At 44.4% G+C, this 121,896-nt stretch overlaps 1 protein-coding gene across 2 annotated transcripts; it reads right to left on the reverse strand.

Moving 5' to 3' along the window:
- Window positions 1-8,395: 8,395 nt before the first annotated feature.
- Window positions 8,396-119,663, reverse strand: BCAT1 (branched chain amino acid transaminase 1). Of its 2 annotated transcripts, none has more exons than XM_033953467.1 (11): window positions 119,459-119,663; window positions 94,270-94,347; window positions 81,838-82,038; window positions 78,093-78,203; window positions 65,621-65,740; window positions 56,785-56,948; window positions 36,519-36,661; window positions 23,026-23,111; window positions 16,085-16,225; window positions 10,317-10,391; window positions 8,396-8,475 (listed from the first exon to the last, which is right to left on the reverse strand). In XM_033953467.1, exons 1-11 carry the CDS (start codon window positions 119,462-119,464, stop codon window positions 8,431-8,433), a joined length of 1,170 nt encoding a protein of 389 aa, XP_033809358.1. In that variant the 5' UTR covers window positions 119,465-119,663; the 3' UTR covers window positions 8,396-8,430. The 2 variants fall into 2 exon arrangements, with proteins under 2 accessions (XP_033809358.1, XP_033809357.1); XM_033953466.1 differs by lacking the exon at window positions 119,459-119,663 and adding an exon at window positions 97,776-97,995.
- Window positions 119,664-121,896: the final 2,233 nt, after the last annotated feature.

Here is a 121,896-nt window from a genome sequence, read left to right on the forward strand (position 1 = left end):
CCTCTGACGCGGGGGGGGGGGGCGGAGCGAACTCTTGCCGCTTCCCCGAGCCTGGTTCCTGCCTCCTTTCTTCGGTGCTCGGCACCGACGCTGTCTTCCTCCCCACTGAGCAGTGAAACGCTGCCTTTCTCCTCACTGCTCCCCTTCTCCTCTCTTCGGCACCGCGTGTGCCGCGCTGGCTCCTCCCCCTTTAAGGGTTAGTCCGGCGCTGCCTCTGACGCGGGGGGGGGGGCGGAGCGAACTCTCGCCGCTTCCCCGAGCCTGGTTCCTGCCTCCTTTCTTCGGTGCTCGGCACCGACGCTGTCTTCCTCCCCACTGAGCAGTGAAACGCTGCCTTTCTCCTCACTGCTCCCCTTCTCCTCTCTTCGGCACCGCGTGTTTCGAAGGAAACAGTGGAAGAAGAAAAGGTTCCCTGGAACTGAGTTGAAGTAGAAGGGAGAACCAATGTTGCCTGGGCCACCTCGGAGCAATCAGAATCATGGTGGCTCGCTCCCTCTTGAGCTTGAACAAGGTTCTCAACATGAGAGGCAGAGGAGGGAAAGTGTACAGGAACAGATTGGACCAGTCGAGGAGAAATGCATCCGCTGCCAGACGGTGAGGAGAGTAAAGTCTGGAGCAAAAAAGGGGCAGCTGGTGATTGTGAGGAGCTGCAAAAAGGTCTATCTGAGGAGTGCCCCATTGAACGAAGATGGACTGTAGAGTGGAAGGATCGAGTGTCCACTCGTGAGGCTGGAGAATTCTGCTGAGCTTGTCCGCTAAGGAATTCTGTTCTCCCTGAATGTAGAATGTAGCTTTCAGGAATAGATGGTGATCTATGGCCCAAGTCCAGATCTTCTGGGCTTCCTGGCACAAGAGGCGAGAGCCTGTCCCACCCTGTTTGTTGATGTAGTACATTGCAACTTGATTGTCTGTGCACAGCAGGAGGACTTGAGGAAAGAGAAGATGTTGGAAGGCCTTGAGGGCATAAAACATCGCTCTGAGTTCCAGGAAATTGATGTGATGCTTCATTTCCTGAGCTGTCCAAAGTCCTTGAGTTTGGAACTCGTTCAAATGAGCTCCCCAGGCGTAAGGGGAGGCATCGGTGGTGATGTTAAGTTGATGAGGAGGTAGATGGAAGAGAAGACCTCTGGAGAGATTTGAGGATATCAACCACCATTGTAGAGACTGACGAAGAGATGATGTCACAGATATGTGATGTGAGCAAGGATCCATCGCTTGGGACCACTGGGTAGCTAGGGTCCATTGAGGAGTGCGCAGGTGAAGACGTGCGAAGGGTGTGACATGAACTGTGGAGGCTATGTGACCCAAGAGTATCATCATTTGCTTGGCAGAGATGGAATGTTGTGGAAGCACCTGCTGACATAGAGATTGAAGCGTTTGAAGACGGTTGGATGGCAGAAACGCTCTCATGAGGACTGTGTCCAAGACAGCTCCGATGAATTGAAGTCTCTGAGTGGGGATGAGATGAGATTTCGGTAGATTGATCTCGAACCCCAGAAGTTGAAGAAACAGGATGGTTTGGTTGGTGGCCAGGAGAACAGTCTGAGATGAATTGACCTTGATTAACCAGTCGTCCAGGTAAGGAAAGACCTGATGGTGGTGAGAGCGTAGAAAGGCAGCCACCACAATCGGATATTTGGTGAACACTCTTGGAGAGGAGGCAAGACCGAAGGGCAGCACCTTGTATTGGTAATGACAACGATTGATCATGAAGCGTAGGTACTGTCTGGGGGCCAGATTGACCGGTATATGAGTGTATGCTTCTTTGAGATCGAGGGAACATAGCCAGTCGCCTTGATTGAGAAGAGGGTAAAGAGTGGCCAGAGAAAGCATTCTGAATTTCTCTTTAACCAAGCACTTGTTGAGATCGCGAAGATCTAGGATGGGTCTGAGATCTCCTGTCTTTTTGGGAACTAGAAAATAACGGGAGTAGAATCCTTGCCCCTTTTGATCTAGAGGAACTTCCTCTATGGCGTTCAGAAGGAGGAGGGATTGAACCTCTTGAAGAAGAAGGGAAGACTGAGGAGTGTTCAAAGCAGACTCTTTTGGTAGACCTTGGGCAGGAAGAGTCTGAAAGTTGAGAGAGTAGCCTTGGTGGATGATGTTGAGGACCCACTGGTCCGAGGTGATGGTTTCCCAACGGCTTATGAAATGAGTAAGGCGTCCTCCTATAGGCAGCGGAAGATGGGCAGATGGAGGGATACTGGCTATTTCCTGGAGAACCAAGTCAAAAGGGTTGTGAAGGTTTTTGTGGAGGAGGAGGCTTCACCTGTTGTTGCTGCTGTGCAGGTCTAGTGTTTTGCCTTTGTTGTTGCCTCTGACGCCTGGGTTGTTGAGCTGCCGGTGGCAAAGGACGAGCCACAAATCGACACTGGTAGGCCGATTGCTGACGAAAAGGCCTGGTAGGTGGGGTCTTCTTTTTTGTTTTGAGGAGAGTATCCCACCTAGTCTCATGAGCCGAAAGCTTTTGAGTAGTGGAGTCCATGGATTCTCCAAACAGCTCATCCCCCAGGCAAGGTGCATTAGCCAGTCGATCCTGATGATCGACATCAAGTTCTGACACTCTGAGCCATGCCAGTCGGCGCATGGCCACCGACATAGCTGTGGCCCGAGAGGTCAGCTCAAAGGTGTCATAGATCGACCTGACCATGAACTTTCGAAGTTGTAAGAGCGATGAAGTAGTTTGGCGAAAGGCAGATTTTTTACGGTCAGGGAGGTACTTCTCAAAAGCAGTCAGATTTTGTATGAGATGCTTGAGATAGAATGAGAAGTGGAAAGCGTAATTCCCTGACCTGTTGGCTAACATCGCATTCTGGTACAACCTCTTGCCAAATTTGTCCATGGCTTTACCTTCTCTGCCAGGAGGGACTGAGGCGTATACACTAGCTCCCGTGGATTTCTTTAGAGTGGATTCCACTAATAGAGACTCATGTGGGAGCTGTGGTTTGTCAAACCCAGGAATTGGGATGACTTTATATAAGGAGTCTAACTTGCGGGGGGCTCCAGGTATGGTCAAAGGTGTCTCTAAATTCTTGTAAAACGTCTCTCTCAAGATGTCATGGAGAGGTAATTTGAGATATTCCCTTGGAGGTTGGTCAAAATCCAGTGCATCAAGAAAAGCTTTGGATTTCTTTGACTCAGCCAACAAGGGAATAGAGAGAGAGTCACACATCTCTTTTAAAAAAGATGAGAAAGAGGTTACATCTGGTCTAGAGGATGGGTCTAAAGCAGAAGGATCCTCATCACCAGATGAACATTCCCCTTCAGAGAGAAGAGGGTCCTCTGAGTCACCCCACAGATCAGGATCTCGAACTTGAAAACTGCGGTCTCGAGATTCCGGTGTGGAGGGTTCCAGGTGTCGGGATTTGCGTGCCGACTTACCTGACCTCATAGACACGGTACCGGGAGACATTAAAGGCTGCATCGGTGCCGAAGTCTGAACAGCCTGGTGTTGAGCTCTCGGTTCCGGTGCAAGGACTGGCATGGAGACCGAGGAAGCAGAATGTACCGGTACCAACAAAGTGGATGCCGAAAGAAGGGGCTGTTCCACGATCGGTACTGGTGGCTCAGACTGGACCGGGACCGGAAGGCTCGGTGCCAAAAGTGCAGGAAGGAGTTGTTGCAACTGTTCCTTAAGCTGCACCTGCAGGACAGCGGTGATCCGCTCGTCCAGCGAAGGCACCAGTACCGCCTTTTTCTTCTGCGGTACCTGCGGTGCTGCTCTACGCCCCGAGGAAGAGGAACCCGAGGTTGAGGGGCTCACCTCTATTGGGGCGGAGCGCTTCCGTGAACGCCTCGAGGTCGGCAGGACTGGGCTCGCTGCTACTGAGACTGGAGGACGCTCCAACGGGGAAGGCTTCTTAGCCGGCTTAGCTGAGGGATGCGACGCCGACGCGGTATCGCGCGGTGTCGACGAGGTGGGTGCCGACTGAGACGGGGCCGATGTCGGTGCCGGTGCCGCAGAGTCAGACATCTCGGCACCAAACAATAATTGCTGCTGGATCTGCCGATTTTTCAGAGTTCTCTTTTTTAAAGTCACACAGCGGGTGCAGGTAGACGCTCGATGGTCAGGACCAAGACACTGTAGACACCAGTTGTGTGGGTCAGTGAGTGAAATTGGTTGTGCACACCGCTGGCACTTCTTAAACCCGGGTTGAGGGGGCATGAAGGTAAAAACAGCTTCTGCCAAATCGAAGGCCGAGGCCTCGATGGTGGCAACAGGCCCCGCCGGGGCAAATTTGAAAGAAGTGAAAAAAAAAAACCAAAGTTTTTTTTGTTTTTTTTTTTAAAAGAAAAGAAAATAAAAGAAAATGAAGGAAACAATATTTCCTTAAGGGTTTACGCGAGCGGGAAGGCGATAGGAAAAAAGTCTTCAACAGCCGTTGAAAGAAACGCGTCTTCTTAGCTCCGCGGAAACTAAGAAACTGGGGACCGCGCGCCTCTGTCGGGCGGGAAGGCACTCGCGCGTGCGCGGTGCGGCCTACTAGAACTTTCCAAGTTCTTAGAGTGCAATCACTCTAAAATTGTCCGTACCGGGGCTCCGTCGGTGCCGTCACCCATCATTCAAGAATATGCTGCCTGCTTGTCCTGTTATAATACATTTTATTTATGTGCATATTGTTAAAATATAATATTTTCTGGCAGTTTACAGTATTTTAATAATTACAGTTAGGAACATTCAACTGTTCTATCACAGCATAATCTATTTGATACAGGAAGTAATGTTAAACAGCCAAATTAATTCACTTTATTCTAAATGACATCAGTGAAGCAAGTGCAGAGAAAGCTCTGGAGAATTTCAGAGATATTCCTTACAGATATACTTGGAAAAGTATAGTTTAAAGCAGAAAAGAGTTTCCAATGAAGGTTACACATGTCTTAATACCCTATTTTTGTCACTAGAAAATAGTAAAATCATAAATTCCATGCAAGTTTATAATTTTGTAAATCGCTCTGGATCAGTAAGGGTGGGTGGTATATCAAATTTTAAAATAAGCATAAACATCTGCTATTTGAGATGCACAAATTTTCAAGATTAAACTGAATACACATGTGCATACTTGGGAAAATTCATGTATAAGTAAGACCCTTCAAAAATTCCACTCAGGAATTTCTCCTCAAACAGCAACTTAATTTACAGGTATAAAGGCTGTACACATGGAAGCTTACCTGCATAGTGGGAAAGAAAATACTATAACAGGCAATTTCCTACAGCTAAAACAATGATTTACCTGTACAAATGGACTTAAGTTACCTTTCTTTAGTCTGAGTCTGGATAGAGTGATTGAAGCATAATGGAAGTACACTTCCCCCTCCGTATTTGCGAATTCCGTATCTACGGATTTACTTATTTGCGGTTTTAAATAAAAAAAATCACTTTCATTTTTCGGGCTATTTTAAGCCCTGTAAGCCCCCCCCCTTAAGCCTTACCTGGTGGTCTAGTGGGTTTTCAGGGCAGGAGCGATCTTCCCACACTCCTGCCCCGTGCAGATCGCTCACAGGAAATGGCTCGAGAGACTATGGGAGCTCAAGGCAGCCATTTCCTGTGAGTGATCTGCACGGGGCAGGAGCGTGGGAAGATCGCTCCTGCCTGAAAACCCGCTAGAGTCTAGACCACCAAGTAAGGCTTAAGGGGGGCTTTCAGGGCTTAAAATAGCGGGGAGAAGCAGGGGTTCGGGGCAGAACCGGCCCGAATATTATTCGCGTTTTTTTCATATTTGCGGGCCAGCTCTGCCCCAAACCCCCGCGAATACGGAGGGGGAAGTGTAAGCATTTCTGAGAAGTGGGATAGAATACATGCAATAGTTTTACTAAGAAGCAACAATCGAAACAGAATCAAGATAGCACAGGATAAGCACTAAGAAGCCTTTGTGAGATTGAGGGTAGGTTTAGAAAATTGCCAAATTAGATGGGTTTTATAGTTTTGGAGCTTTAATAAAAAATGACCTATCCCATTTCTTTTGGGGACAATGCCTCTGATGACAATAATAGTATTAAGCAAGACATAAGCGGGGCCCATAACCCAATAGGTGTGAAATGCCGCTGAAGGATAGAGAAATGCTTTGGAGGTACAGTTAAAGAATATTGCTTGGTTAGCATTAATGGCAAGTGTAAAGTTTTTAAATAGATGTTTGCTCCAGTAATAGAAAAGAGGAAGTGCCTAAGTTTTAGAGCAGAGTTTCTCAACACACGGTACGTGTTCCCTTAGGTGTACGTGAGCCACTTGTTGGGGGTACGCGGCACTGTGTGGGTCTTATGCCTCCCTTCCTTCTTAATGTATGCCATCACCACCGTGGAGTCCATGCCCTCTTTCCTGCCCGACATGGAAGGCTTCCCTTTGATGTCAGAACTGAAGTTGGAGGGAAGCCTTCTGGGTCAGCGGAGGATCCCAGTTACCTCCTTCCTGCCTTCAGCTGCACTTGTTGCAGGGACATGGACAGCGGCTCTTACATGCTGCACGTGGCTGATCTGGAAGCCTTCTCTCCGACATCAGAGCTGATGTCAGAGGGAAGGCTTGGGACATAGGAGGGAGGGAGGGAATAGAAAGGGAGAATTGAGTGTGTGAATGAGAGGGAAAGATATGGTGCACATGGGGAGAGGAAGAAGAGGAAAATTGTTTGGCAGAGAGAGAGAGGAGTGAGGCAGAGATGCATGGGGAATAGAAGGATGAGAGAAAAATGTTGGATATGGTGGTGGAGAGGGAACAGGGGGACAAATTGAAGGGGATGCAAAGGGGAGGAATGTTGATGTTGGGAGAGATGTGGCATGGTGCTGGAGAGGGGTGATAGAAGGAGAAATGGGCATGGGGTTGGTGGGCAGTGGTGAAAAATGCTGCACATGATCCAGGGAATGCGAGAGAGAGAAATATTGGATGTGGCAGTAGAGGGGGGGGGAGAGATGCACCCTGGATCTCTCTCTCTCTCTCTTTCCCCACTCCCTTTGCAGCAAGGGAGGGAATAAGAGAAAGACAGATAGACCATGAGAGAGAGAGAGGGAGACATGTTGCCAAAAGGGGTGGAGGATAGAGGAAGAAAAGTTAGATTCATGGAGGGACAGAGAGAGATGGTTAGGGAAGGGAATGAGGTCTGGAGGAGAGGAAGTGTGCAGGAGGCAGAAAGAAATAAATATTAGATGCACAGTCAGAAGGAAGTGCAACCAGAGACTCATGAAATCACCAGACAAAGTAGGAAAAATGATTTTATTTTCAATTTAGTGATCAAAATGTGTCAGTTTTGAGAATTTATATCTGCTGTCTATATTGTGCACTATATTTATCTATTTTTCTATAGTTGTTACTGAGATGACATTGCAAATTTTACAGTCATCTGCCTTGACCTCTTTGGAAAAAAATGAATATAAATAATTAACATTTTCTCTGTGTACAGTGTGCTTTGTGTTTTTTTAATTTTGTGGTTACCATTATGTTTTGTGTGTATATGAAAAATGAATGGAAGACATTGCATTATAATTAATACTATTATTATAGGGGTGGGGGTCTGGTGGTAGAGCTTGGGCGGGTAGAGAATGACACTGTGGCTGTTACCTGCAGCTAGCTGCAGATAACCCGCTGAAGCGGTGGGGGAAAAAAAGTGCTCACCGCAGGTACGGGAACAAGGACAACCACCGCCCCGTGGAGTGGTGAATGGCCTTGTCTCCGCAGTTAAGGGAGGGAATGCGCGCAGTCACCAATCGGGCACGGCCCCCTCCCTCCTTCCTACCTACCTATCACCGCCGCATCTATCTCCCTCCCTTCCCCTTACCTTCGTGACACATTTTAATTTAATTTGATCAAGCAGCCAGAGCCTTCATTTTTCTGTATCTGTGTTTCTAAAAGATATCAACAAGAATTTGTTTTCTTGACTCATTTCTGTTTATAGAAAAAATAGTTTTTGAAAACAGCTCCTTCACCTGATGTCATAGTCTGCCCAGCCTTTAGATCACTGCTCTTTTACTATGTGCTGGTTCTGTTCACCCTTTAGATAATTCTATTTAACGCATCAAACTACCAGGTGTATAACAGTATATAAATAAAATGTTATGTTACAGAATTGCAATAAATGATTTCCATTTGAAGATATCTAAAGCACTAGAAACTTGTATTGTAAATAAAGTAACCCCTACATGGTTACTATAAAGTAGTTGAAAGCCTGGGTGTGGAATAAATGATATTCATCAAGCAACAATGGAAAACAACTGGAAAAACATTATATTGTATTTTTGACATAAGAACTCCACTACTGCAAGTCAGTTTCTAACAATAACACAGCAGCAGAAAGCTGCAGACCATACTTGCTTTCTTTGGTATACAGTTTTCACTGAGAATAACTTAAAACTGTTGGAGGTTCTACTCACTAACACAAACTTAATAGAATTTGTATAATTGTTTTTCTTCTTCTGTAGCATTCAGTGTTTCACCACAGATTCAATGGCTTATGTTGTCACAAAGTAAGCCCAGTCACTCTTCTCTCTTCCATACTAAAACAAAAGCAAAGAAGAGTTCAAGAATTAACACTAAAAGGGCAAGAGCTGTATAAAATAACAAGAGCCGAATATAAAAGTTCTCTGTGAATTCCTGAACAGAAAAATTGAAGTCTTGTACTTTTCCTGCCAGTCAGACCTTCAATTCTGGGGGACAGTGGACCACTGAAGTTCTACTGGTACCCAAGTCTGGAAGATGTGCTTCTGAGGTAGTGTACAAAGATGGCAGGCTTTCTCAGAGTTGAGGGCAAAGTATTCTCATTTTCTCCGGTGAAGTGCAAGAATTCTTGTATATAAGGAAGTGAGAGATCCATGGTGGAGCTCAGACCTCTGTGAGAGTAGGAAGCTCTGTTATACTGGATCTGACTGATACCCCCTGGCTCCTTTTATTGAACTAGCATTAGTTTTTGGCACATAGCGCAGGGTTAGTGCATGCAGCAATGTAGTGCGCGATAAAAACGCTAGCGCACTTTAGTAAAAGGAGCCCATAGTCTCATTGCATAAAATAGGACCTAATTATAATAACTGGGGGTTAACAATAAAATAACCTCTTAAACTTTATATTGACATGAAACTGGACTCAACCATTAATTTATGGTTTCTCTTGTCTACATACCAACCTGGTATTTTGTAATGTTAGCTCCTGCTGTGGGTCAGGGTGGATTTTATATTCATTTATTTCATTGTATATACTGTATGTGAAGCAGAAGGAACTATTTATATAGACCAGTTTCTTGAAGTATCATCTATTTATCATGAACATAAGAACATAAGAATTGCCGCTGCTGGATCAGACCAGTGGTCCAACATGCCCAGCAGTCTGATCACTCGGCGGCCCTTAGGTCAAACTGAGACTAGCCCTCCCTGCGTACGTTCTTGTTCAGCAGGAACTTGTCTAACTTTGTCTTGAATCCCTGGAGGGTGTTTTCCCCTATAACAGCCTCTGAAAGAGCGTTCCAGTTTTCCATCACTCTCTGAGTGAAGAAGAACTTCCTTACGTTTGTACGGAATCTATCCCCTTTTAACTCTAGAGAGTGCCCTCTCGTTCTCTCTACCTTGGAGAAGGTGAACAACCTGTCTGTATCTACTAAGTCTATTCCCTTCATTATCTTGAATGTTTCGATCATGTCCCCTCTCAGTCTCCTCTTTTCAAGGGGGAAGAGGCCCAGTTTCTCTAATCTCTCATTGTATGGCAACTCCTCCAACTACCTTAACCATTTTATTTACTCTTCTCTGGACCCTTTCGAGTAGTACTATGTCCTTCATGTATGATGACCAGTGCTGGACGCAGTATTCCAGGTGAGGACATACCATGGCCCGGTAGAGCGGCATAATAACCTTCTCCAATCTGTTCATGATCCCCCTTCTTAATCATTCCTAGCATTCTATTATATTAACACTATATCTTTCTCTTGCTGTTCAACACAGTATATGAAAATCAATATTACTACGTTTAACTATAAATCCACACCTTATCTGAACTGGGAAGTTTGGCTAATCAGTTAAACTGAAACAGGCTCATATCAAATCAAATCAGTGCAAGTTCTTCATAGTACAAACTCATTCTCTAAACACAACATATTTTCTTCACAGAGGATGGTATTTGCTTTTTAGTGACTTAACCATGTATGCTGACAGATTTGGCAAAAAACCTACATAAATAAAATGTGAATTAGATTTAGGTTTGCATCTTTGCTAATCAATATAACTCAGTATGAAGCACTTATCAGCATTATTAATGCTTACCAACTAGATTAATAAACCTGTAGACAGCAGTTGGTGAAAAATAAGGGATTTATCAGTCATCATGCACCAAGAGGTTAGAAACAGAGCCTTACCTGGATATCGCTCAGCTGCTTCAAAATCCGACTCGTTAATTTAGGTCCATTTTCCATCGTTGGAATATGCAAATTCTTTAACACATTATAAAGACAAAAGTTGTAAGCACAATATTAAGGGAAGTCTGAATGCAAATGCCTTAGAAAAACTAAATGCCCAATATTCAGCACTATTTAACTGATCAAGAACAGCTTCTGGACAGTTAAAAAAAACTATGCAATCTTGTGGAAATTGAGGACCATTAAGAAGTATTTTGACATAGACTCCTTTCGGTTATTGGTCCAGTCTACTGTACTGTCTACTTTGGATTATTGTAATATTGTTTATTTGGGGCTATCAAAAAAGATTTTATTAAGACTTCGACTACTTCAGAATGCAGCAGTCCATTTGATCTTTGGTCTTAAGCAATATGATCATGTCAGTCCTTTTTATACCAGACTGCATTGGTTGCCCTTTAAAGTTTGGGTGTATTTGTTATAAGGCTCTTTTCGGTTTATTACCCTCTTATTTGGTATCTTACCTGAAATTGTCTAATTCAATAAAGTGTACCAGAAATTCAGGTATGTTCCTCTTCCCTACCCTAAGGGCCTGTCATTACAAGACTTTTTTGGACAGGACATTGGAATATCAGGCGGGAAAGATGAATCCCTGGATGAATCCATTGATTGCCCAAGCCTATTCTTATCTTACACTAGCTGATGCCCCGGCGTTGCACGGGTATTTAATTATAGCAATAACACTGTAAATGGATTCAAATAAAGATACTTTACAGTGGAGAATGAAATTAATTTTTTACAGCTTTATAAAAAGTACAATATTCAAATTATAATGTGAAATATTTGACAAAATGAATACAATACAACTAACACAAAACTTGATTATAAACAACATTTTTAGTTTCAACTCCAGGAGCAAGAACATATAAATTCTTGGGTGAACCCACCCTTGAGCAAGCAACATAGAGTTGACCATGGGAAAAACAGGGGGATCTTAAATCCACTCCACAGTATGTAATAGTCTGTCCCTGTGATTTGTTGATTGTGATAGAGAATGCAAGTCTCAATGGAATTTGCAAGCTCTTAAACTGAAAAGGAAGATGTGTTGCAAGTTTCGTTCAAATCGGGCAAGCCGTTTTTGCGTTGGCAGCTTTTTACAATTTTTCCATTGACATGAATGGGTGAAATCAGATTTTCTGTTTGTAGCTCCGCCCACGTGTGCAGGTGGGGCGCGAGACCCCCAGAACATATCACCCCAGGTAGTGAGGGATCTGCATACCAAGTTTCGTTCAAATCGGGCAAGCTGTTTTTGCGTTGGCAGATTTTTACATTTTTGCCATTGACATGAATGGGTGAAATCTGATTTTCTGTTTGTAGCTCCGCCCACGTGTGCAGGAGGGCCGCGAGACCCCCAGAACATATCACCCCAGGTAGTGAGGGATCTGCATACCAAGTTTCGTTCAAATCAGGCAAGCCGTTGTTTCGTTGGCAGCTTTTTACATTTTTGCCATTGACATGAATGGGTGAAATCTGATTTTCAGGTTGTAGCTCCGCCCACGTGTGCAGGTGGGCCGCGAGACCCCCAGAACATATCACCCCAGGTAGTGAGGGAGTTTCGTTCAAATCGGGCAAGACGTTTTTGCGTTGGCAGCTTTTTACATTTTTGCCATTGACATGAATGGGTGAAATATGATTTTCAGTTTGTAGTTCCGCCCACGTGTGCAGGTGGGCCGCGAGACCCCCAGAACATATCACCCCAGGTAGTGAGGGATCTGCATACCAAGTTTCGTTCAAATCGGGCAAGCTGTTTTTGCGTTGGCAGCTTTTTACATTTTTTCCATTGACATGAATGGGTGAAATCTGATTTTCTGCTTGTAGCTCCGCTCACGTGTGCAGGTGGGCCGCGAGACCCCCAGAACATATCACCCCAGGTAGTGAGGGATCTGCATATCAAGTTTCGTTCAAATCGGGCAAGCCGTTTTTGCGTTGGCAGCTTTTTACATTTTTTCCATTGACATGAATGGGTGAAATCTGATTTTCTATTTGTAGCTCCGCCCACGTGTGCAGGTGGGCCGCGAAACCCCCAGAACATATCATCCCAGGTAGTGAGGGATCTGCATGCCAAGTTTCGTTCAAATCGGTCAAGCCGTTTTTGCGTGATCGCGGCACATACACACACACATACATACATACACACATACATACCTCCGATTTTATATAGAAGAGCTGATCAGATTGATTCTGGCGCTCAACTTGAGGCTGACCTCCCTTGCCCCTATGATCAGAGCAGTAGTGATCTGGAGCAGAGGCAGGCAGACTGGCAACAGCAGCCTCCAGGCTTTAGGGCAGTTAGAGAAGCCACAAGGAATATAGCTGCATTAGATAAACCCAGGCAGAGAAAAGCTGCTTTAGAGCCAAAGCCCATCCCCCGCTACAGGCTGAAGGGGATTGGCTCTGAGCTGTTTAAAAGCAGGCTGAGACAAGCAGCAGGGAGAGGAGGAGGAGCGAGTGACCAGGGTGAGTCACTCTCACAGCCCAAGGCAGGTGAGGAGCTGTGGAGCAGAGCAGGAGAGACAGCTGTGTCAGATTGGCCCATGCAGGATTTGGAAGAAATCCTCCCCACTTCAAACTTTCAGATTCCAGATGGTGTGGAAAGCATGGAGGTACAAGTAGCTGGCCCTATGCTAGAGAGCCAGACAGAATGTATGGACACTGAATGAAGGGAGTGAGTAACTGGGAAAAATTTGTGTTTTTTTCCCCCTTTTTGCCTATGTTTTTCCTGCTGTGCAAACCAAGCCTGAAGAATGTGTTATATGTTTGGGCTTTATGAGTATTTTTGAGTTTAAGAATAATACTTACCTGAATCCTAAACTATTGGATTGGTTTAGAGTCAAGTTTGGAAACAAGAAGCTCAAGATAGAACCTATAAGTTGGTGTTTTGAACTTTGGAAAATCCTGCCGGAGCTGAGGGAAAAGCTGAACTGTTGCAAGAGTGTGCTGTAGCTATATTGCCTAAAGAGTTTGGTTTAATTTGGATTTACAGCAAAGGTTTATTTCAAACTTTATTTGGCTGCTGAAATCTGCTGTTACATGCCTTTGATATTAATGCTGAGAGAAAGTTTGAATTATGAGTGAGCACCAGTGTAAAGCAATCCTGAGTCAGAGCACATGATTCCAGGAATAACCAACTACAGGAGTTTGCTGTTTTGTGATATCTTTATTTTACAATTGACTTTATTTTTGAATGAAATGCAAAAGTGATTTTTGTTTTATGCTGCATCTTTTTGACCTCTGGGTCAGAATAAACATCTTATTCTTTCTTAAAGAACTTGGTTTGGACTGGTGATATTTTGAAGCCCTTTGCTTGCCTTGTCTCTCCCAAGCCTGGGCAGTTGCCTAGTGCTACCTTGAAAAGTCATGAAGGTACCCCTGGTTAGAGGGGACACGCCAGAATCCTTGTGTTTGTCACACGACAGCCCGCCGCTGCAGAGGGTTTGTGACAATAGATAGAAGATAGATTTAGGAAACTACTGAAAACTTACCTATTTAATAAACAAGAATATTGCATTTTCAAGATGGTGTTTTTTATTAGGCTATGTATTTTTTAATGAACTTTTTATTTGATGTTGTATTCATTGTAGTTGTGTTTTTTTTTAAATTGTATTTTTTAACGGAAATGTTTCAGTTCCTCTGTTGTGAACTGCCTAGAACTGTTGGTGGGGCGGTATATAAGGAAATAAATTATTATTATTATTATTAAATAGCACTAAGGCTCAGATTCTATGAAAAGTGCTGGTATCGGCAGCCACCTAAGAAATGGCTACTAATCAAGTGTTAATCACAGCTGTTTAACACAGGCACTTTAAATGTAGGCCAGCATTTTAAAAGCCTACATTTAAGGTGCCATTCTCACACCTAAGGAGGTGCATAGGGATGCCTACAGACACCTAAGGCCACTTCCAGCATAAACTATACCCCCCGCCAGCCTTAGGCATCAGTAGGCATCCCTATGTGCCTCTGTAGGTGCGTCTAATTTTCTTTAGAAATGTACCCCCCACCAGTTCAGTGCTACTGCTCCGAAGAGCTTCTATATTGCAGCAAGAACGATAGACTGAGGGCTCCTTTTACAAAGGTGCGTTAGGGCCTTAACACGCAGAATAGCGCACGCTAAAATGCTGCGCGCGCTAGCCGCTGCCTCTTGAGCAGGCGGTAGTTTTTCAGGTAGTGCGCGCTATAGCGCACGCTAATCCAGTGCATGCGCTAAAAACACTAGCGCACCTTTGTAAAAGGAGTACTGAATGTGTCTCATTTGATGCCATCACGTTGCAAGGATAAGTACCTGCTTCTTTGACTTTATGAACTGTTTACTCATTAACTTTGGATACTAGAGGAAGAATTTTGGAAGTTGAACCTCAAATTGATTCTTGGATTTTTGTAGCAATAATATATTGCACAGTAGTATATCAGAGAGATGAATGGTGATTCAATTTTGGTTGTGTGATTTTGCACTTTATTCACTATTAAATTGGGTCCAGGGTTGTTTCATGCTTGAATAACCAATTTGGGTTAATACAACTCTCAACTCTATCTTAAAGGCTGGGCCTGACAATTGAGTTAAGTAAACTGAGGACCCATCACAAAATTTAAAAATTTATATTAACATTTAATTTATTACTTGTTTATTGATAATTATCTCCAGTGATCTCCTAATATACTATACAACGTAGGAAGAATTTTTTCATTCTGGCATTTTTTCTATTCTTTCCTATTTGGGTTTTTGAGATTTACTATATCACTATACAACATGGCTTGCCAAGGTAAGCTCAGGGTGGGGGGGGATCTTCTCAGGGGGTGATGAGCATCTGGGTTGGTCAGGGGCGGTTTCAACTGGGGATCGAGGAAATGTTTTCAGTGGTTGAGGTGTCTGTTGAAGAGGGTTGGGGGTATCTTCATGGGATGGAATCTTTGCTGAGGGTATGAGGAAAGGGGGTAAGGGGATCTATGCTTCTATTTCTACTGCAACAGCCCCTTTAAAATAGCACCTGATCTTCCCAGGTAGGAAAAATGACACCAACTCAAGAAGCTGAGTTATTTGATTGGCTTAATAATGAAGTACTTTGCATGTACTGTATTTCCAAACTTTGCATCTCATTATTATGTAAACATGCACTGATTAAACTAACATGCATTACAGTAATACAAAACTCCATTTTGCTGCTTAATATACATTGATGTAGGATGTGGGGTCAGCACTTTTTTTTTGGGGGGGGGGAAGCTTCTGTTATTTGATCAATTTTCTATAAACTGAAAACACTGAGGCAACTGAAAGCTTTTCTACTTTGGATTTGTTTCATGTGGTATAACTTTTGAGAATACCCAAGTCCAGCCCAAAACATGCCCCCAAAACACACCCTTGAAATTTGAACAAACTGGAGAAATACATCCCAAATCAGAGTTCCCCCCCCCAAAAAAAAAAAAAAAAATGCAACTTAAATGTTTTGGCAAGAGAAATGTCTTTCTGCTGCTTTATGATGTTTTCAAAAATTTTTCTTTTTTGGAAATAAGCACCTTTGCTATTTGTGGCATACAAATATTTAAAAAATTAAATTAAATGGGTAAATCTGACCTCCTGTTGGCCATCGTTTGTAATTGAACTATAGAAAATGCCACAAATAAAACTATTTAAAAATCAAAGGGACACATAAGATACAAAAATATGTAAATGTAGTCAACTGCTATTTTATTATGTTACTATAAATGTATTCACTTACCTCATCCATATAGAGTATTTTAGAAACCGGACAAACAATACAAGCAGTTCCAGAACCAAACATCTCCTTCACACGCTTTTCTTTCAAGCCAGCAAGCAGATCATTCATGGTGAGATAACGTTCTGAGACTTTAAATTCTCCCTGGCCAAACACAAACATACAAATTAAATCATAATAATACATTTTCATAAAGTTGGACATTATTCAAATGCTGAAACAAAATGAGTGATGGTATACACATCAGTCTGTATCACAACTCTTATATGAAGGCAGCTAGATACTGAAGAACACATATTAATGCAGCAGTGTACCTATAGCATTAAAGCCTATATATTTACTAATTAATGCCTAGGGCACAATAATACCATTACATAGGGTTACCATATGACCCCAGTAAAAGGAGGACAGATTGAGACATCCATGTTTTACTTCCATTACTTTCAATGGAAATATAACCCAGATGTCCTCCTTACTTCCACTGCTTTCAGTGGAAGTAAAACCCAGATGTCTCAATCCGTCCTCTTTTTTTCTGGAGCCATATGGTAACCCTACCATTACATAAAGGGTATTATTTATTAACAGTGTGCAATAGTAAATGATCCCCAAAATGGATTTTGCAGCAAATACTGTAATTGCAAGCTAGGTGTTAGCAAATAGGGGCCTATGCAATTCAGAGGTTGATTCATCCCCGTACTCGCCATTCTGGGCTTCCAAGTGGCAAACAGTTGCCATCTATCAGGTTTTTTGAAGAACTTAGGTGGGAATACTTGAAAGTGGATTGCCTTAAGCTACTACTTTAAAGGCATAAGCAAATATTCACACACTAGTCAGTGTTTTGGAAGACACTAAAAGTTTTATTTGGATAGACTCAAAAGAAAATCTTCAGGTAGCAGAAAATGGGAAGCAAGCCTACTGTCTCCATTTTGCCTCCAGGCCTATTAGGGCTATCCTAACTTGAAGGGCTGAAGTTAGAACCCAAAGTGGTGAACTGGGTCAGAAACTGGCTGTCGGACGGACGCCAGAGGGTGGTGGTTAATGGAAGTCACTCGAAGGAAGGAAAGGTGACTAGTGGAGTCCCTCAGGGTTCGGTGCTGGGGCCAATCCTGTTCAATATGTTTGTGAGTGACATTGCTGAAGGGTTAGAAGGAAAAGTGTGCCTTTTAGAAGATGATACCAAGATTTGTAACAGAGTAGACACCGAAGAGGGAGTGGAAAATATGAAAAAGGATCTGCAAAAGTTAGAGGAATGGTCTAATGCCTGACAACTAAAATTCAATGCAGAGTAATGCATTTGGGGATTAATAATAGGAAGGAACCGTATATGCTGGGATGAGAGAAGATGATATGCACGGACGGGGAGAGGGACCTTGGGGTTATAGTGTCCGAAGATCTAATGGCGAAAAAACAGTGTGACAAGGCAGTGGCTGCTGCCAGAAGGATGCTGGGCTGTATAAAGAGAGGCGTAGTCAGTAGAAGGAAGAAGGTGTTGATGCCCCTGTACAGGTCATTGGTGAGGCCCCACTTGGAGTATTGTGTTCAGTTTTGGAGACTGTATCTGGCGAAAGACGTAAGAAGACTTGAGGCGGTCCAGAGGAGGGCGACGAAAATGATAGGAGGCTTGTGCCAGAAGATGTATGAGGAGAGACTGGAAGCCCTGAGTATGTATACCCTAGAGGAAAGGAGAGACAGGGGAGATATGATTCAGACGTTCAAATACTTGAAGGGTATTAACGTAGAACAAAATCTTTTCCAGAGAAAGGAAAATGGTAAAACCAGAGGACATAATTTGAGGTTGAGGGGTGGTAGATTCAGGGGCAATGTTAGGAAATTCTACTTTACGGAGAGGGTAGTGGATGCTTGGAATGCGCTCCCGAGAGAGGTGGTGGAGAGTAAAACTGTGACTGAGTTCAAAGAAGCGTGGGATGAATACAGAAGATTTAGAATCGGAAAATAATATTAAATATTGAACTAGGCCAGTTACTGGGCAGACTTGCAGGTCTGTGTCTGTGTATGGCCGTTTGGTGGAGGATGGGCAGGGGAGGGCTTCAATGGCTGGGAGGGTGTAGATGGGCTGGAGTAAGTCTTAACAGAGATTTCGGCAGTTGGAACCCAAGCACAGTACCGGGTAAAGCTTTGGATTCTTGCCCAGAAATAGCTAAGAAGAAAAAAAAAAAAAAAATTTTAAATTGAATCAGGTTGGGCAGACTGGATGGATCATTCGGGTCTTTATCTGCCGTCATCTACTATGTTACTATGTTACTATCCACTAAAGGTTATTCTGCCACCTAGAGAACCAGCTTATATTCACTCCTCCAAGTTCTAACCCAAGTTGATTTATCCTACTCGGAGCACAATTAAGTCCAGGAGCCCATGAAACTCCCACTATTTCAAATGGCAGAAAAATGTAATCATTATTTTCTGTTCCAGGGATATTCACAGAAGCAAATTATAATAAGATTTCAGCAGCATTACTGCTTGATTTTATGTTCATATGTTTTTATTATTTGAATATGTCCTTATACTGTATAATTTGCCAAGGATATTGCCTGACAATAAATTGTTATAAAATAACACACTTAACTCAATCTGATTCGTCTAAGCTAGTAAATTATATTCCCTTACCAGAAGATGGAAGTAGAGAAAAAAATTCAGAATATTCTAATGGCATTGTCAGTATAGCATATAATGTAACCAAGATTCTGTCAGTAATTCTCTACATCCAGCAGATGGTGCACGCAGGGCCGGTTTTAGACATGCTGGTGCCCCTGATCCACTCTTCTCTCTGCATTCCCCCCCACACCGAATATCCCCACCTCCCATTACTACCACACATAAAACAATTTTACTAAAGGATCACAAATAGAAATAGAAATTGAACTGGGAACCCCAAGAAATTAAACTCAGCAAGTATTACCAGACTGGAGAAATAAATAAAGATATGCACTTCTTTCTGTACTGAACACACAGGGATCCCAGGCCCAGCTCCACCAAAAATTAGCCATTTCCCTTGCTGTGGCTGATGGGGATCCTAAAACCACCTACTCCATTCTGGCAGCCAGTAATCTCAAAGCTCTGCAGCTAGCGGCATTGTCTGAGCCTTCACCAGCTGCAGAACTTGAAGAGTTCTGGCCACTGAACTAGAGGAAGAGATCTTCAGTCGTCAGGGCTTTGGGAAGCCCACCAGCTTACGTATTTATATTTTGCATTTGGTTAGGAGGCATGGCGGGAAGAAAATTTAACACCCGCCATATTACTGGGCTAATATATTTCTCAAAACTTCTTTCTTCAGGTCAGTAAAGTATACTGCTGTTACAGTATCCCTGTCCTGACCTGAGAAAGAGGGTTTTGGTCTATGAATTAGGCAATAATGTATTAAAATTAGTCCAATAATAAGGATAACCTTATTTCCATTTTCTATTTATAAACGTTTATCAACACAGCTACAATACTACTTTATCCAAAGGCAAAAAAATAAAATAAAATAAATATAATTTTTTTTCTATCTTTGTCTGGTTTCTGCTTTCCTCATCTTCTCATCATTCTCTTCCTTCCATCCACTGTCTGCCCTCTCTCTGCCTCTTCCATAAAGCATCTACTCTCTTTTATGCAGCCAATTAGCTAGCGTCTCTAAATGGGCAGAAGCAAAGGAAGATCGCTCCTGCTGTGATTTACCGCTGGATCACCAAGGATACTAAAGGGCAAGGGCAGAGCCACTAGCGGCAGCCAATTAGCTTGCGGCTCTGCACGGGCAGAAGCAAAGGAAGGTTGCTCCTACTGCGAATCATTGCTGGACCACCAGGGAAACTAAAGGTACGTGGGGGAAGCGGGAAAGAGATAGCAATAATTAAAACGGCTGGGACAGGATCCCTCCTGTCCTGGCCACCGCTGGACCACCAGTTCTCATGGTAGGCCCAGCAGAGGCCTTCAAATAGGTTCAGGAGGGGGGAGGATCTGTGCTGACACAAATATAAACTGAGACCCGCAATTTTGAATCATTGTTTTGGCCCAAAAATCTAAGTTTATATTCGAGTATATACGGTAAGCAATATCATCAACAGAGCAGATCCCTGCAATACCTCAGTTAAGACTGTATGCAAAGATGGAAAACTGTTTCCAACCCTCACCAATTGCCATCTATTATGTAAATAGGACATAAACTACACCAGGGGTGCTCACACTTTTTTGGCTTGCGAGCTACTTTTAAAATGATTTTGATAGTAGAATTAATTGGGTAATCTAACCCATTTAATTTCAAACAGGAATTCGTTAACTTGTAATTTTAAAAAACAAAGCACACTGTATGCAGAGAAAATGTTAATTATCATTTGTATTTGGGGGGTTTTCAGAGGTCAAGGCAGATGACTTTAAAATATGCAATGTCACCTCAGTAACAACTATACAAAAATAGACAAATATACCCCCTCCCTTTTTACTAAACCTCAGCGGTTTTAAGCGCAGGGAGCTGCGCTGAATGCCCCTCATACCTCCGACGCTCATAGGCTCCCTGCGCTAAAAACCACTATCATGGTTTAGTAAAAGGAGGCCATAGTGCAAAATATAAACAGCAGATATAAATTCTCAAAATGGGCACATTTTGATCACTAAATTGAAAATAAAATCATTTTTCCTATCTTTTTCTCTGGTGATTTCATGAGTCTCTGGTTGAACTTTCTTCTTCTGACTGTTAATCCAATATTTCTTTCTTTCTGCATCCCCCCCCTCCCCTTTTCTTTCTGTCTCTCTTTCATTCTCTTTCCCCCTGCCCCTCTTTATTTCTCTTTCTTTCTCTCTCCCCCCCCCGCCTGCCTGTCTTTCGTTCTCTCTCCCCTGCCCCCTCTTTATTTTTGTCTTTCTTTCTCCCCCTGCCTTTCTTTCTCTCTCCCTCCCCTTGCCTTTCTTTCTCTCTTCCTCCCCTTGCCTGCCTGTCTTTCTTTCCCCCTGCCCCTCTTTATTTCTCTTTCCCCCCACCTGCCTGTCTTTCGTTCTCTCTCCCCTGCCCCCCAAGCCATCGCGCCAATTTCTCTACTTCCATGATTCTTTCTCCCTGCCCCCCCCCCCCAAGCCACCATGCCGATTTCTCCATTTCCTCAAGCCAGGCCTGGCATGTACAAGTGCCGGGCCCACAAGCCTCCCACTCTACCCCCCCCCCCCGACATCAATTCTGACGTCTGAGAGGAAGTTCCAAGCCAATGAAGCAGCGATTGGCTGACCCAGAACTTCCTCTCCGACGCCAGAATTGACATCGGAGGTGAAGGCTTGTGGGTCTGACCCTTGTACGTGCTTGGCCTGGCTCGGGGAGGCAGGAAGAACAAGATCACAAAGGCAATGTGATCGACTCGTATTGCCTTTGTGATCTACTGGTCGATCACAATTGACCATTTGGGCACTCCTGAATTACTGTACCCCTAATTCTACACTCTACCAATCTTGTCAGCAATATCTGATGATCCAATACATTGAAAATTGCAGTTATAACTAGAAACACTATCAAGTAACTCTCAGGTTGATCCAACCCCCTTATTTAATTCATCCAAAATGGCAGCTAAAAGTCCCTCTGTATTACAGCTTTTCCAAAATCCATACTGAAATCGGTCCAAGAAATATCTGTGGAGGGGCATAATCGAAAGGGACGTCTAAGTCCGTTTACGTCCATCTCGCAAGTCATCCAAAGTAAAAAATAGCTTAAGACACATTTTCGAAAGATACGTCCAATTTTTTTTTTGTTTCGAAAATCGTCTAATTATATGTCCTGCCGATCTGATCGTCCAAGCCACTAAATCATCTATCTTTATACCACATTTTCATCCAACTTTCCGTCCAAGTCCAAAACGCATAGAACAAGCCCTGTTGGACGTGGGAGGGGTCTGCAAAGTGATGGATTGCACACCCAGATATGCCACCTAAATAGTGGGGGTACCTTACAGGGCACTGCTGTGAACTTTACAAAAAGGGTGCCATGTCTTCTCCTCACTACAGCTCCCTTATAGGTCATGGTGAGCCCCCCAAACCACCTCCAGAATCCTCTAGGCCCACTTATCTACCACCCCAATAGCCCTTATGGCTGCAGGAGCCACTTATATGCCAGTACAAAAGGGTTTTGGGGGTGTATAGGGGAATGCACTTAAGTATCAATGCAGTGATTACAGGGGCTTATGGGCATGGGTCCTCCTCTCCATGAGTCCTTAACCCACCCTCAAGTTGACTTAAACTGCTTCTGGGTTGGACGACTAGGCTTTCCTATGCCAGGTGACAATGGTCTGGAGGCTGAATTTTAAAGTTATGATTAAAATTTTTATGGGGTGGGGGGGCTTGGTGATCACTGGGGTAGTATGTGGGGGTCTTTTTATGTGTTTGTAGTGCTTATCTGGTGACTTTTAGGTGGGTTTTTGTGACTTAGACCATGTTTTACATGGTCTAAGTCACAATGTCCAAGTTCCGTCAATCGTGGGCTGTATAACTTTCGGTTATACATGCTGTACGACTAAGTCTAAGCCGGCCCACGTCCTACCCAACTCCCGCCCTCGACACGCCTCCCAAAACGCCCCGTTTAGCTTTGGTTGTTCAGCGGCACTATGAAGGCCTAGGTTGTTTAGAAATACGTCCAAAACCTGTTTTTATTATCGGCACTTGGACATTTTTGAGAAATGTTCATCCAAGTGCCGACTTAGGCCGGTTTTTGGACATTTTTCTCTTTCGATTACGAGCCCCTTAGTTTATGTCAAATATCTGGCTGCTATCTCTTTAAGTGACAGCTGGTATTTGGAAAAGCTTGAATGTTTCTCACTATTCAGACTCTAAAGGCCAAAAGGATATCAGATAAATTGAGGCCACTCTGTTTGTTGGCAAAGAAAGAATCAGTGTACAGGAAAGGTCAACTCCAGGGCATTATAAATGCACAAAGTTGAGCTTTATCTTTCTCTTGTTTCATACGAAATGCTTACCCACTGACGAGCCAGATCTAAGATACTCTGCCTTGTTATTCCAGGAAGGATTATACCATCCAGTGGAGGAGTGGTCAGTTCTTCTTCTGCAAAACATAAAGAAAGTTACAGCAAAATTGAAGCAGAAACTTGTGATTTTCACACAGATATAGAAACCCCACGCTACTGTGACAACATCATACCCCAAAGAAGCACTAAAATAAGGTTAAATGCTAAGGGCCTGATATTCAGCTGGTGGCCTTCAGCATTTTGCGGACCCTCACCGGCGTTATACCTGGAAATTCAATGCCAGGCCATGTCAGGCCAGGCTTTGGCACTGAATTTCCAGGTTTACAGAGTCAGCAAAACCATATTCAGCACTTAACCAGCTACAGGGCACCACATAAAGATAGGACTGACTGTTATGTGGTTCTATTTATAAATTTAGTTTGGCTGGTTAAGTGCATACTTTTACAGTAGGTTTATTTGAGGCAGAGTCTGGATAGAGCATGAGTAGAGTCAAGATTTATGGACATACACACATTTATTTTATTTATTTAAAAATATTTATAACCTTCCTATCCACAGATCTAGGCGAGGTACAAAAGCAACATACACAATATCAACAGATAATACATACAGAAAATATACAACAAATCTAAAAAATATTAAAACATATCACAAACCCACAATGCTAACCAACCCCTAAAACAACAAAAGCCCCCCCCCCCCGCGCAACATACCTACTGTCAAACTGGCATAATTCCCATGCCTTCAATCTAAGGGGAAAGGGGATTCGCGATTTCAGCATTCACAGTTTTGATTATTCATGGGTTTTAGCTTGCTGGCTCCTTCCCCCAAATTACATCAGCTTGCATAGAGAAATCGCTGATTCCAAGCGTTTACAGAGAAAATTGCCGATTCCCAGCACTTTATTCACCGTGTTTTGCCTCTCCTTCAGGAACAGGCCAGGCCTCCCACCATGTTATTCGCGGTTTCACCATATTCACTATGGTTTTTAATAGAAAACAGCGAGTAACATATGAAAAAGTTATTTGTGGCTTTTCTGTATTTGCAGTTCTGTTAATCCCCTAACAGCGACTATGGAAGGAGTGTACTGCCTTTCTGTGGTTACAATCAAAGCAATTACATATTATATACAGGTATTTATTTTGTACCTGGGGCAATGGAGGGTTAAGAGCTCTTTTTACAAAGCCGTGGTAGCGGCTGCTGCTGCAGTAATCGCACTGATGCCCAAAGGGATTTAATGGGCATCGAAGCGTTTGCTGCTCAGCAGCCGTTACCTCAGCTCCTTTAGGGGGTCCTTTTACTGTAAGCTGCAGTAAGCACTAACATGTGCTCAGGCATTCCACAGTATTTTTGGGATTGGCACATGCTACCTATGCACTAAAAAGTAACATTCTTTAGCACTGGGGGCAGAGAGTGGGGGTGTTCTGCAACATGTTAGTGCAGCTACATTGCCATGCGCTGATTAAGTGTGTGGTTTGTGTAAGAGCCCTTACTGTCTACATAATAGGTGGTGGTAGGAGCTTATGGACTAATGGCAAAATTAGTGCATTGCCATTAATGCTGTAAATAGAAAAATCGGTCATTTTAACCATGCAGTAAAAGTGGCTTCAGCGCACAGGAATGACCTGCATAAGGATATGCGAAGGCCACCTTTTAACAGTTTGGCAAAGGGGCCCCCTAGAGAATACTCCATAAAGAAAAGTAGGTGACTAGTGTTTTGTTTTTATTTTTAATAGAATACAAGTGTAACAATTCAAATACATACATACGATTTAGGAATGGGAACTTACATGTCATAAAGCTGTTATAGAAGATGTGTAACTCAGTGTCTCACACACTTCCTGGCCGGAGGCACACTAAATCCAGTGCCCCAGCTGGAAGGCACCCAGAAGGGTGCGGACGTTGACGTGATGATGTCACGTGCATGCATGATGTTATCGTATCAATATCCACACATGTGTGGAGACCCATCTGGCCGCGACCCGCCAGTGGAGGGATCTGGGTACGTGCGGGGAGATGAGGAGAGACGCTGGCAAGGAGGAGAGTCATCCGCGCAGGCTGACTTCCTACAGGACGTGCCTCTCGCTGCGACAGGCACATCCTGTAGGCAGGAAGCCGGCATGGACAACTCTCCCCTCGCCAATGTGTCATGGCACACAGTTTGCAATACAGTGGTGCAACTAACTGATAGTAGTCTATAATTTACACATGTAATTGTGCTTTTGACTTTTCTCTCACCTTGGGTTCTGCATCCACAACCCCATATATCATGTCTGTCTGTCCAAGTTAGATTGTAAGTTCTTCCGAGCAGGGATCGTCTATACATGTCAAAATGTATAGCGCTGCATACACCTTTCAGCGCTTTATAAGTGATATATAGTAGTTGCATCCCTCCCCCCATGCTCTGCCAAAATTATACCCATGTGAACACATACAGTTATTGAAGATCTGTGCACATGTCAGAATATCTCACAGCTGGACTATTGTAATTTACCTGCATATGTGTTCATATATGAGGACTGACAGTTAAGTTCGTGAACTCATCCTAGAAAAGGTGTTACATATCTCGTTGCTGAATATCACTATAGTCACCTTCAAAATACAGTACTCCCCTTGAGAAGCTATGCACTGATGCCAGCACCTAGTCCATCCATCAAAGCAATTTTGGAACTCTATTTCTGGAATGCCCATGACAGCTATCTTCGTACTAACCTTGATGTCCTGAATGTCATCAAAATGTCTTTCTTTCAATACATTTATCTTCGGGGGGGCTAGATTGGGTGAATAGGGAGGGTGTTCCAATACAGTTATTTCACACAGCCTTTTCAGCACTTCCAAATAGTAAACTTGGTTGTTTGTCCAGTTGGTACAAATTCATAACGAACAATCCCTCTGATATCAAGAAAGGTTAGCAACATTGTTTTGACTCTTGAATTGGACGGTCAGAACTTTTTTGGTTATGGAGAATTGGCTGACTTCCATTGTGTACTTTGATGCATTGTTTTAGGGTCTTATTGGTAAACCCATGTTTCATCATCAGTGATAACATGGCCCAAAACATTGTCTTGCCTCTCCAAAAAAGGATCCAAGATGGCGAGAGGATCCAAGATGGCGACGGTATAGGAACGCTGTGCGAAAGCTCCCGATAGTTTATTCAAACTGGACATTATTTCAGTAATATAATAAGATTTCCTATCTCTGAGATGCCCAAACGGAGAGGGAGAAGCGCCGCAAACTTCAACTCTTCTTTGCTTTTGTTCATTAGTGAGTTCCTAATGGACCATTTTTGCACACACCTTTCTCATGCCAAGGTTTTCATTTAAGATGTTCTTGTTTCTCTATGAATATTTACTTGTCTGTTATGCTTCTCACAGTCAGCTGATGATTTTGACACACAATTTGACAAAGTTTTGCAATGTTTTCATCAGTTCTGCTCATTACTGGCTGCCCTAACCTTTCTTCATCAGTGACACTTCCTCTCCCCTTAGAAAAATGTTTAATCCATTTATACACTGCTGTTTTCTTCATGGCATTATCCCCATAAACTTGGACTATTGCCACCCCATCGCAAAGATTTTAACTTGAATTTTTCTACCCAGCCCCATCTATACCCAACCATAGCCCCGCCTACTTTAGCCTCCCCAAGCAACTAAGTTATCAATTGCCTATAAAGGAAATACTACAAGTAAAAAGTACCCACAGCCTTTGCAGCAAGGCCTTAACCTACACATCTTCCCTCACCCTTATGTTTCTTTCCTCTACCCTCTCATTTTTATTTTAAGCAATGTAACTCCACCCATTTCCCTTTTGTATCAGGTCTGGTTTATTATAATATTAATGATGTATGTCTCTACCCCTTTTTTAAATAATATTTTGAAACTGTTATGTTGTAAACTGCTTTGGAAGGGAAAGTGGTATATAATGATAATAAACTTGAAACTTGAATGAAGGTGGTTAGAGGCATGAAGGTGGAGGTTTGTATATCCTGGAGTTCAGCTATGCTAATGGACGGGGAGTTGGGGAGGGGGAGGGAGAAGGGATTTAACATAAATGAACCGAGGTTAAACTGAGTTTTTTTTGTTATGTACTCCTGGTGGAATTCTGAGTGAAATATTTCCACAAAACAAAAGTTTCAAGTTTATTAAAAGATTTTTTAGACCGCCTATTCAAATTAAAAAATTACAAGAAAACACGTAAAATGGGGGATACTAAATAACATCCAAACATAACAAACAGCTTTGATCAGAATATTCGTAACTTAAAACAAGGATAGTGGGGAAGAACTACAATAATTATAGAAAAGATGAAACATAAAAGGGTAAAACAATAGGTTAGGATTAAAACGGCAGTTAGTTTAAATTTTAGATTTTGCTCTCAGAAGGACAATTGTTAACCAAAGGCGTCTTGAAACAAAAATGTCTTTAGTTTAGCTTTAAATTGTTTTATATCAGATTCATAGCGCATATGATTAGGCAACGAGTTCCATAGAGTGGGGGCAGTAACCGCAAAGTTATTAGAGCGCAATGTATTAATCGATTTTAAACAGGGTATAACTAAGAGATTCTCAGTAAAAAACAAACACCAAAAACAAGAAAGAAACTGCAGATGGGAATGTACAAGGACAGGAATCTTTATTAAAAAACATATAAATTTGTAATCTTTTAAAAATGGCTCTCATATACATGAAATATTTCACGCGTAATCCGGAGAAACACTCCTTCCTCAGGGGTCCGAGATGTCCAATGTATCACATGTAGAGAGTGATGCGGAAAACAACGTAGTAATATGGTCAACAAAATTTTCTAATCTGATGTAATACATTAGACATCTCGGACCCCTGAGGAAGGAGTGTTTCTCTGATTACGCGTGAAATATATCAAAATTCTGTGCAAAAGTTTTCAAACTTCTGCGCATAAAATTAGCAAATTCTGCAAATTTAATTTTCAAAATTTCAACAATATTATTGCTAATTATTATCTAAAATTTCTGTACAATTCAGGACTTTCATTAAATTATACCACTCAATTCTTAATCCCATGCTCTCTCCACACCCTTTTCCGCCAGCACACTCACTCCCTCTTCATGCTCAACTTGTAAGGGATAACTGCGTGAGTGGGAATAAATTGGCAAAGACACAAGGCAGCCTTTTCTTCCCAACCTTCACCATTCATGCAGTCAGCTCTCTCCCAACTAATCTGCAGTCCTCAAATCAATCAGAAAGATAGCCCTGCCTCCCCTTCCTCAATCAAAATAGCCTTTCTAATTTTTCCATGAAACAATTCAATCTGCCTTCATTTAAATAGCTAGCCGAGCTCCCCTCCCACACCCAAGAGGCAGGTAGCCCCTGTGCTCCTCTGCCCTCTTCTCCCCTCTCCCCAAAAAGAAGAATCAAACAATTCCCAGCCAGAGTATAAAGCCCCAGGGCTGTTCACCATTTTATCTGCTTTCCTCTCTCTGCAACCTGTCCTCTTTAGTGCATTGAATGGCTCAGATTCAAGCTTTGCAGTGGTATCACTGTCGTATCCAAGTGGTGCCTGCAGTTTCTCCAGCTAAGCTCTCTTTTCACTTTCACGAGAACAGCAGGAGACTTCAAGCACTGCGAGGCTCAAACTGAGAGCCGTTCCCTATACGAAAAAGACACCGCAGAGGGAGGAAATGAGGAAAACAAAAATCTGAACTGGTAAGGAGTCATGTTGATTTTATATTCTTTGATTCCAGCAGCTGGCCAGATTCTGCATGCCACTCAAAAATTCTGTGGGGAGGTGGGAATTCTACCCAAATTCTGCATTGTGCAGAATTCCTCCAGGAGCAGCTATGTTATAAGTGGGCTGTATTTCTTGGATCTGTGTGACCATAAGAAATATATTCATGATGTTCTTCCCATCGAAAAATAATGTTAAATTTTTATCTCAAATACTTTTGGATAAAACCCCACTTCAAATAGTAACAACTACGAAAATACTGGGAGTAACACTAGATCAGAAACTTTCATATCATGATCAGATAAGTTCAGTGGTAAAAAACTTTTTCTATAGGCTACATCTTATCAGATCTTTAGCAAAAGTCTTAAAACCAGAGGCTCTCAACATACTTATCCATTCTTTAATTATTTCTAGGATTGATTACTGCAACACGTTATACCACGGTATAATACACAGAAAGCAATGAGAAGATTGCAAATTATACAAAACATAGCAATAAAAATCATTACTAATTCAAAAAAATATGACCACGTAACACCGCTTCTGCAAAAGGCACACTGGTTACCAGTCCCACACAGAATTACTTACAAAATTGCGCTGTTAACCTTTAAAATCAGACAGTCTAATACACCAATATTCCTGGACCACCTTTTGACATCATACATCCTACTTAAGACACCTCGATCAACAGAACAGCATCTTTTGACTATCCCCTCCTTAAAAGTAATAGGTACTAGAAGATCTACTATTTTTTCAGTTATAGCTCCTCAGCTCTGGAATAATCTTCCAAATTATCTGCATACTGAACCCTCTTTAGAAAAGTTCAAAAGTCTTTTAAAAAGTTTTTTGTATAAAGATGCATTTGAGACATAGATAAGATAACTTGCTTGCACTTATATTCAATCTCAATCAGTTCTTATTCAAAGGACTCAAATCCTCCTCCCTTCTTTCATCCTCCTTTTCTTCCTTATCTTCATTTGTCACCCCCTCCTGATGTGTTACCCATAAATGTTTCTCCTCTTTCTTTAACGATTGTAGTTCATCCCCCTTTCCTTTTGTATCGGTAAAAAATTTGTATGTATATATTTTATTTTGTAATTGTTTTATTGTTTGTCCCCTTTTTAATTTGTAATACGCATTGAAATATTTGATATTGCGTGTACATCAAATTTTAATAAAACTTGAAACTTGATTGCTTGCTTGTTTGCCGATTCCTAGTATTGTAATATTCGCACATCACTTGTTTCAATACTCCAAAGCAAACATTATGCTATCACAGGAATCTGTCACTCTCTAAATATGCCATCTGCTGAAAAGCAGTGATTTATAAATGGAAACAAACACTCAGCATTATACTCACAGCCATGATCCAGATTTAGCTACATTACAAGCTACAGTCAGTAGTAAAGGGAAAAATAGCTACCAGTAGCAATCAGGTATCACAGAATGGAGAGAGATTGATAGCTGGCCTGCCTAGATGTACTGAACATGACTATGAGTGCACACACACCCTAACCCTGAGTCCCTATACAAGGGGTTACAGGAAGGAAGAGGTAGTCTGTGTGCTAGGGGGAAGCTTGGGGGTAGGGGAGCTAGTGGTAGAATGAAGGTCAGGTTTAAATACAAACCACTGCCTGGCCAGCCTTGTCTTAGAATGCAGAAAGATAAGGGGCAGGGTCCATGGAACAGAGAATGCTCAGCCATTAGGAGACTATGGGGCTCATTTTCAAAAAAAGACAGACGTCCAAAAGACTGCATAAACCGACACTTGGATATTTTACTAGTCAAAACGTAGAAGTGGGCGTGCATTTTCAAAACTGATTTTCTAGACATCTTTCTGGTCGTTTTGTCTCCATTGCATCTAGATCTTAAGGGGGCATGTTAGAGGCATGTTTTGGGTGGACTTAGCACTTGGACATTTTACAGCAATAATCAAACATTTTACAAAATGTCCAGGGCACAATTTGGACTAGACCTATTTTTAAAATGAATAAGGGCCAAAAAGGTACTCAAACTGACCACATGATCACTGGAGGGATGAAAATTCCCCCCCCCCAACACTCCCCTAGTGGTGACTGACCCTCCTCCCACCCCCCAAATATCTTCATGATACAGCTGCATATATTATGGCCAGTCCTAGTTCAAGCAGGTCTCTGGAGTAGCCTGGTGGACAGTGCAGTGGACTGAAGAGAAGGGGACCCAAGTCATTCTGTCATCCTAAGTAGTACACTTGTGGTGGAAAGTGTGAGCCCACCAAAACTCACCAAAAATACACTGTAGTGTCATAGAGGTGACACATGCAGGCATAAGGGATATTGGGATGGTAGACAGGTGGGTACAGTAGGCTTTGGGAGAGTTTTGGAGGTCTCACAGGGCTGCCGCATCAGGTCTTGGCATCCATCTTGACAATCTTCTGAAGCAGCCATGGTGGCTACAGCAGGGACAGGAGTTGGGTTCTTTCCTGCCCCCAAAGAGGCCAATAGACCACTATGTGGATCTATTGAGGTAGGGCACAGGGAGGGTTCATGGTGTGGGAGAGGGAGGGGGTGAGGGAGGAAGGGATCATGGCCTGGGGGAGGGAGAGAGGGCAGAGCATGGAGGGAGGGAGAGGATGGGATGCCAGCCAGCCAGAGAATAAAGGGAGGGAGGGAAGAACCTAGTTTCCTTTGATGTATCCGAAGCATTTGATACTGTGAATTTATCAGTGCTGTTGTCCAAACTACAGTGTATAGGGCTTGATGAGGTGGTGTTGGAATAGTTTGAGTCTTATCTTATGGGGAGATCATTTTGTGTAAAGGTGATCAGAGGCTGTCAAAGAGGATGCAGGTACAAAAGGGCGTACCACAGGGGTCAGCCCTTTCGGCTCTACTGTTTATCATCTATATGGCGAATCTTGGAAAGATATTTGTACAATTGAGGGTATATGCTGACAATATTCTGTTCTTCCCAAATGGACAAAATAAACAAGTTGTTGAGCAAAGATTGAACTATTGCATGGAGCAGGTAGGTTTGTGGATGTCATCACATGGATTGCAATTAAATGTTAGCAAAACTGAAGTTATGCTTGTGGGACATTTAAAGGATTTGCAAATAGATTTCTTGGATGTGCTGGGTACACAAGTGAAATTAAAATAGGAATTGACAATCTTCGGTGTTTGACTAGACTAGGCACTTTCATTGAGTAAACAGATTTTGAAAACTATCCAGAGAGGATACGTACAACTGTGTACTTTGTATAGATTAAAAATTATGCCAATTCCCTATAACTTTAGGATGGTGGTACAGGGATTAATCTTACCGAAGTTGGATTACTGCAATTCACTTTATCTTGGATTGACCTAGGCAAAGAATAAGGCCTCGTAGGTAGTAATGAACTTGGCTGCAAGGCTGATTACAAACTCACCTGGAATGGCACATATTTCACCCACCTTGAAACAGCTTCACTGGCTTCCAATAAGACAGCACAAAGTCTTTACAATAGTCAACCAGATTTTGTATAGGTTTACTCCGGTCTGTTTTAGTGCATTGTGGGAGCTATATAAACCGGAAAGGACATTAAGATCGGAAGGAGGGATGAAATTAACAGCAGCAAAGGAAAAGGGAGTGTGGCACTAGGCGACTTTCTGGATCAATGCCTACATCCCTGGTGCTTAGCAGCACCTAGTGACATCTAAAGCAGAAGGAGGTGTGTTTAGGGGTGGCACCAGACTTAGGAGTCACTAGGCACCACTATGCACAATTCTCAGACACACTGAGGTCTTTAAAACCCTGGCCTACATTACCAGTGCCTACATTTTTTGTTAGGAACCAGTAGCCACAATTCTCAAAGTAGTGATTGATGTGCAACAGGTGCCATTTTCTAGGTGCCTGCCATTTTAGACTCCAATTTGAGAACCTGCCCCAAGGGTTTCTTTTACATAGCTGCAGTAATGATGCTGCCGCAGTAAACACTTGAATTTGTAACATTGTTGGTAGCCTTTTACTGTGTATGTAAACTTGTAACCCATTCTGGGCTCCTTTGAGAGGATGGGCTAGAAAATTGACTAAATAAATAAAACATACCAAAGCCCATTGCATTCCTAGGGGCTTTGGCGTATTTACCGCTGTACCATCGCTATCACGGCTTTGTAAAAGAAATCCTAAGTTGTTTGTGTGTGATATTCTGAGGGCTGTATTTGATTGAATTTTTCTTTTCTTTAATTGCTGGCTTTGTTTTGTTTCTTGGAAATGGGCATTATTTATATATGGTGCTTGGTTTGGCTTCACACGGAGAAAAACACTAAGCCATCTCCCTTGGGAGAGTATTCAGGCATCAAACACCCTCTCCATGAAGAAAAATTTCCTGACGTTACTCTGTCTACAACCCCAAAAATGCACAGTAACAACTTTTTTTAGGTACATCAGTAGCAGAAATCCTGTGAGGAAATCCATGGGGTTGTTGAGTCATCAAGGATCAAAAGAGTTACTCAGGGAGGACAAGGCCCTAGCGGAGAGACTGAATGAATTTTTCAGAGTTGACGTTGGTAGTAAAATGAGGAAGATACCACCTGAGAGATGTGGTTGGAAAGTGATAGGTTGGAGTCAAGGAGCATTCCTAGGCTGCGTGTTTGGTCTTTTGCAATTATGGTAGTTGAATCCCAGCCTAGAGAGGGACGGGTGTCGTTGCAGTGTTCTTTGTGGATCCAAAAGAGTTCCATTTTGGAGGCATTTAGTTGAAATTTGTTGACGGACATCCAGTTTTTGATTTCTGAGAGGTAGTTTAGGAGTTTTATGACTTGGGCATCAGGGGTTTCTCTTAGCAGTCATCCGCGAAGGAGTGAATCTGTATTTGGTATTTGTGGACTATATCTAGGACAGATCTAACTTAGAGATTGAATAATAGGGGGGATAGTAGAGCCCCCTGCGGAACACTGTTTTTAATCAGTTTTGGTTGCGCATTGATGAGCAGTATGCTTCGAGATCTATTATTCAGGAATGAGGCGAACCATTGTAACGCAGTGTCTCAGATAACAATTTCAGAGAGCTGTGCAAGGAGGAGCGGATGGTCAATAGTGTTGAACACCACGCTGAGATCCAGCAGCAGCAGAAGGACATCATTACCCTTATCCATGAGTTTCCAGAAGTTGTCAATGATATCAAGAAGGACGGTTTCTGGACTGTGGAATTTCCTGAATCCCGATTGGTGCTCCTTGTTTGTCGATGAAAGAGTGTAATTGGTTTAATATAATTTTTCAAGGATCTTGGAGACAAAGGGTTGGTTGAAGACAGGTCTATGTTGCCAGGCACGTTAGGGTCGAGTGTGGGTTTTTTCAAGATCAGTCTGATGACCGCTAACTTCCAGTTTGCAAGCACTTTGCCTGTTTGTAGAGAGGTGTTGATGAAAGGAAGGGATCAATAGTGGTAAAAGGTTCAGTGCAACCTTCCTCCCGATCCGAAACACGCTTGCAAATGTGGGGAAATGGCATGCAAAAGTAGGAAGGCAATGATTCACTGGGCTGGCCAATCAAAAAAGAAGCGACTGCTGGGAACCAGCCACTCATGTCCTTTCTGACTGTCTTGCTCTCTGCCGCCCTGAAATCCCAGACCTGCAGCCCTGAAATAAAACATCTCCCTTGTGCAAAAACCCTGCTCTCTGCCTGCAGTGCGAGCCCGTGGTTTTAGCCCATGAGTTTAAAACGGGGCTGTACTACAGTGTGTTTTGTTCTGTTCCAGAACACGCCGTGAGGAGTCCTGCTTTAAACCCGCAGATTAAAATCACAGGCTTGTGAGTAACCGGCAACCTTCGCTTCCTGCCCTTCCCTGCAGCGTATCCGACGGGCAGGTGTTTGACGAGAAACCCGACCCTCTTCTGGCTAGAGACAGCAAGGCCTGTGAGGGTAACTTTGTGGCCAGCTGCTTCAATCTGAGTGTCCTTTACATCCAGGGAGCTCCAGGGCTCCCGAAGGACATGACCCAGTTTGAATTACTCTCTGAAAGCCTGCGATATGGGTCACATGTGGGGCTGTGCTAATGCCAGTTGTATGTTCAAGCAATGTGAAAGCGGAAGCCCTGAAAAACAAGGCAAAAGTCCTAAACAAGGAACAGGAGAAAAAAAAAACTTTTGGAGACAAACCCACTGATGAGCTGTGTCATGTGTGAGAAGCAGCTGGCTCCATTACTCTGTTTTACATTTACAATATAAGTATGACTGATAGAGGGTTTTCATTTTTTCAAGAAGAAAAACAGTTCCTTTCGTAGGCAAAAGCACCAGCACGTTTCTTCGTCCACTGGATTGCTATGGCACAAGTATCAGTTAAGCAAAATGAGCAGGCGCATGCACGGACCACATCTACAGGCAAAGAGGATGGTCTGTACATGCATCTGGATCGCTCTGCAGCAATCCGTGGGGGTCGCTGTGGGGCGTGTTTCCGATCACTTCATTTGCATGAGGACTCTTAAGTGAATCAGTTGCCCGGTAAGACTTGGCCACGGATCACCCATGGATCGGATAGGAAAGGTAAATATAGTGAGCATTCAGACGTTGCCTCCAATACCACTTATCCATGTGAACAGTTTCTCACCAAGTACAAGTGAACAGTTTCTTACCAAAGAAAATTGACTGAAAATACAGGGAGAGATTATATAGGGGGGAGGTAATAAGGCATGCAATTATGAATTTTCAGTGCTATGCCTGTTATTTTGAAAAGGTGCAGTAAATTTGTGCATGTGCTTTTTTCCCTAGACAGTTTTCAAGGCAAATATATGCTCATACTTTCCCTTTAAGTACTGTTACAAGTGTCATGGACTTTACAAGTATGCTTTAAACATCACCTACCAAATATTGTAGCATGCACCAAATCAAATGACATAAAACAATACCATATCCTAACTGAAAACCAACAACAGCAAAGTATTGTCCTCCTGAGACCAAACATCCTGACAATTCTAATTTTTCTTATAAACAGTGAAACTAGACAGTTAGCTACTTTGCGGATAAATTTTTACCCCATCCACCCTTCCACTTCCCCCCCCAAAAGGAATCTAGCTACCCATAGTTAAGTTATTTGAATACTGACCTTTTATTTACATAAAAGAAATGTTGTGAAGTGCTGTGCACACAATCGGTACTTTATTCTGAATAATGAAAGCATCCGAGTTCATAACCTCTGGAACAATTTTTCTCAAATGCTGACACCACAACCTCATAAAAGCTGCCAGCACACCTCCTACTGCTTCTATGGCCTCACTGAACATGCGAGATCTAATTCTTCATGCACAGGATGCCAGCAGCAGTTGGTGAAGCCCTAACAGTAAAAGGAGAAGTAGGAATATGGAGGGAGCACATGTAAACAAATGGCAGCAACTGTTACAGGGAAAACCCAATGTACTGTCCTCTCCATTCACTCTTCCTAATGTACTCCCTAACCCCTCTCTAATGCATTCTCTTTCCATCCCAACCCTGTGACTGAAAGGAGAAGAATGGGAGGATGTTCAGTGGATGGTCAAGGGCACGAGGACTCGGGCTGAGCAAGCATTATCAGAGGAGCGACTGGGTATGTACGGCACATCAGAAGAGGTTGGAGTAGATGGACAATTGTGCTGGGGATGGAGGCTGGAGAATACATTGGAAAGAGATTGGAGCAGTAGGAGAGTGCAGAAGGATAACAGTGGCTGAGTGCATAGGAAAGGGGACTGAAAAGTTGGTGGCTTCATTCTGAGGCCACCAACAACTTTTCTGACAAAAAAAAATCTGCTCTGAAAAGAACAAGCCAGCTGTTCTATTTGGGAATGTTATTGGTTTACCTCCATTTTCATTCAACCAATATAAGAACAGATTCATGGTTCCAACTTCAGTGATTTGATGATCATCACCGTTCAGCCACAAAACCTGTTGGCACCCTGCGTCTATAGCTTCATATTGTGCAAAAATGGATGGGCCATAATTCCTTTCAGAAATGAAAAAGAAAAATGATTAATCATTGTTGTACCGTGCTGCTAGATTAATCAGCACTTTCCCTATCACAAGAATGATACTGTCTAAACCTATGATCTCTGTACATTCAAGGGACCATCACACTAACAGTTTTATCACTTTGCCAACAAGATAAACGTTTTGTTTTTACTAAGATCACATTTAGAGCAAGCAAAAGACATTTAGGTGAAAATAAACTTTTCATTTACAGTTACAGTATACACAGGGTCACAGCCAGAACTTGTTTTTCAGGGAGCCCAGGGGTGGCCAAGGGGGGGCCAATCATTTCCTCACAGTTCACTGAAAAATTATTGGGCAAGTCTGCAGTAGACACCAAGACCCAGACTCTCTAAATGACGCCGTTATCAGTGACCACCTAAAAAATGTCTGCTAATCACGTCAATCACATGACGGCACCATTTAGAGTAGTGTATCTCAAACTGTGTGCCGAGGTACACTAGTATGTCTCCTGAGGTTCCAAGTGTGCCGCGGCACACTGAGGAGGAAGAGAGGCACCTGCCAGCTGACTTCCCTACATGGTACAGCGCCAGAGCTGCCCAATTCGCCGAAGGCCTGCATGTTTCCCCCTTCTCCCTAGCGTCCTCCGGCTTCCCCTCTGGCCTCCGTCTCATCTTTAAAGTTAATTACAGCAGCCTGCAGAGGATCGCTGGTAGGTAAAATGATTTTATTTTCAATATAGTGATTGAAATGTGTTAGTTTTGAGAATTTATTTGTGTGTATATGAAAAATGAATGGAAAAAATTGCAGAGCTTGGGTGGGCCTAGGGAGGTCTGTGGTTGGGGTACTCCAGTTAATATTTGTTAGACTTAGGGGGTACTTAGCTTAAAGTAGTTGAGAAACACTGCTGTAGGCAATCTGCTGGTGTCGGTGCCTCTTCTCTCCGGCCCTCTTCTCTGCTGGCACCTCCTACTAGCGTCTCAGAGCCCATCTGGAGGACCTCTGCACATGCGCGGACGTCGACGTGAAGTCACGCATATGCGTGATGTCATCATGGCCACATCTGCGCACTTCTGGGTGCCTCAAGCCATGGCCACTACCTTTAGTGTGCCCCAGCTCGAGAAAGATTGAGAGATACTGATTTAGAGAATTGCGCCTGCAGTAAAAGATAGGTGCCAGAAATGTAGGCCAGGGATTTCAAGGTCTACATTTCTGATGCCTATCTTTGCCGTGAATTGCACCTAGATAGGTGCTTTACAATGCCTAATGCCACTTCTAGCTTTAGCCATGTCAATAGTGGCCTTAGGCATGATTCCAGCACCTTTTATTTAGTTGCAGGTAGATGCTTTAAATTTTACATTGCTTGCCATTTCAAAGGCCTTTTCTCCAATTAACTTAGATGCCAATAGGACCCCTACCAACACCTAAGTTTAAGCATTGTTTATAGAATTTCCCTGCAAACAAAATGCAGCATACACACTATAACACAACCCAGACTAGCAAAATTCAGACACTGACCCTGAACCAACTCAAGGTATTACTCAGATTTGGAGCTTCTTGTGAAACTTAGCCTAACGTACATATTCAAAATCACTCTAGATTTAAATATAATCATTTCAGTTCCATGCCTCCTCTTTTATGCCTGCCCTATTCTTTTTGATATGTGACGGGATACATGGAACCAATGGTGTGCAGTCAGGGCCATCAGGGGATTCGTCCCACCCCCTAAAGGCCCTGAAGACACTGCTCTGAATTTTATTGGTTGAGCAGGCAACAGCTGCTCAGTCAATCAAATTCAGATCAGTACTGTCAGGGACTTCAGGGGGCTTCGGAGAATCCCCAGCCCAAGAGCCCTGCATTTTTTTGGTTTACTTTTTGTTTGATGCAGTTTGACTGGTTGAGCAGGCTGCCTACTCAACAAATCAAACTGCATCAAGCAAAAAATAAACATTAAAAATTTAAAAACAAGGCTGTAGAGCTCGGGATTCACTGAATCCCCTGAAAGCTCTCACCGCACGCCACTGCAAGGAACTATGGCATGGAAATAGCAGGAGAAAGTAATTTGTGGCCACTTTTTTGTATGTGGTAAGATTCTATCCGTATTCTGAGTATATTCTATGTATATGTGACTGAGGTACAGTATTCTGCTGATGATATGTAGTTTCAGTGTAGAAAATCCTGTTTTCCTAGTAAGAGATGTGTTGGTATTCAAGGGACTGGTGCAATATTTTCAATGATGACTTTTTATATGTGCCATGGCTGGTAAAAGGGATGTTGCTACTGTAGGGATGTGGCCACTGTAGAGATGGAGCTATATAGATAGTGATCCTGCATCTAAGGTTGCCCTGTAAATGTACTGGTACCTTTTTCCTACAAAAAAAGCAGGTTTATATACAAACATTTATACCAACTAAAGAGCTAGCTTAAGTGCTCGCACACATAACTTCAGACTTATACTAGTAAACATAAGAACATAAGCATCGCCTCTGCCGAGTCAGACCATAGGTCCATCGTGCCCAGCAATCTGCTCCCGCGGCGGCCCCCCAGGTCAGTGACCTGTAAGTGATCCTTTACTTAAGACATTTTATCCTATATAGTACCCCTCTAACTATACACCTCAATCCCCTTTTCCTTCAGGAACTTGTCCAACCCCTTTTTGAAACCCAAAATTGTACTCTGCTCTACCACCTCCTCCGGAAGCGCATTCCAGGTATCCACCACCCTCTGAGTGAAGAAGAACTTCCTAGCATTTGTTCTGAATCTGTCTCCCTTCAATTTTCTTGAGTGCCCTCTTGTTTTTGTTTCCCCCGCCAGTCTGAAGAATCTGCCCCTCTCTACCTTCTCTATCCCCTTTATGATCTTGAAAGTTTCTATCCAAGTCTCCATTTTTCCAGGGAAAAGAGCCTCAGTTTCTCCAGCATCTCAGCATATGAAAGGTCTTCCATGTCCTTTATCATTTTTTGTTGCTCTTCTCTGGACCCTCTCGAGTGTCGTCATATCCATCTTAAGGTACGGCGACCAGTATTGAACGCAGTATTCCAGATGAGGGCATACCATCGCCCGATATAGCAGCAGGATAACTTCTTTGGTTCTGGTAATTTCTTTGAGGCCGCTGCGCATTGTGGTCCCGACTTCATTGATTGGTCCACTAAAACCCCCAAGTCCCTTTCTAGGTTGCTTTTCCACAATACCATCCCCCCATCTTGTAGTTGTACATCGGGTTTCCTTTCCCTATGTGCTAGACTTTGCATTCCTCTACATTGAAGCACATTTGCCATTTATTTGCCCATTCACTCAGTTTGTTCAAGTCCCTTTGTAGTTCTTTACATTCTTCAACAGTTCTAACCCTACTGGAGAGTTTTGTGTCGTCCGCAAATTTTATAACTTCGCACTTCGTCCCCACTTTCAGGTCATTAATGACTATATTGAACAGCAGTGGTCCCAGCACTGACTCCTGCGGGACACCGCTCGTGACTGCTTCCCAGTCAAGAGTAGTGTCCTTTTACTCCTACCCTCTGCTTCCTGTCCGCCAGCCAATTACAGATCCATTTGTGCATGTCCCCTTCCACCCCATCGTTCCACAGTTTCCTTTGCAGGCGCTCATGGGGTACCTTGTCCAAGGCTTTTTGGAAGTCCAGATATATGATGTCTATGGGGTCACCTTTGTCCAATTGTTCATTTATCCCATCGAAGAAGTGCAGTAGGTTCGTATGGCAGGATCTTCCTTTACAGAAACCATCCTGCCTGGTTCTCATCAGATTATTTCTTTCTATATGCTCATTGATGCTGTCCTTGATTATTGATTCGGCCATCTTCCCTGGAACTGAGGTCAAGCTCACTGGTCTGTAGTTTCCCCGGGTCGCCTCTGGATCCCTTTTTGAAGATAGGTGTAACATTCGCTGTCCTCCAGGACTACTCCTGTTTTCAAGGATAGGTTGCAAATCTTTTGTAGTAACTCCGCTATTTTGTCTTTGAGCTCCTTCAGTATTCTTGGATGGATTCCATCTGGTCCTGGCGATTTGTCAGTTTTTAGTCTATCTATCTGTAGGAGTACGTCCTCGAGGCTCACCTCTATTGATAATAATTGTTCCTCTTGATCCCCCTTGAAGATTTTTTCCTGTAACAGGTTTTATCCATAGATAGCAGGCAAATATTCTCACATGTGGGTGGCAGCATCCACGGAGCCCAGTATGGACAGTGTTAAAGTGTACTATCACTTTAACTTCTTTAGAAGTTTCGAAACTGCCTGTACTGCGCATGCACGAGTGCCTTCCTGCCCGACGTCAGGTCACAGGGTTGTCAGTTCAGTGAACAAGCTATAAAGCCAAATAGGGGAGGTGGGAGGGATTGAGAATGCCTGCTGTCCCTGGATAACACCTGTTACAGGTAAGTAACTGTGCTTTATCACAGGACAAGCAGGCAGCATATTCTCACATCTGGGACTCCCCAGCTTAAAACCACGGAATGGTAGGTAGTTGGCATCTAAGTTGAAATTAAATTCTGAAGAAGTGCTTGACTGAACTGACTATCCCGTCTGGAAAGAGTCTCCAGACAGTAATGGGATGTGAAAGTATGAATTGAGGAGTAGAACACAGAAAAGCCACTGAAGCTGCCATTGCTCTAATTGTGTGTGCTGTTACACAACCCTCTAGTTGCAGCCTAGCCCGAGCATAGCAAAACGAGATAGTCAGCTAACCATGTAGAAATTGTTCTTTTGGTTACTGGAGTTAGGATCAAAGGATATGAATAGTTGAGAGAGAGGCCTGTGTGGCTTAGTTTGTTCTAGGTAGCATGCTAAAGTACGTTTGCAGTCTAAAGATCTGTAAAATTAGTTGTTCTATTTTGAAAAGTAACATGCATTACAGTTGTGTAAAATAACCCATACTGAGCTCCTAGCAGCTTAAGCTGAGGACGCATAAACAAAAATTGCTTCCTCGCCCAAGCCGTTTGTTTTGCGAAGTCTGGAACCACAGAAATCTTGGCCCCTTGCATTTAAGATTCCTTTGATTTTTTTTGCTGCTTAAAGGATTTCAAGGCCCTATTGGAATCTTAGGACTTTGAAAATCAACGGTCGAGGCCCAGAATCCTGATTCACCACCCGACTCAGTAGTCTATAAGCCCTTTCAATTTCTAAAGGAAATTTAAATTTTAGATTTAATAAACGGGGTATAAATTCCTCCACATTATTACGGCGACTTCTATTATTAGCTCCTCTAAATCCTTTCTCATTTGCGCAAGTGTTTTGCGATCTGCTTGGCAGCACTGATATCCATCTTCAATGGCAGAGATGCGCTGTTCTAGATGATCTGTTTTATTATTACAGATTACCATCTGTTGTGATAAGCTTCCAACATCCGCCTGCAATGCAGAAATTTTAGACGTACTTTATTGTATTAAAGTTTTAATAACTTGTAGTTCTGACATTACAGGATCAAGAATTTCTGAAATATCCCGTCCCTGTGACGCTTTTAGTGGCGTTGGCGGTTCAGGTTTAGGCCACCTCTAATTTACTCTGCTTTCCTGATGCCATTTTCATTAAACTCGTATATTATACTTAATATATGCATATTGTAAATATACCTGAAATGCCCGTATTATATATACGCAAATCCTGTCAATTAGGAAAAAATATAAGAGAAGGGAGAGAGCCATTAAATCAAGCGTCTATTCCGCTTCAGCGCCAAGCCACCCCCCCCCCCCCCTGTTTATTGATACCTATCCTTGGAGTAATCATCAATGATAAATTATCCTTCCACCAACAGATAAGCGCAGTGGTCAGGAAAATTTTTTACAAACTAAGAATGATCAGATCAATCATAAGTCTACTAGAACCCTCCTCTCTCAATATCTTACTGCGCTCTCTGCTAATATCTCAAATTGACTACTGTAATTCCCTGTATCGGGGCATTTCTTAAAAAGAATAAGAAGACTCCAAATTATTCAAAACACAGCAGTCAAACTAATATATAATGCAAAAAAATTTGATCATGTCACCCCTCTGCTTATAAAATCACATTGGTTTCCGGTCAATCATCGAATCACATATCAAATTTCACTACTTATCTATAAAACAAAGTTAACAGAAACTCCAGGATTCATAGGTAGACTTCTTATCCCACACAACCCAACTAGAACACTAAGATCTAGCAACCAGAACTTCTGATGGTCCCCTCCCCGCAGCATTTATTCTATGACACCACAAGGAAAAAAATCTTCTCGGTTACTGCACCAACAATATGGAATTCCCTTCCTTCTCATCTTCAAGAAGAGATCTCACTGGATAAATTTATGAATAATTTAAAGACCTTCCTTTTTAAAGATGCATATGACAAGTAGATCGCATATAGAAGGAAGAGCATATTCCCTTCCCAATGTGTTGACCTTTTACGTCCTTTCTTTCCTATTATAAATTGTATTTCCCCCTTAATCCAATTTGTATCTTGTAAGTCAGTAAAGTCTTGCTATTTGATGTGTTCCTCCGGATTTTAATAGTCTTAACATTGTACACCACTTTGACTCATTTAGAGCACTGGTCTTTGACCTGGGGGGCCACCGCGTGAACTGATTGCTGGGCACGATGGACCACTGGTCTGACCCAGCAGCGGAAATTCTTATGTTCAAAAGCGGTATATCAAATTTTAAATAAAACTTAAAAAACTTAACACCATCTTGAAGGGTGTAAAGAGCATTAGGTAGATATCGCTCCTGAGTGTCGAACGCCCCTGAGTGCATGTGTTGTTAGAATCCTCTGATGGACTTGTAACAACAGGACTCTGGATTTTGGAACTAGATGCGGAGCGATTGACAAAGCGGAGAGGAAACCATGAGACACTGGGAGAGTGGGTCTGTGGCCTGAAGCACGGAGAGGCTAGAGTTCAATGAACAGGTCTGAGATTCAGGTGTACAAATGGCATTATATGAACTGTTGATGTGATGAGTGTATCATCTTAGTAATATGGTTGGAAGAGCAGCGCCTACTTGCAGAGATGAATTAGTGTCCAGACCCTGCTGAGATACGTAAACACCAAATTGAGTAGCACTGAATATTACTCCTATAAACTCTAGGGTTTGGGTTAGATGGAGATGTGATATCAGATAACTGACTGTAAACCTGAGAAGTTCCCGGAGAGGATGTGGTGATTGATAAATGTGTCGTTACCTCAGGAAGTCCAACCAGTCGTCCAGATAGGGGAACACATGAAAGTGAAAAAGAGTGAAGTGTTGAAGGTACTGCAACAAAACATTCTGAATGTCTGCTTAGTAAATGACTGCTGAATAGTTGAAATAGTGGCCCTTCTACTGGGCGAAGTTGCTCTCAGGAAGTATGTCAAAAGACTGAGTTGTTGATGGGGAGCTGATTGGGGGTGGGTCACGCTAGTACTGTTTCTTGTTCAGCCTTCTTGAGTTGCTCTAATTCAGTGGTATCAAACTCAAACCCTTTGTGGGGCCACATTTTGGATTTGTAGGTACTTTGAGGGCCGCAGAAAAAAAATAATGACAATTTTGCATAAAACTCTTTATAGTTTATAAAACTTTCCTTTAACAGTTAAAAGGAAAGATATATAAACTATAAAGAGTTTTACCTCATGCAAAATTGTCATATCTTTAATAAGACATTAACTATTTTTTCTGAAGTCCTCACATTTAAAGTTTAATATCTTTCCTTTCTCAAAACTGACACATTTCAATAACTATATTGAAAATAAAATCATTTTCCCTACCTTTGTTGGCTGGTGACTTTATTTTTCTGTGCTTTTAACTATGTTTTTAGGGCCTTCTTGTCTTTTGATTGTTTTTCTCTCCATCTTCACTTTCTGCCTTGCATCCATCTTTGGCATTAACTTAATGTTCAATTTTTCTGTTTTCTTTTCAAAATCTACGTTTCCATGTCTTACCTTCCCTTCCTATCTCTCTCTTCTTCCGTCCTATTTCCATGGTCTGACATCTCTTTCCTTCCTTTCTCTCCCTCCCTCCTTCCTTCCTTTCCCCTGGTCTGGCATCTGTCTCCTTCCCTCCCCCCATGCCCTGGTATCTCTCCCTCCCCCTCTATGGTCTGATATCTCCTTTCCTTTCCTCCCTCCCATGAACTTGGCATCTCTTGTTCCTCTCCTCTCCCTTGTCTTCCTTCTCCTTCCTGCCCTCTCTTTCCCCAATTGGGTGCAGCAGCAACAGAAGCAGCATTTCCCTTCCCCCTTTCCTGTGCAGCAGAAGCATTTCTCTTCCCCTTTCCCTCCCCCTCCCTTTCCCTTTGCAGCAGCAGCAGAGCAGCATTTCCCTCCCCCCTTTCCTGTGCAGGGGAGACATTTCTCTTCCTCCTTCCTTCCCTCTCCCTGTGCAGCAGCAGCAGCATTTCCCTAGGGTCCTCCTTTTATATGCAGCAGAGCATTTCTCTTTCCCCTCCCCTCCCGTTCCCTTCCTTGTGGAGCAGCAACATGTCTGACCGGCTCCCAGTTGATCGTTCCATTCAAAGCCGCGGGTGGCTCCTCGCGAGATCCGCGCCTGCGTCAGAAGCCTCTCTGATGTTGTGATGTCAGAGAGGCTTCCGATGCAGGAGTGGATAGCGCAAGGAGCCACCACCCGCGGCTTTGAACGGATTGATCGACTGAGCCGGCCAGACACGCTGCTGCTCCACAAGGGAAGGGGGAAGAGAAATGCTGATGTGGATGGTGCAAGGAGCCGCCGCCGGCCGCAGCTTTACAGTTGATCATCGCGTCCAGACCGCAGGCCACAAAATAGCACCTGGAGAGCCACATGCGGCCCGTGGGTCGCGTGTTTGAGACCGCTGCTCTAATTGCTGTATTGGGGGTGCCTCTCTTTGTGTGTGGCACTGTTGGGGATTTGGATTGGGTTTTTTTAACTTGATATACGGGGAGGGGAGTTGGGGGGTTATTAGGGGTTTGGGTTGTTTATTCAGGGGGAAGGGAGGAGTTTCTGTGATGTAGTTTCTGCATGTTGATCTGATGCTTGTATCGTGTGCTTTTTCTTCTAAAGAATTTTTTTTAAAAAGACTGAGTTGTCTTCTGCTAAGCAGAAGCCTGAGATATCTGAGAACATTGGCGCCTAGGGCATTTGTGAGCAGAGTTCATGCCTGGTGATGTTTTTCATGGCTTGTTAGATTTGGATAGACAAAATCATGCTTGTCACCTTAAAGTAACATAGAAAACATAGAAACATAGAAAGATGACAGCAGAAAAGGGCTAAAGCCCATCAAGTCTGCCAACTCTACTGACTCACCCCATTAAGTCTGAGTGCTAATAACCTAGTTCCTTAACTCGACCCTCATAGGGATCCCACGTGGATGTCCCATTTATTATTAAAGTCGAGCACGCTGGTGGCCTTGATCACCTGCACTGGAAGTTTGTTCCAGTGATTTACCACCCTTTCTGTGAAAAAATACGTCCTGGTGTCACCATTAAATTTCCTTCCTCTGAGTTTGAGCGGGTGCCCCCTTGTGATAGAGGGTCCCGTGGGAAAGAATATGTCGTTTTCCACCTCGACACGACCTGTGACGTACTTAAATGTCTCAATCATGTCTCCCCTTTCCCTGCGCTCCTCTAGAGTGTAGAGCTGCAATTTGCCCAGTCTTTCTTCGTATGAGAGACCCTTGAGTCCGGAGACCATCCTAGTGGCCATCCGCTGGACCGACTCAGCTCGAAGCACATCTTTACGGTAATGTGGCCTCCAGAATTGCATACAGTATTCCAGATGAGGTCTCACCATGGTTCTGTAAAGTGGCATTATGACTTCAGGTTTGCGGCTGACGAAGCTTCTATTGATACATCCCATCATTTCCCTTGCCTTGGATGAGGCCTTCTCTACTTGTTTGGCAGCCTTCATGTCTACACTGATGATTACTCCCAAGTCCCGTTCTTCTGAAGTCCTAGCTAGTGTTTCTCCATTCAAGGTGTAAGTTCTGCATGGATTTCCGCTACCGAGATGCATGACCTTACATTTCTTAGTGTTGAAGCCCAGCTGCCATGTCGAGGACCAGTTTTCCAACGTGATCAGATCCTGCGTCATACTATCCTTGAGATTGCTTTCACTTACTATATTACATAGTTTGGTGTCGTCGGCAAACAGTGCTACTTTACCCTGAAGCCCTCAGGTCAAGTCCCTTATGAATACGTTGAAAAGGGATGGTCCCAGGACTGAGCCCTGCGGCACTCCGCTAGTCACCTCCGATGTCTCAGAGAGGGTGCCGTTGACCACCACCCTCTGAAGTCTTCCACTCAGCCAATCATTGACCCATGCAGTTAGTTTCTCACCTAACCCCATCGATTTCATCTTGTTTAATAGTCTACGGTGTGGGACACTGTCAAAAGCTTTACTGAAATCCAAGTACACTATGTCCAGAGACTCTCCCGAGTCCATAAGAACATAAGAACATAAGAATTGCCATCTCCGGATCAGACCCATGGTCCATCGAGTCCGGCGATCCGCACACGCGGAGGCCCAGTCAGGTATACACCTGATTGTTCTAATCACCCATATCCCTCTATGCCTCTCATAAGGAGATGTGCATCTAATTTGCCTTTGAATCCTAGCACAGTGGATTCCTTAATAACCTCCTGTGGAAGAGCATTCCATGCGTCCACCACTCGCTGCGTAAAGCAGAACTTCCTGACATTTGTCCTGGACTTGTCACCCCTTAGCTTCAAACCATGTCCTCTTGTCCGTGTCACATTGGACAATGTAAATAATTTGTTTTTCTGCTCTATTTTATCGATGTCTTTCAGTATTTTGAACGTCTCTATCATGTCCCCTCGCAGCCTCCTCTTCTCAAGGGAGAACAATCCTAGTTTCTTGAGTCGTTCCTCATATTCCAATTTCTCCATACCTCTTATTAGTTTCGTTGCTCGTCTCTGCACCCTCTCCAGCAGTTTTATATCCTTCTTTAGGTTGGGAGACCAATGTTGTACACAGTATTCCAAGTGTGGTCTGACCATTGCTCTATAAAGCGGCATTATGACTTTCTCCGATCTACTTGTGATTCCTTTCTTTATCATGCCCAACATTCTGTTTGCTTTCTTTGCCGCTGCCGCACATTGTGCCGACGGCTTCAGGGTCCTATCTATCAGTACACCCAGGTCCTTTTCTTGTTCGCTCTTACCCAGAGTTGCTCCTGACATTCTATACTCGTGTTCCTTATTCTTACTACCTAAATGCATTACTTTGCATTTCTCCACGTTGAACTTCATCTGCCATTGCTCTGCCCATTTCTCTAGCTGATACAAGTCGCTCTGGAGTTCCTCGCTATCTTCCTGCGATCTGATTTCCCGGCATAGCTTTGTGTCGTCTGCAAACTTAATGATCTCACTGGATATTCCGCCTTCCAGGTCATTGATATATATATTAAATAGAATCGGCCCAAGTACCGAGCCCTGGGGCACACCACTAGTCACTTTCTCCCAGTCTGAGAACTTCCCATTTATGCCCACTCTCTGCTTCCTGTTTTCCAGCCATTTGCCTATCCACCTTTGTATATCTCCCTCTATTCCATGGCTTTGTAGTTTCCTGAGAAGTCTTTCATGCGGAACTTTGTCGAATGCTTTCTGGAAGTCCAAATAAATTATGTCCACCGGCATTCCACTATCAATTTGCTTGTTCACGGTCTCAAAAAATTGAAGCAAATTCGTTAAACATGATTTCCCTTTCCTGAACCCATGTTGACTGGGTTTCAGCAAGTCGTGTGTATCTAAGTGCCGGACTATGCTATCCTTGATCAGTGCTTCAACCATCTTTCCAGGGACAGACGTAAGGCTCACTGGTCTGTAGTTGCCCGGTTCTCCTCTCGATCCTTTCTTGAAAATTGGCGTGACATTCGCTATCTTCCAGTCATCTGGTATCTGTCCAGTTCTGATTGTCAGATTGGTGAGTTTTTGCAATAACTCTCCGATTTCAATCTTCAATTCTTTTAAGACTCTCGGATGAATTCCATCCGGTCCAGGGGATTTGTCACTTTTAAGTTTGTCGATCTGGTAGTATATCTGGTCCAACTCCACTTCAACTGTGGTGAGGCTGTCTTCTATTACTCCATTAAACACTTTCATTGCCTCTGGTATTTTTGCAGTATCCTCCTCCGTAAAGACAGACGCAAAGAAGGAATTTAGTTTGTCCGCAATTTGTTTATCTTCCTTAATGTACCCTTTTCTTCCCTGGTCGTCCAGGGGTCCCACCGCCTCTTTTGCGGGTTTTTTCCCTTTCACGTATCTAAAGAAGGGCTTGAAGTTCTTGGCCTCTTGCGCTATTTTTTCTTCATAGTCCTTTTTGGCATCCCTCACCGCCTTGTGACATTTCTTCTGTTCGTCTTTATGTTTTTTCCATGCTTCGGTCGTTTTGATGTGTTTCCATTTTTTGAAAGAGTCCTTCTTTTCTTTTATGGCTTCCTTCACCTGTCTGTTAAGCCATGCCGGTTCTCCCTTACCTTTTGTTCTCCCTTCCTTGGAGATCCTCGGAATGTGTAGGTTTTGTGCTTCTGTGATAGTACTTTTCAGTAGGGACCATGCCTGGTCTACTGTTTCAATTTTATCCACCTTTTTCTTGAGTCGTTGTTTCACCATGGCTCTCATGCGATCGTATTTGCCCTTTTTAAAGTTAAAGGTTTTGGTTAAGGTTTTGGCACTTTTTTCTATTCCCGATGTCAAGCTTAAAGATGATCACATTGTGATCGCTCGTCCCCAGCGGTACCGTAACTTCTACTTCTTTTGTCGGTCCCGTGAGGCCATTTAGCACCAAGTCCAGGGTGACGTTGCCTCTTGTCGGCTCTTTCACCATTTGTTCCAGGAAGCAATCCCCTAGCGCCTCCAGGAACTTGGCCTCCTTGCCGCAGTTGGAGGTTCCTAGTTTCCAGTCTATCCTCGGGAAATTGAAGTCTCCCAATATTATTACATTGCCCGTCTTGCATTCTCGTTTGATTTCCTCTATCATTTCTAAGTCAGTTTCATCCGCCTGTCCCGGGGGACGATAAAAAAGGCCAATTTTCGTGGCTGCACTGTTTTGTCCAGGAATCTTGACCCAGAGGGACTCTAGCTTCTCTTTCGTTTCCATCGTAGCCACTTCAACAGATTCTATTCCTTCCTGCACATATAGGGCAATACCTCCACCTTTCTGCCCTACTCGATCTCTTCTATATAGTTTGTATCCCTGAAGTACTGTGTCCCATTTGTTTTCTTCATTCCACCATGTTTCTGTTATGCCAATGATTTCCAACTTATCATTTCTTGCTATTGTCTCTAGTTCCCCCATTTTGTTTCCTAGACTTCTAGCATTCGTATACATACATTTGAGTTCTCTTCGAGTTACTTTTATGGACTTTCTACTTTTTGCTGTCCTTACTGTTACTTTCACGGTATCCTTAACCGCTCCAGTGTTGTTTCCCTTGTTTGTTGTGCGGTCTTCCTCTCCTATGTCTGAGTTGTCCCTTTCTGCCTTGTCTTCCTTATTTGCTGTGAGATCGTCCTCTCCTGTGTATGAGTAGTAGCCCATTGTTCCTACATCGGGGCATCCTGTCGTCCGTGCCATCGACTGGTGGTCGACTGTCGGCTTTCCCCTATTTATTAGTTTAAAGCCTTCTCGATGGCCCTCTTCAAGTTGCCTGCCAATACTCTCGCTCCTTCCTTGTTGAGGTGTAGTCCGTCCTTTCTATAGTACTTGCTTTTCTCCCAGAACGCCGTCCAGTTGCGCACGAAGTCGAAGCCTTCTTCTTCACACCATCGTCTCATCCAGGCGTTAATAGCTTGCAATTCCCCTTGTCTCTTTCCATCCGCTCTTGGTACTGGGAGGATCTCGGAGAAGGCCACCTTCACCTCCCTGATCTTCAGCTGTCTTCCAAGTGAGCGGAGCTGGCCCTTCATCTCTTCCCTGTCATACTTCCGTCCGCTTACATCATTTGTTCCCACGTGGATGAGCACAGCAGTATCCTCTCCCCCTGCACTGTCTATGATCCTGGAGATCCTGTTGGCCACATCCTTCACTCTTGCTCCAGGCAGACAGGTGACGATTCTGTCCTCTCTTCCTCCTGCGGTGTGGCTGTCTACGTGACGTATAATGGAGTCTCCTACGATGATCCCCATCTTCTTTATTCGGGGGTTTCTTGGGGGTCGTAAGTCCACGTCTTCGGTATAGGGCCAGTCTTCTTCTTCCAGTGCTACTCTTGAAATTGTTTTCGTCTCTTCAGATGGGGGGACGTCTTCCTGTGATCTCTCTCTTCCTTCTGGTGTGCGGATATCTCCTACCTCATCTTTGGTTTTTTCTGTGTTAGCTTGTGTGTCTTCTCTCCTCTCTTCCAGTCCATCTTTCTGGGTATCCTGGGTACAGCTTTCCAGTCCTGGGATCTCTACATGTTGCTGGTGGGCTTCCTCGATGAATCTTTCTAATTCCACGATCCCTTCGCTGGTTTCGGGCTCCCCTAGCAACTTCTCCTGCATGCAGTTTTCCTCCTTCCTGGCAAGGAGTTCTTCGAGTTCCATCACAGTTCCCTCCAGCAGCCGAACTTGCAGTTTCAGGCTGTCCAGCTCCTCACATCGGCTGCAAATGTATGCCCTAGTCCCCGAGGGGAGGTAGTCATACATATTGCAGCCGGTGCAGAAGACTGGAAAGCTCATCTTCTGGCTTCCGTGGGCGCTCATGTCTTATTCTCCTTCTCAGTTGTGTGTGTCCTGTCCTCTTGATAGCAGTCCTTTTGTTGATCGCTGGTTTTGGTTGTGCTGGTGCTGTTGAGCTGTTTGGGAGTGCTTGTCTCGCGGTGTGCTGTGTGGCTAGGTAATAATAAACAAAAAACAAAAGAACAATAGACAATAACTGGATGTTACTTACGTATTGGGGCTCCCTGTTAGTCGGCCCTGCTTCCTGGCTCCTTCTGCAGGCTCCTTTGCAAAGGCGCTCTTGCTAAGGCGAGCGCCTTTGCCGTGCGCCGAACGGCTGGGCGCCGTTGGCTCCCTTCCTCTCAAAGGGAGCCCGGGCCGATGTGACCTGTGACGCGCGGGGGTGGGCGGAGCTAACTCTCGCCGCGACCCTGATCTGCCTGCCTGCTATGTCCTCCTCCCCTCTGTGTCTCTTGCTTCCTCCCTCTCCTCCGACTAACCTGCAAGGAAAAAGCAGAGAAACTTTAAAAAGAAAAGACGCCGCCGCAGTTCACCTCGTGCCCCGGCTCTCCTTCTCTCAAAGGGAGCCCGGGCCGATGTGACCTGTGACGCGCGGGAGTGGGCGGAGCTAACTCTCGCCGCGACCCTGATCTGCCTGCCTGCTATGTCCAGCTTTCCTGTCACCCAATCAAAGAAGCTGATAAGATTGGATTGGCATGACCTGCCCCTAGTGAATCCATGTTGACAGGGATCCCTTAGATTCTCCTCATCCAATATCGTGTCTAATTTACCTTTAAGTAGAGTTTCCATGAGTTTACACACTATTGATGTGAGACTCACTGGTCTGTAATTCGCAGCCTCTGCTCTGCAACCCTTTTTGTGCAGAGGAACGACGTTAGCTGTTTTCCAGTCCAGGGGGACTCTCCCCGTACTTAGGGAGAGATTGAAGAGCATGGCTAACGGTTTCGCCAGAACATCGCATAGCTCTCTGAGCACTCGGGTGCAAATTGTCCGGTCCCATGGCTTTGTTCATCTTGAGTCTTGACAGTTCTCTGTAAACATCAGCTGGTATGAACTCAAAATTCTGAAATGGGTCTTCCAGGCTTTGCTTTGCTTCCAGCCGTGGCCCGTACCCTGGTGCCTTGCAGGTAAAGACTGAGCAGAAGTAATCATTCAGTAGTTTGGCTTTATCGGAATAATTCCCGTCTGGCGTTCTAAGGCGTACTATCCCTTTTGCGTTCCTTTTCCTGTCGCTAATGTACCTGAAGAAGGATTTGTCCCCTTTCTTATTGTTCTTCGCTAGAGTTTCTTCCATTCGAAGTTTGGCCTCTCTGACTGCTGTTTTGACCGCTGCAGACTTTGTCCTGTATTCAATGTTTGCTTCTTTTTCCCCGTGCGTTTGTATGAGAGAAATGCTCTTTTCTTCTCCTTGACGAGGTACGAGACCTCATCAGTGAACCACTGGGGTTTCTTTTTTCTTTGTTGTTTAGTTACCGATTTTATGTAGCGGATAGTTGCCTCATGAAGGGTCGATTTCAAGGTTGACCACATAGCTTCCACATTATCAGTTACTTCTTGAACCTGCAGCGTCTGATGGATGAAATCTCCCATGCGTGCGAAGTCAGTGCAGAAGAAGTATGCAAACTTAAGAAGTTTTGGTTGGAAATCGAGGAGGTTCAGGCTTGAGCTACTGAAAGTGAGACAGGTACTGAACTAATTGCCTGAAACAGAAGGTTATATTGCGATGAAAGCTGAGCACTCATTATCTGGAGGAGTACTTGCATATATGTTCTGAAGCCCCGATGAAGCTTTTAAAGCAGATTCCACTAGGAGAGCCAGATTCTGCGATTGAAGCATATTAAAGCCAGAACAGGCTTGCATCTTATAACAGATTGTGGATTTAAATAATATGAGGGGCATAATCGAAAGGAATGTCTAAGTCCGTTTTCATCCAAGTGGCAAGTTGTCCAAAGTAAAAAATTGCTTAGGACACATTTTCGAAAAATGCGTCCAAATATTTTTCCGTTTCGAAAATCGTCTAACTATACGTCCTGCAGATCTGATTGTCCAAGTCGCTAAATCGTCCATCTTTATACCACATTTTCATCCAACTTTTCATCCAAGTCAAAAACGCCTAGAACAAGCCCTGTTGGACGTGGGAGGGGTCTGCAAAGTGATGGACTGAACACCCAGACATGGCACCTAATTAGTGGGGTACCTAACAGGGCACTGCTGTGAACTTCATAAAAAGGATGCCATGTCTTCTCCTCACTACAGCTTATAGGTCATGGTGAGCCCCCCAAACCACTCCAGAATCCCCTAGACGCACATCTACCACCCCAATAGCCCTTATGGCTGCAGGAGCCACTTATATGCCAGTAAAAAAGGGTTTTGCAGAAAGAGGTTCCCAGGCAGATAAGCTTCTGCCAATGCAGACCAGCGTAGGAGAATCTTTCTCCTCCAACGAGGACAGCCTCAGCACCCTGGGGTTGTGGGTTCAAACCCCGCGCTGCTCCTTGTGACCCTGGGCAAGTCACTTAATCCTCCATAGCCCCAGATAGATTGTGAGCCCACCGGGACAGAGAGGGAAAAATGCTTGAGTACCTGATTGTAAAAACCGCTTAGATAACCTTGATAGGCGGTATATAAAATCCTAATAAACTTAAACTTAAACTATCTTTAAGACGCTGCAGAAATTGGAGGTTGCCACAATGAAGACGGCAGAAGAGGTAAAGACTCTTGGAGCCAAGTTGGATTGTGTTACAAAAACCATTGAGCAAATGAATGTTGAAACTAAAGACTCGCTTAAGAAATTGCAAACTGATGTACAATCATTAAAAGACTATAAGAATACAGCAATAAAAGATAGTATCTTTTTGCAAAGGAGATTAGAAAATATAGAAAATTATAACCACAGACTGAATGTGAGAATTTTGAATTTTCCTAAACCTCCTGGAATTCTTCCATATGATATGTTCAAAACATATGTGATGGAACTTCTTGGCTATTCCTCAAAATTTACTCCCCCTTTGAATAAAATATATTATCTTCCATCAAATATTAAAAAATCTCAGGAGGCTATGGAAGAAGAAAATCTTCAATTTGCTCAACCGCCACAACTTGATTTAAAGAACATATCTGCTATACTTGAAGAATCTATTTCTGAGTCAATGTTAAGAGCAACATTATTGATATCTTTTGTTTTTCAACAGGACATGGATGCATTTATGAAATTATATTTTAAATTTTCTAAAAATTTGTTTTATGATAAAAGAATATGGGTGTACCCAGATGTGACAAAAATTACTCAAGAAAGGAGGAAACAGTTTTTGTCTTTAAGACAAGATGTAATATCTCTGGCTGCATTTTTTCTTCTGGCATATCCCTGTAAATGCATTATAAAGTATTTCCAAGTTAAGTATGTGTTTTTTTCATCAGATCAGCTAAAATCATTTTTGGAGCTGAAAAAGATAGCTTGATGAAGTGTGCACAAGTTCGATGAATAAGTAATGGCGTTTGTGAATTAGTGTTAAGCCTTCCTATTACGTTTACGTTAATTGAATTTATCTCTCTTTAAATGTTGAGGCTATACTCCTCTCTTATTTGTGGTCTAAGCAAGTTAGTTAAAATTATTTCACTACTATATTTTTGGATTATATTAATAATACTTTACTGTATTTTTGGAAAAATAAGTTATTTTTCTTGTAAAAATTTGATGAAAATTTAAATAAATAAAATAAAAAAGGGTTTTGGGGGTATATAGGAGTGTGCACATGTTTCATTATCAATGCAGTGATTACAGGGGCTTATGGGCATGTGTCCTCCTCTCCATGAGTCCCTAACCCACCCCCAAGACAGCTTAAGTCGCCTTTGTGCAGGATAACTAGGCTTTCCTATGCCAGGCTGCCAGGTGATGATGGTCTGGAGGCTGAATTTTAAAGGTGTGATTAATATTTTTATGGGGGGGGGGGTCGGTGATCACTGGGGTAGTGGTGGAGGTCTGTATTATGTGTTTGCAGTGCTTAGCTGGTGACTTTAGGTGGGTTTTTGTGACTTAGACTATGTTTTAAATGGTCTAATTCACAACGTCCAAGTTTAGTCTATGCTGGGCTGTATAACTTTTGGTTATACATGCTGTACGACAAAGTCTAAGCCGGCCCATGTCCCGCCCAACTCCCGCCCTTGACACTCCTCCTGAAATGCCCTGTTTAGCTTTGGTCGTTCAGTGGCACTATGAAGGCCTAGGTCGTTTAGAAATACATCCAAAACCCGTTTTCATTATTGGCACTTTGACGTATTTTGACAATGTTCATCCAAGTGCCGACTTAGGCCAGTTTTTGGACATTTTTCTCTTTCGATTATGAGCCCCTATAGTTCTAGAAGGAGTACGACGCTATAAGGTATGGCACTATGGTGCCGAAAAGAGCATCCGAAAGGACTCCTATGTCTTCTTCAGTGATGGTCCTACATCCATGAGGAGGAAGTGCTCCGAAGATGGAGCCTAAATTTGTATCATGGAGGAGACTTAGAATTAGTACCATGAGGCCTCGTAGAGATTTACTCAGAGTGGGCCAGTACTGGAAGAGTTTGTTGCTAATTCTTTTTGAAGTAGCATGCAAAGTTGGGTGCAAGTTGGACTTAATGGTACCATTGGTTGCCTCACTCAGTGCTAGGAGACATCAATGTCATGCATCGACTCACTCGACGCTGCAGACATCGACGTCGTGCATCAACTCATTTGACGCTGGAGACATCGATGTCATGCATCGATTCACTTGATACTGGCAACATTGACTTTGAGCGTCGTGCATCACATAACTCGACACTGGAGACATTAATGTCGTGCGTGGAGACATGGACATTGAGCATCGTGCATTGACTCACTCGATGCTGGAGACATGGACATTGGATGTCATGCATCGACTCACTCAATGTTTTTACTAGTTCTTGCAGTAACAGAAAAGGTGACACTTTGGCTTTTTGAATCTTGCTTGATTTTTAGGTTCAAGTTTGACATAATTTCATCATTTGTTTTTATCCATTGTGCGAACATTGTCCCAGACTCCTGAGGAAGGCTTTTCAGCTGAAACACAGACTGTGTTGGGTCTTTGATGAGTTTGTCTTTTAGAATTTGAAATAAACATCCTTTCCACAGCATTTTTTCTTTTTGATCTTCTTTATTCACTGGGATTTTGTTGTGTGACACAATTGATGGGGTAAGGAAGGGGAGGGGTTGAACACAGCGGGGAGGTACAGAAGAGAAGGGAAGATGCTGGACATGAAGGGGGTAGATAAAGAAAGGGGAAGGGAATGCTGGACATGGTGGGTGGAAATGGCTTTTAGCTGTCTTGGGAGTATGCACTGCTGAAGAATTGCCTAAAATATAGGGATGACCTTGGCTTTTGGGAGTTTATTAAATAGTACAACATGTACACCTGTATGGCTTCAAATCTAAGTGAGCCGGCAAATCTGCAGTAGGGAATCAATGCACGAGACTGTCCATCTTCCTTTAAACATACAGGCATGTTACAAAGGCAGAAAAAGAAATATCACTTACGATCCCATTTTGATGTCACCTGTTCCTCCCCTCCATGCTCTTACAAATTTCGGATTAGCCCAAAGTGAGACTGGACTAAAGGTGCCACATGAAAAATAAGGGCCCACAGGACTTAAAATTACATAAAGTAAGGCTTTGGATGGCTTCTTTACTCCAAGGGATGGCTGTATACAAAGCAAAAACAAGAGCAATGTTACTTGTTTACTAATAATTACTTTCAACTTTGAACACAGATGGGAAGAGCAATTTCCAAAAGATATTTACCAAAATAAATGGGCTGTTTAAAAATTGTCTAATCTATGGGCTTATAAAAGTATGCATGTAATTTTCCTTGCACTGGCGGAATCATTCCCTGGGCAGTGGGGGTTGGGCAGGGATTTCCCAAACAAATGTTTATGCTATTAGGCTTTTGATATACTACATTTATGTAATATATCCAGGGAAGTTTACATATCATTTGCAAATGCAAATATAAGAGCATATAGAGGAAAAGAAAGAGAGAGAGAGAAAAAAAAAATGTAAGGTGGAGACAGAAGATAAAGTTTCAGAGCGCCACCTAATGCACTATTTTTGACAGGGAAAATACCCATGCACAATGTAGGTTGGCAGTGTCTGTGGATGCTCTTTATTTGACAATTATTAAAATATAAACATGTTTATACTTTGATGTTTCAAAAAAATATTCCTCTTTGTTGAGAAGCAGCCTACTGGTAAGAGCAGCAAGCAGAGAAACAGGGAAGCCAGGCTTCTTCCACTGATGCTCCTTCCCAGTCCAATTCAGATTGTAAACCTACTTGGACAGAGAATAACTTCTGTGCCTGCTCGCAGTTTACTTTGAACTTGGTTTTGAAAGACCAGTAATTAAATCCAATTTTTCAAAGCCATTTTCATGGATAAAAACAACACTCTACCTGTGAAAATAAACCCGAGTACAACAGGTTAGTGACTCACACCTAAGTTAAGGCACTTGCCTCATTCTACAACAGAGGTGGCAAAATTTAAGTGCCACATGTACACGTAATTGCATAGACGGCATTTACTAGAAAACAGTATAGATGGTGCTTCCACTTCCAGGAAGGTGGGACCCAGACTGAGACAGAGTTCAAATCCCTAGAGAGGGAATAGAACAGAGAGACCCGAATGGGGAGGAAGGGTCCTCCAGAAGGTTCCCAGGAAGGGCTGTAGTGGCTGAAAATGAGGGACGAAGGGAACTTCCTCCCCCGTATATTCCTCCACTGTTCCCCTAATTTTGTATATACTGTAGCATTTAAAATGGTGCTTGCAAATTTGGGTGCAGGTAATATATGAAAAGGCACCGTGGTACCTAATGCAAGTTATAAGAAAATATTTACCTTCTTGTTTACTGATCTGAATCTGCTATGAGGCTGAACATGGAGTGCATTATTAAAAAAACATGGAGAGCAGCAATTTCACTAGCAGGATTGTGGAATGATTTAAATGGGCCACTGAGGCTGTGTCAAGCTCTTAAGAGTTTTTAAAAATCCTTGATACTGAAATTGGATGTATGGTTAATCTGTTAATGAGTCTATAGTAATGGGGTTTTTTTCTGACTTTGTATGTAAATTGTAATTTGCTTCGGTTGTTAAGTGGAATAGACATTTTTAAAATAAATTGCTTAACTAACCAATTTTTACTGATAAGTGGCTGCTAATCAATTAATTGGAATTTACACAGAGAAAAGCATCTCTCTCTCCCTCAGATAGTCTACAGCTCTTATTCTCCTCCCTACCCCCCCCCCCACCCAAGTGACCAGCAAATCCAAATCCGTAAAGATGGGATTGCTGGGCTAAAGGGACCATTGGTCTGACCCAGTAAGGCTATTCTTATGTTTCTAGCTGAACAGTACTGTATACTCATTGTGGTGCTATCTATATAATAAAACCGTAGGCGGCGCATGCGCACTCTAATCCGCGTGCTTCCGTGATCCGTATGTCCGTGGCCGGCAAGAGTGCACATGCAAACTTACAACAGCTCGCACTCACGGTCTGGCTGGCTCTTTAAAGTTTTTTTCGGTGCCGGCTCACCTGCTCCGCCTTCCTCTTCCTGCCAGTCTCAGCCGGACTCACTCCTCCCCCCCTGGCAGCCCTGAATCTGTTCCTCCGTTCCCCGCCCGACGGGCCGGTGAGTGCTGCGCCAGGGGCAATGCAGGTGGAGACTATCGGCGGCGGAGCCGGAGGGAAGGGGGGGTAGGAGGCACGCGAAGCTGCAAGTCGCCGACTCCACCCCCCCCTCTCTCGAACCGCACAAGGACTGCCATTGACGAAATTTGCCCCACCGTTCCTTCCCTTCCTCCATCAGGTACAGTTCAGCTACGCCTATGTTAAAAGCAGCTGCTTTGAAATTGGAGTCCTGCCGCCACCGTAACACGTTCCCTCTGCCGCGGTCCCATATGTCAGAGAAGGGGCGGGACCAAGGCAGAGGGGAACGTGCTACGGCAGTGGCAGGCCTCTGATTTCGATGCGGCTGCTTTTAACATTGGTGGAGCTGCACTGCACCTGATGGAGGGAGGGAAGGAAAGGTGGTTGTGCGCTGTTGAGCCCCTCTGCACGCGCCCAAACCAAAAAAGGAGCCAGGACTCTTCCCCACCCGGCGCCGGCAGACCCGAAAAAACGGCCCTACCGAACAGACCCGCGAGCAGGGTTGCCATGGAAACCTAACCGGAATTACATGCAGTCGGCAAGGGTCAGTGAGAGGGGATCAGGAGCTAAAGAGAGATTGAAAAAAACAAACAAACAGTGCACAAGTAGAGAGAGACACACAGACAGTCACAGAAGGACAGGGGGCTAGAGCAGAGATGCTTGCAGGGAGAAAAAGCTAAGCAGTAATGTTACAGTTTGAGAGTGCAGACTGAGGAAGAAAGCAGAGACAGCGCTACACAGGGAAATGGAGGGAGGAAAGAGACAGAAAGAAAAATACAGACAGACATAAATTCTAGCACCCGTTAATGTAACGGGCTTAACGACTAGTACAGTATACCGTATTTTCACGCAAATAACACGCACCCGTATAAAACGCGCACACGTGTATAGCGCGCAGAAATCACGATGATAAGCACAAAAACTTTGGTATAACGCGCTCACGATTATACCGCGCATGCTGCCCGACTCTCCGTTCACCCCCCTGACTTCCGTGCACTGCCCCGCCTCTCCGTGCGCTGTCCCGACTCTCCGTTCACCCCCCCTGACTTCCGTGCACTGCCCCGCCTCTCCGTGCGCTGTCCCGACTCTCCGTTCACCCCCCCCTGACTTCCGTGCACTGCCCCGCCTCTCCGTGCGCTGTCCCGACTCTCCGTTCACCCCCCCCTGACTTCCGTGCACTGCCCTGACTTTCCGTGCGCTGTCCCGACTCTCCGTTCACCCCCCCTGACTTCCGTGCACTGCCCCCGCCTCTCCGTGCGCTGTCCCGACTCTCCGTTCACCCCCCCCTGACTTCCGTGCACTGCCCCGCCTCTCCGTGCGCTGTCCCGACTCTCCGTTCACCCCCCCCCTGACTTCCATGCACTGCCCTGACTTTCCGTGCGCTGTCCCGACTCTCCGTTCACCCCCCCTGACTTCCGTGCACTGCCCTGACTTTCCGTGCGCTGTCCCGACTCTCCGTTCCCCCCCCTGACTTCCGTGCACTGCCCCGCCTCTCCGTGCGCTGTCCCGACTCTCCGTTCACCCCCCCCGACGTCCGATTCATCCCCCCCCCCGGCAGGACCATTCGCACCCCCACCCCGAAGGACCGCCGACTCCCCGACAATATCGGGCCAGGAGGGAGCCCAAACCCTCCTGGCCACGGCGACCCCCCTACCCCCCCCCCCGCACTACATTACGGGCAGGAGGGATCCCAGGCCCTCCTGCCCTCGACGCAAACCCCCCTCCCCCCCAACGACCGCCCCCCCCCAAGAACCTCCGACCGCCCCCCCAGCCGACCCGCGACCCCCCCTGGCGACCCCCCACGACCCCCCCACCCCCCTTCCCCGTACCTTTGGTAGTTGGGCCAGAAGGGAGCCCAAACCCTCCTGGCCACGGCGACCCCCTACCCCCACCCCGCACTACATTACGGGCAGGAGGGATCCCAGGCCCTCCTGCCCTCGACGCAAACCCCCCTCCCCCCCAACGACCGCCCCCCCCCAAGAACCTCCGACCGCCCCCCCCAGCCGACCCGCGACCCCCCTGGCGACCCCCACGACACCCCCACCCCCCTTCCCCGTACCTTTGGTAGTTGGCCGGACAGACGGGAGCCAAACCCGCCTGTCCGGCAGGCAGCCAACGAAGGAATGAGGCCGGATTGGCCCATCCGTCCTAAAGCTCCGCCTACTGGTGGGGCCTAAGGCGCGTGGGCCAATCAGAATAGGCCCTGGAGCCTTAGGTCCCACCTGGGGGCGCGGCCTGAGGCACATGGGCCCAACCCGACCATGTGCCTCAGGCCGCGCCCCCAGGTGGGACCTAAGGCTCCAGGGCCTATTCTGATTGGCCCACGCGCCTTAGGCCCCACCAGTAGGCGGAAGCTTTAGGACGGATGGGCCAATCCGGCCTCATTCCTTCGTTGGCTGCCTGCCGGACAGGCGGGTTTGGCTCCCGTCTGTCCGGCCAACTTCCAAAGGTACGGGGAAGGGGGGTGGGGGGGTCGTGGGGGTCGGCCAGGTTCTTGGGGGGGGGACGGTCGTTGGGGGGGAGGGGGGTTTGCGTCGAGGGCAGGAGGGCCTGGGATCCCTCCTGCCCGTAATGTAGTGCGGGGTGGGGTTAGGGGGTCGCCGTGGCCAGGAGGGTTTGGGCTCCCTTCTGGCCCGATATTGTCGGGAAGTCGGCGGTCCTTCGGGGTGGGGGTGCGAGTGGTCCTGCCGGGGGGGGGGGGGGATGTATCGGACGTCGGGGAGTCGGCCGGGCAAGAGGGCTTGGGCTCCCTCTTGCTCCGATCGTGGATGCGGGTGCGGGTGGGAGCGCGTGCGAGTGGTCGTTCGGGGTGGGGGTGCGAGTGGTCCTGCTGGGGGGGTGAATCGGGCGTCGGGCGGGGTGGGAACTATGTTTTAAAACTTTCGTATACCGCGCTCACGCATATAACGCGCGAGGGGTATGCGCGGTAGGTAAAAACGCGTATAACGCGCGCGTTATATGCGTGAAAATACGGTAAATGTTTATTTGTAGTCTGGGCTGTCACATTTGAGATGGGTGGTTGCCTGGGGGATGCTGTGCTGCCAATGTCACTACTGCCACTGCCATCACCACCACAGTAGCAGAACTTAACTCTTGCATTGCTGCTTCTGTGAAGCCTTAAAACTGCCAGCAAAACCCCAGTGTAGGATTCCCCAATTCAACTGCATAATTGGAGGCAATTATCCACCACCACCACAGCATTCCAAATTTGTCTGAAATCAGCCCCAATGTTTTGTACACGTCTCCTTCTCGATTCGCAGGTTTAGGACTCGCAAATTCGGTTATTTGAGAGTTTCTAAACCCAGACCCACCCCGCCTCATAAAATGCGCGTGACCACGAAGACCTGGTCTGCCTCTCCCAAGACCGTCACAACATCCGGCCACGTTGCCCCCAGGCCTTCGTCACTCTAATGGCCTCATGCCTCACCTCCCACAAAGCCCCCCAGACAGCCACAGCACCCGCCCACCTGCCAGTCTCGTGCTCCCAGCCGGGCTTCTGAGCGCCAGTGCTCCAGCCAATCAGTGGCTGCCTTGGTCTCAGCCGCTCTGCGGCACTAGGTGGGCGCAGCCAATGGCGAGGAGGGTCTCCGCCGCTGTCACACCAACAGGCATCATCCTTGTGAGGGGAGGGGAAGTCCACTGTCTTTTTGCCTCCTCGCACGGGCTAGGAGCATAGGAAGAGCACTGCTTCCCCGCATCACTTGTTAGACTACCAGGTAAGCTTTATAGAGGTCCGTGAGGCAGGGGAGAGGTCCAGGAGGCAGGAGGGAGTGGGTCAGAGCCGGCCCTAAAAGTTATTCACATATTTTGATATTCGTGGGCCGGCTCTGCCCCTAACCCCCGCGAATATTGAGCGGGAAGTGTATTGTTATTTACAAACACAATTCACTGTTTTGTTTAAAATGCATGGGGTTTTAAATTGCTATCAGCATCATCTCAGATTTCCTTTAAAGCTTATTTTATAGTATCTGATATCCAACAATCTTATATGAAATACAGTAAATACAGTAATTGCAGTAAAATTACTAAAATACTAAAATAATAAAAAATTACTAAATTACTAAAATAATAAAAAAAATAAATCCAATAAAATAATAAATACTTTAGTACAATATACACACATTCACTGTCCTGTCTTACCCCACCTAAGCTACCGTGGCCCAGAGTGCTAAATGCACCAACGCTGTCAGAATTCCTATGAGCATCAGAACAGCATCGGAGCATTTAGCACTCCGGGCCACGGTAGAAACCTCTACTGCAGCTTAGTAAAAGAGGGCCTTAGTCTTGCGTTTTCATTAGGTAACCTGTTTTGATGCCGCTATTTATTATTTCTTGCTTTTGTCATCTTATGGTCTTTATTTTATTTCATGAATTTGCTTACATTTCTTTTGCACTTTTGTGCAGGTGGCCTAATGGGCTAGATTGATAATGGGTATTCCTAGGATTGCCTATATTACTCTGATCTTAAAAGCTCTACACTGGTTACCTGTTCAGCAGAGAATTTACTATAAAGCTCTGTCAGTTGTCTATCAAATATTGTACTCCTCTTCTCCTACTTGCTTTCAAAGCTTGTGGGAAGTCTATCAACCTGCACGATGTTTGAGATCTGAGGGGGGGGGGGATGTTGCTCACCAGTTTACAAGAAAACAGGATTCACTATGTAAAATCTAGAATATCTTTTTTCTCAATTGCTGGTAAGAATCTCTGGAATTTAATTCCAGGTATAATGAGATTATGCAAAGATCATATGTCTTTCATGAAATTGTTAAAAACACAATTGTTTCTGGACGTCTTTAACTCTGTGGTTATTATTTGTTTTAGATTTAAACAATTCTGTATTAAGAAAATTTTATGGGGAAGATTGACTTATTTGTTTACTGCGTTTTATAATTTTTGTGTTTAAAATTGTGGAAGTAAATGTTTTATACATCGCTTAGATTTAAGTGATTCATAAATTTTTAAAATAAATAAATAAATACTACTACCTAGTAACATAGTAACACTGAGTTTTACTAAATGGCACTAAAAGTTTTTAGTGCGGGCCAGTGAGGTAAATGCTTCAACGCTCATAGAAATTCTATGAGTATTTACCTTGTTGCCCCCCCCAGTGAAGTCCCCCAGCAGGAGGAATCCCACTACCTCCTGCTGCTCCCCCCCATGGAAATTCCCAACCCCTACAACCAGCAACACCTCCTTCCAGATCCCCCCCCCCACTCCCCCCGGTACCTCCGTAGTAGAAAGTCTGGCCGGAGGGATGCTTAAATCTCCAGCCAGCAGGCCCACACTCGAAAATGTTGACCTTCCCCTTTCTAATGCATTTTGGGATGCACCGGGGAGGGGCCTAAGGCACTAATTGCCTCAGATGCCTAAGGCCCCTCCCATAGGACGGGCCTTAGACACCTGGGCCAATCAGAGTCTTAGGCCTCCATCCCAGTGCATCCCAGGATGCACTGGGAGAGGCCCATGACTCCGACTGACCAGATAACCTAAGGCCCTAAGGAGGATGGGGTGTCAGGGGGACTTATGGGTGCAGGGGGGGCCTATAGATTTGTGGGAGTGGGGGGTCTGGAGAGGGGGTGTCACCAGTTAGGTGGGTTGAGAACCTCCAAGTGGGGACAGTAGGAAAGAGTGGAATCCTCCCACTGTGGGGGGAGGAGCATCGGCGATTCCACCAGGAGGGAGTGGGCATCTTTCCTGCCAGAGGACTTCGCGGTGGGGGGGGGTTCCTGCTGCAGCCGATCAGCTGATGGCAAGGGATCAGGTGTGATTCTCTAACTGGCTATTGTGACACGGGTACCGGTTAGAGAATCGGGGCAATTAGGCATCTATCTGTCCATTAGGGAAGACGCGATTCTTTATAGGACACCGGTGTGCAATTCTTTTGTTAGGCAGCTGCTGAGACTGGCATCCTAAACAGAATCTGCCCTTAAGAGTTTCTTTATCATCCTTTTTGGAAGATTTTAATGGGATTGAAGATGGATTGCAAATTGTGTTTAAATGTGCAGAGGGTACCTTTATAATAGGGATCCTAGGTCATGAAAGCACAAAGGTACATATGTTGGATCTTCTACTAAGCCGCAACAAAATCTGGGTTTAGCATGTGCTAATGCAGGTCTTTCCCACTTGCTAAGCACATTTTTAAAGCAGCAATATTCCGGTCATTTAAAATATTTATTTTGCAGATCACAAGCCAATTTTTCCATTAGCATGCATTTCTTGCCAAAAAATTAATGCATTTATTCAGTATTATTCAGTTAGCACATGATAATATGAACACACCCATTCCCCAGCCAAAAAACACACCCTCACAAAAACTTTTTTTTTTTTTAATTCAATGGCGCATGATTAGCATGCACAAACAGGCTTTTTCTCCTGCATTAAGCATGCATTAGTGCTTAATGCAGTTTAGTAAAAGGGCTAATAAATGTGTTTATGTCCTTAAAAAAAACTAGCCTCCCCTAAAGCTCCTGCACAAAGCTACATCTGCTCCAATGCAGGAATAACTTGTCTGCCTAAGTCTTTGAGGAAGCATGCATAGTTGAAGTCCACCCAGCTCTAACCTGAGAAGCTTACTTATATACCATGTAAAAGGGAAAATTATGCATTTGTTAAAATTATCACCTTAATAATAAAGAGTGATGAAACTCTGGAACAAAATCAACAAACGGTTCACTCACCTCCATCCCAATGAAAGTGGGGCGGATATAAAGACTGGCAGATGTAGAATAAGGCACCCACTCCTTTTCCAGTTCCACCAGCTTATGAATACATAGTAGAAATTCCTCTTTGTCGAAAGTCTTAAGAGGAAAATAGAACAGAATTACTAAATTTATTCTCTTAGGCTTGCTGCGGTTGGCATCATGATTGTTGCAGTTGTCTGGGTAGGAAGAACTCACGTTTCAGCCATCATGCTGTGGCTTTCTTCAGGATATGCTGTGAGGTATGCAGTTTGTCTTTATATATACTGGGTCCTCTAACCTGATTGGCTGGGGTTATTTATTTAAAGATTTCTCAATCACCTATTCCTAGGCGGCTTTACAAATAGCAACATACAGAAATAAAACATACAGAAACAAAATTTATACAAACAACAAACATTTCAGATCATTCTGTGAAAACAATTAACTCACAGCGCTCCATTATACAGTGCTCCCCCGGTCATTCACGGTCGGCGATTAGCGGTCCCAGTCATTCGCGATATTTGCATTTGCAGGAAGAGGCGATTGGAGCATAATGCGAGTGATTTTCCTTCACTAGCCGGCGCTCCAGCTGCTCTCTCCTGCCTCTCCGGCTGCCCTCTCCTGTCTCCCCCAGATAAAAAAACGTATTCGCGTTTTTTCAAGATTCGTAGGGGTTCCTGGAACCGAACCTCCACGAATATCGGGGGAATACTGTATATCAATCCAAAAACTGGAATAAACCAGAATCATCATTCATTGAAATGCTTCTACAAAAAGTGTAGTCGAGCATTTTCTTGAACTTCTGAATATCAGAAAGAGTTCTTTGCAGTTCAGTTAATTTGTTCCAGAGTTATTCCTATGATGGAAATAGCAGAAGATCTCGGGTTAGAGGTAATTGAGGCAGAAAAGTTCATTAGTCATGAATTTGAATTTTTGCAGAAAAGTTTGCTGGTCACAAATCTGAATTGTGGAAGGAAAGTCCATTGGTCACAGATTTGAATTTTTGAACTATGGCGGGAAAGTCCATTGGACACAATTTTAAATTCTAGTGGGAAAGTCTGTTGGTCACATTTTTAAATTCTGTTAGAACAGAGGCTGGAAACTATGGAGGGAGAAGGCATTTGTCCTCAGCCCTAGACCTTTTGGCACTAAATTTCTTTTGGATGAGTGGTTGCCATGCTTTGTTTATGGAGACTTCTCTCTAAATCACTAACTATTCTCTGTACTCTTTTAAATCTCTAATCTAATAAAGCTCTATGGTGTCTATTTACATATTGTGGCACCATATACAATGTAAAGAGATTATTGGTCTAACTAGTCTTTAAGCCCGTTACATTAACGGGTGCTAGAATATATGTATGTCTGTCTTTCTTTCTTTCTGTCTCACTCCCTGCCCTTGTGTCTTTCTTCTTTTCTTTCTGTCTCCCTCCCTCCTATTATTTGTCTTTCTTTCTATTTGTCTCTTTTTCTGCCCCCTATGCAGCATTTATCTCCCCTTGTCTACTTTCCTGTACAGTAGCCATTTCAGCATTCCCTCCTCCTCCATTTCCTTGTGCATCAGCATTTCCCCCCCTCCCTACTTCCCTGTGCAGCATTTTCCTCCCTTGGGTGCTAGAATATATGTGTGTGTCTGTCTTTATTTCTTTCTCTCTCTGTCTCCTTAGCCACTTTTTCCTGTCCATTCTCCCTTTTTTTTACCTCCCCTGTGTCCACCACCACCCCTTCACTGCTCCCCTTATCCAGCAGCAGCCCTTCTCCCTTTGTTTTACCTCCCCCCTGTCCATCATCACCTCTTCCTGCTCCCTCTGTCCAGCAGTAGGTCTCCCTTCATTTCCACCCCCCCCCGTCCATCAGCATCTCTTCCTGCTCCCCCTGTCCAGCAGTAGGCCTCCCTTCATTTTTTCCCCCTGTCCATCAGCATCTTTTCCTGCTCCCCCTGTCCAGCAGTAGGCCTCCCTTCATTTTTTCCCCCTGTCCATCAGCACCTCTTCCTGCTCCCCCTGTCCAGCATTAGGCCTCCCTTTATTTTCCCCCCCTGTCCACCACCACCCATTCAAGCTCCCCTTATCCAGCAGCAGTCCTTCTCCCTTTGTTTTACCTCCCCCCCTGTCCATTAGCACCTCTTCCTGCTCCCTCTGTCCAGCAGTAGGCCTCCCTTCATTCCCCCCCCCCCCCACCGTCCATCAGCACCTCTTCCTGCTCCCCCTGTCCAACAATAGGGCCTCCCTTCCTTTTTCCCCCCCTGTCCATCATCACCTCTTCCTGCTCCCATTCAAGCAGCCTGTGCAGCAGTCTTCACACGCTGCTTCGGGTTCTTCTACTGCCCTGATTTACTCTGGCACGTCCCTGATGACATCATCAGAGATGCGGCAGAGCAAATCAGGGCAGTAGAAGTGCCTGAAGCAGCATGTGAAAACTGCTGCTTAAATCGCCGGGTAGGTAGTCGGGTCAGCGGCAAGGGAAGGGTGGTGAGCGGCAAAGGACTCTCTGAGAGGGGGGGGCAAATGCGCTGTGTTGGGGGGAAGGGTAGGCAGACGCGGGGACCGGGTTGCGCGTTTTCACAGCTTCTGTGGTGCCTGAGCTGCAGGAGAGGGAGCAGGTTGTACGTGGCGGGGGAGGCCCCGACTTCCCGAGCTGCAGCTTCTTCGTCGTTGAAAGTCACCGCCGCCGCAGCTCCTGTCTCGCAGCTGTGTAATTTTTTTATTTTATTTGAAAGCCGCCGCCGGGGCCGCGCATGCGCAGTTGTATTTTCGCGACAGCTCAGGGAACACGTTTTTTTTTAGTGCGCATGCGCGGCCTACCATTTTATTATATTAGATACTAACATACACTTCATTATATGTGTTTATGTATATATATATTCATTCTTTATTTTTTCATTTGTATGGCATACCTTCGGATATCAACTGGCTCATGAATAATGCCCAGCAATCTCTTGTCTTCATCAGTCCATTTTGAGTAAATAAACAATAAAGTGGACTGATGAAGACAAGAGATTGCTGGGCATTATTCATGAGCCAGTTGATATCCGAAGGTCCATACAAATGAAAAAATGAAGAATATATAATACACACACACACACATAAACACATATAATGAAGTGTATGTTAGTATTAAACTAATAATCTCTTTATAGTGTATATGGTGCCGCAATATGTAAATAGATACCATATAGCACAGTTACTTACCGTAACAGGTGTTATCCAGGGACAGCAGGCAGATATTCTTGACTGATGGGTGACGGCACCGACGGAGCCCCGGTACGGACAATTTTAGAGTGATTGCACTCTAAGAACTTGGAAAGTTCTAGTAGGCCGCACCGCGCACGCGTGAGTGCCTTCCCGCCCGACAGAGGTGCGCGGTCCCCAGTTAGTATAAGCCAGCTAAGAAGCCAACCCGGGGAGGAGGGTGGGACGCAAGAATATCTGCCTGCTGTCCCTGGATAACACCTGTTACGGTAAGTAACTGTGCTTTATCCCAGGACAAGCAGGCAGCATATTCTTGACTGATGGGTGACCTCCAAGCTAACAAAAAGAGGGATGGAGGGAAGGTTGGCCATTAGGAAAACAAATTTTGCAAAACAGATTGGCCGAAGTGTCCATCCCGTCTGGAGAATGCATCCAGACAATAATGAGATGTAAAAGTATGAACTGAGGACCAAGTAGCAGCCTTGCAGATTTCCTCAATAGGAGTGGAACGGAGGAAAGCTACAGATGCTGCCATCTCTCGAACTCTATGGGCCGTGACAGAACCTTCCAGTGTCAGTCCGGTCTGAGCATAACAGAATGAAATGCACGCTGCTAGCCAATTAGACAACGTACGTTTAGAAACAGGACGTCCTAATTTATTCGGATCAAAGGACAAAAAGAGTTGGGAAGCTGATCTGTGGGGTTTCGTACGCTCTAGATAGTAAGCTAGAGCCCTCTTACAGTCCAAAGTATGCAGAGCCTGTTCCCCAGAATGAGAGTGAGGTTTTGGAAAGAAGACAGGCAAAACAATGGATTGGTTGAGATGGAATTCAGAGACAACCTTAGGGAGAAACTTTGGATGTGTACGCAGAACCACCTTGTCATGATGAAAGACCGTAAAAGGTGGATCTGCAACTAGTGCATGTAGCTCACTGACCCTCCTGGCAGAGGTAAGTACTTTCCAAGTGAGAAACTTGAAAGGAGTGGTAGCCAAAGGTTCAAATGGAGGCTTCATTAAGGCGGAAAGAACCACATTGAGATCCCAGATTACAGGAGGGGCTTGAAAAGACCCCGCATGAACCTGGACACCAGGGGATGAGCTGAGAGAAGTTTTCCATGAACCGGCTCATGAAAAGCAGCAATGGCACTGAGGTGGACTCTGATAGAGGTAGACTTAAGGCCAGAGTCAGACAAAGAAAGCAGATAATCCAACAATGGCTCCACTGCCAGGGAAGTGGGATCAAGATGATGAAGAAGATACCAGGAAGAAAATCGTGTCCACTTCTGATGGTAACATTGCAGAGTGGTTGGTTTCCTGGAGGCATCTAGAATGGAACGAACGGGCTGAGACAAAAGAGTATCATGAGAAGTCAGCCCAAGAGATACCAAGCTGTCAGGTGCAGAGACTGGAGGTTGGGATGTAGAAGGGTCTCCTGATGCTGTGTAAGCAGAGAAGGAAACAGTGGAAGAAGAAAAGGTTCCCTGGAACTGAGTTGAAGTAGAAGGGAGAACCAATGTTGCCTGGGCCACCTCGGAGCAATCAGAATCATGTTGGCTCCCTCCCTCTTGAGCTTGAACAAGGTTCGTAACATGAGAGGCAGAGGAGGGAAAGCGTACAGGAACAGATTGGACCAATCGAGGAGAAATGCATCCGCTGCCAGACGGTGAGGAGAGTAGAGTCTGGAGCAGAATAGAGGCAGCTGGTGATTGTGAGGAGCTGCAAAGAGGTCTATCTGAGGAGTGCCCCACTGAGCGAAGATGGACTGTAGAGTTAAAGGATCGAGTGTCCACTCGTGAAGCTGGAGAATTCTGCTGAGCTTGTCCGCTAAAGAATTCTGTTCTTCTTGAATGTAGATAGCTTTCAAGAATAGGTGGTGATCTGTGGCCCAAGCCCAAATCTTCTGGGCTTCCTGGCACAAGATGCGAGAGCCTGTCCCACCCTGCTTGTTGATGTAGTACATCGCAACTTGATTGTCTGTGCACAGCAGGAGAACCTGAGGAAAGAGAAGATGTTGGAAGGCCTTGAGGGCATAAAACATCGCTCTGAGTTCCAGGAAATTGATGTGATGCTTCATTTCCTGGGCTGTCCAAAGTCCTTGAGTTTGAACTCATTCAAATGAGCTCCCCAGGCATAAGGGGAGGCGTCGGTGGTGATGACCAGTTGATGAGGAGGTAGATGGAACAGAAGACCTCTGGAGAGATTTGAGGATATCAACCACCATTGTAGAGACTGACAAAGAGATGATTTCACAGATATGTGTCGTGAGCAAGGATCCGTCGCTTGGGACCACTGGGTAGCTAGGGTCCATTGAGGAGTGTGCAGGTGAAGACGTGCGAAGGGTGTGACATGAACTGTGGAGGCCATGTGACCCAAGAGCAGTGTTCCCGCTAAGCTGCGCTGGCCTGCGTTCGCGCACAAAATATTACATCGCAGCGCAAAGTTTCTCTTCACAGCGCACACACGCGTCGGTAAGGTAAGGGGACGCATTGGGGGGATTGCACTTCCCCACAATTGCCATGCTTCGGTTCCTCTTCTTCCTTCCTTCCTTCCTCCACCCCCCCCCCGCGGGACCCTGCGGCACCATCAACTCTTACTCCCTCTAATGTCGGCCCTGCAGCTCCAGACTTCCTCGCACCTTCTCCCCTCCCCCTTTGGATCGCTATTATTTTAAATGTTATAGCCGCGGAGCTGTATCCATCAGTGGAGATGTCTAACCTCGGCCTGCCCCGGAACTCTTACTGCAGCAGACGCCCGTCTAGGCAGGAACAGGAAGTCACTGTTGCAGTAAGAGTTCCGGGGCAGGCCGAGGTTAGACATCTCCACTGATGGATACAGCTCCGCGGCTATAACATTTAAAATAATAGCGATCCAAAGGGGGAGGGGAGAAGGTGCGAGGAAGTCTGGAGCTGCAGGGCCGACATTAGAGGGAGTAAGAGTTGATGGTGCCGCAGGGTCCCGCGGGGGGGGGGGAGGAAGGAAGGAAGAAGAGGAACCGAAGCATGGCAATTGTGGGGAAGTGCAGAGCTGCAGGGAAGAGTGTTGCGGTACCCAGCTGGAGGGAGAAGGAAGATGAGGGAGGGAATTAAAGGAGATGCCAGGGCTTGGAGCGTAGGAGGAAGGTATGCCAGTCTAAGGGAAAAGGAAGGGGGAGATGTGAGAGCATGGAGGGGGAGCGAAAGATGGAAGAAAAGGAAAGGAGAGAGATGCCAGAGAATCAGGGAAGGGGAGATACCAGACTATGAGGAGAGGTGTGGGAGAGGGAAGGCGAGGAGAGAGATGCCAGACCAATGGGGTGAAAGGAGAGATGGAAGGGGGAGGCATACAGTTTCTGGAAGGGGCATAGAAGGAGAGAAGATGCCATATAGGGGAAGAGAGACGGCAGACAGTGGATGGAAGGAAGAGAGTTACAAGAAGATGAGGAAAGGAGAAACCACAGAAGACAAAGGTAGAAAAAAATTTCTATTTATTTATTGCTTTAGGAGACATGTGTCACTGTTTCTGTGAAGCATTGTATGCAGAGTCCAGCTTCTTGCTGGTTCAATTTAACCTTTGTCTATGTATTTTTATTTTATCCCCCCTTTTACAAAACTGTGAAGCGTTTTTAGCACCAGCCTTGGTGGTAGCAGCTCTGATGCTCAGAATTTTATGAGCATCAGAGCTGTTACCTCCGTAGCTAAAATCCACACTACAGTTTTGTAAAAGAGGGAGGGGTTAGTTTGTGATTACATATTCCTTACTAGGCGAAGGTGTTTTCTGTGTTCTGTGTGTTCGAAAGACATGGTTTTCTGTTAGGATTGACGGTGTAGGATTGATCTGTGCTGGTCTGGCTTGTTTAGTTTTACAATGGGTGTATTGATGTACTGCTCACTGCAATATGTAAGATGCTGCCTTTTCCTAGGTACTCATGTGTGACGTGTGGTTTGTTACTAAAAATCATGTTTTTCTTACAGATGGGGGGGGGTGCCAAAAATGATGGGCCCCGGATGTTACATATGCTAGGTACGCCACTGTATGTAAAGATACCAGAAAGCTGGCGTAGCAAAAACTTCTAAGTTTTGAGTATTTAACCCTCCCACAATCTCACGGGCACTCGTTTCAAGTTTATTGAGATTTTGATTTAAACGCAATATCAAATATTTTCAATGCGTATAACAAAAATAAATTTGGGGAAATAAATAAAACCATTTGAACCAGTGTTCCCGCTAAGCTGCGCTGGCGTGCGCTGGCGCACAAAATATTACATCGCAGCGCACACGTTTCTCGTCACAGCGCACGATCGGAAGAGGCGTACGGCAGATGGCAGGGCGGCGAGAGGAGAATCGGGCGAGTTGGCTCATAACTTGCTGGCGCCCGATATTTTTGGCTCACGGTGAAAAAAGTTTGCTCACAACACCCGCCCGCTTAGAGGGAACACTGCCCAAGAGTATCATCATTTGCTTGGCAGAGATGGAACGTTGTGGAAGTACCTGCTGACATAGAGATTGAAGAGTGTGAAGACGGTTGGACGGCAGAACGCTCTCATGAGGACTGTGTCCAGCACCGCTCCAATGAATTGAAGTCTTTGAGTGGGGATGAGATGAGATTTGGGTAGATTGATCTCGAACCCAAGAAGTTGGAGAAACAGGATGGTCTGGTTGGTGGCCAGGAGTACTGTCTGAGATGAATTGGCCTTTATCAACCAATCGTCCAGGTAAGGAAAGACCTGAAGGTGGTGAGAGCGTAGAAAGGCAGCCACCACAATCAGACATTTGGTGAACACTCTTGGAGAGGAGGCAAGGCCGAAGGGCAGCACCTTGTATTGGTAATGACAGTGATTGATCATGAAACGGAGGTACTGTCTGGAGGTCAGATTGACCGGTATGTGAGTGTATGCGTCTTTGAGATCGAGGGAGCATAGCCAGTCATTTTGATTGAGAAGAGGGTAAAGAGTGGCTAAAGAAAGCATCTTGAATTTTTCTTTGACTAAGCATTTGTTGAGATCGCGAAGATCTAGAATTGGCCTGAGATCTCCTGTTTTTTTGGGGACTAGAAAGTAACGGGAGTAGAATCTCTGTCCCTTTTGATCTAGAGGAACTCCCTCTATGGCATTCAAAAGGAGGAGGGATTGAACCTCCTGGAGAAGGAGAGAAGACTGAGGAGTGTTCAAAACAGACTCTCTTGGCAGACTTAGGGTAGGAAGTGTCTGAAAGTTGAGAGAGTAGCCGTGGCGAATGATGTTGAGGACCCATTGGTCCGAAGTGATAACTTCCCACCGGCTGAGGAAAAAAGTGAGACTGCCACCTATAGGTTGAGGTAGGTGGGTAGATGTGGTGACGCTGGCTATGCCCTGGAGAATTAAGTCAAAAGGGCTGCGTAGATTTCTGCTGTGGAGGCGGCTTCACAGGTTGTTGCTGCGGTGGTCTAGGAGTCTGTCGTTGTTGTTGACGTTGACGCCTAGGTTGCTGGGGAGCTGATGGCAATGGACGAGCCACATAACGGTGTTGGTAGGCCGACTGCTGTCTGAAAGGCCGTGCCGGTGGAGTTTTCTTTTTTGTTTTGAGGAGAGTATCCCAGCGTGTCTCATGGGCGGAGAGCTTCTGGGTGGTCGAGTCCATGGATTCCCCAAAGAGCTCATCCCCCAGGCATGGAGCATTAGCCAACTGAGCGGAAAGTACCTTCCTGAGCGGAAACGACAAGCTTTTCACCACTGTTCGTCTTCTCTTTTCCAGCTCCGTAAATTTATGGTAAGATCCATTTACGATACCTTCGAACTTACCTCCAGAGCGACGGCCATGTCTGTGGCCATGCGCCGCCTTGCCTGGCTGAGAGTATCCGAGCTTGATGTCAACCATCAAGATTGACATCAAGCTCGGATACTCTCAGCCAGGCAAGGCGGCGCATGGCCACAGACATGGCCGTCGCTCTGGAGGTAAGTTTGAAGGTATCGTAAATGGATCTTACCATAAATTTACGGAGCTGGAAAAGAGAAGACGAACAGTGGTGAAAAGCTTGTCGTTTCCGCTCAGGAAGGTACTTTTCAAAGGAAGCCATGGTGGTAAGGAGATGCTTGAGATAAAAAGAAAAATGAAAAGCATAATTACCAGATCTGTTAGCGAGCATAGCATTCTGGTATAATCGCTTACCGAATTTGTCCATGGCTTTACCTTCTCTGCCAGGAGGGACAGAAGCATATACACTAGTCCCCGCAGACTTTTTAAGCGTAGATTCCACAAGCAGAGATTCATGGGGAAGCTGTGGCTTATCAAACCCAGGAATAGGGATTACTTTGTATAATGAATCCAATTTGCGGGGAGCTCCTGGAATAGTTAAAGGAGTCTCTAGGTTTTTATAGAAAGTTTCCCTCAAGATGTCATGAAGAGGGAGTTTCAAAAATTCCTTTGGAGGCTGGTCAAAGTCAAGGGCATCAAGAAAGGCCTTGGATTTTTTAGACTCAGCCTCCAAAGGAATGGAAAGAGATTCGCACATGTCCTTCAAGAAAGAAGTGAAAGATGTGGAATCATGTTTGGAGGATGGATCAGGAATAGCAGGATCATCCTCATCCGAAGAACACTCACCCTCAGAAAGAAAAGGCTCTTCGGAGTCACCCGACAGATCAGGGTCCCTAATATGGGAGCCGCGGGTCCCGAGACTCCGGAGTAGAGGGTTCTAGGTGTCGGGATTTGCGTGCCGACTTACCCGACCTCATAGATATGGTACCAGGAGATGTTACCAACTGCAACGGTGCCGAAGTCTGCACCGACTGATGCTGGGCTCTCGGCTCCGGTGCAAGGACTGGCATCGATACCGATAATGCCGAGTGAACCGGTACCAAAACAGTGGATGCTGACAGTAGGGGCTGCTCCACTGCCGGTACCGGTGGCTCAGACCGGACCGGGACCGGAAGGTTCGGTGCCAAGAGAGCAGGAAGGAGTTGTTGTAACTGCTCCTTGAGCTGCACTTGTAGGATAGCTGCAATGCGCTCATCCAAAGAAGGCACCGGTACCGCCTTTTTCTTTTGTGTTACCTACGGTGCCGCTCGACGCCCCGAAGATGAAGAGCCCGAGGTCGAGGGACTCACCTTGATAGGGGCGGAGCACTTCCGCGGGCGCCTCACGGTCGGCAGGACTGGGCTCGCTGCAATCGAGACCGGAGGACGATCCAGCGGGGAAGGCTTCTTAGCCGGCTTACCTGGGTGTTGCGACGCTGGCGCGGTGTCGACGAAGTGGGTGCCGACTGCAATGGAGCCGAAGCCGGTGTCGATGACGTGGGATCGGACATTTCGGCACCGAAAAGTAATCACTGTTGTATCTGGCGATTTTTTAAGGTACGTTTTTTTAACGTGGCACAGCAGGTGCAGGTGGAAGCCTGATGTTCAGGACCTAGGCACTGTAAGCACCAGTTGTGCGGGTCCGTGAGGGATATAGGCCGTGCACACCGCTGGCACTTCTTGAACCCTGGCTGGGGGGGGCATGAAAGTAAAAACGGCTTCTGCCAAATCGAAGGCCGAGGCCTCGAAGGTGGCAGAAGGCCCCGCTGGGGCAAAACTGAAATGACGAGAAAAATAAAAAGTAAACGTTCGGTTTTTGTTTATTGTTTTTTTTTTTTAAATAAAGAAAAGAAATGAAGGGAAAACAACTTCCAAAAAGGTTTCGCGAGCGGGAAGGCGTTAAGGAAAAAATTTCAACAGCCGTTGAAAAAAGCGACTTCTTAGCTCCGCGGAAACTAAGAAACTGGGGACCGCGCGCCCCTGTTGGGCGGGAAGGCACTCGCGCGTGCGCGGTGCGGCCTACTAGAACTTTCCAAGTTCTTAGAGTGCAATCACTCTAAAATTGTCCGTACCGGGGCTCCGTCGGTGCCGTCACCCATCAGTCAAGAATATGCTGCCTGCTTGTCCTGGGATAAAGCTTTATTAGATTAGAGATTTAAAAGAGTACAGAGAATAGTTAGTGATTTAGAGAGAAGTGACTAAGGACTACACTAACAATTGGTTAAGATTTATCAAGTGATTGTTTATGGAGAGCCATTTATCTTCATTGCAGTTATCGGGGTGTCTTGCTATCTCTATTGCCTCTGAGTCTTCTCAGCCACCAGTGGTCTTCTTTCTCCAGGACTTTTGTGTTCTCAAATCTAATTGTATGACCAGTTTTCTTGGCATGGAAAGCTGCAGCTGATTTTTCTGTGTTGCATAGCTTGTGGTGTCTCTTGTGTGTCCAGCTTGGCCACAACTACATGAGATTTCACACACTCCAGGAGTTTGGAGCAGAGGTAACTGATCTTTCACATGTGTGAAAGTGGATGCAAGTTTCTGTGGTGCACTGTAGGCTGTTTAGATGTTATTTTTCTTTAGCAGTTTCTGAAAGCGACCTGTTACTCATTGGACATAGTGGAGCACTACCATTTTTTGTTCTGTCGCATTCATGATTAACAAACTTCCTGCCTCAATCACCTCAAACCCCAGCCAATCAGTTTAGAGGACCCACTATATATAAAGACAAACTGCAGACCTCACAGCATACCCTGAAAATAGCCACAGCATGATAACTGAAACATCGGTTCTACTTACCCAGACGCGGCGAGACCTGGACATAAAACAATCATAAACTAAATTCTTATTAATTTGTTCCAAAGATATACAAAGAGAAGGTTTAACTCTTAAAGTAGATGGTATTCATTACACGTTAGAATCATCTTTAAAACTATTAAGAATTATTCTAGACTGCAAACTGATTATGGAGTCTCAGATTAATTATCTTGCTAGAAGTGCTTTTTGGACTTTAAAAAAACTTTGAAGTATTAGGAAATATTTGCAGCAAGATCAATTTAGATTGGTAGTGCAAGCACTTAAACTATGCTGCAGTAATCTAATTTGCTTAATATCTGGGAATTCCTAAGTATCGGCTTAAACGCTTACAGACAATACAGAATTCAGCTGTTTGATTAATTAAGAAATTAAGAAAATCAGATAGAATTAAATCTTCTTATATAGTGAATAGTCATGTTTAAAATTATGCTATTTGTTGTTTAAAATGTTATATGGACTGACCCCACAATATATGAACAATTTAATTCGCAAATTCAAATACGATCTATAGTAATTCTTACCATTAAAAAAAAAAAAAAAAGCACTTAAATTTTTTGTTTCAGAAATCCAATCTTAGTAGTTAATAATGGGATAATGTATCCTAGTTTATTTAATCTAGTTCTTTGTATGTAATCCGCTGTGAATTATTTGATGGCAATAGTGGAATATAAATGATTTAACTGTAGCTGTCATCTTACAGTAAACATGCTATTAACATACAGGCAAAGTCGCTCTTTTTGTACTGCGCAACATCCTGTCCATGTTGAGTCTGGGTCGAAACAAACGGATTTTACCATCCACTCCCCGGTAAGCCTTCAGTCCTTCGAACAACTACAAAATAAAACGAACAAGAAAAGTGCTAGAAATTAGTTTTGCGATGGTGCTCTATAGAAGCGAGGAATTATTTTAGCAGAGCTCCTACAGAATCAGCCTGGAGTGTTTCTTGTCAAGTTCTGCTTTAAATGTGTTAACCCATTAGGACAGTGTCCTGCAAACTTTCTCAAGCTGCGGCATGCTAAAGGTAGTACTGCGGCTCGAGGCACCGGAAGTGTGTAGGCGTCGCTGTGATATCGTCACACGCATGCATGATGTCACCACGAATGCACGAAAGCCCCTTCAGACAGGCCCTGAGATGCCACTGGTGGCTGCCAGCAGGGAAGAGGGCTGGAAAGATAGTGGTGCCAGCTGATTGCCTACAGGATGTGCCTTTTGCTGTGAGAGGCACGTCCTAAAGGCAGTCAGCCTGCGCTGGTGCCTCTCCTCCTCCCAGTGTGCCACGGCACACCTGAAATCTCAGGAGGCACACTACTGTTTGCGATACACTGCATTTGGACAAGGATTCCCAATCTGTTGGCTATGCAGACTCCTTCCTTAACCTCCAAAATGTTTAGGGTCCTTCATTTCATCCACAAGTCTGACCTCATTAACCTCTATCATCCCTCCCCTTCCCCCCAACCACTCAGTCCCCCATCAGTGTCTCTCTCATACAACCTCACCCAACAGTGTCTATTCCCCCTCTCCAATAACCAAATCGTCTCCCTCTCCAATAACTAAACCGCCCTCTCTTCTTCTCTCCCCTTTGTTTTCCCAGCCTTGCTTCACTACTTTTTCTCCCCATGCTCTTTCCAATACCACCACTCTCTCTCCTTTTGTTAGAAACATAGAAGATGACGGCAGAAAAGGGCTGCAGCCCATCAAGTCTGCCCACTCTGCTTACCCACCCCCTGTCTATGCCCTAATGACCCAATTTCCTTATCTTGACCCTCATAGGGATCCCACATGGGTATCCCATTTATTCTTAAAGTCTGGCACGCTGTCTGCCTCGATCACCTGCACTGGAAGCTTGTTCCAATGATCAACCACTCTCTCTGTAAAGAAATACTTTCTGGTGTCGCCATGAAATTTTCCGCCCCTGAGTTTGAGCGGGTGCCCTCTTGTGGCCGAGGGTCCCTTGAGAAAGAAAATATCATCTTCCACTTCGACACGTCCCGTGAGGTACTTAAATGTTTCGATCATGTCTACCCTCTTCCTACGTTCCTCAAGAGTGTAGAGCTGCAATTTGTTCAGTCTCTCTTCGTACGCGAGACCCTTGAGTCCCGAGATCATCCTGGTGGCTGTCCGTTGAACCGATTCAATTCTGCGCACATCTTTACTGTAATGTGGCCTCCAGAATTGCACATAGTACTCCAGATGAGGTCTCATCATGGCCCTGTACAACGGCATTATGACTTCAGGCTTTCGGCTGACGAAACTTCTATTGATACAACCCAATATCTGCCTTGCCTTAGATGAAGCCTTCTCCACTTGATTGGCAGTTTTCATGTCTGCACTGATGATTACTCCTAAATCTCGTTCTGCTGAAGTCCTAGTTAAAGTTTCTCCGTTCAAGAAGTACATCCTGCATGGATTTCCGCTTCCGAGGTGCATGACCTTACATTTCTTAGCATTGAAGCCTAGCTGCCAGGTTGAGGACCAACTTTCCAATGTAAGCAGGTCCTGCGCCATATAATTCTATAAACTGCATTCACTTACTATATTACATAGTTTGGCGTCATCGGCGAATAGTGTTATTTTACCTTGAAGCCCTTGAGTCAGATCCCCTATGAATATGTTGAAAAGGAGTGGACCCAGGACCGAGCCCTGCGGCATTCCACTGGTCACCTCCGATGTTTTAGAGAGGGTACCATTAACCACCACCCTCTGAAGTCTGCCACTCAGCCAATCATTGACCCATGCAGTTAGTGTCTCTCCTAACCCCATCGATTCCATCTTGCTTAGCAGCCTGCGGTGTGGGACACTGTCAAAAGCTTTCCTGAAGTCCAGGTACACGACGTCCAAAGACTCTCCCAAGTCCAACTTTCTTGTTACCCAGTCAAAGAAGCTGATGAGATTGGATTGGCAGGACCTACCCTTGGTGAATCCATGCTGACTGGAATCCCGAAGATTCCCTTCATTCAAGATCGTGTCCAATTTGCTTTTAATTAGTGTTTCCATGAGTTTGCACACTATTGATGTGAGACTCACCGGTCTATAATTCGCAGCCTCTGCCCTGCAACCCTTTTTATGCAGAGGAACGACATTAGCTAATTTCCAGTCACTTAGCTTCTTCAACCCACCACTCTATTTCTTGCCCCACTCTTTTCTCCACTCTCCTCTTTTTCTTTCTTTCCCCTCACCTATTACTCCTGCAATGCTCTTTTGGACTTGTAGGTTGTTGCCAGTCCCAACTGCTATTGCAGCTCCTGTCACTCATGTTTTGCAATCATACCATCATCACTGCTCCCACCCCTACATCAGCAGGAAGCTACAGCCTCATGCAGAGACTGATTTGTTTTCTTATCCTACAATCTGTGATGACCAGGGTCAATGAATCACAGATTGGAACTACTGATTTTAGAGGACAGCTAGGTTTAAAAAAAAAATTTTTATTTATTAGATACTCATTAATCATTCATACAAGCAGACCAAAACATTGTCCAGAAAATAGCATACAATAAAGAAATAAGAATAATAAGGATATTATTCATATCCAATACGAGACATTTTAAAAAAATTACTATCCTCTCATAGTCCCCCAAATAACAGGATCCAACAGAAAAGCTACTGAGAGAAACAAAAAAAAAAATAATGGATCTACCGCTTTTTACTGTTTGATCCAAGAGAAGTAAAAGGCAGGCCAGCTAACTTCCATAGTCGATAATATCTGTGGATATTCAATGCTGGGCTGTTTCCGGTGACTGGCATTTAATATCTTGGGGGGGGGGAAGGGTGTTGGCTACTAAAAAGTTAACCAGCTAAATTAGTGTTCAGCACTGACTAGTTAAGTTTATAACAGACAAAGATAGGACTGATATTTACATGGTCCAATTTGGCTGCTAAACTTAGCTGCTCAGAGTTGAAAATTTGCTGATTATCACTTACTATAGCTTGTTATAAATTTTAGCCGCTAACCACAAATATTCAGCAGAGTTAACCAGTTATCTCTTGCTGAATATTCCTATATAGCTAGTTAAGCACTATTTAACCAGTCAGCACTGTTTTTGGATGGTTAAATAGTGCTGAATATTAACTGGACTGTTTTTATTTGTTTTAATGAACATGGTATAAGCTGTATAAACTAAATGCTCTGCCAGGACTTTACAGATAAGTTTGACAAAATCTACAATATAAGATATTGAAATATTTAATAATTTAAAAACTACTAGTTTATAATAAGTTTCATTCAGTACTACATGAGCTGATGAAGAAGCATAGCGGCGTTTAACTCGATAAGTTCTTGTGTACCTTGGAGTGCCGCTTCTGATGGCTCTACACAATTGAATTTTACTTAGTTGAATTGTTATGACCAGACTGCAATATTAGTTATTTTGAAAACGTGATTTACAAAACATTACTGGTTTGGATTTGAGTTGCTATATGTGAGACACCAAACCCTTCAAATTGTCTTCAGCTGATTGATGCTTACTTCTACAGCATAATGAAGAGCCGAAATTGCTGGGTGTACTGAGAGATTCTGAAAAGGCTTGATCTGAGGCTTTTCCCAGCCATTTTTTGCAGACCATTCTATTGCCAACATGTGGTCTGTGAAGACAGTTCCAAACACCAAGTTGTTGGGGTCGGGTTTTTTCTTCAAAGTGGTTGCTACGTTCACAATTAAATCTGCAGCCTTGAATAAAACAGAGTACAAGTACATTTTCAGGTTAAGAGAAAACCATGTATGAAGATTCTACATATGCGTACAAGCTGTAGAGCTCTGCAGTACTACTGCTGATTTTTACAAATAAGGATTAAGATCTGAACTTGCAATTTCAAACAGAGGACCACCACACAGCCAAAGGAGCAACTGGAGTGGCTGAGCAACACTACCCACAATTTGTAGTTCAGAGGAAGAAGTGGCCTAGTGGTTAAAGCTACAGCCTCAGCACCCTGGGGTTGAAGGTTCAAGCCCCAAGCTGATCCTTGTGACCCTGAGCAAGTCACTCAATCCTCCATTGCCCCAGTGTGAGCCCACCGGGACAGATAGGGACAAATGACTGAGTACCTGAATATAAACCACTTAGACAATCAATAGGTGGTATATAAATAACTAAAATAAAATAGTTCAATGTCATTTGACATATCGCTCATAAAATTGATTTATTTAGCCAGTTTACAAGAAAAAAATGAAATACAAGGAGAACAGATTAAGAAAGACACACGGAGGCTATATAACAAGGCTTAGATTACCAAGTTAGATTAATCAATAACATATAACAAATAAAGGGTCCTTTTACAAAGGCGCACTAACCGATTTAACACGCTAATCGATTTAGTGCATGCTAAAGATTAACGCGCGCTAAATGCGAAGGCACCCATAGAATATAATGGGCGCCTTAGCATTTTGCATGCACTAATCTTTAGCGTCTGCTAAATCAGTTAGCGCGCCTTAGTAAAAGGACCCCAAAATTTTGTCTAAGACGCAAAACCATAAATACACACATGATCTACAGTGAAAGTGGCCAGCAAAGTTAGACTAAAGCAGATTAGTAGAGGAAAATGCTAGAGTATAATACATTTTTAAAGCTTTCCTAAATGCGTTTAGGGACTTTTCATTGCAAATGTCAGTGGGCAATTGATTCCACAAAGCAGGGACCTGAACACTAACCACCCTCTTCTACGAAACTGCACTAGCAGTTTCTAGCGCAGAGCCGTGCTGAATGACCCCCGACGCTCATAGGAACTCTGAGTGTCAGGAGTAGCGTGGGCCATTCAGCGCGGTGACAGGTCAAATGCGCGCAAGATAACAGCACACAGATTAAACCGCCAAGACAAGTCAGCGCAAGACAATTCAGCGCAAGGATAATAGCGCGCAAGGATAACAGTGTGCAAGACAATTGAGCGCAAGAATAACAGCGCGCAAGATAATTTAGCGCAGGGACAACTCGGCACACCTTAAAATGGCGCATGGCGGAGGGCACATGCACGGTTAGCACATCACCACGTTATCAGTATGGTTCATGTCACCACGTTATCAGTATGGTTCACTTGCCTCTTTGTGCTTTCAATATAAGTCACGTGAATGCAAGGCTCCCCACGCTAGAAACTGCTAGTAGTTTTGTGGAAGAGGGGGTAAAACATGACAGACAAGTACAATCTAAAAATAGAGCTGAAGATGGTGGAACCACCAGGAGATTATGCTGGGAGGTTTTCAGTGTCTGAATTGGTTTATAAAGGTGTAGGAAATTATAAGAGGGGATAACCAAAGTAATAAACCTGGTGCATAATAAACCTGGTGCATAATAATCAAAACTTTAAAAGGTAAGCAGTAAGAGACTGGTAACCAGTGCTTGGTCGACAACAGCAGAGTAACCCTATCAAATTTCTTGGTGTTATGAAGTAGTTTGGCTGATATATTTTGTAGTATCCTATTTCTAGGGGAATTCTACATTAAAAAATTGACATATTTGGCAAATAAAACGGCACACTGAAAAATTCTTCATATTTTATTTGTCCATATTACTGAGAATATCAGGAGCCTCTGGATGTATCTCCTCTATGTTTAATGAAGAGGAACATTCTGGCTTCCCTTCTCCCAAGGTGAAACTACCTTGCCATGTGATTATAATGGAAGCAAGATCTTTCTAGACTGGACAAGAAGAGCCCTCTCCCTAAAATGGAGGCAACTATTTAAAAAAAGCTTTGTATGAAGGAGCACATATCTTCTTTCCGCCATTGAGTCCAGGAAAGTAGGAGAGGCTCTCAGAGCTCAAAGCTGGAACTCAGCACAACCTTCGAATAGAAGAGAATCTAGCAAAGAACATTAAGAAAGGAGATAAATCCTTCTTCAGGTACGTTAGGGACAGAAAACAAACCACAGATGGGATAGTACGCCTTAGGAAAATAGACGGGAATTTTGTAGAATCGGATTCTGATAAAGCCGAGCTACTAAATGAATACTTCTGCTCGGTCTTTACCTGTGAGCGCCGGGGAACGGTCCACAGCTATAGGCAATGCATAGCTCGGAAGACCCGTTTCGGAACTTCGAGTTCACACCCAGCAGCGTCTACTGCGAACTATCAAGACTCAAAGTGAACAAAGCCATGGGCCCGGACAATCTACATCCCAGGGTGCTTAGGGAATTATGTGATGTCCTGGCGGAACCGTTATCCGTACTATTCAATCTTTCCCTGAGTACGGGAAGAGTCCCCTTGGACTGTAAAACAGCTAGCGTCATTCCACTGCACAAAAAGGGTTCCAGGATGGAGGCTGCAAATTACAGACCAGTGAATCTCACATCAATAGTGAGTAAACTCATGGAAACACTAATTAAACATAAATTGGATTCGATCCTGAACGAAGAGAATCTACGGGATCCCCACCAGCATGGATTCACAAAGGGAAGGTCCTGCCAATCCAATCTAATTAGCTTCTTTGACTGGGTAACAAGTAAACTGGATATAGGGGAGTCCCTGGACGTCATGTACTTGGACTTCAGTAAAGCTTTTGACAGCGTCCCACACCGCAGATTGTTGAGCAAGATCACATCGATGGGGTTAGGAGAAACATTAACTGCAAGGGTCAGGGACTGGCTGAGTGGTAGACTTCAGATGGTGGTGGTTAACGGCACCCTCTCCAACATGTCTGAGGTGACCAGTGGAGTGCCGCAGGGCTCGGTCTTGGGCCCGATCCTTTTCAACATAAGAGAGGAAAATGACCTAAAACTTTTTAAAGGCATTCTGAAGAGCTTCCTTTTTAAAGACGCTTTTAACTTATAATCATATTTTTCTTTTTTTTTTAAATCTTAATCACCTTACCTGCTGTTTTTACCATTTATGTTTCCTTTTATATATACAATTATAGTTCTGCCCTTTCTTCCCTTATGTATCTGTTAGTTTGTATGTTAGTATGTCAAGCTTATTTAATCTATTATAATTAACCTAATGTGTACACCTTTTTCTCTTTTTATTTGTAAATCGCTTAGCAAATTAAATTAAGCTATTCAATAAGTTAAAAATAAACTTGAAACTTGAACATATTCATAAGAGACCTGACTCAGGGGCTTCAAGGTAAAATAACATTATTCGCAGATGATACCAAACTATGCAACATAGTAGGTAAAAGCCCTTTGCCCGACAGCATGACGCAGGACCTACTCTTATTGGAACATTGGTCCTTAACTTGACAGCTGGGCTTCAATGCTAAAATATGTAAGGTCATGCACCTTGGCAGCAGAAATCCGTGCAGAACTTACACTCTAAATGGTGAGACCTTAGCTAGGTCTAAGGCAGAACGGGATTTAGGAGTGATCATTAGTGAAGACATGAAAATTGCCAGTCAAGTGGAGAAAGCTTCATCTAAGGCAAGACAAATGATCGGTTCTATCCGTAGAGGTTTCATCAGCAGGAAGCCCGAAGTCATTATGCCTCTGTACAGATCCATGGTGAGACCTCATCTGGAGTATTGTGTACAATTCTGGAGGCCGCATTATCAAAAAGATGTGCCGAGAATTGAGTCAGTTCAGCGAATGGCCACCAGGATGGTCTCAGAGCTCAAGAATCTCCCATATGAGGAAAGGCTGAATAAATTGCAACTATACTCACTCGAGGAACGTAGAGAGAGGGGAGATATGATCGAGATGTTTAAATATATCACAGGCCGTATCGAGGTAGAAGATGATATCTTCTTTCTTAAAGGACCCTCGGCCACAAGAGGGCATCCACTAAAAATCAGGGGCGGGCAATTTCATGGTGACACCAGAAAGTATTTTTTCACCAAAAGGGTGGTTGATCCATGGAATGAACTTCCACTGCAGGTGATTAAGGCCAACAGCGTGCTAGATTTTAAGAAGAAATGGGATACGCATGTGGGCTCTCTGGTAGGGTGAAGTTAGGGGGAAGGGTCATTACGGTGGGCAGACTTGATGGGCCGTGGCCCTTTTCTGCTATCATTTTCTATGTTTCTATTTAACCTAAATACTGCATCTAACGTGACCCACATAGCTTCTTCAACAAAGATAGCAGTTCACCAACAAGCTAGCTAAGCTGGATCCAGTTTCATGCTACCAAGGAAAGAGGTGGCCATCTAACCTGTCTGTTGGAAAAAGTGATGCTGTTAAGAAAGACCTATTATCCAAGTGCATCTTTAATTAATACCTAAGAGAATTCAGTACTGTGGTGAAAAGGGATCTGTTTTCTAGATGCATCTTCCACTCATGTTTGTCTACTATTTTTCTTACTCGTACTCCTGGGAAAGAAAGCAAGTAAATCCCTTATAACACCATATCTACACCTTGGGAATCTATCCCTCAATACTTAGAAAAACTGAAGGAATTCTGGCATTTTATTGTCCAGTGCAATGTTGCAGTATCTAAAACTAGTACCTCAGGTATCTGAAGGTAAAGTCACAACCTCTTTAGAGATCTGCAACATTGTAGATGAGGAGAAGGAAGGTATCTAACCAGGGACTAGAACACAGAGCAGAATAAGAAAGAAGAGGATTTCGAGTCAAGGAACAACACAGATAAAGGAGTGGTACAACCGCTTCAGAGATGGCCGCACATCGGTGGAGAGTGAAGCATGTTCTGGTAGGCCCTCAACATCCAGAAATGAGATTGTCATTGACCAAGTGAAGACCCTGGTGATGCAGGATCATTGAATCACCAAGGGGTACTTTCAAGAGGTTCTGTGTCACCTCTGTAACGCTGTGAGATGCAAACGGCCAGACCTGTGGGCAGCGGGCAATGGGCATCTCCATCATGATAACACACCTGCCCATTCTTCACATTTGATACGGAATTTCCTGGCCAAACACAACACCTGTGATTCCTCAAGCTCCCTACTCTCCCGACATGGCTCTGTGTAACTTCTGGCTTTCCCCCAAGCTGAAAATGCCCCTAAAAGGGACCAGATTTCAGTCAAGAGAAGGCATCATGTAGAATGCATTGGACCAGTTGCCAGCAATCTCAAAAGAGGCGTTCCAGGGCTGCTTCCAACAGTGGCAGAACTGTTGGAAGAAGTGTGTGGCAGCCCAAGGGGACTACTTTGAAGGAGATTAGTATAAGATTGTTGTATCTGAAAACGAGTATTTTTTTATGAATAAATGTCTGATACTTTTTGAACAGCCCTCATATACCTTGATTTTTTTTATTACTTTTGCTTTCTTTTAAGGACTGTAAATATATATTTTGGGAGATCATCTAACAAAGGTGTTTTAATTAAAATATCTTTTTCTGCTCTTTTTTGTATTATTGAAAATTTCCATGTATACAATAAATAAAAAGCACAAGTAAACAATCTAGTCCACATTACAGAAGAAGAAAGGTTATAAAATAAAGGAAATTAACATAATAGTAGTAATCTAGACAAAAGCCATTTAACCTGGACATCTTACAAGGCAATCTCAATTTTAATCCCTAAGTCTCTAACTGGTTTGGTTGAAATAAGACATAGCTTACTCCTGAGAAATTAACTAAATATTTAGAGGGGAATTTAAACAAAAAAAGAGCTACCACCCTAGACTTAAGCTGTAAAATTTGCCTTATAGTTCTTGATATATCAGGAAAAATCTGAAGTTTCGTCCCACAAAACAGGAAATCTTTCCTCTTAATTTTTAAAAACAAGAATCTTCTCTCCTTCAGAATAAAAGGGACCAACAGGGTTGCCTGAGTAGTTATATCATCCATAAAATCTGACAAATTTTCTAAATTGTTTCCTCTAACAGTTAATACTTCTACTGACCCTTCTCCTTGGTCCTTCAACACATTCTGAGACAAATAAGAACACTTAGAAATAAGAACAACATCAGCATTTGAGAGAGCCAATACGTCCTTAAAATATTTCCTCAGAAGTATTTCTGCAGATATAATAATAATAATAACTTTATTCTTCTATACCGCCACAATCTTGCGACTTCTAGGCGGTTTACAATCAAGAGTGCTGGACATTCAGCGAAATACAATAAGTAGATATTCAGAGGAAATACAGAGATCAGAGACCTCAGGAGGCAATAGTATAGAAATACAATTTGCTGAGCGAAAATGTAATATGTACATTTTAGTAGGTAATGTCCGACAGGACCTGTTGGGGATAAATAGCAACGTAAAGTTACGATAAGATGAAGATAACAGATTATATTTATAACAGTGCTGTAAGTTCAAGTGGAATAGGGAGGGGAGAGGGAGAGCGGGTCAATTGTCTAGGTATTTCTGGAACAGGTATGTTTTTAGGCATTTCCTGAATTCCCTGCGAAAGCAGTTGGTCTAGGTCTTTGCCCCATAGGACTGCTTGGTGAGAGAGAAGGTGTTTGTGGTGTTTTTTCATTTTGCAGCCTCTAACTGGAGGGGAAATGAGTTTTGGGTGTGTGTTTCTCTTGAGTAAGGGAAGGTCGTGCCTAACGAACCTTCTGTACTTCTTTGAGGGAATAAGCAGTCGGGTGGACAATGGGGAACCCATAGACATCATTTACCTCGATTTTCAAAAGGCTTTCGACAAGGTGCCACATGAAAGGCTGCTTAGGAAGCTGTGGAACCACGGGGTGGGAGGGGATGTGCACAGATGGATCAAGCACTGGTTGTCAGGTAGACTGCAGAGGGTCGGAGTGAAGGGCCAATATTCTGACTGGCGGGGAGTCACAAGCGGTGTGCCACAGGGATCGGTGCTGGGGCCGTTACTCTTCAACATATTTATCAATGACCTGGAAAAGGAGGCAAAGTGCGAGGTTATAAAATTTGCAGACGATACCAAACTGTGCGGCAGAGTTAGGTCCAGGGAGGAGAGTGAGGACCTGCAAAGGGACCTGGACAAGCTGGAAGACTGGGCAAACAAATGGCAAATGCGCTTTAACGTGGAAAAATGCAAGGTCATGCATATAGGGAAAAAGAACCCGTTGTTCAACTACAAATTGGGGGGGGGGGGGCATTGTTGGGAGACAGCAGACTTGAGAGAGACTTGGGTGTGCTGGTGGATGCATCACTGAAGCCATCTGCACAGTGCGCAGCAGCCTCGAAAAAAGCCAACAGGATGCTGGGCATCATAAAGAGGGGCATAACAACCAGGACGCGGGAAGTCATCATGCCATTGTATCGAGCGATGGTGCGTCCACATCTGGAATACTGCGTTCAGTATTGGTCGCCGCATCTCAAGAAGGACATGGCTGTACTTGAGAGAGTCCAAAGGAGAGCAACGAAACTGGTAAAAGGGCTGGAACACAGCCCATACGCCGAGAGGTTGGATAAGCTGGGGCTCTTCTCTCTGGAAAAAAGGAGGCTTAGGGGAGATATGATAGAGACCTTCAAGATCATGAGGGGCATAGAGAGGGTGGATAGGGACAGATTCTTCAGACTGAAGGGGACAACAAGTACAAGGGGGCATTCGGAGAAACTGAAGGGAGATAGGTTCAAAACAAATGCAAGGAAGTTTTTTTTCACCCAAAGGGTCGTGGACACTTGGAATGCGCTACCGGAGGAAGTGATCAGGCAGACTATGGTACAGGGATTCAAACAGGGATTGGACGGATTCCTGAGGGATAAAGGGATCGTGGGATACTGAGGGAGGAGCTGGGATGTAACACAAGTATAGAAAGCTAACCAGGTAATAAGTATAGAAACCCAACCAGGTTATGTATGTGCAAGACCGGAGGGTTAGGACTTCGATGGGAAGATAGGACTTCAATGAGAAACCAAGGTGGCAAAGGAGCCCCTTCTGGTGATTCAGACAGGTCGTGACCTGTTTGGGCCGCCGCGGGAGCGGACTGCCGGGCAGGATGGACCTATGGTCTGACCCGGCGGAGGCACTGCTTATGTTCTTATGTTCTTATGAGTTTGTTATTAGAAAATGCGAAAAGGTCCGTTATGTACTTGGGGGTCAGGCCGTATAGTACTTTGAAGCAGAGGCAGGCAAATTTAAACCTTACTCGGGCTTCCGTTGGTAGCCAGTGCAGCTGCCGATAGTAGGGTGTCACGTGGTCGAATTTCTTCAGCCCGAAGATAAGTCTGACCGCAGCATTTTGCATTAATTGGAGACGTCTCATATTCTTTTGTGAGATTGCTAGATAGGCGATGTTACAGTAGTCAAGCTGACTCAGTATGAGGGATTGCACTAGGATTCTGAATGTTGACATATCGAAGTATGATTTAATGGTTCTGAGTTTCCAGAGAGTAAGGAAACCTTTTCTGAATAGGGAATCCACTTGTTCCTTCATTGTTAAGCATTGGTCTAGAATAACACCTAGTATTTTCATGGTGGGCTGAATAGGGTAGTTGAGTTTATTGATGCATAGTGGGGTTTTATTGTCAAGCAGGTGAGGGGAGGCAACGAAGAATTTTGTTTTTTTCTGGGTTGAGCTTCAGCTTGAAATCTGTCATCCATTGTTCCATCTCATTTATGGCATCGGATGCCTTGGGAATGGTTTCCGAGATGGAGTTGGCGAATGGGATGATAATCGTAAAGTCATCTGCGTAGCTGAATAGTTTTATTCCTAGTTGGGTTAGTTTCACACCTAATGAGGACATGTAGATATTGAAAAGCAGTGGGGAAAGCGGTGACCCTTGTGGCACTCCGGATGAGTTGCTCCAGGTGTCGGAGTGTTCGTTGTTAAAGTGTACCTGGTAAGAACGGGATGTGAGGAAGCCACGAAACCAGTTTAGTACCTCAGCTCTGATACCAATGGCGTCTAAGCATTGCATCATTTTCTCATGGTCTACCATGCTGCGGTGGGCGCCTGGGCGGAGGCCTCGAGAATGCTGGTGTAGACTTTTGAAGGTATCGCCACGGCGGAGGTCTAAATGGCTTCTGCGGCGTTACCCGTGGTTTAAGACGGACCAAGGAGGCGATGGAGCGCTCGTGTTCGGACAGGCGTTTGGTCGCCGCCTCCAAGGACTCATCGAACAATTCCGATCCGACACATGGCAGATTGGCTAGGCGCTCCTGCAAGTTCGGGTCCATATAAACCGTTCAGAGCCATGCGAGATGGCGCATCGCTACTGCAAAGGCGGAGACTCTGGAGGCCAACTCAAATGCGTCGTAAAACGCATGAAAAAAGTATAGGCGCAGCTGTGACAAGTTGGCCATAAATTTACCAAAGTCCCCCTTATGGGAATCCGGCATGACCCCATGATAACGGGGTAATGCCTTCACCATCTGCCTCAGATAAGATGAAAAAGTGAAAGCATAATTAAGGACCCTGGCCGCCATCATGGAATTGGAATAGAGGCGGCGACCAAACTTGTCCAAAGTCTGCCCTTCCCGCCCGGGAGGGACCGCAGCGGAGACCCTAGAAGGCTGGGACTTCTTTAACGCCGACTCCACCAGCAACGACTGGTGAGACAGTTGCGCCTTCTCGAAGCCCTTACATGGGATGGTACGGTACTTCGACTCCATTTTAGATGGAACCGCTGTGACTGTAAGAGGGGAGTCCAAGTTCCTCAGGAAGGTCTGATGGAGGACTTTATTAAGAGGCAGACGAGGGGTCTCCCTCGGGGGAGAAGGTAAATCCTGCTCCTCCAAAAACTCCTTGGTGTATTGTGAACCAGACACCAGATCTAGGTCCAAGGCCCTCCCCATATCAAGCACAAATCTGGAAAAAGAGGAGGGTTTGGACGGAGGGGAGGGCGATCGAGAGGCCCACGTCTCCAAAAAGGAAGGGGAAGCCTCACGGGAATAACGAGGTTCCCTACCAGACCCCGAGCCCCAAGAGGCCGCCCCGAGCGATCTCGACGGGGTCAGGGACCGCCTATGCCCCGAGGAACCCCTGTGTGAAGTCCCCGGGGTACGAGGCACCGAGGTCTGCCCCTTCCGTTTCGGCGAGGAGTCTCTCGACAACCCTCCCTCGGAGGAACGGAACAACCTCGGATTATCGAGGCGGAGCTCCGAGACACGTAGCGTCTCAGTCCCGGTCGGCGAGGAGCAACCGTGCCTCCGAGGAGACCCGCGAGAACGCTTGGGCTTCCTCGGTCGGCGCTTCGCCCGAGGCCGACCCGAGGGCGAGGAGCCCCGGGAGGACCTCGACGAGGAAGAAGTGGAAGAGATCCTCCGAACTCTCCGCACCTTGTCCCGAGGCCGCACACTCCGTTCCGGCTGGTCGACCGAGGTCGAGGGCAAGGTCGGGGTCGAGGTCGGAACCACCCCGGGGGCCGAAGTCGAGGGCACCGAGGCCACCGAAGCCAGGGCACTCGGGGCCGAAGCCGGCTGCAGGTGCGCTAAGGTGCTGGACAGCTCCGAGGTAATGAGGGCACGGAGCAAGTCCTGAAAAGCCGGCACCGCCATCATGGCTGGTAGATCCGGGGCCGGCGGGTGCTCCCTCGAGGGCGACCTCGGTCTCGAGTATTCCCGCGGGGCACCCGACTTCGACGCTCGGGGCAGGGCCGAGGACGACCCACCCGCCCCGTCGAGGATCCCGAGGATGGCTTCTTCGAAGTTGGAGCTGAGGAAGGAAGAGAGGACTTACCCCCCATCGACTTCGAAGTCGAGGCCGTCGGCTTCGAGGAAGCAGGATGTCTCGGCGAGGCCGAGGGAGTCGAGGACGAGGTCAAGGCCGGGGCCGAAACTGAGGCCGACGTCAAGGCCTGCTCCGCGGGGTTGACAGCAAAGAGCTCTGCCATTCTGGCACGACGGCGGCAGAGAGCTCTTGGCTGAAAAGTCGAGCACCTGGGTCAGGAATCGGTGGGGTGCTCGGGACCCAGGCAAAGTAAGCACCACCGGTGGGGATCGGTGAGAGAAAGTAGCCGATCGCACCGGGTGCACTTTTTAAAGCCCGTCAAAGGACGGGACATGAAATCGAAAACGGCCAGGAACGGAACGAGGTCCCGCGGCCGCGGCTACCGGGAGCCCCCGGAGCCGAACGAAAAATCTTTTTTTTTTTTTTCGACGATTAACAAACACACGAACGAATAAAAAAATAAAGCAAGCACAGTGACCGAGAAAAACGACTCAGACGCGGTGTCAGAAGGCAAAAAAAGAGAGAGCACAATTTCCACAGGGCTTCTGGCTCCGCGGAAAAAACTGAACTGAGGACCACGAGGTGGGGATGCGCCCTCTAGTGGGCAAGAAGGCATGCACATGCATGGTGCAGCATAGCAAACTTGAAACTTCAATCAAGTTTGCTTGAAAAGCTGTCCGCGCTGGGGCTCCGTAGATGACGTCACCCACATGTGAGAATATCATGCCTGCTTGTCCTGGGATAAATGATAATTAAGATTTTCTCTGCATACCATGTGCTTTTTTTTTTAATTTTGAGGTTGCCATTATGTATTAATAAGATTATATTGTGTGTATATGAAAAATGGATGGAAGAAATTGCATTACAATACTTACTATTATTATGGGTGTGGGGTCTTTGGCGGAGCGTGGGCAGAGCTTGGGTGGGGGTACTCGGTTGATATTTGTTAGACTTAGGGGGTACTTGGTTCGAAGAAGTTGAGAAACACTGCTGTATACTGATTACTCCAGTGCAGGAAGAGGAGCTAAACAGCCACAGGTTGGGCTGCTTTTTTCACTACCACCTTGGTCTTCAGCAGGTCTTTAAACCCCATGTCTGTGCGGAGGCTCAAAGGAACAGCTGGTCCCAAGATGGCAGAGGAACAGGAGGATCCCCTCAGAAATGGAGTCAGGGAGTGAGGAATCTGGAAAAAATTTGATGAGTGGGGAGAAGAGCAGGAAAAAGGTGGATGGTATGTGCATAGGAATTCTGTACGAAAAATTACAAACTGTGCAAATATTTGCAGAATTTTCAATTTTTTGTGCAGACTTCCCCCAGGAGTAATCTATATAGGGCAAAGGCTTATAAATGCCTACAGTCAAAGTCCCACAATGTACAACACATTTTTCTTCAAAATTCAGAGCACTCAAGCAAAGAAAATTCTTAGAGACCTAAGAGATTTTTTTCTTCTAAAGTCAGCACCATGCCACTGGCATTAACAGCTTACCTTAAATGAATGGGCAATTGCATGGTTTCCGTCACTCTTCTCACAACCAACTCCATTTCCGCATTCAGTTTTACAGCCCTGAAGGAGAAAACATGAAGGACACTGAGTTATAGGGAAATGTAGATTTTTAGTACCTGCTGAACAAATAAGAGTTTCATAGAAACAGAGAAATACAGAAAATGAAAGCAGATAAAGGCCATAATGCTCATTCAATCTGCCCACCCTTACCATCAACCATCTCTTCTTATCCCTGAGAGATCGCATGTGCTTGTCCCATGATTTCTTGAATTCAGATATAGGATCCATTTATGTAAGGCCTAGTAATTCCTGATAAAATATGGCACATTTTTGAAATACAGCTGAAAGTGACTCATTTCTGCAGGAAGGCATCTACATAAGAACATAAGAGCTTTACTGGGTCAGACCATCAAGCCCAGCCCATTCTCAGGGTGGCCAATCCAGGTCACTAGCACCTGGCATAAAACCAAAGAGCAGCAACATTCCATGCTACCGACCTAGGGCAGACTCAGTCAAACAAACAATAAGGGCAATAATCTCTCGAAACTGAGAGTAGAGTGATCAAAAAGCAGTGAACTATATAAACGATGAACACACAGTATCTAATGATCAAAAATAAACAATTATATACAACTGATAGTGAATCATAATGCTCAGAGATATGGAGGTGATAACAGGGAGGTCCCAACACTACCACCTCACCGCCCAATCATCGCACAATTCAATGCACCAGCTGTAAAATATATTAGGTATGCACAATTGCTTTGAGTGCACTAAGCTACTGATTTTGTAAAAAATAACAAACACTAGTTAAGTGGTCTGAAACAGCAAACTTATCTTGAGCTTGCGGGTTCCGACGTGACAGACACGTTTCGCTCCTGCCTCAGGGAACCAAAGGAGAATTTGCAAGGATACTCAAAACGTGTAGGCGAGAAGAAACTCACATATTTAATGCATTTCTACCAAACGAACGGCTTTCAAAAGCATAAGCTCTTAGTAAGACTGCCTCCTCACAGCGTGTCCCACTGCTAGGGCAAGCAGTGGCTTATCTCATGTCTTTCTGAACAACAGACTATGGACTTTTCCTCCAGGAAATTGTCCAAACCTTTCTTAAAACCAGCTGTTATCCGCTCTTACCACAACCTCTAGCAATGCGTTCCAGAGTTTAACTATTCTCTGAGTGAAAAAATATTTCTTCCTAATGGTTTTAAAAGTATTTCCCTGTAACTTAATTTAGTGTCCCCCTAGACTTTATAATTTTTGACAGAGTGAAAAATCAATCCACTTGTACCCATTCTACTCCACTCAAGATTTTGTAGACTTCAATTATATCTCCCCTCAGCCGTCTCTTTTCCAAGCTGAATAGCCTTAACCTTTTTTGTCTTTCCTCATACAAGATGAGTTCCATCCCCTTTATTATCTTGGTCGCTCTTCTTTGAACCTTTTCTAGTGCTGCTATATCTTTCTTGAGATAAGGAGACCAGAATTGAACATAATACTCCAGGTGAGGTCACACCTTGGAGCGATACAGAGGCATTATAACATTCTTGGTCTTGTTAACCATCCATTTTTAAATAATTCCTAGCATCTTGTTTGCTTTTTTGGTTTTATCGTATTGTCTACAATGACACCCAGATCCTTTTCTTGGGCGCTAACTCCCAAGGTGGACCCTAGTATCTGGTAATTATGATTTGGGATATTCTTCCCAATGTGCATCACTTTGCATTTGTCCACATTAAATTTCATCTGCCACTTCGACCCCCAGTCTGCCTGCAATTTTTCACAATCTGCATGCGTTTTAACAACTTTGAACAGTTTACTGTCACCTGCAAATTTAATCACCTCACTCGTTGTTTCAATTTCCAGATCATTTATAAATAAATTAAATAGAACAGATCCCAGTACAGATCCCTGCGGCATGCCACTGTTTACTCTCCTCCATTGAGAAAAATTGTCATTTAAGCCTACCCTTTATTTTCTTTTTTTAAAAATATATATATATATTTATACAGTAAGTTTTCAAATAAAATCACAAGAATCCACATGTTACAGTAAATCAGAGTATATAATAATAAAGAAAATAAATTTCCAAAGCTAACAAAGAAATCAAATAAAGTAGCATAGAAAAGGTATTCTTTCAAAATTAAGGATTACGGTAATCAACCAAAGTTAAGTTGAAGCAAAGGAGTTATATGGAAGATTATTAGAGGGAAATGCTAAATATGTTTTTAAAGCCCTTTTGGGCATCCATCCACAGCTAACAGGGATCACTTAAGATATTTATTGCACCTGAGGTCTCTCACTCTAGACAGCTAGACTTTGGCTAGCAGCCTCAGCATTTTCTGGGATAGCAGGCAGTCACACACCTTCCAGGGTAATCTGATCCTCTTCTCCCCTTTTACTGGCAGTCCCTTTTTTGTTATGTTTTGAAATAGTCCAATAAAGTGGCATCATTTATTCTACAGCATGGTTGCTGAGCCTTATTTCTACATATGTAAGTGGAATAACATGGCAATTACCATTCTCTGCTCCAAACAGAAAGATAACCAAGAAATTAACAAAGGATACAAAAGGGGAAGAAAGAGAAGGGGGAAAAGATCTTTAAAGGAAGAATGCACATCTATATGCCAGAAGAAGTGCAACTAGAGAAAAGAAAGCTATTAAAAAAAAAAAAAAAAAACACCCCAACCTTTGTAGATACAAAAAAAATGTGACTCAACCAGGGGAGGAATCCTTTGAAAAGTAGAACTTCATACATAAGAAGAGGAAAAAAAAAACAAAAACCCCAAAACAGGTTAAAGGAAGTAAAAATGTATTTTCATCATTAGAATCAAAAGAAATTATGAAATTAAACGAATTCAGTTTTCTTGTTAGGGAAATGAGGGATGTGCTTGGAAGGGCATCATCCTTCTTCTACCAGAAAAAGAGGGGGACTGCTTCTCTAAATTAACATTAAGGGGTACAAAGGTTATCCAGGTTTTCAAGAGTACGTTAGGGGGGAGCAGGACAAAATTCTCCTGAGACAAGCACCTATACAGTAAAGCCGAACACAAATAGAAGGGAGGAGGTAACAGGCTAGCTAGGAGAAACCAACAAGGTTCCTCTGCTAGCATCCTCCCCCCCCCCCCCCCCACAAAAAAAAAAAAATCCAACCCAGAAAAAACAACTGTCTCGATCGAACAAGCGTAAGAGAGTAGGGAGAACTTGAAATCGACCCCGAAATATTACAGAGAAATTGCATGTCACAAGCATGCCAGGTAGAGCTGAACTCCTCCTCCATTTATCACGACTCCAGATCATCCGGCATTATCTCCTGGGAGCAGACGACGGTATGGGCTTAATCAATTGGTTTAATTATCTCCTTTAGTGACGTCCGTAATATTTAGTCTGGCCCTCCTCTTTTATTACGATGAAAGGAAGTAATAAGCGATCCGACAGATGCCTAACGTCGAATTCGGGAACAGAGAGGAAACCCCACTGTACCGTACCTGGCAATGGAGGGCTGCTCCTGCATCCGCTTTCTGGCATGCCATGATGAGAGCGCAAGGGCTCTTTCGGCTTTGGTTGATCGTGCGCACGAGATTGTTGTTTGTTGGGGGCTGGGGCAGGCTGCAAACGAGGCGCGCGGCAGCTGCTAAAGGGTAGCCACAAGGTCACGCGACAAAAACACGGCAGACAGGGAATCTGTCAAAATAATCTTCCGTCTTTGACTGTAATTCTGTTGGGAAATCTCCACGTTTTTTTTCTCTAGCCCCTCCTCCTCTATCCCTTGTCACCGGAGAGGCGGATGTTAGCTCTTCACCTAGCAGCTACACGTGTTCCATTCGTAAAATGAATTGAAGGGAATCAAAAGGGAATAAGTTATGATATAAATAAATAGTACATTAATATAGTGCCATTGGTTTTCAGGGTGACGATTTTAAACATATATACTGGGACTGAATTGAGTAAGGCAGAGCGATTCGAAAGTGTAGAACCAATCCCGCTAAATTTAAAAATAGAAGTGTCATTCGGAAACATACATTTCCAGTCCAGCCCCACTACGTCACTTTATATTATATAATACAGACAATTTCCAAACTTTATAATAAATACAGTACTACTTGTACACGTTTACATGCATTTTAGGGAATGGAAACAGCAACACGTCTTAACTGGCCGCTGGCTAGTAATTACTTCACTATAAAAACACTGGAAGAAAAATATCGATCCACAAAAACAAGGTCAGTGAGGCAAAACCAACACAGCCAAAGGAATAAAAACTATTCTCAGTGGAACATTAGAAAATAAATAATTAAATCATTGGATGATAGCTAATGCGGGGGGGGGGGGGGGGGGGAGGAGGTTTCAGTATCTGAAGAAGCTGTGACCTTCATGCAAGAGAAAAATGCAGCATTAAGGAATTGCAAAAAAATGGGTTAGTACCAGAGGACAGATAGCCTCAGTGGCGTACCTAGCATATGTGACACCGGGGCCCATCATATTTTAACAACCCCCCCCCCCCCCCCCCCCCCCAATTTATATGAAAAATAGGATTTTTAGTAACAATCCACATATTGCACAAGAGTGTACCTAGGAAAAGGCAGCATCTTAAACACTGCAGTGAGCACTAGAAAACTAACACATACATTGTAAAACTAAACAAGCCAGATCCTGCAGTCAATTGATCCTGCAGTCAATGCCAACTGAAAACTATGTCCTTTTCATACACACAGAACAGAGATACACCCTCGCCCAATATTGAATAATCACAAACTAAAAATAGAAATATGTAGACAAAAGTTAAACTGAACCGCCAAGAAACCAGACTCTGCATACAATGCAACACCACAAAAACAGTGACACATGTCCTCAAATACTGTGCAAAATATAAAGACAGTAGATGTAAATTTGAAAAAACTGATACATAACAAGTAACCACTTTACAAATTAAATGAAAATAAAACAAATAATGAGAAATAAGACAATACCATTTTATTGGACTAACCCATTTTTCAATTATCTTTCAGAGGCCAAATCTTTCTTCAGAACAGTACAGTATACTGCTGTTATGGTATCCTGTCCTGACCTGAAGAAAGGGGTTTAGTCCAAAAAATTGCCTTATTTCCTTTTCCTATTTATAAATTTTTATCAATACAGTTACAATACTACTTGATTCTAAGTAAAGCAACAAAAAAATCTTTCTACCTTTTGTCATTTCTGCTTTAATCATCTTCTCTTTGCTCTCTTCTTTCTATATAGCATTTGTCCTCTCTCCCTTCCATTCAACATCTGCCCTCTTTGCCCCTTCCACCCAGCTTATGCCCTCTCTCTCTCTACCCCTTCCATCTACTGCCCAGTCTCTCTGCCCCTTCCATCTACTGTCCACCCTCTCTCTCTCTTCCATATGGCATCTTCCCTCTATGTCCCTGCAATAAACTGTATATCCTGTGTCCCTTCTCTCCTTTGCACATGATTAATTTCAGCTTCACCCCCTCTCCATTTTTGTCTCCACTCCCTCCCCAATGCTTTGGCATCTCTCTCTTCTCCTTTCCTTCCTTCCTTCTCACTCCACACCACAGTCTGGTATCTCTATCTCCTTCCCTTCCCTCCCCCATGCTATGGCATCTCTTCCTCCCCCTCCATGGTCTGGTATCTTTTTTCCTTTTCCTCCCTCCCATGGACTTGGCATCTCTGGGTCCTCTCTTGTGACTTCCTTCTCCCTCCTTCCCTCTCTCTCCCCAATTGGGTGCTGCAGTGCAGCATTTCTTTTTCCTCTTGCCTGTGCAGCATCAGCATTTCTCTCCCCCCTTTCCTGTGCAGCAGCAGCATGTCTCCCCCCTTTGCCTGTGCAGCATTTTTATCCTCCCCCCCTTCCCTGTGCAGCAGCAACATTTCTCTTCCCTGCCCAGCATTTCTGGCTGGCTCCCCTGCTCAAAGCTGTGGGCGTCTACACCTCACGCGATCCACGGCTGCATTGGAAGCCTTCTCTCTGATGTTGTGACATCAGAGGGAACGCTTCTGATGCAGCTGCGGATCGCGCAAGGAGCCGACGCTCACAGCTTTGAGCAGGGGAGCTGGCCAGAAGCTGAACAACCGCTGGAGTGAGCACCCGCGGACACCCCTGTTTATTGCTGCTGCTGCTGGTTAAGGAAAGTAGCAGCAGCAGAATAGGAAGGGTGACTGGTTGTGCACCCCCTTGGGGCGTGCACCCTGGGCGGCCTCCCCCTTGGTATGCCACTGGATAGCCTTGCTCACTCTGCCTGTGTCCCAACATTGCTGCTCTCAAGTATTCAAATCAAATTCACAGGCTTTATATCCCCAATTTTATCGCTTAAAATCGATTGTACTTAAGCCAATAAATTTATTTCAATAAATATCTTTATTTCAATAAATATCTATTAATATATATACTCAAGTATGACAGAACCCAGCACTGAGTGTGAAACCAGAATGATGTTTTATTGACAATAGTTAATACAAGAGTGCAAAATTCCATTACCACGGTTCACAGACACCATTAGGTATGGCATCAGCAGTGGCATAGTGAGGGTGAGAGGTGCCCGGGGCAGTGGCACCGCTCCCTCACCTCTTCTCCACCCCCCCCCCACCTCCACATACTCCTTGCGTGCCCCCTCCTGCCATGTTCTCACCACTTCCCTTCCCCCATACCTCTGTAACATTCCTGGTGCAAGAAGCATTAGAGATTAGAGAAACTGGGCCTCTTCTCCCTTGAAAAGAGGAGACTGAGAGGGGACATGATCGAAACATTCAAGATAATGAAAGGAATAGACTTAGTAGATAGACAGGTTGTTCACCCTCTCCAAGGTAGAGAGAACGAGAGGGTACTCTCTACAGTTAAAGGGGGATAGATTCCGTACAAACGTAAGGAAGTTCTTTTTCACCCAGAGTGGTGGAAAACTGGAACGCTCTTCCGGAGGCCTTTGTAGGGGAAAACACCCTCCAGGAATTCAAGACAAAGTTAGACAAGTTCCTGCTAGACCAGAATGTACGCAGGTAAGGCTAGACTCAGTTAGGGCTCAGGTCCTTGACCTAGGGGCCGTCGCAGGAGCAGAGTGCTGGGCACGATGGGCCACTGGTCTGACCCAGCAGCAGCAATTCTTATGTTCTTAAGCAACCCAAAACTTGCTGTTGCACCAGCGTCAGCTCTTATTCTGATGTCACTTCTAGATGCAGGTCCAGGAAGTGATATCAGAGAAAGAGCCGAAGCTGGCGCGACAGCAGGTTGAGAGTTGCTGCTTGCGCCAGGAATGTTACAGAGGTATGGGGGAAGGGAAGCGGCGCGTGCACGTCAGAAGGGGTGGGGAAGGAGAATGTGGAGGTGGGAGCGGAGAAAAGTAGGGGGCATGGAAGGAGCGGGGGGTGGAGAGGACAGGTGCCTCAGGGCGAACCACCCACCTGCCCCTGCCTTACAATACCACTGAGCACCAGAATTAAACAATATTGTATACACAAAGACTGCACATCCCATGTTTTGACCTGCCCTATGTGTTCTAGGACGATTCTTCATTCTTATTCATGTAGGGCTACCAAACGTCTGGGAAAACCCTGATGTCTTCTCTTTAGAGGACTGTCTGAGTGCCCGGATGGACTTTCCAAAACCCAGCAGTTCGGGTTTTGGAAAGCTCTGGCCATGTGTGGAGGGACTCTGACCATGTGCGGATGATGTCACATGTATCCACGCATGCTCGGAGGTCCCCGGACATGGCCCGGAGGTCAAGAATAATGAGACAATGCTTTTGGGGGCAGGGCTTGGGGCATAACGGGGTAGGCCAAAGGCAGAATGGGGCGTGGCTGGGGCAGGGGTGGAATGGGGCAGGAGCAGGCGTCCAGGATGTTGCTGAGAAAAATATGGTAACCCTATATCCATGTGACCTCTTTTAGCCATGTCTTTTGACAGTTAACCTTACTCCAGTCTCTCCACACCTGTTCAATGATCCTGGTAATCAATGATTAGTTTATTTACAAGATACATTTTGCTTCCATTGCCAAGATGTCCTCTGCTCCTCTTGCAGTCATTTTCGTTAAGGATGGTATGCCTGCTTGAGATTCTAATCTCTATTGTATCTGAATGTAATCATCAATAGAATCTGGAGAACTTTTTGCAAGAATTTGGGTATCATCCTCCAGTTCCCCTCTGGATACCTCCCTCATACTAATGTACTAAAATACAGAATCAAACAGGACCTAGAGCAATTCCTTTGATGCTTTATCTCAGCCCACAAGGATGATTGAGTGAATCTGCTCCCTTGGCCTAGATCAGGGGTGTCCAATGTCGGTCCTCGAGGGCCGCAATCCAGTCGGGTTTTCAGGATTTCCCCAATGAATATGCATGAGATCTATGTGCATGCATTGCTTTCAATGCATATTCATTGGGGAAATCCTGAAAACCCGACTGGATTGCGGCCCTCGAGGACCGACATTGGACACCCCTGGCCTAGATCATTCACAACAGGCTACAGGTGTTTCTCCATGTTTTGCCATTATCTTGTCTGCCTTCCATGTTCTATTCCAGTTATTTTATTTATTTAAAAAAAAATTATACCGCCAGAAACTCAGTGGTTTACAAAATTAACATATGTAAAATATAAAACCTTTTGCTAGAGATAGTTTCTGGCAGGTAGAGCAGGGTCTGGCTTAGACTCCATTCCCTCCCGCCCTCCCTTCTCTCACCCACCCCTAGCTCATTTCTTTACTTATAGTCTTAACTTATTGGCAATTATTCTAATTAGGACAACAGAACTCTTTATATTTCATTACCTGCAAAGAATCAAACACTAAATAAACATACAATATTGTAATAATCTGTTTAATTCAAATGTTCTTGGTTGCAAAAAAAAAAAAAGAATCACTGAACTACGTAGAGGTCTGCGTTATATAGTGTTTCTTTCTTAGATAGTCTTAGGACAGATTAGCATATTAGAATGGAGCTTTGGATCTCACTAGAACAGTGATTCCCAACCCTGTCCTGGAGGAACACCAGGCCAATCGGGTTTTCAGGCTAGCCCTAATGAATATGCATGAGAGAGATTTGCATATGATGGAAGTGATAGGCATGCAAATTTGCTTCATGCATATTCATTAGGGCTAGCCTGAAAACCCAATTGGCCTGGTGTTCCTCCAGGACAGGGTTGGGAACCACTGCACTAGAAGTTCTGATGACATGTATCGGGAAATGTTTTGGAAAGTATAAGAAATACGTATAAATATTGTAATAATCTGTTTAATTCAAATGTTCTTGGTTGCAAAAAAAAAAAGAATCACTGAACTACGTAGAGGTATGCGTTATATAGTGTTTCTTTCTTAGATAGTCTTAGGACAGATTAGCATATTCTGTAAGACTATCTAAGAAAGAAACACTATATAACGCATACCTTTACGTAGTTCAGTGATTTTTTTATTTTTTTGCAACCAAGAACATTTGAATTAAACAGATTATTACAATATTTATACGTATTTCTTATACTTTCCAAAACATTTCTCGATACATGTCATCAGAACTTCTAGTGAGATCCAAAGCTCCATTCTAATATGCTAATCTGTCCTAAGACTATCTAAGAAAGAAACACTATATAACGCATATCCTAAGGCTCTCTATACTAGTCTAATATATTCCTAGCTTAATAAGGTTTAATTAATTAATCAACTCAATAACAAGATGCCAGCAGCAAGAGGGTTGCATTGAGTGTCACATGTATGATTTTCTCCTGGTTGTGGGCTAGATTCAGTAAATGGCGCTCAAAAATCAGCACCGAAAACAATTGGTACCAATTCTAATCTACAGTGTGCACTTAAAGATGAGCATCCATTACGGATTCACATTGAGTGTTGATTTCAGTGCCCAGATTTGGGCTCCATGACTTACAATTGTTGACACCAGGTATAATTCCCAGCACCCAACTTAGGCACACATCACCCAGTATTCTGTAACACTGCTCACAAATTTTAGGAACATCTCTGACCTGTCCATGCACCTCCCATGGCCATGCCCCTTTTGGGATACATGCTATGGGATTTAAGTCCACAATTTCCAAAAAATGTACTTTGACTGTTCTTTTTCCAGATGTGATGAATTCACAAATCTACAACAATTCCTCTAGAAAGTATCCAAACTAGTTTTTTACATTCTATTGTTTTAGAGCCTCAGCCCCACCACTCCACCGCCTCAATAAATTTTCATTGCGGTGAGCTTTACATTTTTATAGATGTTTGCACAAATTCAAACTGGTGCCAATTAGCACCCAATTATCGCCACTAATTGACTTGTTAGTCAGTTTAGTTGGGTGCATATCTTGGATCGTTGCCCAAGTCAGTGCCCAATTTTGGGCACCGTATCTAGAATCCAGGGGTGTCTGTGGAAGGTAATGGCAGCAGCTGCACATATTGACTAACAATCAGCTTGCAGCGGGCAAATCTGCAACTTGCTTTGCACATGCAGAGTAGAGTGGGACTTTAGAGTGGATTTCAGGATGCACAGGCTACTCATTGGAGGATACAACCTGCACCCCCCCCCCACCCCACAAAAAAAGGCAAGATGATCATGTAGGCGGCCATAGAGGTCCCCAGGAGCTGTCATTTGCTCTCAGTCTTAACACTGAAAAACACTGCTCTAGTCTGCCTAATGGTAAAAATGGCTCTGCTGGTATTTTCAATAATAGAATTTGAATAAGTTTTGCACTGGAGCAAAACTTTGCCACATCTGCCTTTTAATCTTTACTCACTGCCATCAAACAGCAGACCTCTACGTAGTTCAGCGATTCTTTTTTTCTTTTTTTTTGCAACCAAGAACATTTGAATTAAACAGATTATTACAATATTTATACGTATTTCTTATACTTTCCAAAACATTTCCCGATACATGTCATCAGAACTTCTAGTGAGATCCAAAGCTCCATTCTAATATGCTAATCTGTCCTTTTATGTTTTACTAAATCAAACACTTCTAACAGGAAGCATCCACAGTCTATACTGAACCCTGTACAGAGGAAAAGAAGACAGGGCACAAGAAAGGAGAGAGATGGAAAAAGTGTTTGGAAATTAATTCATATCTATGGAATTTTTTTCTTTGTGTGTGTATTTTATTAACAGAACACCCAATGTAACTCAAATAAACATTACGTTTACAGAACAAACAGATAACCTGTAATACACTACCACAGAAAGTTCTGGTTATGATGACATGAGGGAAAAGTGAGATTAATTTGTGTTCATAGCAAAGCAGCAGGCATGGTGTTAGACAGACTAAACAGGCCTTGAGGTCCTTATCTGCCTTCATATTGTTTGTTTCTGTGATACCATATTTCTAAGGCACTTAAAAAAAATTAATAGCCTTAGAAGCTATCAGTCCTGTTATATATTTTTTCCTCAGATCATAGCTTTTATAGTGAAAAAGAATATTTTGTGCTTGTCCTCTAGTTCTTGAGCTCATATTTATCCACTTAGGAACAAGATTCTCTCTTTTTAAAAAAAGTTAGTCAGTGCTATTATCATTTAATTTTGTTTTCTATCAGTGTTTACTTTTATCAGCTGATGATTAGCTAAGTACAAAAGGTTTACATAATGAAACAGAGTTGTGGACAAAAAAAGAAAAAACAATCTTGACATATCCTTGAAAAACTGCATTGAACAGTTGTTACCAGCTGGTATATTATAATGAAATGGTTAATCATAGAGCTTCTGATAGCCATTCTCAATCCACTCTGTCATGACCCACTCACCTGATCTTTCCTCTCCCAGAATATCATTATAGGGCATGATGACTGAAAATAGCTAAATAATGCTATTCCCCAGGCATAGCAGCAATGAAATTCAGGAAAGCACATGGATGGAGCTGCTCCCAGAACTGCTGCTAAAGGAAAGAGTTAATCTTTGCCAAAGAAGTCCCCATCCTTCCCCTGGCAAAGCAGCACCTCCACACTCCCAATGAAAGAGTATGCTGAGCTGTTTCAGAGGAAGACAGGAAACAGAAGAACATCTCGCCTTAGGATATATACAGACAAACAAAAAGGCAAGGGAGGTGATATGATACAGACATTTAAATACTTGAAAGGTCTTTTGTAGAACCAAATCTTTTCCAGAAAAGAGAAAATGGTAATTTGAGGTTGCAGTGAGGGCATAATTTGAGGTTGCAGTGAGGAAGACTCAGGAGCAATGTTAGGAAATTCTTTTTCAAGGAGAGGGTGGTAGATGCCTAGAATGCCCTCCTGAGGGAAGTGGTGGAAAGGAAAATGGTGATGGAATTCAAAAAAGCATGGGATAAACATAGAGGATCTTTAATTAGAAAATGAAGGATGTAAATTAAAGAACTAAGGCCAAAACTGGACAGATTTGTACAGTCTGTGTCCCATATGTGTTGATTTGGTGTAGGATGGGCAGGGGAGGGCATCAATGGAAACTCCACTAACTTGGAACATGAGGATGTTACTAGTAGATATCTTGCAAATAGGATGGTTGGATAGGCTGGAGTGAGCTTGGATGGCAACTTCAGCATTTGGAACCTAGGACAATACCAGGTGGACTTGACAGTCTATGACCCAGAAATACAAAAAAAGAGACAAGTTAATTTAATCATGTATTTTTAATGGGTATAACTAATAATAATAATAATAACTTTATTCTTGTATACCGCAATACCATGGAAGTTCAATGCGGTTAACAATAGAAGAGACTGTACATTTACAGCGATGATACATATTACAGTGTTGTTACATTTACAGAAATGTTACATAAATAGCAGTAATAAAAAGGCATATACTAGAGAAGAGACAGTACGTATATAGCGATGTTACATGTTATAGCGGTGGTAAATGGAGGCAATGAAAAGGCAGGGCAATTAGATAAAACAGAGATTGAGAAAGAGAGGCCATAGTGGCTTGGGAGGGGGGCGTAGTCAGAGGGAATGGAGGCATGTCGAGGTCAGGAGGGTGCAGGGAAGGAGGGAAGGCAGCGTTAGCGGAATTTGTCGAAGAGGTAGGTTTTTAGTGACTTCCTGAACAGGTGGTAGGGCGGGGAGTTGGAGATGAGGGCGGTAAGGCAATTGTTCCATTTGCCCGCTTGGAATGCTAGGGTTCTATCAATGAATCTCTTGTAGAGGCAGCCTTTTAGGGAGGGAAAGGTGAATAGGTGGGCGTTTCGTGTGCGAGAGGGGCCTGCTATTTCAAGGTGCTCAGACAAGTAGATTGGGGAAGATCCTGTAAGAGTTTTGAAACAGAGGCAGGCGAACTTAAAGATGATCCTTGCCTCAACTGGAAGCCAATGGAGTTTGGTGTAGTAGGGGCTAACATGGTCGTATTTTTTGAGATCATAGATGAGGCGGACGGCCGCATTTTGGACTGTTCTAAGACGTTTGATGGTATTTTTATAGGATCCCAGGTAAATAATGTTGCAGTAGTCTAATATGCTTAATACCAGAGATTGAACGAGTAGACGGAAGGCTTGGTGGTCGAAGTAGCGTTTGATGGTGCACAGTTTCCAGAGGGTACAGAAACATTTTTTTCACCTGGGCACTGGTATGGTCATCGAAGGTTAGGGTGTGGTCCAGGATGACTCCAAGGATTTTTATGGTGGTTAAGATAGGGTAATCTAGCCCATTCAATCTGAGGGAAGTGTTTGTTAATTTGTGGTTGGGACTCGCTAGGAAGATTTTGGTTTTTTCAGAGTTCAATTTTAATTTGAGTTTTGAGGTCCACAGTTCTAACTTGGTGAGGATAGATGCGATGAGTTTTTCCGTTTCTAGAGTGAGTGAGGTAATGGGGACAATGATGGTGATTTCATCTGCATATATGAACGATTTTAGGTTAGAGTTTGCTAGGCTTCGTGCCAGAGGGGTCAAGTAAATATTGAATAGGGAGGGGGATAGGGGAGAGCCTTGTGGGACTCCACAAGGGTTACGCCAGTGGTGGGAGAAGGCTCCATTACTGTGGACCTGGTAGGTACGGTTTGTTAGGAAGCCTGTGAACCAATCTATTACCTGTCCGGAGATGCCGATGGAGTCAAGGCAGTTGAGCATAATGTCGTGGTCGACCAGGTCGAAGGCACTACTCAGGTCGAATTGAAGTATCAGGGCGCTTTTACCCAGAGAGAACAGGTGGAGGAGGTAATTTGTCAGGGCAGCTAGGACGGTTTCGGTGCTATGATTTGGGCGGAAACCGGACTGGGAGTCATGAAGAATATTGAACTTGTCGAGGTAATTCGTAAGGTTGTTGTTGACAAGACCTTCCATGAGTTTTTGGAAGAGTGGTATGTTGGCGATGGGTCTGTAGTTGGTGATGGAAGAGATTGGCTCCTTGGGTTGTTTAGGGATTGGGGAAATGAGGATGTGGCCAAGTTCGGACGGGAAGTATCCCGTGGACAGGCATAGAGATACCCAATTGAAGAGTTCTGCTTTGAATGATGGGGGGGCGCATTTCATGATGGTGGGAGGACAAGTATCTAATAGGCAGTTGGAATTGGCGTATTTAGAATAAAGTTCGAGGAATAGATTCCAGTCAGGATTTACAAAGGAGGTCCAGGACATGTCGGCTATTGTACCTTCAGTATCTGCTGCGCGTAGGTTGAGTGAGGGATCGGGGCTGTGAGCTGGAAGAGACAGTTTTAGAGTGTGGATTTTGTTCGCGAAGTGGTCGGCTAGAGTGATTGCGGAGGGAGGGAGGTCGGAGTTGGAGCGTTTGTGAGAGTCTATGTCGAATAGGGAGTTAACTAGTCTAAAAAGTGCTTTGCTGTTTAGGGAAGGGGAGTTTATTAGTTGGGAGTAGTGTTTACTGCGCTTATCGATGATCTGTTTTTTGTATTCTTTGACTTTCAGTCGCCAGGTAAGTCTGTCTGAGTCAGTCCCTGATTTACGCCAGATTCTTTCATGTTTCCGGACTTCTCGTTTTATGGTCAGGAGGTCCGCGTCAAACCAACTGTTTGAAGGGCGAAGAGTTTTCGAGCGAAGTTTAAGAGGGGCAGTGGTGTTAAGAACCTGGTCGCTAAATTTTTCCCAATTTAGGTGGAAGTTGGGGTCTGCGTCAGAGTCGGAGATGGGAGTGTAGTGTGACCAGAAGTCTGCTGGATTAAGATGTTCTCTTGTCCAGATGGATTGCTTTGTATGGATGGGGTTAGGCTTTTTGTCAGGTTGTTTTTTGTGCCAGGCAAGTTCAAAATTGCACAGGAGGTGGTCAGACCAGGGGGTATTTGACCAGGTTTGGTCTAAGAGATTTATATTGGGGGTGGTGTTGGTATTGGAGAGAAAGGTGATAAGGTCGAGGTGGTGGCCTTTGTTATGGGTTGTGGTTTGGGGGGGATTGGAGAAGCCTAGTGTCGTGAGGAAGGAGAGAAGGTCTGCGACATTTGGGTTCTCTTTCTGTTCTAGGTGCAGGTTGATGTCTCCTGCTAAGAGATTGTAGGTACCTGCTGAGGAGTTCGCAAGAAGGTGTTCGTAGAAATCATCTTTTGCTTGATTCCATTTATTAGGGGGTATATAGAATAGCGTGACGATTAGGTTATCTATACAGTCTGTTTTGGAAATTTTGCAGGTGAGGATTTCTAGGTCCTTGGTTGATTTAGAGTCTAGGACATGGAAGTGAAGGTGATTATGGAGAATGATAGCGAGGCCACCTCCTCTTTTTGAGTTTCTTGAGAGAGTGATAATTTTGTAGTGTGGAGGGAGAATGTCCCCTATGATGGGGTCCTGGTCGGAAATGAGCCATGTTTCGGTTAGGAGGACAATGTCTAAGCGAGTTTCTTCCAGCCAGTCTTTGATGAGTTGGGCCTTATTTCTAGCTGAGCGGATGTTCAGGTAGGCACAAGGAAGAATGGATTGTTGTGGGGGGCAGGAGGGTATCGTACGTTGCAGATATTTTAGAGATCGTTTTCTTTTAGGAGTTGGTCTAGGAGGGTGGCGGGTGGTATTGATCACAGGAATTGGGAAAGGACCTGCTTCTGTGCAATCGTGTATAAGTCGATGAGGGCGGAGGAGTTTGTCAGGACCGGGGATGCTAGTCCAAGTGGTGTAGGTTGAAATAGGTTCCAATGCTAGAACATTTGTAATCAAGCCTCTTGTGCTGAGCAAATAGAGGAGGAGAAAGGCGGGAAGGTTGTGGGTGATGCTGGTCATGTTGGAAATGTTGGCCTGGTCAGGAGGGGGGAGAAGATTCAGAGGGGGGGGCAATCTGGGAGGCTAGTGTGAAGGGGAGACTAAAACTGGGTTCGCAAGGGGGGAGATTGAGGGGTGTTGGGGGAAGATAGAAAGAAAAAATCTGTGAACTTGAGAGAAGATGATCAGGTCAGGGAGGCCGCAAGTGAGAGTCAAGGAATATAGTACGTGGCCCTCAAGAGGGTTGGGAAGGCAGGCCGGTGCCGAAGTGGCTGCTGGGGGCGGGGCAAACCGCCGAACGCGACGCTCCTCCGGTGCAGTGAAGGGGGACGACTCGATCTCCCTTCCCCTTCACTGTGCTGGAGCAGGAAAAGGCCCGGTCTGCAGAGCCCTTAAGAGGGCTGGGAAGGCAGGCCGGTGCCGAAGTGGCTGCTGGGGGCGGGGCAAACCGCCGAACGCGACGCTCCTCCGGTGCAGTGAAGGGGGACGACTCGATCTCCCTTCCCCTTCACTGTGCTGGGGCAGGAAAAGGCCCGGTCTGCAGAGCCCTTAAGAGGGCTGGGAAGGCAGAGTGGATGGACCGTGCAGGTCTTTATCTGCTATCATTTACTATGTTACTATGTCTTTTCAACCAATGATTGAGTCTTTATTGAAAACAAGTGGTCCCAACCAGGATCCCAGTTTCAGCGTATAACAAATGCCTTCCTCAGGGGACACTTGGCTAGTAGGGGGTGCAGTGGTTAAAGCTACAGCCTCAGCACCCTGGAGTTGTGGGGTTCAAGCCCACGCTGCTCCTTGTGACCCTGGGCAAGTCACTTAATTCCCCCATTGCCCCAGGTAGATAGATTGTGAGCCCACTGGGACAGACAGGGAGAAATGCTTGAGTACCTGAACAAACTCATGTGAACTGTTCTGAGCTCTCCTGAGAAAACGGTATAGAAAATTGAATGAATAAATAAATAAATAGTCACTAGGTGCAACACGCTCTTTAGTGAATAAACGGCAGTACTCATGAAAGTAGAGGAACCCATCTCCACTGAAAGGAACAGCTAATAATAATAATAATTTTATTCTTTTATACCGCCATAACCAAAAGTTCTAGGCAGTTTACACTAAAAAGAGCTGGACAATCAGCAAAATACAATAATACAGTAAAAAATACAAATATTTGTAAAACAGAATTTCAAGAATAAAACTCACTAAGTAATAAACTTATCGAAGGAGGGAGACTTTACATAAAGATGAGGAGAGTGGTAGACAAAGAAAGAAAAAGGGAATGCTGGGAAAGAGGAGAGAGAGGGGATGCTGCTGGGGAAAAGGGCATCTCCCATGAGGAGGAAAGTGACAAATGTCCTCACCCCAAACAAACTTTCAAAACATGCCATACTGGGTCAGACCAATGATCCATCTAATAAAATCTGGGTTTCATTAAAGTCCATAGCACTGTAATATTTTTGGAAAACATGAAGAGAAAAGCAAACAAATACAAATAAAAGAGAGAATATAAATGTTTGAAAGACTCCCATTTTTCTAGTAGTACAGAATCAGATGACTGCTTGTTACATATGCAACAAATCACTTCCCTGAATTGTGAGCAATGAAAGACTTAGTACTTAAATTATACTTTAAATATGGAAGGTTTATGCCCAGACAACGTTGGTTCTGGCTGGGAAGCCACCAAGATAAGTGTTGCTGTTCTTCTTTCTTTGATATACTTTAATACATTTTTGATGAACTGGATGAATTGAATTGAATTTTAGATAAGTTCTAAACTAAATAAAAATCTTGATATGCTTAATAAAGTTTTTTAAGTTAAGAAATTAAATTATGCACCCTTAGTTAATTAGTTGATAGTTTTTCAATTAAATGAACCGATTAAATATATAAAAAATAAAAATATTTTTTTGAGGTAGGTAGGAGGTTTGAAGTAAATGATTACATCATATGCATTCAGGATGAAGACTTGAAATAACATCCAAGTTATAAGAGGTCTCTTTACTGAGAACAATGCATTCATTATGATACTTCAGCCTCTTAAATTCAATTAAATTAAATTTGATGAATTTATTTATACATTCAGGATAAAAGTGTATGCTTAAAATAAAGTTTTTATATGACAAGTGTGGGTTATTAGCAATAATAGATCGCTTCATAAACAAGAAGTTAGGCACCAAATAAAAATATAAAATTTAATTAAAATAATTTTGTATTAATTATCCTTCATACCCCCTTTTATTCTTGAGAGACTACAAGAATGCCCCCTCTATCCTTGGGCTGCACTGCACCTCAGAGGCTACTTGGGTGGAATTTAAACCACTGTCTTAAGGCATTTCCTATTAAAATACTTAAACCAAAAAGCAAGCAACTATTTTATTTGAGATCCCATCGCTTGCATTGCATGTTTCTATAATTAAAACAGTATCATATTTGGTGATTGGCCATAACTTAACTTTCTGGTACTGACCTGGCTGGATTCTGGGTAATTTTAAGCTGCAGGTACAAACCAGGATACTTCATCACCTGGGGTGTCATCCACGGACACATTGCCGGCAGTGTCAGTGATTCTTCTGGTCAGCTCCTGAACTCTTCTCTCTGTCATATCCCACCTACGTGGGAACAGGAAATTGCATCACAGGAAGTGCAACATGGCAGAGAGAAGAGTTCTGAAGCCGGCTGGCAGCGGGCGTCTCGATCACTGATACTGCAGGCAATGAATTTGAGGCTTGGAAGATGAGACTATGGAGGGAGGGGGCAAAGGGGATGGGGCAGAAGAGACTAAAGAGGAAGTGCCAGGAGAAGAGGAAGACAAGTACAAACCAGACTTTGGGGGGAGGTTGGATGCATTATGCTGAGCCCAAAGTGGGTGAACATAGGAATTGCCGCTGCTGGGTCAGACCAGTGGTCCATCCTGCCCAGCAATCCGCTCACGCGGCAGCCCTCAAGTCAACGATCAGTGCTCTAAATGAGTCCAGCCTCACCTACGTACATTTCAGTTTAGCAGGAACTTGTCCAACTTTGTCTTGAAACCCTGGAGAGTGTTTTCCCCTATAACAGATTCCGGAAGAGCGTTCCAGTTTTCCACCACTCTCTGGGTGAAGAAGAATTTCCTTATATTTGTACAGAATCTATCCCCTTTCAACTTTAGAGAGTGCCCTCTCATTCTCCCTATCTTGGAAAGGGTGAACAGTCTGTTTTTATCTACCAAGTCTATTCCCTTCAGTATTTTGAACGTTTTGATCAAGTCCCCTCTCAGTCTCCTCTTTTCAAGGGAGAAGAGGCCCAGTGGGCTTGTGGGTGGCTCATTTTTTAAAAACTCAGACAAACAAGCACAAATTCCCCCAATTTTTTTAAAAAAACCACCCATACAGTCCTCTTAAAAAAGGATGTCTGGGGAACCCCCAGATGTATTGTAACCCTATATTCAGGCTTCTATGTCATTTTTGTACAGTGTTGCTAAAGATCAACAGAAGATAAGTTGAAAGTTATTTCTCCTATCGTTCAGCACTAACAGCTCTGCTTAAGGTTTCTACTTTTTGGAGTGCAACGGAGGTTTTTTGCCAATGAGGTTATCGCCTAACCATCTGTTAACCACCTTTGTGGAGATGGGAGGGTCCTAGTCCGAGGCTTTTTCCTCCATTTTTTAACTGCACATTACATTCAACCCTAAGCTGTGCTGTTCATGTTCCACTTGACATTATATATTTTTTCTTGTGAAAGTGTATTTTAGATACTTTTGTACTGTGTCTACATAAAACCTTTCCATCTCTTTCCTTCGCTCCAGCCCTACAATTCCCATCCTTTATTCTCTAGTCTTTCTATCTCCTCTCTCTTCCTTCCATCAAGCATCTCTTCTCTCTTTCTCACCTCCTTCCATCCAACATCTCTTCACACACTCTCTCTCTCCTTTTCCCCCTCTACTAAGAATCTCCTCCCTCTCTCTTCCATTCAGTGTCTCCTTTCTCCCTCCCTTTCTCTCCCATTCCCCATGTAAGATAATATCTCTCCTCTCATTCTATTTACCCCAGCATCTTTTTTATTTATTGTATTATTTATATACCGAGGTGATCCTAAGAAGTTTACATTGCATGGTGATCAGGTACTCTATCTCTATCTGTCCTGGCAGGCTCACAATCTAACTATGGTACCTAGCCCAATGGAGGGTTAAGTGACTTGCCCAGGGTCACAGGAGTAGTGCTAAGATCAAATCTGCAACCTTTGGGTATTGAGGCAGCAGTTTTAACCACTAGGTTACTCCTCCACTCCTTCTGTTCTCCACAAACACTCCCCCTACTGCTGCTCCACTACTACTACTACTACTAATCATTTCTATAATGCTGCCAGACACATGCAGCACTGTACATTATACTAACCATGTAAGAGAAAGTCCCTGAGCTTACAATCTAATCAGACAGAGAAACAGGACAATTGGGTTAGGGAATTACTAAATGAGACCAGCAGCCGAAAAGACAAAACAAAAAATGAAGAAGAGCCACTACTAATTCTGCCAGTTCCACCCTCTCTGAAACATGAAGTCTAAGTCACAGGGGTGGAATTGATAGGGCTAGCAGCAACCAACCAACACAGAAGAAGCACCACACCACACCAGGAAGCAGAGGGAGGTGGGAAAGGTTGTGGAAGAGGCTAAGGAGGTTTAGTAGGATTACTGGACGTCCAGGAAAACCCAGCCATGTCCTCTTTTTAGAGGACTGTTCATGTGCCTGGACGGGTTTTGGGGGTTTTTTTTAATGGGGAAGTCTGTCTGGGTTTAGCTAATTCCTCCATCTGCCTCCCCAGCTGTTCCACTGAATCTTCGAGCAGCCAGCAGCAGCAAGAATGAGATGAGCCTGCTGCCATCAACCTGCCCCAGAAGCCACTTCTCTGCAGTGACTTCCTCTTCCCACTTAGGTGGGATTTGCAGAGAGGCAGCTTCCAGGGCAGGCCACGGCAACAGGCTCACCTCATTGCCACTACCACCAGCTGTCTTCAAATAACTGGAATGCCTGGGATGTCACCTATATCAAAACCTGTACCTTTGGAGACCTCACTGCTATTAAATATTTGTATGGCATTACAAAGTGTAATTAGCACCCAAAGAACAGAAAGTCCCCACTCGGGCAGCTTACAGTCTGGTTGACAGATACGAGTACTGAGAACAGATGGACAGTAAGGAGCAGCCACTGTTCCAATGTTTACAGGCTAGATTTACATTTCATACAAGATCTTCGGTGTTGTCCTTTACCACCCCAGTTTACCACATAAAAAATGACAGGGAGCTCAGAAGCCCCAACCTAATGTCCCCATCTCACCTCTGACACAAGAATCAGGGACAAAATCATGGCAGAACAAATCCCAACGCTATTCTGCTCCTTCTTTTCTCATCAACTTTAAAAACAATATTGATTTTTCCCCTCCACACCACCCATGTGACCACATTCCTCTTTGGGTCCTTTTATCAAGCTGCGGTAGGGGTTTAACGCGCGAAATACCGCGTGTTAAACCGCCTGCCGCACTAGCCGCTAACGCCTGCATTGAGCAGGCGTTAGTTTTTAGCTGGCCGTGGGTGTAGCCCGTGATGAAATGTCCTTCGCGCTAACCCCGCTAGTGCAGGTTGATAAAAGGACCCCTTTGTCTTTCCAAGAAAACCCTATCCAGCAAGCTAACCAATGCAACCATGGGACTAATTTTCTAAAATGAACCAAAAATTGTCATAAAGGGGCAGATGGATGTTTTTCTTGCCCCAACCTTCCAATTAGCTATTTTTGAAATCTATTTCCTAGACAGATTTCTATGCTGTTCATCTGTGGTTCATCTAAATCTCAAGGAGGTGTTTTATGGGCAGGGCAGGCTTATGAGCTGGATGTTTCTCTCACAACATCAACAGAAAAAATTATAGTGCTTCAAAAGTCTAAAAATATCACAAAAACCACTGACATATGAAATACAGCTGTATGGTTATACTTTATACTGGGGTGGTTAGTCTCAGAATATGGAGTCTTGTACTTAATTCAGGGTTTTATCATGATTAAAGAAATAAAAGTAATATAAAGATAATGAAGAGTAGGCAGGTGGGCATTGGAAGTCTATGACGTGAGCAGGAGCAAGTGAAAAAAGTTTTCACAATAAAACCCTGAATTGGGTACAAGGCTCCATATTCTGAGACTAACCACCCCAGTATAAAGTATAAAGTATAACCATACAGCTGTATTTCATATGTCAATGGTTTTTGTGATATTTAGTCTGGATGTTTTTCTGCCATAGTTGAATATTTTAGAATACATCCAGGACACACTTTGGACGTTTGGGGCTAGATCTGTTTTAACAATGAATAATAATAATTTTATCCTTGTATACCGCCCAACCATGAGTTCAGTGCCACAAATGTGCCCAAACTGTCCAAGAATGCAGTGGCATAGGAAGGGCGAGTGGCGCCAGGGGCGGTGTGCCCCACCCTGCCCCCCTGCCATGTGCACGCTCTTTCCCTTTCCCTGTATCTTTTTAATTTCTCCAGCGTGAACAGCATGCCCATGGCAGTGTCCGCTCGCTCTGTGATATCACTTTCTAGGCGTGAGTCATGGAAGTGACATCAGAAAGAGCGCCGATGCCTACGCAGGCCGCAACCTCGCACTAGGGAAGTCAAAAAGGTACAGGGAAAGGCAAGAGGAGTGCAGCAAGGAGAGGAGCCGGAGGGGTGCCGCACTCTTAGGAAGACCACACCTGGGGCAGACCGCACCCACCTTACTACGCCACTGGAAGAATGTAAACGTGACTCACACACACATAAATACACACATACACCCTCAGTGGTCACTGATCCCCTCCCACCCGCAAAGATGTGAATTAAACAGTACATACCTGTCTGTATAACAGCTTCAGATGTTCTGGAAGTCCTAGTAGAGCATCAATAAGGTTCCTGCAGTGGTTTGCAGAGAAGAGGACCCAGGCCCATATCCCATGTATCTCTTTCTCTATATGTTATCCTATCTCCTCAGCATCCCTTTTTTTCCCTCCTAGCCACCTTGTAGCCATCTCTGCAGTCGTTCCTTCTGTTCTATATGATTATGCCTCCCTCTCCTCCTCTACCTGCTGTGTCTCCCTTTTATTTGGATTGGTTTTATTTGATTGGATATAAAAACATTTACATAAGTGTTAGGCAGTGTACAAAAAAAATACATAATATATAACAATCTAATTAAACAATTAAAAAAAGAATAATCATATTGCATTGGTTGACTTCAGCATCCTATTTTGCTGACAAGTCTAAGTATTTGTAAAATATTGCTGAAGCAATATATATATATATATATATATAGTTTTTTTAGCAATTTTTCATCTATTCAGCCTTCCCCTTGCTGCCTGACATACTCTCTCACCCCTTTTTCTGCTCAGCATCCCTCTCTCCCTCCAACCCCATTGTCTAGCAGACCACAGATCTCCTGCTGTCTCATGTAACCAAACCTCCTCTTCTCCAGCAAGTACAGTACTAGCTTTCCAGCAATAACAGTTGAGTGCTTTTCTAAAATATATTTTTCTCCATTCAGCAGCTGTGTTTGGCGACACACCTCTCCTCTGAACTTGCAGCAATGGTTAGCAGCCATCCACTTCTCAACATCTGGAGAGCAAAACAACCTACAAAGGCCTTGCAGAACACCACAAACAATACTGCAAGGAGGCAATGAAAGTGTCTCTCTCTCCTTTTAGTGGATCTGGTCACTCAGGCTAAGAACTGAATTTAAAAATATGGAAGGGCTGTAAACAACCTCTCAGGACAGGTGCCTACATAAGAACATAAGAAGTTGCCTCCACTGGGTCAGACCAGAGGTCCATCGCGCCCAGCGGTCTGCTCCTGCTGCGGCCCATCAGGTCTGTGACCTGTGAAGTGGTTTCTGACTACTTCTATAACCTACCTCTAGTTCTATCTGTATCTGTATATGGTCTAGTAGCTGAATATCCAGTTATTCTGAGTAGTTAGAATGATATACAGGAACCGTTTTCAGAAATTATCTCCAGTTCAAAAGCATGCACTGACAATAAAAAGCATCCACATGCCACTAGCTAAAACACCGCTGACATGTCATTCTTGGTGCCATCTGCTGCAGCATCCATGCCTATAAACCAGGGATGTCAAAGTCCCTCCTCGAGGGCCGCAATCCAGTCGGGTTTTCAGGATTTCCCCAATGAATATGCATGAGATCTATTAGCATCCAATGAAAGCAGTGCATGCAAATAGATCTCATGCATATTCATTGGGGAAATCCTGAAAACCCGACTGGATTGCGGCCCTCGAGGAGGGACTTTGACATCCCTGCTCTAAACCATCTTGTATACCAAAATTAATACCATTCTTCAAGTCAATCACAGAATATCAAATAAAAGGGTTTAAAACGTATGGGGAATACAAAGTAAGAGACAACCCAGAAAGCCTTGATCTCATCACTATTTCCACATTGTCTAAATCCAAACCACTGCCATCGGTTAGTAATCTGATCTGGCTGCATGTGTGACGTGTATAGTCTTTGTCCTGAAGGAACCCGGGAGGAAGTACTATAGCTGTGCTTAAAACCTAGTGTTTAAAAAAAAACCCAAAAGTTTGAGCATTAAAGTTGGTTCAGTTAGCCATTACGTAGATGACTAGGAAAAGCAACTGTAGTTTCCGTTTCTCTAGCCTCTGAATTACTACACTTTTTTCCCCATACTTCCTATATAAAAAGCTTTGGCAAACAAAATATGACACTTCCACTAGGCTGCACCCTTTAGAAACGTCCATCCTGGAAAATGATATTTTTAATAATAGAAGTGTCCACGAAAGCACAAACACATATGCCTCTTCCTTTTTCCTGTATTCGTAGATAACTGGCAAGGGCTTCCTCCTCTGCAGTCAGCTGAAAAAGCCGAAAATAAAACCAAATGAGGGCTGCGAGTTTGCAAACTGCAGCGCTAAGGCAGGTCACTAAAAATCCAGACAGAACGTGTAAAGCAACCCAGAAATTTAGATATTTCCACGTTGGGGAAAGTCAGACACCTTTTCTTTTTTTTTTTTTTTCTCCATATGGTTCGTTAAGGCACACGAACAACTCAGATGCATTTCCCAATAATTACCTTCATAACTGCAAACCAAAAATTGCTGAATCTCTCGACCTAACGACGTTCAGCGGGGGAAGAAGAGCTTTGCGCCGATATCTTCCGGTTTTTATCCGGGCAACGGGTGCGCGTGCGAACCTAGTCTAGAGCCAAAGAATTCAGAGTCCAGCTAGTCGCGGACACGTTGCAGCCCGTCTTCGAGTTTCCCTGCATGTGTGTCTTCCTCTTCTGGGGATTGTGTAACCCGCCTTCTGCTTAATTGGATTGCATCACGAGGGGGTTGTACTTCCGAAATCCCAGTCCTATGAGAAGAAGAAGAAGAAAGAGCTCACAGAGTCTCCAAAAGCAACTTTATTTATTTGGAAGTGAAACCGAATCAGGAAGCTCTTCTGATTCTAACCTAAAGTCCCCCAGGCAGCTGGTATGCTAAGCTCCCTGTGGTGGCACGAGTGCTTTCATAGAGAGGCTTGAGCATTCTCCAAGGCTATAAATAGTGATGAAAGTACAGCAGCATCTCCCTCTCTGCAGCATGCTACATTATTAAGGCTGGGTGAGCCTGAGAATGCTGGAGCCTGGTACCTGATCCTACCGGTATCTGGTGGCTCTTTTTCTGTCATGTCACTAGCACTGACTATTTCTTTGTTTATTTGTTCCATTTTCTATACCAGGGGTGCCCACACTTTTTGGGCTTGCGAGCTACTTTTAAAATGACCAAGTCAAAATGATCTACCAACAATAAAATTAAAAAAAAAAAACCCACAAAGCACACTGTATGCATAGAATTGTTAATTATCATTCCTATTCTGGGGTTTTTTCAAAGAGGTCAAAGCAGATGACTCTATGCACTGTCACCTCAGTAACAACCATACAAAAATAGACAAATACCCACCCCCCTCCCTTTTTACTAAACCACAATAGCAGTTTTTAGCGCAGGAAGCTGCGCTGAATGCCCAGCGCTGCTCTCGATGCTCATAGGCTCCCTGCGCTAAAAACCTCTATTGCGGTTTAGTAAAAGGGGACCTTAATGTAAAATATAGGCAGCAGATATAAATTCAGACACATTTTGATCACTAAATTTAAAATAAAATCATTTTTCCTACCTTGTCTGGTGATTTCATGAGTCTCCGGTTGCACTTTCTTCTTCTGACTGTGCATCCAATCTTTCTTCCCTTCTTTTAGCCTGTATGCTTCCTCTCCTCCAGACCTCATTCCCTCTCCCAACTTTTCCTTCCTCTCTCCCTGCCCTTTCTTTCTCTCTGCCTCCCTTTCTTTTTTTTCTGTTTCTCTTCTTTCCTTCTGTCTCCCTGCCTGCCCTTTTTCTTTCTTTCTCCCTGCCCTCCCCCAAGCCACTGCCACTGCCATTGGGGACCAGGACCCAAACCGCCACCAATAACAGGCCCCAAACCACCACCAATAACAGACCTGAAAGCCGACGCCACCCCAAGCTCTCCCTGCTTCGGCCGACCAGCACTCCTCTCCCCGACGTCAATTCTGCCGTAGGGAGAGGAAGGCTGATTGGCCCAAGAACGCGATCGACCTATTGGGGGAAATGCTGCCGGGTCCTGCCTTCGCGGAAACAGAAAGTAGGCAGGACCCGGCAGCAAGAAGAGCAAATGCTTCACTAACCTGTCTCCTGCCTTAGCCCGTAGCGAACGCTTGCTTCAGGGCTCTCAACATGTGCACGCCGGCTTCCCTTCTCCTCCCCCCCCCCCGACATAACTTCCGGTTTCGGAGGGACGAGAAGGTAAGCCGGCACGCACACGTTAGAGCCCGGAGCATAAGTTCGCTGCGGGCTGAAATCTCCAAGCCGGGGTTTTTTTTAAAAATGTTCAGCGGCAGCGGACCACCCAGCTAATAAGCCCTAGGGAGAACATTGGAGAGGAAGGCTGATCGGCCGGGTAGATCAGGACATCAACACGAGTCTATCACGGAGCCCGGGATGGGCTTCACGATCGACTCACGTTGCCTTCCTGAGCTACCGGTCGATCGCGATCGACGTATTGGGCACCCCTGTTCTATACTGTTTTCCCAGCTCAGAATGGTTTACATGAGTTTATTCAGGTACTCAAGCATTTTTCCCTGTCTGTCCCAGCGGGCTCACAATCTATTTAATGTACCTGGGGGCAATGGGGGGGATTAAGGGCTAGATTTCACTAAGGACACCGATCGTGTCCCGACCCCGACCCGATTCACTAACCTTACTCCTGATCTGATCTGCGCATGTAAATGAGGGGGGAATGTCATGCAAATGTAGGAAGGCAGCGATTCACTAAACATTTTCTGGACAAAATAGTATCCACTGTTGACGGGGCGCCATTGTCCTGCACACATTTGTCAATGCGCGATTGACAAGGCGCTATTGTCCTGCGCGCATTTGTTGGGCCATGGGAATAGAGTGCCAGAGGAAGAGGATGAGAGGATGAATAGACAGGAGGAAGAAGAATAAAAGGGCATAG

This window comes from Geotrypetes seraphini, chromosome 7 (assembly GCF_902459505.1).
Source record: "Geotrypetes seraphini chromosome 7, aGeoSer1.1, whole genome shotgun sequence".
NCBI classification, from domain to species: Eukaryota; Metazoa; Chordata; class Amphibia; order Gymnophiona; family Dermophiidae; genus Geotrypetes; species Geotrypetes seraphini.

Excerpts from the sequence above, each read along its gene's own strand:
- BCAT1 (XM_033953466.1), bottom strand. The coding sequence starts at position 97,820 with ATGGCATGCCAGAAAGCGGATGCAGGAGCAGCCCTCCATTGCCAG. Across the intron at positions 36,662-56,784 it reads GGTGACATCAAAATGGGATC|GAATTATGGCCCATCCATTT; the intron begins GTAAGTGATATT and ends CATTTCTGAAAG. Across the intron at positions 23,112-36,518 it reads TTGGTTGAATGAAAATGGAG|AAGAAGAACTGACCACTCCT; the intron begins GTAAACCAATAA and ends TATGTTTTGCAG.